A 144,179-nucleotide genomic window follows, 5' to 3' on the forward strand; every position below is an offset into this window, starting at 1 on the left:
GCTCATGGTGTTCACATTTGCCACTTGAAGTAAAAATCTGAAACGCGATGTTTTTTCTGTTATATAGTTATTGAGAAGCCACATCTGCCACTGTAATTTACGACAAGTTAGATAAGTAATTAAAGATAATTGAGGGTTACTGTAGACCATTTTGATAGTTTTCTCTTTTGTACAACTTAATTTAAACCTAGATTATAGATGTAATATGGCATAGGTCATCCTTTGATCCATTGTAGAACTTGGAAACCCATTCAGGGAATATTCGTTCACATTTTTGTAGAACGCAGTTGATTTTTATCATCCTGTATTAAAATATTTCCTTTTATCAATAGTGCAATTTATAAGCAATGTTTTGTGAGTAGAATAAAATTTCCAATGGTAAACTTAACTGCTTTTTCGACGTTATTTTACCAGGTAACTAAAAATAGGAAAGCCTTGAACCCCTTCCACTAAATTTAGTTAGTATTAAGATTCTTTTACAAGGAGTGCAGCGGAGCTGACGCTGCAACCATTAAGTATTTTGTTATATCATCGCTCGTCTCACTGCACTCTTCTGAACTCTACATGTCATGTGTGGTCTGGCGTCTCCTTACCAGCAACAGGTCCCAGGTTCAAATTAGTCAATTCCCTAAAAAACACGCTCAGAGAAGTGATACGCTCAGAGCGTCGTTGCTCGAAAGTGGTAGGGAGACACGATATAGAACAAACAGACACCACGCAGAATGTTAGGTCGTGCATTATCCTGCTGAAATGTAAGGTTTCGCAGGGATTGAATGAAGGGAGGAGCCACGGGTAATTCACAGTAACACAGGCACTGCAATATCGTATTTATCCGCCGACGTTGGGGAACAGATCTTCAAGTAAGACGTCTCACCTGTACCGGAATATACATATAATGGATGTACGAGTGCAGGCTGTAGACGCGTGGCTGATGACATACGGGAGATTCGCTCTGGCAGTGACTCACGGATGGAGGACGAAATTGTAAGGCGACCGATAGCGGCAAGCGGGAAATCGGGGTTCGAATCGCGTTCCGGCACAAATTTTCATTGTCGTCAATCCATTTTGAAGGTAATTATTGTCCATATTCGCAATTTCGATCAAAATTAATGTACTTCATAACGGCTGTAGTCGCCACAGCGCCTATTCCTTTGGACATGCTTTCATGTCCAAGGAAATATACTCTCTAGGAATCAGCACGGATTTCGGAAAAGACGATCGTGTGAAACCCAGCTCGAGCTGTTTGTCCACGAGACTCAGAGGGCCATAGAAACGGGTTCCCAGGTAGACGCCGTGTTGCCTTACTTCCGCAAGGCCTTTGATACAGTTCCCCACAGTCGTTTAATAAACAAAGTAGGAGCATATGGACTATCAGACCAATTGTGTGATTGGATTGAAGAGTTCCTACATAACAGAACGCAGCATGTCATTCTCAATGGAGACAAGTCTTCCGTATTAAGGGCGATTTCCGGTGTGCAGCAGGGGAGTGTCGTAGGACCGTTGCTATTCGCAATACACATAAATGACCTGGTGGATAACATGGGAAGTTGCACAGTATCCATATTTCACAGTTTAATGTTCACTCACACTAGGCCATGGGTGCATCTCGGTGAAGACGGACCCCTTATCTGCAGTGACAACTATCAGCTTAGTACCTCATGACGTCTTCGTGGCCTGACTCACTTCGTCCACCATCCAGAAAGTAGTAGCAGTTCGTCGAAAACAAGTGTATGTTCTCAGACATAAGAGACATGTCAACTCCTGTGTTTTCTGCCCAAGATTGCCCATGACATATTCATCAGGAAGATGTATTCTTCTCACCGTCAAGTTGATTTTGTCCTTCAGTGACAGAGTGGATCATCATTAACCGTCAGTGTTCTTTGCTAGAATTTGCGTGCTGCCCCTTCTCACAATAAGGAGTATTCAGTACGAATCGCTCTCACTGCATTCAATTAGTGGAGAATAAGAACAGAACACATCGTCCACTCTAATATCATTCATAGTAAACATTTTACGTCAGTTACCTTATCTGTCTTCAATCCCATAACTGTCTAGTACTGTACAATATATATGCTTCATCATTACCATGACCGAATCCGTACAGTAACCTTAACTACATACAAAACCTTCAACTGATACAGTCACATTCTGTGATACGTTAATTCAAAAAATTAACTTCAAGCTGCTAACTACGCCATGGTGTACCCAAGCACTACCTTTATAACACAAAAATCATGTGTGGGATAATAAGAGATCTCAACTACACAGTTATCAAAATGTCATTGTAAAGAAAAATAACGTAAAACAACAATTCAAACATTTTTACGATTTCTTTCTACATCTACATCTACGCGGATACTCTGCAAATAACACTTACGTGCTTGGAAGAGGGTTCATCGAACCACCTTCACAATAATTCTCTGTTACCCCACACTGGAATAGCGCGCGGAAAAAAACGAGCACTTATATCTTACCGTGCGAGCTCCAATTTCCATTATTTTATTATACTGATCATTTCTTCCTATGAAAGTCTGCGTCAACAAAATACTTTCGCATTCGGAGGAGAAAGTTGGTGATTGAAATTTCGTGAGAAGACCCCGCCGCATAGAGAAACGTCTTTGTTTTAATGATGTCCACCCATATCCTGATCATGTCCGTAAAACTTTCTCCACTATTTCTCAATAATACGAAACGTGCTTCGCTTCTTTGGCCTTTCTCGATGTACTCGGTTAATCCTATCTGGTAAAGATCCCACACCGCACAACAGTACTTCAAAAGAGGGCGGACAAGCCTGCTGTAGGCAGTCTCTTTAGTAGATCTGTTGCATTTTATAAGTGTTTTGCCAATAAAACGCAGTCTTTTTTTCGCCTTTCCAACAACATTTTCTATGAGTCCTTTTCAATTTAAGTTGTTTATAGCAGCTATCCACGTCTGCTGGCGGTAGATGAACTGCCGATGTGCGGCCGAGCGCCGGCCTTTATAGCGCTTCGGCGGATTAGTACCTCGGAACTATTTTCCATCACGTGGTTTGACGTGTGAAAATAGTACCGCCGGCCGCTGGTGGCTGACCGGTTCTGCCTACAGTCTGGAACCGCGCGACCGCTACGGTCGCAGGTTCGAATCCTGCCTCTGGCATGGATGTGTGTGATGTCCTTAGGTTAGTCAGGTTTAAGTAGTTCTAAGTTCTAGGGGACTGATGACCTCAGAAGTTAAGTCCCATAGTGCTCAGAGCCATTTGAACCATTTTTGATTTTCTGTCAAGTCGATACATAGAATTTTACTTTCGAACTCACTGAACACCTCACGCTTAGCCTTTCTTACGCTGACTTTGACATCGTTTAGCTTCTGTTTGGCTGAGAGGTTTTGGCTGCGTTTAAACTTGGAGTGAAGCCCTCTTTGCTTTCGCAGTAGTTTCCTAACTTTGTTATTGTACCATGGTGGGTTTTTCCCGTCCCTCACAGTTTTACTCGACACGTACCTGTCTAAAACGCATTTTACGATTGCCTTGAACTTTTTCCATAAACACTCAACATTGTCAGTGGTTGAACAGAAATTTTCGTTTTGATCTGTCGAGATGACAGGCATCTTATCCGCATGGCTGTAACGGATCGTGCAGCTATGTCTCGATCCCTAAGTCAACAGATGGGGACCTTTGAAACTCGTCTGCCTCATACACTACTGGCCATTGAAATTGCTACACCAAGAAGAAATGCAGATGATAAACGGGTATTCATTTGACAAGTACATTATACTAGAACTGACATGTGATTACACATTCACGCAATTTGGGTGCATAGATCCTGACAAATCAGTACCCAGGACAACCACCTCTGGCCGTAATAACGGCCTTGATACGCCTGGGCATTGAGTCAAACAGAGCTTGGATGGCGTGTACAGGTACAGCTGTCCGTGCAGCTTCAACATGATACCACAATTCATCAAGAGTAGTGACTTAAGTATTGTGACTAGCCAGTTGCTCTGCCACCACTAACCAGTCGTTTTCAATTGGTAAGAGATCTGGAGAATGTGCTGTATCCAGAAAAGCCCGTACTGGACCTGCAACATGCAGTCGTGTATTATCCTGCTGAAATGTAGGGTTTCGCATGGATCGAATGAAGGGTAGAGCCACGGATCGTAACACATGTGAAATGTAACGTCCATTGTTCAAAGTGCCGTCAATGCGAACAAGAGATGACCGAGACGTGTTACCAATGGCACCCCAAACCATCACGGCGGGTGATACGCCAGTATGGCGATGACGAATACACGCTCCCAATGTGCGTTCACTGTGATGACGCCAAACACGGATGCGACCATCATGATGCTGTAAACAGAACCTGGATTCATCCGGAAAAAAATGACGTTTTGCCATTCGTGCAACCAGGTTCGTCGTCGAGTACACCATCCCAGGCGCTCCTGTCTGTGATGTAGCGTCAAGGGTGACCGCAGCCATGGTCTTCGAGCTAATAGTCCATGCTGCTGCAAACGTAGTCGAACTGTTCGTGCAGATGGTTGTTGTCTTGCAAACGTCCCCATCTCTTGACTCACGGATCGAGACGTGGCTGCACGATCCGTTACAGCCATGCGGTTAAGATGCCGGTCATCTCGACTGCTAGTGATACGAGGCCGTTGGGATCCAGCACGGCGTTCCGTATTACCCTCCTGAACCCACCGATTCTATATTCTGCTAACAGTCATTGGATCTCGACCAACGCGAGTAGCAATGTTGCGATACGATAAGGAATCGCGATAGGCTACAACCCGACCTTTATCAAAGTCGGAAACGTGATGGTGCGCATTTCTCCTCCTTACACGAGGCATCACAGCAATGTTTCACCAGGCAACGCCTGTCAGCTGCTGTTTGTATATGAGAAATATGTTTGGAACTTTCATCATGTCAGCGCGTTGAAGGTGTCGCCATCGGTGCCAACCTTGTGTGAATGCTCTGAAAAGCTAATCATTAGCATATCAAAGCATCTTCTTCCTGTCGGTTAAATTTCGCGTCTGTAGCACGTCATCATCGTGGTATAGCGATTTTAATGGCCAGTTGTGTACATTTTTACACGATCTCAAATGGCTGTCTGAGGTCAATTGGCACAAAACCATTACAAATCTGCTAGAAAACCCACTGATACTCCATGACATGTGCAGGCCAAGAAACGTGACAAACAGACAGTGGACTCACCCCTATGCGTTCTTGATGCAACATCCTGGAGCTGGTGACTTCGTCCTCGATCCATCTATCTGTGGCAGCAACACTTCCGGCGCCACTGTTAGATGCCGGGGTGGGTGGCTGCTGCTGTGAGTGGCATAACTCAGCTGCTAGTTGTCAGACAGCCCTGTACTTGACCACCCTAGGCTTGGTCCTGTTTGGTATGGTGCTTACCAGATGGTTGTCTGATGTTCCGTCATGTAAACAGCAACATTAAATATTCTTTTAATTCCACAGTAAACTAAACAGTCGTGGTGGTACAAGAAGGTGGCCAAAGGCACCAAAGCACACGTGCTGAGGCAAGCAAGTTGCCTCCTCTCACAGCTGACGTGTGGTATCACCAGGTCAGTAGAGAGTGGCCCAGTGGAATACTGTGCTCGGTACTCAACATACAGCACTGACTCTGCGCCCATAGCAGGGCGGAATCTGACAGCAAACACTTGTAGCTGGGGCGACTGTCACAGATATGCAGCTCAGTGCAAGGTGCTCTGGTGCGCGCAGAGTCAAATTGTGGCCCCCAGCACGGTCAATGGGAGCTCACTGCGGCGACTTGTGCCTGCACAGGCGATGACGGACAGGAAGAGCATTTTCCTGCTCCGATGGTGATGGAAGGGAACACCTACATGGCCGAGGAAGAACTATGGAACCTCAAAGACGTCTGCCAATAGCAGATGGAAGCTATCCAGCAGGTGTCCTACCAGTTGGAAGGCACCTACTCGGTAACATTTTGACGTAGCATGGGTAGCAGGACCACAGCTAGTCGATAGAATCTGGCAACGGCAGCTTGCTAGGACTGGATAAGACTCTCTTAAACATTTTCATTAGACTCAACTTATGTGAAAGGTGATAATAGAGTTTTTACTGATAGAGGCGAAGTTTGGCCAAAAAGAAGAAGAGCCAAAGGAAAGAAATTCAGAATTTACTAATCGAAATAGTAAGTGGAAAATATTTTTATTTAAATCAGCAAAACTGCATACTTTAACTGTTGAGTGTTAACTATTACGGATTTTTCTCATCATACTAGGAAGGGACACACTAAAAATCGAAAAAAACGAGCCACTTTGATTAAATGAATTTTCCCAGTCTTGTACTGTGTATTTCGATTGGCGAGATGAAGAACCATTGTGGACAATCAGATGCATGAACACCCCCTTACAGAACTCTGCAGAGCGCTAGGGGAGAATCCCCCCTCTCACTTTCTTGGTGTGGTTACTTCGATGCTAGCCTCCACAAGAAACACTCCAATTCTAATTCTGATGTAAGACATTTAAACATTTACAGGCACAACGCAACAGGTTTCTGCTTTTGCACGTAAGTGATGAGTATCAGGGAGTCCTAGCTGGTAGTAGCTCTGCTGTTCCCCTGCAACCTGCATGCATACTGCCTCCAATGTGTTACTGTCTATAGTGAGCAGATTCATATATCCTCTCTGCCACCACGTTTGACGCCCTTCCATCAAAGTCTGCCTGTCAATGTTCTCTTTGCCCATAGCAATAATAAATAAATCCTAAAAAATAACCTATAAGGATTTATATGAATGTGTTGGGCATATTATTGTTTCCCGTTCTAGCGATTTTCCTGATATTATTTTGTAAACGATATCTGAAAATCAAAAGTTGTGGTCTAAAAAGAATGTTTCATGCGTCAAAACTGTTGTAATGTTATCTGTTGTCATTCCTACAGCTAGCATATTGAATCAGCTTTTCTTTAATTAGTTGCAAATGACACTCTAGCGTCGTTATTTAACAATTAACAAAATAGTACAGCTTCACAATGATACATGACAGATTTTCTCTAAAACTGACACGCAACATATTTCAGGATATTATATGCTCTGTCATGGAATTGCAGACAAAAAAAAAGTATCACCAGTGCCTGCCCAGTCAACTACTTCTCCTTTTCCCTTTTTTAACAACATGAAATATTGCAGACTAAAAAGGCTTCGAGCTGGTTGGGACGAGAAAGGAATTTTCTTAAAGGAACGAACAGCAACCTGAATTTGTAAGAGATCTGAGCTGCATTTCAGTGCATCCACTTTGTCCAATCCCAGCACTTTAAGCAGCATACAGGAGCAGCTATGTGGTAAATAACGCAACTGTTCGAAGAATCTACTTTGAAAGATAAAAATCTCAGCCAGGTATGGTCTTCCAGAGGCGAACATGAGAAACACTGTTGCATCAGCAGCCACACCAAAATCAATCGTTTGGTTTAAATGTCAGAAACCAACATTATTGTTGGTTCATAGTGTTATTTTCTGTAAGGCACACATTTTCTCGTATGTGGCTAGATGCAAGACTTTCAATAAGTCCGCTTCAGAATAATCTCATGGAGTAGGAGAGTTCTCCTGCTTTATTCCACAGGCCACAGCACAATTGGTTTGTAATAAAAAAGCTGCAAGAATAGGAGTTGGTATAACTGTATTACAAATTTACTGCACGGAACTCGTATTCCCTGCAAATATTGATCAGTGACATTCCTGCCCTGACAGAGACAGCCAGGTTCCAGAGCGTTAACACAGAGAACGCTTTCTTCTAGGTGTTCGTTGAATAAAGTCTTACAGGCCAACAACAGGAAACATGCCAAATACACCATTTAAAAAAAGTTTTGTATCACCCTAGTAACCAGAACTCCCTACGATAGACTTTGACTGTGGATATTGTATTACAGACACAGTCCCTTTGACTGTTCAGAGATGTCACTAAACCCACCCAAAGATGAAACATCCATGCATGAGCAGCGCCTATTAGACAGAGGGTGTCCGACAGCTGATCAGTTCCAGTCATTCCACCAGGAAGCAGGTATACGGCTCGTGTTTGTAGTTCAACCATGCCTAGACGGCCAATACCGCGGTTCGATCGCGTACGCATTCTTACTTTGTGCCAGGAAGGGCTCTCAACAAGGGAAGTGTTCAGGCGCCTTGGAGTGAACCAAAGCGATGTTGGTCGGACGTGGAGGACATACAGAGAGACAGGAGCTGTCGATGACAAGCCTCGCTCAGGCCGCGCGAGGGTACTACTGCAGTGGATGACCGCTACCTACGGATTATGACTCGGCGGAACACTGACAGCAACGCCATCGTGTTCAATAATGCTTTTGTACAGCCACAGGACGTCGTATTACGACTCAAACGGTGCGCAATAGGCAGCATGATACGCAACTTCATTCCCGATTTCCATGGCGAGGTCCATCTTGGCAATCACGACACCATGCAGCGCGGTACAGATGGGCTCAGCAACATGCCCAACGGACCGCTCAGGATTGGCATCACTTTCTCTTCACCGATGAGTGTCGCATATGCCTTCAACCAGACAATCGTCGGAGACGTGTTTGGAGGCAACCGAGTCAGGCTGAACACCTTAGACACACTGTCCAGCGAGTGCAGCAAGGTAGAGGCTCCGTGCTGTTTTGGGGTGGCATTAAGTGCGGCCGACGTACGCCGCTGGTGGTCAACGAAGGCGCCGTAATGACTGTACAATACATGAATGCCATCCTCCGACCGGGAGTGCAACCATATCGGCAGTATAATGGTGAGGCATTCGTCTTCATGGACGACAATTCGCGCCCTCATCGTGCACATCTTGTGAATGACATCGCTCAAGTAGCGTGACCAGCATGTTCTCCAGCCATGAACCCTATCGAACATGCCTGGGATAGATTGAAAAGGCTGTTTATGGACGACGTGACCCACCAACCACTCTGAGGCATCTACGCCGAATCGCCGTTGAGGAGTGGCACAACGCGCACCAACAGTGCCTTGGTGAACTTGTGGATAATATGCCACGACGAATACAGGCATGCATCAATGCAAGAGGACGTGCTACTTGGTATTAGAGGTAGCGCTGTGTACAGCAATTTGGACCACCACCTCTGAAGGTCTCGCTGTATGGTGGTACAACATGCAATGTGTGGTGTTTCATGAGCAATAAAAAGGGCGGAAATGATGTTAATGTTGACCTCTATTCCAATTTTCTGTACAGGTTCCGAAACTCTCGGAACCGAGGTGCTGCAAATCGTTTTTTGATGTGAGTAAAACGATGTTTCCCATCGAGTACTGAGTAGAGAGAGCAAAGTGAACTGATAACCAAAGTCACTACTGCTGCTGGCTTCCACACAATGCCGTCACAAATGAGCTGATAATTGGCCAGCGTTGCAAGAACTGATGTGGTAAAGCTACGATGTCAGCTAATTTTCTGCAGGAGCCTATTACACAGCCACATACTTGCTTTCACTGTGCACTTTGGCGATTTATTGGTGTTTGTCCCCTTTTTCCGTAGTCTTTCTGTAATCAAATAACCATTTTTGCATTCATTGTCATGGCCACGAGTTATTCTCATAATTATGCTTTTATCATGCCCACCAACCCATGCCAAGGTTGCATATATGTTGATTGTTCACTATTTTTTCTTAATGGGTAATTCACGTGTTACTGAGTTGCGATAATCAATTTGATTGTTATCGAGACCACTTGTTTCTGGTATAGCTAAGTTATGCCTTCTGTCATTCATATATCTAAGTGCAGGGTGTCGTACACATATTTTCATTCTTGGACTATCTGTAATAGTTATCCTTTCAATAAGATATTACCGTTTATATGGCGCTATCGTTTTCTTCATAATAATTTGCTTGATCCTATGAGGTGCTTCACTTGTCTGTGGATCACAAGAGATTGGACCATAGCATCTCAGGGGCATGATAAAATTCACAACTGCTACCCCATAACAACATGGTGCCTTAACTTTTGAAAAATTCATTGTTTACAATCCTACCAAAGAGTTTCTGATATCTAATTCTGTTCCCTGTTGGACATACAATGCATGAGGATATCACGAAGGAGTCACTCATGTCAGACATGTAACAAGTATGGAAAACATATTTACATCTCTAGAGAGAGGATACTCACTTCATCATGAAGTTCCTTGTCAGTAAATATTGTTCCTGAATTCTTTTCCTTAAGTAGCCAATCAAGAGCGTTCTTTCACCGGCCTTTAAACTATCAAGTCTTTTACTGCCTAAGGTGAATACACGCTCAGTTATGTATCTGACAACAGTTTTACATTTTGTAAGTATCCGAGCTTCTGTAGTCATCCACCTGGTCCAGCTGAATACTGTCATTGGACGGTATAAAATTTCCTGTCAACAAAGACATATGAGGTTTAGTATTAGGAAAGATCTGTGAGACTAGGCATTCATATTACTCATCAGTTATCAATAACCTGAAGTGATTTATATGAGTAGCCTTGATAGCCTCAACACTGAAATGAATTTGTTTGAACTATTCACAGTTGAAAGGAGTATAAAATGAGATACATTTTACATAAACTGTTAACAGATGTTATAAATATGAGTGTATATAAAACATAACTGAAAATCTTATACTACTTTCCACAGTATGCTGTAAAAACATGTACGTCTGCAAACAAATAAATATTGTGAAAATAATAATACAGGAAATTATATTAAAAAAGATGCCCCACAAATTTTCCCAGAGTATTCTACTGCACTAACTTTTATTTTGGTTAATATGGGTAAAAATAAGCACATTGATTTAAATTAATTAATATACAGTCCTTACCTCTGTATTTGAATTGTCTCAAATTTAGTGCTTGATTTTAAAAAACAGTTTTATTTTCACCAGTAAAATAGGTAACTCAAATGATGTGTTATAGACTTCTTCAGTACACATGTAATTATTTATCTGGTTGTATTAACGATATTTTCAATACAAACATACTATTACCTACAAAAAACTTTTTCATAATCTTAATTTCACATAATGCATGATTATCAAAAACCTCATTGGTGATTTACTTAATACTCATGGTTTCTGAGGCTGTGTAATTATTTCTGTGTGTATAATTAACCCTACAAGTTGTAACTGTTTCATTGTCAACAATTCAATCACAAATAGAAAAACTAATATTTGCACCAAACACGTATCTTTGAGTGATTATGTAAAATTGCTGAAAATAGTAGGACTGCTGCATCTGTACTGCCGTGATGTTTTTATATCTAAGCAAGAGACACTCAAGTGGAACCCATAATTGTGTAAGCATCTGCAGCCAGTGTCATGAAGATTAGAATTCTACTGAGTGTTGTACCATGTCATTGTACAAAATACTTTAATTATAAATTGTAAAACCAACGTTTTGACCATGGTACAACGACCTCCCTCAGGGTAAGACTGGCTAACGCATTGATACCGAGAACTCGCCATAAACAGAGGCCCCTTTCCTCCACCAAAGCATTCATGACCTGATGAAGGCCATTGTTATACAGTTGAAGCGCTGTTTTTTTACAATTTATAGTTAAAGTATTTTATACAGTGACGTGTTACGACACTCAGAAGAATTTAATCATCAAGTGGAAGACTTTACTCAGATAATTGAGTTATACTGTATTTGATTGAGTTTTACAATTAAAGTATCATATTCGCATAAACACAATAACCGCGTAATTATTGTATAGAAGTCATTTGAAGAAGCTTAAAAACAAATTTATTTTAAGTTCCTGTATTAGTGTACTAGATACAAAACAGATTTTATAAATTACTCTGATAAAATAGGTTTCTTTCTCGTGTTCTCTTTGTCATAAACTGCATCTTACAAACACATTTAGCCGGCCAAGGTGGCTGAGCGGTTCTAAGCGCTACAGACTGGAACCGCGCGACCGCTACGGTCGCAGGTTCGAATCCTGCCTCGGGCATGGATGTGTGTGATGTCCTTAGGCTAGTTAGGCTTAAGTAGTTCTAAGTTCTAGGGGACTGATGACCTCAGAAGTCAAGTCCCATAGTGCTCAGAGCCACTTCAACTACTTATTACAAACAGATATATCTCGCGTGAGTTCATCAGTCAATCGTTGTCTATATTGTTTCTGTTTTTGCTTCTACTGCTTTAAAAGTTTTGCAATATCCTTGCTTCAAAAATTAGAAGTTATATATTCTCGCTTATGGTTTTGTACACTTCATTTTTATTTACACATTTTAATTAATTCTGCACCAAGAGGAAATACCATTAAGAAACTAATAACTGTTGACAACTTGACTATATGACTTTTGTGTTATTTTGTTTAAGGTTTTCAATACGATTAAATGAAGTATATATAAATGAAGTATAAAAGTGTATCACACAGTTTTCGCTGCTGCGAGATCATAAGCAGTCTGCACTGAAATACAATGACGCGGATTTTTCATCATCACCGCCAACGCCAAGGAAATTTCATCAGTTAGTAAAACAAAAGGCGAAAGCTAATGTAAATCGTGAACTAGCTGTTTGAAAATGAACCTGTCGGTTCGAAACCGGTAATGGCGCTATTTAAATAAATAAATAGCACTGTAAAATGGCTGGTAGCTTCTATGTAATGGTCACCGTATATAGTACATTTATAGTTTAACACTTCGTTTTATTGATTCATTGTTTACTAATTCTCTGTGATGTAGCTCAGTTAGCTACTCTAAAGTGTTCGACAACCCTTATTATATGTAGCTGACTCTTTTTATTTTTCTAGATGTGTCCAGTTTTAAGCACTCTAATGATCCTCATATATAAATTTTTATAAACTGCTCATATAGTTTCTGTAAATTCTCTGCTAATGACTGTACAGCACCACATGTGGAAAATAAGAGACAGAAACATACTACTTTCTGTCTTTCTCAACTATTCGGTTCTTTTGCAGTTTGGTTTCATCACTGACCAGTTTTAATTATGGGGTTATTTTCAGCATTTCGCAGTTACTATTACTAAATATTACAGTTTCTAATCTCTTGCGTATATATCTTTGTCCTCTGGTTTCTGCTTTAGAAAAGTTGAACGGATCTAGATTACTTTCGTCTCTCGTGTGGAATGTAACAGAAAGAGATGTAATAATGATCTCTTCATCGGAAAAAGATAGCAGATCAGTAACCTATTTGGATCTCAAGGAGGTAATTGCAGAGGGAGAGATGACTACCAGCAAAAGACTGAAAACCAATGGAACAGTAACAGTCCAGCAGTTTGAGCATTGACTTCCACAGGACTGATTGTGTTAGGGAAGCTAGGAATTGACCTAGATATAGCAGGAATCGATCAACTGAAATAGAAAGATAATGGCTTTTAGTCAGATGAATTTAAGCCATTACCAAACAGCAACAAAAACAGTCTAGTGGGAGATCCATTCATTATGAACATGAAGAAGAGGGAAAGAGTGTATTACTGTGAACAGTTCGATGAAACGATTATTCTCATCATACTCAACTGCACACCAATGTCAAGGCCTTTCCATGAGATGTTTGCGAGAGGAAGTAATTTTTTAAACATACATCCATGTTCTAACATGTCTGTTGCAGTTTTTAAATATGATAAGTAAATGTTCATGTTTCTCAGATTTCCTTTATTAATAATGCTACCAGTTTTGGAGAATTAATTTTCCGCATTCCGTCAGTTGTCAATTGTAATCAGCCCGTTGAAAAAATCCAAGCATAAATTAAATGATGTAATCAAAATTAAAATCACTACAGCACTGAAGCGCTGTAACAAATATGTAATATGTATGCAAAAAGCATTCGTAGAATTGCTGTTTGGTTGGGTGAGGGGGAGGGGGGGGGGGGGGGGCAGGCGTGCTTGGCCCTCAGCTCCTATATGAACTAGGAACATGGGGTAAAAACTTTTTGGTTTAGCCCAGACCTGTGGCCATTTGTATAGTCATTCGAACATCAGTCTTGCTGTAGCCACATTACAGTATATTAAGCAAGGTTTGAGTGACAAAGCGGATCTTGTACAATCTGTTCTAACTTAGCACCAAAGTAGACTAATGTCAAAATGAAATTTTTTACCGAATAATCTTTATCCATTGTCGAACTACGATGGTCTAAAGTCGAGGTAAAGGCAAAGACATGTAATGCTGAATAAGTGTTAAGAAATGCCTTGATCTATTCGTGAGATTATTTAATGTCCTGACGTTAAAGTCAGAAATGAACATAAATTTACGATTTCATATAGTCATGCGCAAAAAATATTAATACAGTGAAATTGTCCAATGTACTTACGTAAAGCATCATCTAACGGTGTTACCACATAGTTTATGCCCTAAATTAACAGACATTTAGAATGACAACGTATATGTCATACTCCAGCATTGTCATGCGGTAATGTGCCAGAAGCGAAGCGAAAGTCGTGTGATTCAACTCGGTAACATCGTATTATAAAAGCCCAGTTGTTAACATATAGTCAATAAGTAGTACAATTGTTTCATGTATGCAGTGTGTTATAGTAATACTGTAATTACACAATGTCAACGGGTACATCTGAATACGAGGCTTGATGCTTTGGAGTAGATAATGTTAAAATAAAGTGAGACATACTTTAATCGCAGTCTGAGCAAAATTCGTTATTACATTCATTTTATGATCTTACGACTGCAATTCCGTGGTTCCGTCAGTGATAAGTCATAGTATATTTTATTAACTTACGGGTAAAGCTTTTCCGAAATCAGTCAGCAGATCAACCACCTGAGCCTGCCGGCGTAGATCTGGAAAGATCAAGTTTAAGTCGAGGTCGAGAATGGTGGCTATAGCCGAACGAAAAGTAGTGTGAACGAGTGAGTGCGGCAGTTCCAGTTCTGTTCCTTTCCGTTCTGCTACTTGCTCGCAGAAGAAGCGCCCAGCGTCGTTGAATTTGTCCATGAATTTCTTCAGCTTCTGTGAGGAAGGAAAATCATTGTCAGGAGACTAATGTAGTACTGTTTTCAACGATTAATAGGCAGTTTGAAATTTTAGATCTTCCCATGTAAGTCTATTGTTACCGTGCTTCACATTTTCTCCTATTAAAATTTATTTAATGTTGTATCTGTGTACCTAAAACACCGGTTTCGGAGATACTAACATGCATGTCTGAAAGAACAGACACTAATGTCGATCCACAGCCGAACAAAATCTTTCGAAATTAATGCGCTGAGGGCGAATTTCTTAACGTCAGCCACACGGGATTAGCCGAGCGGTCTTAGGCGCTGCAGTCATGGGCTGTGCGGTTGGTCCCGGCGGAGGTTCGAGTCCTCCCTCGGGCATGTGTGTGTGTGTGTGTGTGTGTGTGTGTGTGTGTGTGTGTGTGTGTCGTGTGTTTGTTTGTCCTTAGGGTAATTTAGGTTAAGTAGTGTGTAAGCTTAGGGACTGATGACGTTGATTGGTTGGTTGGTTGAGGATTAAAGGGACCAAACTGCATAGGTCATCGGTCCCTTCTTTCATAAACACACAAAGCACAGTGAAACCATCCATTTGTCATTCGAAGCACAAGATAAAAATTCCAAGGGAAGAAAATCCCCACAGTCAATAATAAAGAAACATGGGAAACGGAGCACAGCAACAAAAACAACATAGAGAAGAATAGCAGAAAGAATTAAAACTGGACAGCAGAGGAACGTGGCTGGCTGATCACGAAAATAATAGGATGAGCCAGCCACTCTGCAACACGTTAAAACCTCCACCCAAAAGATTAGGATGGAGTCGAATTACAACACAAAACTAATTACACTCCTGGAAATGGAAAAAAGAACACATTGACACCGGTGTGTCAGACCCACCATACTTGCTCCGGACACTGCGAGAGGGCTGTACAAGAAATGATCACACGCACGGCACAGCGGACACACCAGGAACCGCGGTGTTGGCCGTCGAATGGCGCTAGCTGCGCAGCATTTGTGCACCGCCGCCGTCAGTGTCAGCCAGTTTGCCGTGGCATACGGAGCTCCATCGCAGTCTTTAACACTGGTAGCATGCCGCGACAGCGTGGACGTGAACCGTATGTGCAGTTGACGGACTTTGAGCGAGGGCGTATAGTGGGCATGCGGGAGGCCGGGTGGACGTACCGCCGAATTGCTCAACACGTGGGGCGTGAGGTCTCCACAGTACATCGATGTTGTCGCCAGTGGTCGGTGGAAGGTGCACGTGCCCGTCGACCTGGGACCGGACCGCAGCGACGCACGGACGCACGCCAAGACCGTAGGATCCTACGCAGTGCCGTAGGCGACCGCACCGCCACTTCCCAGCAAATTAGGGACACTGTTGCTCTTGGGGTATCGGCGAGGACCATTCGCAACCGTCTCCATGAAGTTGGGCTACGGTCCCGCACACCGTTAGGCCGTCTTCCGCTCACGCCCCAACATCGTGCAGCCCGCCTACAGTGGTGTCGCGACAGGCGTGAATGGAGGGACGAATGGAGACGTGTCGTCTTCAGCGATGAGAGTCGCTTCTGCCTTGGTGCCAATGATGGTCGTATGCGTGTTTGGCGCCGTGCAGGTGAGCGCCACAATCAGGACTGCATACGACCAAGGCACACAGGGCCAACACCCGGCTTCATGGTGTGGGGAGCGATCTCCTACACTGGCCGTACACATCTGGTGATCGTCGAGGGGACGCTGAATAGTGCACGGTACATCCAAACCGTCATCGAACCCATCGTTCTACCATTCCTAGACCGGCAAGGGAACTTGCTGTTCCAACAGGACAATGCACGTCCGCATGTATCCCGTGCCACCCAACGTGCTCTAGAAGGTGTAAGTCAACTACCCTGGCCAGCAAGATCTCCGGATCTGCCCCCCATTGAACATGTTTGGGACTGGATGAAGCGTCGTCTCACGCGGTCTGCATGTCCAGCACGAACGCTGGTCCAACTGAGGCGCCAGGTGGAAATGGCATGGCAAGCTGTTCCACAGGACTACATCCAGCATCTCTACGATCGTCTCCATGGGAGAATAGCAGCCTGCATTGCTGCGAAAGGTGGATATACACTGTACTAGTGCCGACATTGTGCATGCTCTGTTGCCTGTGTCTATGTGCCTGTGGTTCTGTCAGTGTGATCATGTGATGTATCTGACCCCAGGAATGTGTCAATAAAGTTTCCCCTTCCTGGGACAATGAATTCACGGTGTTCTTATTTCAATTTCCAGGAGTGTAAAAATACAGCTCAAAAGAGGGTGATGTAATAAAATTACATGGAGCTATAAAAGCCGCTTTCGCGAATAAAACGTAAAACCCGATCTGCCATAGAGACATTGTCACCTAAAAGAGATGATAAATCACCCTGGAGATTAAAAGCACACCTGATAGCGGTTAAAAGAGGACATTCCAACAACAGATGCGCCACCGTCATGGTTGCACCACAGCGACATTGAGGGGGGGGGGGGGGGGGGTCCTCTCGATGCAGCAGATGACCATGCATCAGCCAAGAGTGACCAATGCGGAGCCTACACAGAACAACAGAATCCCTGCAAGAGGCCCGCATGGAGGAACCCCACACAGTCGTGGTCTCCTTTACTTGCCGCAGCTTATTAGGTGCAGACAGAGTGCGCCATTTGTCTCCCCACATCCCGAAGACTCGACGGTTCAAAATCTTTCGGAGATCAATTGCCGGTAGGCCGATCTCCATCGTCTGTTTGCGGGTTGCCTCTTTGGCTAACTCGTTGGCAAGTTCGTTTCCCGCGATTCCAACGTGGCCCGGGGTCCATATGAACACCACCGAACGACCACGCTGTTCAAGAGTGTGAATGGACCCCTGGATGGCACCAACAATGGGATGGCGTGGGCAGCACTGGTCAACAGCCTGCAGACTACTGAGCGAGTCACTGCAAATGACGAATGACTCTCCAGTGCTGGTACGAATACGCTCAAGAGCACGAAAAATGGCTGTCGTTCTGTGGTGTAAACACTGCAGCCTTCCTGCAAGGAGCGCTGGTTGACATAGTCCGCATGAGCATAAGCGTACCCCACACGGCCATCAACCATCGAGCCATCGGTATAGATAACTTCCGAGTCATGGTATGTGCCGAGGAGAGCACGGAGATGGCGGCGCAAGACTGCAGGAGGAACCGAATCCTTTGGCCATCGGGAAAGTTCCAGCCGAAGCTGCGGCCGACGAATACACCAAGGTGGTGTATGTGGACGGACCTGGTAAGCAGACGGAAGAGGAAAAAACTCGAGTTCACGAAGGAGCGACCAAACACGGATCCCAATTGTATGGCCTGATCGTGGCCGCCGGTGTGGGATATGGACTGCCGCATTAGCGAAAAGGAGACGGTAGTTAGGGTGACGGGGCGAACAACAGACGTGGCAGCATAGTTCGCTAACAGTTGTTGACGCCGAATACGAAGTGGAGTAACCCCAGCCTCAGCAAGGAGGCTATGAACAGGGCTGGTGCGGAATGCTCCTGTCGCCTGTCGAAACCCACAGTGGTGAACGGGGTCCAGCAGTTGCAATTCTGAGGCGACGCTGAGCCATACGCCACACTCCCATAATTGAGTCGGGAACGAGGGCTTTGTATAGCTGCAGCAGCGTATTACGATCTGCACCCCAAGTTGTGTTGCTGAGGCAGCGGAGGGCATTCAGATGCTGCCAGCACTGACGCTTGAGCTGACGAATATGTGGAAGCCAAGTAAGCCGGGCATCGAACAGCAATCCCAGAAAATGGTGTCAACAACCCTGAGCATGGCATCCTGAAGATAGAGCTCAGGGTGGGGATTGGCAGTTCGACGCCGACAAAAGTGCATGACACAAGTCTTCCCAGCAGAAAATTGAAACCCATGGGCTAGGGCCCACGCCTGCGCCTTGCGTATGGCTCCCTGCAACCTACGTTCTGCAACACCAATGGTGGAGGAGCTGAAAAAGATGCAGAAATAGTCAGCATATAACGTGGGTGAGACAGACGACCCTACTGCTGCTGCAAGGCCATTAATGGCCACAAGAAAAAGGGGCACGCTAAATACAGAGCCCTGTGGAACGCCGTTCTCGTGGATATGAAGTGAACTATGGGATGTGCCAATTAAAACGCGGAATGTCCGAACAGATAAAAAATTGTGAATAAAAATGGGGAGAGAACCCCAGAGACCCCACTTGTGCAACGTGGCGAGAATATGGTGCCACCACGTCGTGTCATATGCTCTGCAGAGGTCGAAAAAGACGGAGACAAGGTGTTGGCGCCTGGAAAAAGCAGTGCGGATTGCAGACTCAAGGAAGACCAAAGTATTGGCGGTGGAACGGCCCTGACGGAAGCCGCTCTGGCACGGAGCCAGAAGACCCCGAGACTCGAGCAGCCAACACAGCCGTCGACTCACCAGACGTTCCAGGAGCTTGCACAGAGTATTTGTCAAGCTAATGGGCCGATAGCTATCCACATTATGCGGGCCCTTACCAGGCTTCAGCACCGGAATGATGGTACTCTCTCGCCACTGCGACAGAAAGACACCATCGCCCCATAGGCGGTTGGAGATGGCAAGAACACACTGCTTACAGTCCAGGGACAGGTGTTTGAGCATCTGATTGTGGATGCCATCTGGCCCAGAGGCTGTATCGGGGCACTGTGCCAGGGCGCTTTGGAGTTCCCACAAACTAAACGGGGTATTATACACCTCAGGGTGGCGAGAAGCTAAAGAAAGCCGTTTGCATTCCTCCCAGCGTTTTAGCGCGCGAAACGCGGGAGGGTAATTCCCTGATGCAGAGGCTCGAACATAGTGCTGTGCGAAATGCTCGGCAATTGCATCGGCTTCGGTGGATAGCGCCCCGTTGATGGTAAGCCCTGGGACACCTGTAGAGTGCTGCAATCCAAAGATGCGCCGAATCTTCATATACACATGGGAGGGTGAGGTACGGGAACCAATGGTGGAAACGTACTTCTCCCAGCACTCCTATTTCCGCCTCTTGATGAGCCGCGGTGCCTGAGCACGGAGACGTTTGAAGAAAATGAGGTTCTCCAAAGACGGGTGCCGCCTATGTCGCTGAAGAGCCCGCCGACGTACTTTAATGGCTTCAGCGACCTCTGGAGACCACCAAGGCACCGACTTTCGCCGGGGACACCCTAACGAAAGAGGAATGGTACGTTCCGCAGCAGAAACAATAGCTGCAGTCAGTGTCTCAACCACCACATCGATGGTACCATGGGGGAGAGAGTCAGCAGTGGCAGCAGAGGAGAACGTTTCCCAGTCGGCCTTGCTAAATGCCCATCTAGGCAAGCGGCCACGGGAGCGACACTGGGGCAGTGAAAGGAAGATGGGAAAATGGTCACTACCACACAAGCCGTCATGGACTCTCCAGTGGACCGATGGTACAAGCCCTGGGCTGCACAACGACAGATCTATGGCCGAGAAAGTGCCATGCGCCACACTGAAATGTGTGTCGGCGTCAGTGTTTCAGAGGCAGAGATCGAGTTGGGAGATGAGATCCTCGACATCTCTGCCTCAGCCGGTAATCTTCGTTCCACCCCACAGATGATTGTGGGCGTTAAAATCCCCCAGGAGAAGAAAAGGCTTGGGAAGTGGGGTGACAAGTGCAGCCAATTCGGTCAGGGAGACTGTAGCACCTGGAGGGAGATAGACACTGCAGACGGTTATGTCCTGGGCAGTCCTTACTCTGACAGCCACAGCTTCCAATGATGTTTGAAGGCGCACAGGAGCACTATATACAGAGGTAAGGACATACACGCAGGCTCCACCTGACATACAATTGTAAGTGCCACGGTTGCAGTAATAACCCCTGTATCCACGAAGGACAGGGGTCCGCATTGCCAGGAACCAGGTTTCCTGGAGGGCAATGCACAAATCAGGTGTCGTGCTTAGAAGCTGACGCAACTCAGGTAGATGGCTAAAATAACCGCCACAATTCCACTGGAGGATTGTACAAAGCGTGTCCTGTAGGGGCATGCAGGCACGGAAAAGGCAAATTACTTCGCAGGGTCACATGCTGCCATCGACTGAGTGACGGACGTCGCTACGGCCATAGTTTCCGAGGAGACGGCAAAAATCGAGGTCATCAGGGGACGCAAAGAGCTCGACCTCATCCTCAGAGGCTGATCTGACAGGAAGCGGTGGCGCGGGAACCACTGGGTCTTTATCCTTCTTAGAGAACTTCCTCTTCACTCTCTTGTCTTTCGGAGGAGGGTTTGCATGCCGGGAGGGCTTTCCTGATGCATCATCAGGAACAGACGAAGAGCGGGAAGCCCTTCGACCAGCAGCTGGTGCCTTCTTCAGCCACTGGCTAGTGTCTTGTGAGACACTGGGGAAGTCCTTGGAAGGGACTCCCCCAAGGGATCCCTTCCGAACAAGTTAGGCCGGAGGAGCCTGCCGTGTCCCCGGCTGAGCAGCCGGAGAGGGCTGCCGCCGGTCCGGCTGAGCAGCCGCAGAGGGCTGCTGCCCCTCCGGCTGAGAGGTAGGTACTGACGTCCCCGGTTGTTCAGGGCGCACTGCTCCCAAACTAGGTGTTTTGGAGCAGTGGAAGAGAGAGTGGCCCCTACCTGTGGTGGGATAGGCGTAACATGACTGTTCGGTGGACTAACTGTGAAAGGAGTCTTTGCAGGAACTGGTGGCGGCAGTGTTACAGCAGCATAACTCCTCAACATAGGTGTGGGGTTGAGCCGTTCTAATTTCTTCCTGGCCTCTTGGTAAGTTAAACGGTCCAGGGTCTTAATTTCTTGTATCTTCGCTCTCGTTGGTAGACTGCACAGTCTGGCGAGCAGGGAGAGTGATGCTCCCCACAGTTAACGCAGGTAGGAGGCGGAGCACACGGAGCATTGGGATGCGAAGGTCGTCCACAATCTCGACACGTGGTGCGGGCAGTGCATCTGGATGACATGTGTCCGAATTTCCAGCACTGGAAGCATCGCATAGGGGGCGGGACATAGGGCTTGACATCACACTGGTAGATCATGACCTTGACCTTCTTGGGCAGGCAGTCGCCCTCAAAGGCCAGAATGAAAGCACCGGTAGCGATCCTATTATCCTTGGGTCTCCTAAAGACACGACGAACGAAGTGTACACCTTGTCGTGCCAGGTTCTCCTGTAGCTCGTCATCAGACTGTAGCAGAAGATATTTATGAAAGATAATCCCCTGGACCAAATTTAGCGACTTATGGGGAGTGACGTTGACGGGGATGTCACCAAGCTTCTCACAGGTGAGTAATGCCCTTGACTGTGCAGCTGAAGCTGCTTGTATCAAAATGGCCCTGCTCCGCATTTTGGAAAGAGACGCCACTTCCCCAAACTTATCTTCAAGATGGGTCACAAAGAACAGAGGCTTAGTCCCCAAAAACGAATCACCATTAGTTCTGCTGCACACAAGGTATTGCGGTCAATACAGCTCCTGTCTGTCCGCAGCCCGATGACCCTCCCAGGGTGTGGCGAGGGAAGGGAACGATTTGGGGTTATATGCCACAGCGTTAAAGTCTACTTTACCGCGCTTAAAGACGTTGGTGGTCGTGCGACCACCAGATTGAGACTTTACCCACTTCATTGCGGGGTATCCGCCCGATGCCACCCACTCCGACCAGGGGCTCTCCCCACAGGCGCCACCCAGCCACAGCAAAGGCCACCTGGCAGGATGGCCGTTGCCAGGAGTCCTGATGCCCCAGAGAGACGAGCATCTACTCCTTAGCTTACGCGGGGAGGTTTCAGCTTAGGCATCGGCAGTACGATCCCTGTGTTGTCAGGGGGCTACAACCTAGAGGGTACATGACGACCCCACCACAACGGGCTGGCTACCGTGCTGGATTTCGGGTGCCATGGGAAGTCCATAGTGATCTTGGGTGCAGATAGTGACGCACTAGTGATGTAACTTACACAATCCATCAGGGGTGTATGCCCAAAATGAGAGATGGAGGGTGCAGTGACGACGCCAAGATGATAAAGAGTGCCAAGGTCTTAGGGCACAGAGGACTGATGGTGCACCACGTAAGGTGTCCTTCCCCAAAAGGCTCGTACTTCTGTTGAATTTGGAAAAATGGAGGTCAAACCCCAATGGGGACCATCACATTAAAGGCCGAAACAGTTGAGTCTCCTTTTAGTCGCCTCTTACGACAGGCAGGAATACCACCGGCCTATTCTTACCACCTACCCGCAGGGGGGGCTTGATGTAGTGAATATTGATTTCACTTACATAACAAATTACTATGTGACCCAGAGGTCCTGTGAATCATTACATGAAACACTATACTTGTAAAGAAAGAAGGTGAACATTTTGCTTACCTGGACTTGATCCTGCGAGTTCTGGCTGGCTATGGTTTAATTTGTGGACGGGGATGTCCTTGGAAGGTCTTTCAAGGCATTCTATACAAACATGACCATGTGAGCATGTTATCCACTTTACAGCTGTTCCAATGAACTGTTCGGCAAGTCCGTGTGGTGCAAACCTTATGATAATTCCAGTTATGTAATGCAGACTTAATTGTCGAGACAGGCTATTGACTATGTGACAATGATATGAAAATTCAAAAACACCAAATGCAATCATTATATAAGAGACGGCTGCGTCTAATGTAAATTTTTGTAACTGTTACTTTGTCCATTCATTTTTTATGCTGTCTGTTCAAAAGAAACTTGCAACCTGAATAAAACTGAACCGATCTCCAAGGATGTTGTAGAATTTATTAAAATCACTTAGGATTTATAAATATATACATAAATGCATGTTGCTAAATATTTTCTTGTTGTTCTAAAAATAGAAATCTTGTACCCTTTGTATTTTAAAAGTTTATTTGAGTACAACTGTCTTGCATTTTGCAAAATGTTACTGATTTTGTCATACAATTGCTTCATGATGCTAGTGTATGTGGAATGTTCGACTACCTTAATGATGTCCTTGTCGAATCTTGACATCCAGGAACAGTATAGACAAGGAACTCATCTCCTGGATCCCATTCCCCTAAGTGAAACTGTCTGCCAACCTGTCACCTGACCACCTGAAATGTGGTCTACCTTTTCACTGATCATTTGTCAAACAGATTGTGCAAGTTAATCTAATATGCTTAAATGCTGAAACATATAGAGAAATGAAAAACTATCCATTCTAATGAAAGAAAACATTTTCCTATGTATATGAACAATTTCCACCTACAGTGATGACATCAATATATTTGTGACTTTTTTTTATGTGGCTAAATGTACTATGAATTACGCAAGTTCAGAAACAAAAGCAATGAATAGATGTTATGCAGCAACTTGTTGGATGGCGTTGTCAAATTCAGAGTGAAAACTTATGCTAACACCAATCAAGGAGGCTGTGTAAACCCAAAATATCTTGTTATCACAGCGTCCCAATTTCAGAGTGATGTTCTATGACTTATTTTTACTCAGAGAGTGATTTTACGTCAAATACTCATATGTCTCATTATGCCTTCTACTCTCTCCCATTTTAACAGTCTTAGTGAACAGATGGAATTTTTCTTCAATTATGATTATTTATTTATTTATTTGGCGTTATCCCAGCTTCGTTGCATGGGTAAAGGGAGCAGGTTATTGGATTCCTAATGGTGTGTGACTTAGTATGTCGCACAGGTTCCATATCCTTTGGAGATGATTTCTGAATGAGAATGAGATTTCCATTCTGCAGCGGAGTGTGCGCTGATATGAAACTTCCTGGCAGATTAAAACTGTGTGCCCGACTGTGTGCCCGACCGAGACTCGAACTCGGGACCTTTGCCTTTCGCAGGCAAGTGCTCTACCATCTGAGCTACCGAAGCACGACTCACGCCCAGTCCTCACAGCTTTACTTCTTTGTTTGGAAGGTAGGAGACAAGATACTGGCAGAAGTAAAGCTGTGAGGACCGAGCGTGAGTCGTGCTTCGATAGCTCAGATGGTAGAGCACTTGGCCGTGAAAGGCAAAGGTCATGAGTTAGTCTCAGTCGGGCACACAGTTTTAATCTGCCAGGAAGTTTCGATTTCTGAATGGTTTCAGTCACGTGCAGCTTTTTTCCAGTGGGTACACTGAAAAGTGTGTGTACCGTATTTACTCGATTCTAAGCTGATTTTTTTCTGGTTTTTGTAATCCAAAAAACTCCTGTGGCTTAGAATCGAGTGCAACATAAGCGGAAGTTCTGAAAAATGTTGGTAGGTGCGCCACAACTAACTTCTACCATAGATTATATGTAGCACTACACAGGCATGCTTTGCAGGCACAAAGATAAATACTGGAGACAAAACCTCTGCGTCAGTAAATAAATTTTAAAAAGAGGTGGAGGATGAGCTTTTTTCTCTGCCCCGAGTTTCGATAACTGCATTTTCATACATTATCCATCGAAGTACATACAAATTACGTATTGTTCATCTTCAAATGTAGCAACATTTCAATGTACTACGAAAATCAGACTGGCAAGACTGTTTAGGATGTTTGTCAATATGGCCAACTCTATGTTCTGAATTTTTTCCTACCTGTAAGAAGAGACGGTTGCTAATAGGAACTTTATGAACTGTGAATCACATCCAGTATTCTCTTCACCATAAGAATAATACAAATATAAACATTTTCCCATGTATTCTTTCGTGTTTGCTGCTATCTCATTTAAATCCTGTCTGCCTAATAAACTACGAAACTAGAGTGCGGCAACAGCAAACGTGGAAGAATATACAAATCGTGTCTTGTTTATATTTGTATTATTCTTATGCCTAATAGTGACACAGTCAGAAATAAAGCACGGCAATTGACTAGATTTTTAAATCTAAGATGACTAATTTCTGTGCGGAATGTAATGTAGGCCTACTAAAGAGCCATCTGCAAAGACTTTCAGTCGGAGAGAAATTTTCACTAAGCTCTCATTCAGAACATCATCTATCATACGCAGTCTATTATTTGGTTCTTGTTGATCATTACCAAAGAAAGCGGCAGTATAAGTAACAACAAATAGCAGTCTCTTGTGATTGTTTTGCTAATGCCATGCCACGAGTGGCTACAGGCCGTAAACACTCATTATCAGAATGCGACAAACAATGCACGACACGGTACAGTAATAAAGTTTCAGCTTAGAGTGACGTAGGCACCTATAACAAAGAGAACGGCACTTATCAGATGAAAGAAAAATAAGCAATCACTTCAAACCAGACAAAGCACATGAAAAAGTAAAGGTACACTTATAAATACAAATGGAGCGCCTGAAGCATAGCAATGGCTACCTGGTAAAGTTTAACTGCTAAGCTTAAGACTCACCAAACTACTGTAGCTGTATCGTCATTCATTCGACCTAAATTGTGTCTCTTATTACAATGAACCAACTTTGTTTTGATTTGGAGGTGCGTCCTAAAACTTCTCTCCCCCCTTGAATTTCGAGTCTCAAATTTCAGGTGTGGCTTAGATTCGGGAATTATTATTTTTTTTTTTTTTTTTTTTCTCCTTGATTTTGAGTCTCATTTTTCAGGGGCAGCTTAGATTCAAATAAATACCATAGTCATACTTGAGCATGAGATCTGCGATTGCGTTTAGGGCACAACTTTTGGCTTCTTGAGGGCTGATGGAAAAGAAGTAATGAAACACTGTATGCTGCATTGCTTTAAAACCTTTCTTAGCTGCACCATATGGGATGCATCCAGTAACTTTAAGTTCCTAAATTTTTCTTTCCTCGCTATAAACACTGTACTTTCTGCTCCACACCGGGTGATCAGCAGAACAGTTTATATACTTCAGAGTAAGCGAACAAGAGTCACACCATTCATGAGCTAGGCTTCCTCAGTTCCCAAATGTTGCTCTAAAATTACATGCCAGAGTGGTACGACCAGCAGTTTGGCATTTGAATCATTGTATTAGGTTGGGGACAAACACTCAAACCTAAAGACGAATATAGGCCTCCAGGTAATTCTGGAGTGCTGAAGGTTCTCCAATTTTCCTTTTACTTTCCTCATACAGTTCTGCACCTCTGTGACACCCCTGTTTTTCCATTTTTCACATAATTCTTTATGGTCCACCTCCACAATATCAATGTAGGTAACTAAAATATTAATTTCAGCTACAACGGGATAGACATCTAGTTTCTTGCACCATGAAAGTTTAGAGACTGGTGTGATGAGGTTGTTTCAATGAGTAGTGTTTCATTATGAAGTTGTTACAAAACTTTTGAAGAAGTTGGTTAATCTTGTTTCACTATTATTGTTGAATAGATGATTCCCAAGTTTGTCTCTATGAATATAAATTTCCAGTTCCTCATACAGAGACATTCCGTGTCCTTTGATCAGTGTTTGCAGTATTTCAACTCTGCTTTCTTCAATGTCAAACAGCTGTCTTGTATCTTTTATATGTAAAATTATTGCAGATTTGTGTGGTGTGTTGCATTGGAAGGTGTTCTTCAAATCTGGTGTGGAAGTTACTGCCTGTTTGACTGATGTACTGACATGTGAATTTTCTACATTTGATTTTATGTATGCCAAAGGATGGAAAATTTATATTGACTGCTTTTTATGTTATGAGATAGTCACTGGCAAATTTCATTTGTTGGAATGCAATTCTAATTTTATGTCACTTTAAGATTTTGGTTTTTTTTTTTTTTTTTTTTTTGGGAGATATCATCGATGAAGGAGATACATGTTAGTGTATTTTCCTGTTTCTTGAAGGTTATTTTGTTCATTTTCATTTTTATTTCTGTAACTAAATTGTCTATTATTGAGGGTTTATACCCATTAGCTGCAGCTATTAGTTTCAGGATTTTTTATTTCATTCTGGAGATTCTCATCACTCAGTGGTATTTTTAGAGCTCTATGAATCATTGTGTGATATACTGCTAATCCATGCATGTTGGGTGGCAGGAGGGGCATGTATATTTACGTCTGTGGTGGTTGGTTTCCTGTAAATTCCAAGGACATAGTCGTTATATTGTTTGTAGACGGTTAAATCAAGGAAGTTAACTTATTATTTATTTCTTGCTCACAGGTAAACCTACTATTCTTGAGCATTTTGTTGAATGTTCGGAGAGCATCTTTATCAACATCATCATTTTCCCCATCAATGATAAGAAAAGTATCATCTACACATCTTCTGTAGAACTGAACTTTTTGAATGCATGTTAGCTTTTTTGTGAAAACCATGTGCTCTAGGTGGTTGAGGAATTTTTCTGCTATGCTAGCACATGTAGCTAGTCCATTCGTTTGTTCATAGATTTGTCCGTTGAAAGATAATTATGTTTTAATATCAATCCTACAAGGTTAAAGAATTCTGTGATTTCTGCGCAGGAGATCATCCTGTATTTTATTAGATTCTGTTTAATAACACCTAAAGCATCACGAATGAAGATGTTAGCATAAAAATTTGTTACATCTGAAAAGATGAGTTGACATTTGTTAGCCCTCTGTATATCTTCCACATCACCACCAAATGAGAGGCTATTCATTATTGCGTAGTTATATTCAAACACAAAATTATAAATCTTCACTAATAGAAAATTTAGTTTAAAAAAAATAAAAGAGAAAATGAGCAAAATAACCATCAAGAACCAATACAATACACTAACAGCATGCACAGTCTTCCTCACTAATATGTCCTAAAAATTTGCCACCATCTTAAAGTGGCACAAACTAATAAATGCATTCCAAACATAAAATTTGCCAAAGATTACTTCACAACCTAAAAAACAGTCAAGATAAATTTTCATCCTGGGCCATATACTAAATCACATGTAGTAAATGCTCAGGTCAGTGCATAGATCACACAGGCTGTAACTTCCACACCAGATTAAAAAGATCAAATCAGATTAGATTAGATTAGATTAATACTTGTTCCATAGATCATGAATACGACTCTTCGTAATGATGTGGAACTTGTCAGGTTAATGAAAGATGTCTGTACAAGATATTACATTACACAAGATATTGCATGACACTAATGCTTAAGTTAGTTTTTTTCCCTCCCTTAATTTATATCTAAAAATTCAGCCAATGAGTAGGAGTTGTCATCTAGAAATTCTTTTAATTTATTTTTAAATGTTGGTTGACTATCTGTCAGGCTTTTGATGCTGTTTGGTAGGTGACCAAAGACTTTTGTGGCAGCATAATTTAGCCCCTTCTGTGCCAAAGTCAGATTTAACCCTGCATAGTGAAGATCATCCTTTCTCCTGGTGTTATAGCTATGCACACTGCTATCCCTAGATCCTTAAATAGATGTCTGCAGGATGACCATGGGTGGGCTCCAGCAATTATTCTGATTACACATTTTTGAGCAATGAATACTTTTCTACTCAATGATGAATTACCCCAGAATATGATGCCATACGAAAGCAGTGAATGAAAGTAGGCATAGTAAGCTAATTTACTGAGATTCTTATCACCAAAATTTGCAATAACCCTAACAGCATACGTAGCCGAACTCAGACGTTTCAGCAGACCATCAATGTGTTGCTTCCAGTTTAACCTCTCATCAATGGACACACCTAAAAATTTTGAAAATTCTACCTTAGCTACAGGCTTCTGTTCAAAGTCTATATTTATTACTGGAGTTGTGCCATTTACTGTACGGAACTGTATATACTGTGTTTTATCAAAGTTTAAATAGAGTCCGTTTGCTGAGAACCACTTAATAATTTTGTGAAAAACATCATTTACAATTACATCACTTAGTTCTTGGTTTTTGGATGTTATTACTATACTTGTATCATGAGCAAAAAGAACTAACTTTGCATCTTCATCAATATGGAATGATAAGTCATTAATGTATATCAAGAACCGTAAAGGACCTAAGACCGAACCCTGTGGGACCCCGTACTTGATAGCCCCCCAGTTTGAGGAATCAGCTGTTGTATTAACATTACATGAACCACTTATTTCAACTTTCTGCATTCTTCCAGTTAAGTATGAATTAAACCATTTGTGCACTGCCCCCCTCAAACCATAATGATTTAGCTTATCTAAAAGAATTCCATGATTTACACAGCCAAAGGCCTTTGAAAGATCGCAAAAAATACCGATGGGTGATGTCCGGTTATTCAGAGCATTTAATATTTGATCAGTGAAAGCGTATGTAGCATTTTCTGTTGAAAAGCCTTTCTGAAAACCAAACCGACATTTTGTTAGTACTTCATTTTTACAAATATGGGAGGCTACTCTTGAATACATTACTTTCTCAAAAATTTTTGATAGAGCTCTCAGAAGAGAGATTGGGCGATAGTTGTTGACATCCGAGGTATCCCCCTTTTTATGCAATGGTTTTACAATGGCACATTTCAGTCTATCGGGGAAAACACCCTGCTCCAAAGAGCTATTACATATGTGGCTGAGAATCCTACTTATCTGTGGGGAACAAGCTTTAAGTATCTTGCTGGAAATGCCATCAATTCCGTAAGAGCTTTTACTTTTCAGTGAGTTTATTACTTTACTGATTTCAGAGGGAGAGGTTCGTGGAAATACAGTTGTTTCAAACTGCACAGGTATGGCCTCTTCTATTAGAAGCCTTGCCTCTTCTAGTGAAGATCTAGATCCTATTTTCTCCACATTTAAAAAATGATTATTGAAAATATTTCCAATTTCAGGCTGATTGTTAGTACACTTGTCATTCTATTTTATGGCAGTAAAGTCTTCCTGTGCTCTTGGTTGCCCTGTTTCCCTTTCAATAATATTCCAAATTGCTTTAATTTTATTATCAGAGTTACTGATCTCAGACATGATACACATGCTTCTGGACTTTTTAATAACTTTTCTTAGTACCGCACAATAGTTTTTATAATATTGAACAATTTTGGGGTCAGTACTCCCTCTTGCTGTTAGATACAGTTCTCTTTTACGGTTGCAAGATATTCTTATTCCTTTAGTTAGCCAAGGTTTTTTATAGGTTTTCTTGGAATTATGTTTAACTATTTTCTTGGGAAAACAATTTTCAAATACCCTTAAAAATGTATCGTGAAATAAGTTATATTTCAAGTTTGCATCGGGTTGCATATACACTTCATCCCAGCCTAGCTCCTTTAGGCTTTCCCTAAAGTTTGCAGTATTTATATTGTTAATTAAATGCACTGCTTTGAAATTCTGATTTGATATACTGCATGGAGCTATGTCATGTACTGTAACCTCCCAATACAAACACTGCACAAATCTGCAATATCCTCCCAATGATATAACAGGACATCCATTTGAGAATGTAGAAAGTCAGCTTAAAATACTGCATACACTGAACAAATAACACACAATGTCTCTTTATGAAGAACTAGGGATCTGTATCCATAGAAAGAAACTCAGGGAACATCTATTGAACAACGACAGTGATACAGGCACAATCAACTTTTTCAAAAGCCTTGACAACCACTCACATTCATTTCTCAGTAAGTCCAACCTACAAGTCTCATCCAGCCTATTCATATTTTTTACTATACAGGGGAAACATATTTATGTACATACCCATTCGATCTATTGTATCGAATACAGCTGCAATTCCTATTTGTTAACAAAAATAAAATAAAAGCAATTCTTGTACCGCCGTTTTGATTTGATCCACAGCTCTTAATTCTGATTTTGAGTTACACACACACACACACACACACACACACACACACACACACACACACACACAGTATAACCATTTTGCCCCAAAATGAGCCTTAAGATTTTTATTATAAAATAAAAATTTTTAATAACAAAGTTTAGTGATTTTATTTTTATATACTGAGACATCTCTGTACATAACAGCACTATATTTACAATGTACATTAATTAGATACAGTTTTGGCACTTCAACAAAGATGGCACACAACAGTACACTAGCATCCTTGGCATGGGTAAAATTTGTACAAAGAGTTTCAGGAAATACTTAAATATTCATTCCTCTTTGAAAAAAGTAGTTTTTTTGGGTTTGTAGGTGAGCAAAAAAGTGAAAACATTACTTATGTATACATCTGTTAGTGTATAATTAGTATGGAGAAATAATTGTGAACACTCATGGTTTCTATACATAGATAAACATGGTACTATTACAGATCCAGTAAAGCCGCTGCATTTTTCCTCGGTTACCATGACCAGGAATATTAATCAGGAACATCATTAACACTCAGAGAAAACAGTTACTGAAAATTCACAGAAAGTGCCAAAGGTAATAACACTACATCAAGACAGCACCAATAAAATAAAACAAAAACTTATTTCTATAGTGCATATGAATTTTAGCTTGAATATTTTGTTTCTTACTTTTGTCTAGATTTATGATGACTGAAATATCTGCAGTGGTTAAAGAATGAGCAGAAATCAGTCAACAACAACACTGGCATTAATATAATGGAGATTAAATTTGAAATGCTACACATTTTTGAGGATCAAAAAAGTGAAATGTACAGAAAGGACATCATAAATGGCAAAACATAATAACTTTCATTGCGTAGTGCGAAGTCATTATATAATGGTGAAAGTTTTTCTGATTTCTGCAGTTTTCTCCATGTCGCTGTAAACTTTCTCATTGTGCATCAGAGTTGACATCTCCATTTTTTTGCATAATATTTTAATGAGTGACATTCATTTTATTAGGACCTATTAATAATTGTGTTAGATGAGTTAATACAAAAGACATATGCTTGCAGAATCAGAGAGTGAAGGCAGACTCAGTCACTGAAATACTGTGGAAAAAAATTGAAGCATCAACTCTACTCGCGACTTTGATGTATATCGTCTACAGTAACTGTTATTCACAGCTGGGAGCTTGGAAAAGCACTGTTGCTACAGATTACACAGTAAATTTATAAAATACTAAATCCGATACGTCACAAAAAAGATCTGGAGCACAGAGTCTCTCATGTCCTATGTGAAAGGCTCTGAGATTTTTGTGAAGACGGTGACTGAAATTACCAATAAACTCTAAAAATGTTAAAATACTACATCTTATTTTGTTACCAGTTAGTTTATTTCTTTTGTTTGTCTTCCCAATTCTTACTGTCTTTTAATGTGCACAACACAATAGTTCCTCTTGTATATGCTATTTGTACTGCAGTCGTGCTGCATAAGAATCAGAATTTCAAAGCTAGACATGTCAGTGAATAATCATGTAAGTAACCTTTTTTCTGCAAAGCATCCATGAATTAATGAAGAAAAATACTTATACTCAGAATCCCACACAATATGCTGAACAGTGGTATACAGAATAATAAAGTTATGTAAAAAAATGGACAAAAACATGGATAATTTCTCTGTGGTAAAGTTTTTTGGGTCTAAACAATAAATTAAATAACAACTACAGCAAGGCATATTCATTTATATACAAATAGGAAAAAGGTGCTGAATCCTACAATAAGGTCCAATAATTTACAGCATGACATTTGATGATCACGAGACTAACTGCTCCAAAATATTGTCCTACTCAGGATTGAACCTAGGACCTGAAAGAGATAGACACAAGTGCCCTACCCACTAGATCACCAGAGCTTTTACCATTCAGAGCCATATTATTATAACATGAACAATTAAGTGTTTCAGAGGGCCACCCATCATTTGTATTCAGGTCACTGATTGCCTATTGGCAATTCTCATTTGTTGTTTGCACCCTCAGCTTTCTTAGAGTAATTTACTATTCCGTTAAACTACAGAGAATTATTCTTTATCGAAAATCTATTAAATAAAACTCAACAATAACATGACTTTGAGTTTACGTTTTGTGTGTGTGTGTGTGTGTGTGTGTGTGTGTGTGTGTGTGTGTGTGTGTGTGTGTGTGTGTGTGTACAGAGGATTGGTATGTGGCACACACATGTGCAACAGAAAATGCTTAACACTAGCTTTCACACACTTGCTCTTATCTAGTATGAGTACACACATTAAAAGTTGGTGTGTGTATTCCTACTAGAAAAAGAGCAAGAGCTTGAAAGCTAGTGTTCAATGTTTTCTATTACATTATTTCTCATGTATGGCGCACAATCCTCATAGGTAAATGGTTGCCTTTCCCCAATTTTATGTATTTTTCCATCCAGAAGTTTCCATTATTGTTATTAATGGTACAAGACGACAAACCAAATTCAAAAAGTGACTGGCTGCATATTACACCTACATAAACTCCAGTTTACCACATTCGTCACCTGGCGCAATTCAGTTGAGTTTCATGCAGGACCCAAAGCCAACTGTTGGAATGCTGGAAAGTAAACAAAGCGATAAGTGGGAATAGCAACGATGTAACTCAAATAGGGCAGTAAGTTGCCGGTGACTTAATGCCCCACAGCCCTTGACTCATTACAAAGAACGAAGTTCTCAGTTCCAAAATGTGGGAAGCAATAAACGCTTTGGCCAGAGCACTGCCTGTGATCTCACTGCAATTATCACAGATTTGTCATCAAGTCAAGAAGCATACTCTGAGACACACACCAGTGGCCTTTGTATCTTTGACAGCATAAAAGACTGAGTCAAAGTGAAGAAAGTAGTGATGACATAGTAGTGCATTAGAGATAAAAAGTGATGAACAAAATTTCATCGAGTTCAGATTCTTATTTGGAGCAATTATATGCTAGTAAAGATCTCAATGACATGTTGGAAGAACTTGCTGCAGATGAAGAAGAGGGACTGAACTCTATGAACAAATTCTCTAACAGGCAATAGTCATTTCCCTTCACTAGAAAAGGTGGGCTTCTGATTGGATATGCTATGTGACATTAGCTTAGGTGAAGTGCTTTTGCGATTCTTAAATGACAAAGTGATAAGCCTTTTAGTCAGAGAGACTAATAAATAAGCAGGGCACAAACTGAAATGACTAAACATGTTCAACTGAACAGACTGAGGAAATTAGAAATTTCATACAACTGATTATTTGGATGGATCTAGTACAGCTACCGTTCATAAGATGTTGGTCAATGGACCCTATTTACAACTTTCCATTTCCTTGCAGCAGCATGTCCGGTAATCGTTTTGAATTACTGTTAGCAAACTTGCATTTCACAAATAATGAAACTAAAAATGAGAGTATCAGATAAGTTTTACCATTCCTAAACATGTTGACGGAGAAAGTCTTTTCACCAGTTGAAGATACTGTAGTTGACGAGACCATGGTTCCTTGGAGCAAATGACTGAAGTTCAGGCAGTACATACCAACAAAATTGCGTAAGTATGCTGAAAAACTTTTCAAACAGTGCCCCATGAAAGGTATACACAGTGTGTGAAAATATATTCTTGATTAGACACCACTGGAAGAAAGCAAGATGGCACAGCTGAAAATGCTTGCAGTGAACCCATAGGTGAATTGCTAAATGAAGGAAGAATTTTGTTGGTAACTTTTACAAGAGGTATGAATTAGTAGCCAATGTCTAAAATTCAAATCACTGGAACTGTGCAGTACAACAAAAGGTTTATGCTACGTTTTGTAATGTCATACCCATTGAAGAGAGATGAAATGACAGCAAAATATGATAATGGTATTGTGGTGCTAAAAGGGAGAGATGTTGACAATTTTAGTATGTTATCAACAAAACATGCACCTATTACAATGTCACACAAGAGGTCGTCCTCCGAAACAGCCTTTGGTGATACTAGCATACACTAATAGAAAACCTAGCACTGGCAGAGGTGACCAGATTGTCATATGCCACAGTGATAAGGAAGGTTAGCAAGTGGTATCAGAAATTAGCACTGCATATGCTTTTAGGAACAAATACAGTAAATGCTTGCTCCGTGTACCAGAGAGCCACAAATACAAAACCAGGCATAAGAAAATTTCAGGAAAATCATTACCAAATGGTTGTTCACAGAAAATGCTATGCCCGACAGTAACAGAAATAAAACAAGGAATGTGATGCACCAGTTAGAGATTCATAACAATCAGCAGGACAAGCCTATATGAAGGAAGTGCACCCTTTGTTACCAGAAGAGGCAAACTACCAAACAGGGGGGGGGGGGGGGGGTTTACCTATTATTACAATAATCCAACATCACCTCAAATCTGTTTAGCATGTTTTAATGAACGCCATACAACATAGTATAATGTAATATGTTATCCTAAATATAAATGAACAAAATGTATAGTATTCTGAGTAGGTATATTGTTTGTATGTTTATGTTGTATATCCTATAGTTACATTTCAGTGCTTACTACATTACAATAAGAAGAGTGACACCCATATGCGGGTGAAAGGGCCTCCACAGAAGCTTGCCAGTCATCCACATACAGACGATGCAGCGACGAACGTTTGTACATTTAATGTAATGCACTGATGTACCTACCTTGCCTACTACCATTCTGTCAAAAATTATAAAATATCTCAGTGGGGGCAACTGGCAATCATATCTTCAAGACAGGCCTGAACTTAAAATACGAGCAGTTTGCAAAATAACAAAGTGACAAATTGCTTCTTGAGGAGTTAATTCTTCTTCTTCTTCTTCGAAATGTGTAACTTGCCTGTATTGTGCATCCAATGGGAATTATTAGTGTTTTAAAACAGATTCTAACTAACAACTATCATCATACACAAAAGCAAAAGAAAGAACACAAAAGTAATGGAATCTGACATCTTAATTCTAGAGGAGTAAAAGGGTGCAACAAACTTCAGTAGGAGATAACATTCCTCATAAAATACGGAGTTTCACATCTCTAACAAAAACCACTATTCTCTCTTGTGTTTAAGTGTGTATGGAACACGACTGATAATGATTTACTATATACAATTACAGTTTCACAAATGTTAATGTGGATAACTTTCAAGGATCAATAAGGAACCAACATGTAAGACTGTAATCTGTGGTCATCGTATTTTGTGGGCATCAGTGCTAATGTGAAAACATGTAAATAATACATATGTTTCTATACAGTCAATCCATTCTAGTATATGCCCATGTACAGTTGCCAGTATGTAAACAAAATGCCTACTTTCCTCTAATTTATGAACCGACTTGACCAGGCAGGTATGGAGTGATCTCAAATTTAAGATCAAAACAATGATGTGACTTGCCTTTTTTTATACATATGCAAAAATTTTCCAGAGATTTAAGTTCAGAGAAAAACTGAGCAAAAACGTTGAAACTACTGGATCCTTAAAACTTAGAAATAAGCACCCCATGTCAGTTCTATGTGCTATAAAAAATAGTAAATTACAAAGCAGTGAAGATTAAACAGAGAAGAGCTATGGGTTGGGGGGTGGTTAGGAGCAAAAGTTTCAAAAAATAGATGACCCAACCCACTGCATCAACATTTGAAAGTAAAACTACATATTAAAAAAAACCTCTTTCATTCTAGATTCGAACCAATGGAGGAACTAGAGTGTGGAATTCTACAAAAATTAAAATATCTGAAGTTTTGTCCCATGTAGCTTTCACAAAATAATTTAAGTTTATACACTTTAATGAATTTCTCTCATAACAAAATATAAATTCAAATAGCTCGAGTAAAGGGAATTGTATAAGGTAATATGATGTATAGTTTTAGCAGCTACTTAATTATTGACATTTAAAAATTCAATGAATTAATACTGATGGATAGGGTACCTGTTAACTTGTTACATACATAGTAGCTAACATCATTAAATATACATATAACAAACATTAACCTTCCTCCTCATAAGTGAAGAGCAAAAGTAATACTGCAAGATATTTATCACAGTTTGTTTCATACTGGAACAAAGACACTGCAACACACTTTCAGCAAAGAGCTTAGCCCTTTTACTTTAAGTATGAGCTTTTCCAGTTTTGTGCACAATGTACGACACATTGTTCTAATTATTAATACAGAACATATAATCTGGAAATGAATAGGAGGTTTCAGTCAGTTTTCTGGAACTGTTAAGTAATTTTGTTCTTCATTAAGTGAAAACTTTAACCGCTTTGGATCAGGGTATTCAGGGTTTTCCACAGCTCCTTTCCCAAATTTTAATTCTAGAAAATCCCTTATGTTATTTGGGGCAGACACCTTACGCCCAATAAATTCAATTGTCGAAAGTGGCTTCAAGAAATGTTCAGGGAATTCTCTGTCTTGCTTGTGAGTGGGAAACCAAGTATCTTTCGTCATTGTTCCATTTTTTGAGTAGAAAGGGAAGATATCTACATGCAAATGATTGACAGGGCTATACTGTACTCTGAAGAAGTCCCCTTCACGTGCTTTCTCCCACACAAAGCCATCTTCATCAATAACTGGCTGCAAGCGTGCACCTGAAAGCCATGGACTAAGGTGCAAGTCATCACGCAACACTCCAATGTCAACATCATAATCCCATGGCAATATATCACCAGAACGCATAGCACCAAGCAAAGTTCCACCTTCTAACCAGTAACGTACACCGTCTTGTTCAAGACGTTTGAAAACGTGGAGTGCAGTACGACGTAAGCCAGCCAGGCAGCAGGGAGGTGTCCAACGACCTTGCCACAAGTATTCTGGCATATCATTGACAACTGTGCCAAAGCAGCGAGGCGTTTCACGAGTACATCCATACCACTCCGTCACACCAGTTTCACGAATCACCTGCACATAGAAGAAAGGGAGAAAATAAATTACAACTGTTAAAGAAATGAAAACTAAGAGGATGACAGGAACCACGAACAGTAGAAGAGAGCTTTATTTTTATAGGCAGGCATTCCTAAATATATCTGTTTTATTCAACAGGTGACCCAATTTGGCAACCATATTAAACTGCAAACTGTCCATCTCTTTCCTTTCTGTAATAACATGCTCAGTATATATTAAGTTTAAGTCTGTTAAAATTAATGACATCTCAAATGCTAAAAGCAAGCTAATTAATCTATTTTTGCTCAGTATTTGTGGTCTACAATGAAAATATGGGATACAGCAAAGTCATGCTATAGGTAGTCAGTTTCTTCACATGCCTAAAACTAGTGGAACAAAGATGCGAAACATTGTGATAAACCGAAGACAGCTCAACTATAGAAAATAACTGAACTAAGCTTTCACACTGTTAAAAGGACAATGGAAACCAGGTTCTTAAACACGAACACAACAGAAATCAGAAATGAAACCAGTGAGAATGCATCTCGGGCTTGGACAATGAGCACTAAGGTGTGTGTGTGTGTGTGTGTGTGTGTGTGTGTGTGTGTGTGTGTGTGTGTGTGTGTGTGTGTGTGTGTGGAGACGGGATTTTTTTTACTGGGTGCATACATGGACAAGGGAAAAAAAAATCCGGATTTCCTGGTTACAAATACCATCTCTCCCGGGTGAAAATACAGCTTTCTCCATGTTAAGTGACAGTATACTTTCCCTCAGAAATGTAAAACTTATCAACCATTGAATCGTTATGGTTTTATACATCGGTGTTGAATTTACCGACAATTTACGAAACAAAACTTAGGGGGGAAAAAAAAACACATTTTCGAAAGATCTGTGGTGTGAAGCAACACGTAGGCTGCATATTTTCGTATGACAAAAGTTTAAATTCTATTTTCATGAAACACAGCATGTTACTTTCCGAAGCATTGAAATCGAGATTAAGATGTCAGTCATAGCTCATGACACGTGATCTTGCCAACCAACGACGGCACATATTCAGAGCACAGGACACATGGTGTAGTCAGCCAATAGCAACATCTTTGATCAGTAGCGTGACCACACAAATTGGAAAAGTTAATGGTTTAAATCAATATAAGTGGTGTTACAAGAAAAACAAAGCTTTCACACACAATACTGGTCTCTAAGATTAATAAGCTGCAAGAGAATAAGTTTTCACATATAATGTTGATCTGTTTTGCGCGTGTTATACTTTAAGACATATCACACAAATGTGCCAGTAAAATTTTTAATAATGAAATAAATGTCTAATCATCTGGGCTCTAAATTCTTCACAGTGAGTTGATTTTTAAATGAGAGTCAAACTTTCTCTGATTTAAGAAATTCATCGTACATTCTCGCACATAGTTAATTTTGTATAACAGGAAATTTACTTTGAAAGTAATGCTTTTGAAATCATCATTTGCAATGTTTTCCCACAACTGTTAGATATATGTTCATTTCAGCACACTTGCCACAGAGCACCAGATAACAGATGCCATTGCGCTTGTGCAGCTACGACGACACGGGAAGACCATTCGTACATGTAAAACATTAAAACATCTTAGATCATAAAAGAAACATCAGAGGATACCCCACAAGCATCAGAATTCTGTGAAACATACTGAAATGCATAATACAGCTTAAAGTGCACATTCGTATGTCCAGATACGGATGTAAATTTTCTGCGAGTACCAGTACTTTGTTATCTGTTTGGTTCTTTATTATGGCATAGTGCCGTATGTGCTAGAAGACGAAAACGTGCACTTGAAATGCTGTGAACAGTTGAAAACTGCCAATGGTGTGGAATTATAAACACTTTGTTTCAAAATCATGGACTGCCTCAGCAGAAAAGATAAATAAAAGCCTTTTTTTTCTTTTTTTTTTAGAAAACCAGAAAAAATAACAACTGTTCTGCAAGGCGATTAAGGCTTGTCTGTGAGAAAGGTGGAAATAAAAAAAACTGAAACTAATAAATTATTTTAGCCTTCCATAATTATGTGAATGTATTTTAATTCACTTGATAGCTCCCGGCCACAGAAATCTGTTTTGTTTTCATTTGACATGAGAGCAATAAACAATAAGGAAACAGCAAAATCACTAAACGTAAATACGAGGCAAGTGGAGACTACTCACCTCCCCACTACAACGCAGACTGCTCTATGTATCAGTCCCGGATCTACGATATTTCACACACTATCACTGGTTTAGTTATCCAACGTTTACTCTCCGGTTATGCGTTATTACATGTTCATACGAGGGGCATTTGAAAAGTCCTTGCATAAATAAAAACTACTTAAGTGGAAGGGGTAAGCCTTTTTTATTTTCGACATAGTCTCCATTTCGACTTATACACTTCATCCTATGCTGTTCTAATTTGTTGATCCTTTCTGAATAATAGAAATTGTCCAAGTCCGCAAAATAGCTATTAGTTGCTGCAATCACATCCTCGTTGAAATGAAATCTTTGTCCTGCCTGCCATTTCTTCAAATCGGGGAACAAGTAGTAGTCAGAGGGAGCCAAGTCTGGAGAATAGGGGGGATGTAAAATGAGTTGGACTCCTATTTCCAATCATTTTGCGACCACAACTGCTGAGGTGTGTGCTGGTGCATTGTCATGATGGAAAAGGACTTTTTTGTGGTCCAATCACCGGCTTTTTTCTTGCAGCTCGGTTTTCAAACGGTCCAGTACCAATGAATAATATGCACCTGTAATAGTTTTATCCTTTTCCAGGTAGTCTATGAGGGTTATCCCTCACGAATCCCAAAATACAGTCGCCATAACCTTTCCGGCCAAAGGTTTGCCTTTCTTGGTGCAGATTCTCCCTTGGTAACCCATTGTTTAGATTGCTGTTTGGTCTCAGGAGTATAGTAATGTATCCATGTTTCATCCACAGTGACGAAACAATGCTTAAAGCCCTGCGGATTCTTCCTGAAGAGCTGCAAACCATCCTTGCAACACTTCACACCATTCCGTTTTTGGTCAAGCGTGAGCAATCGCAGAACCCATCTTGCAGATAGCTTTCTCATGCCCTAATGCTTATGCAAAATATTATGTACCCATTCATTTGAGATGCCTGCAGTGCTAGCAATCTCAAGCACCTTAACTCTTCTGTCATCTATCACCGTATCATGGATTTTATCAATGATTTTTGGAGTCGTAACCTCCGCAGGGCATCCAGAACGTTCAGCATCACTTGTGCCTATATGGGCACTCCGAAAGTTTTGAAACCACTTATAAAATGTTCTAATCAAAGGTGCAGAGTCACCATAATGTTTATTAAGCTCCTCTTTAGTCTCCTGAGGCATTCTCCCTTTCATAAAGTATTGTTTAATCACTACACGAAATTCTTTTTCGCCCATTTTTTGACAATCACTTGACTTCATTGATTCACACGAATGCCAAATACAAAGAAATAGACCAATATGGCTGAAACTTGGTGAGCGTTCTTTCCAAAGATGCTACTAACTAAACATGACCTCAATACACGCCGGTGGTGCCATCTCTTGGACTTTACACGGACTTTTCGAACGCCCCTCGTACAACGCATTTTCTGCGCTATTCTCAGAATAGAACTTCAGCATCTGCTAGCTGGGGACTGTACAACTGGCCCTTACTAGTGTAGTGGTCTGGCTAAAAACTTTGTCAAAATTTCATTTTCTTGGATACACCGAGAAGACAACACATAACCTCTCTTACCTGTTATGCCTGTTAGCCGTTTATTTCCCCTCTCGTAGTTTGAATCTATGGCTTTCACTAGTATTTATAACAACGCTCATCATTCACAGACTCAGTCAACCACATAAACAGCGATTGGCACCCATTCAGCTTTATTCCGCTCCGCACGTATAGCCCTGTCGCCCTTTGTCTGCAGGAAAGTTTATTTCCAGATGCGATGGGGTAAAGAAATCATGTACACTGTGCACGCTTTCAAAATCAACTTATGATTTATTCATAAATCAACTTAGAATGTGCTCAAAAATGTTCAAAAACTAACAGGGATGCATTTCAAAATCATATGAATAAACAATAGAACAACGTGCGCGGGATGCTAGGCACTTTGTGAAACAAGGGTTGTTTTTCCTCAAGAATATGAATTTGCTGCCCCCCCCCCCCTTAAATTGCCATCCGGTTTGCCTCTGCCCCATAGATCCAAGCCTGTTGCGCATGCGTGAAGCTGGTAGCTTGGGCGCGACAGTAAAATTTTTCCGGGTAGCATCTTGCCGCTTGCTGCTATTGCCTATACAGTTAACAGCCACATTTCTGTAGCCAGAAGTGGAAGGAGATACTACACATATGCCACTCAATTGCACATGTACATGAGCCCGCTCACAACTGCTCAAACGAATTTAATGTAAACAGTTGTGATGTCACTCTCATCACAGGCAATTTGTTGTTCTGAAGCACTGCATAGCCTTTGACACATTTTGCTGTTGGCAGACACTTATATGAGCACTGTGTTTTGTTGTTGTATATAAAGCATTTCATTTGCAACTTTAGTTTTATTTTCGTCTTTTTTCACTTATTCATGTTTTATTGCTGCTGTATTAGTCTGCAGAACCAGGATACAGTAATATCCTTTGTTAGAATATTGGTTCTTATCAGTAAACATTACAAAAATCTAACTTAAAACTACACCAATGAAAAATTTCCGGAATTCTAATAAATCCCGGGTTTTTTCCAGTTTTGCTCCTCCATGAAAAAATTCTCGGGTTTTTCCCAGCTCTCCCGGTTGTCCTTGATTGTATACACCATGTTTTACTATTTAGATACTACAGAAAACTTCTGCTATTGTCTTTCAATATAACCTATGTTATCCTCAAAGGTAAACAGTAAAAATTGTTCCACATGTGGAAAATGCAAAAGAAAAAAATATATCTCACAGAATAAAGCAGTTATTCATAACTATCTTTGAGGGAACGTGAGAATATACAATGGCAGTTTAGCATGAGAAACATTGGAAAAACAAAATTACGTCGGATAGACATTACATTTTGCCAATTAAGAAAGCAAAGGGCACATGGCACAATTGCAGATGGCACACTAACAATGGCAAGAAAATTGAACAAGCACCCAAAGAGCCCCTTAAATATCCGCATGGTTTAGGAGAAGAATCAAAAATTCAGAGAGTTAAAATTACATATAAATTGATAAGTATGACTGATGAGGTGTATAAAGCCATGTAATGAATGAATGAATGAATGAATGAATGATACCTGGAGATGACAATGTTTCAATAGAAACAGTTAGAACTGGATGGATATTGATGCACTAGGAACTTTCAAATTTATTTACAGAGTGTCTGCAGAGGAAGAAAGATTGTGGCAGTTATTCTACTTCTACCACAGTTATTCAATGTGGCAGTTATTCTACTTCACAAGATAGACAAGATCAAAAAAATCAGTTCTATGTATATTCACTGAAATGAACACCAACCACACATTAAAAATATATTTGATTTTCATGAAAAAAGGAAAAAGCTGGCTTTAGAAGCCGGTTCTTCACATGCACACTACAAATTTTGTGAAATATAGTACAACAAGGATCTTGAATTCTCTCTGTCTGGGACTCATAGATTTGTGAAAGCGTCTGGCTCAATTTCAACAAAATCTATGCTAACAGACCTAGAGAGAAAAAGGGATTATACGACCTATGTAAGCATACTGTCACACCAAAATAATTATCAGCAAAAGATCTAAAAGTAGTTCTTAGATTCTAATTAATGAAACATATGTGAACCACCAAAAATTTGCTGACAACACTGTCATGTTCACCTCTGGTGCAAATATACTCCACCAAAAACAGATGAATTTAATATAACAAATTTGAAAGGAGACTAGAAAATTAACCATAACAATTATGGAATAGTACAAATGGACATACTGAAGAGAAGATTGCAAATGTGAATAATGAAATTGGAGACTCAGTTGGGGACATATGAGCAGAAGAATAAAACGGTCTGGAAAATTTCCGGTAAACAAAACAGTTTTCATGGTGAAGGCAACAATGTACTACATAGGAACAACATTCCATGGTTTCTGCAGAGGACGACTTCTGAGATGTGAAAAAGAGTCAATGATCTGCATTTTATTTATGTGTAATATAGTAAAATGACTACAATGAGAGAAGTGGTAATATTAATTTTATTATAATCTGATATGTAATCAGTGTGTATGAGCAGTCTTGGCAGGTGGTAGTGAAACATTAACGCAAGAACTGTTTAAAAACTAAGTGTTTTCAGTGAGCAATGAACAGATGGATGTTGGGAATTACTGAAAGTGGAAGCAATAGGTCAGGATGGCAATCTGAACTGGAAGATGCACCTATCAAAGTAATGATATATTAAAAACAAAGATTCCAAGACTTACCAAGCGGGAAAGCGCCGGCAGACAGGCACATGAACAAAACACACAAACACGCACACAAATTACTAGCTTTCGCAACCGATGGTTGCTTCTTCAGGAAGGAGAGGGAAAGACGAAAGGATGTGGGTTTTAAGGGAGAGGGTAAGGTGTCATTCCAATCCCGGGAGCGGAAAGACTTCCCTTAGGGGAAAAAAAGGACAGGTGTACAATCGCGCGCACACACACGCACACACACACACACACACACACACACACACACACACACACACACACACACACACACACACACACACACACACACACATATCCATCCGCACATACACAGACACAAGCAGACACATCAAAGTCTACTTTCAAAGTAATATATCAAAGTAATGAAAATGAGATGGAAGTTTGTGGAACATGGAGCTTGGCAAACAAATAGTAGATGGATCGATGAAGTTCTCTGCTGGATTCCAAAAGTGGAGAAAAGAACAAAATAACACCCCAATGGCATCACTGAAATCACACAACACTTGGAAAAGTCTAGATATGGCTTTTACTTGAATCCATTTGTACACTGTCTGGTTGCACAAAATGCCTGAAGCCCAGTGGTGGGATTTTTCTACACACATCAATTACATTTCTGGATACAAAAATGTAATGAAAATACAAATTAGTTTACTTCTTACCAATTGCAGACATTTCACTAGTTGCATCCATTTCACTTCTTGTACTGTCTTGTCTCCTACTTTTCTGTATTTATTTATACACTGATATGCCAATCACAATGTTGGATGCCACATGGTGGCATTTTGGGCACATAGCATGTTAACAAAAGTATGTAAGCAGAGCAGACATGGATGGGGAGTCACCATAGCAATGATATGGGCTGCAAACAAGGAAATCCACTAAGATAAGTAAATCTGACAAAGTGTAGATTATTATTATTACACAGAGTCTGTGAACCAGTATCTAAAAATACCGAAGTTGGTCAAATGTTCATGTGCTACTGTCATAAGTATCTACAGAAAGAGGCAGAAGAACAGTGCTACTACCACGGTTGGATGTCCACGACTTTCCACAGAACATGGGGATCGGACATTTTCTGCTCTGTCAGGTAGGATAGATGGTGATCTGTGGCATCTCTGCCAAAAGAGTACAATGCTGGTGCATGCACAAGTGTTTTAGAGCACACTGTTCAACATGTAGCTCTGTAGCAGATCACCCCTATGTGTTCACACGCTGACCCAACAAAATTGCCAATTACAATTGCTGTAGGCACTGAAGCATCAAGATTCAACTGTCGATCAATGAAAACATGTCAGCCCTTTGGGTGAATCACATTTTTGCTATAGTAGTTAAATGGTTGTTTCCACAAACTCCACCATCGATGTGAAGGCCAGCTTGACAAGTGCAGTCCACTACAAATGTTGGCTGGTGGGAGAAAGTATTATGCTATGGGAGACATTCTCCAGTGCTTGCGTGGGAACTGTGGTAGCAATCGAAGACACCATGACAGCTGCGAACCACCTGCAACTTTTCAAACTTGATGTCTTCCCTGATGGAATATTTTCTGCAGTAAAACTGATTTGTCTCCGAGCCATAACAATGCTGCATTGGTTAGAGGAGCATTATAGTAAGCTCACAATGTCTCAGCGACCAAATTTTCCTGATGTAAATCCTATGGAATTCATCAGGGTTGCTATTGGGTGTCATCACAAGATACACAAATCAGCAGCCTGTTATTTATGCAAATTAAATGACCTGTATGTAGACATCTAATGTCACATACTTCAATCCCTGATATGCATAATAGGTAGCGAATTTTGTTCCAAAGGCGGACAAACAAGCTATTAAGCAGTTGGTCGTAATGTTTCTGGTCATCAGTGCAATCTGATATGTTCTAGTAGCTCCTATTTTTCCTGTGGTCTGAATTTGTGTCTTACAGAGATTTAGGAACCAGGTTTTAAATTGTAAGACATTTCCATGGGCAGGTGTGGACTCTGACCACAATCTATTGGTTCTGAACTGTAGATTAAAACTGAAGAAACTGCAAAAAGGTGGGAATTTAAGGAGATGGGACCTGGATAAACTGACTAAACCAGAGGTTCTACAGAGTATCAGGAAGAGCATAAGGGAACAAATGGCAGGAATGGTGGAAAGAAATACAGTAGAAGAACAATGGGTAGCTTTGAGGGATGAAGTAGTGAAGGCAGCAGAGGATCAAGTATATAAAAAGATGATGGCTAGTAGAAATCCTTGGGTAACAGAAAAAATATTGAATTTAATTGATGAAAAGAGAAAATATAAAAATTCAGTAAATGAAGCATGCAAAGAGGAATACAAAAGTCTCAAAAATGAGAACAACAGGAAGTGCAAAATAGCTAAGCAGGGATGACTAGAGGATAAATGTAAGGATGTAGAGGCTTATCTCACTAGGAGTAAGATAGATACGGCCTACAGGAAAATTAAAGAGACCTTTGGAGAAAAGAGAACCACTTGCATGAATATCAAGAGCTTTGATGGAAACCCAGTTCTAAGCAAAGAAGGGAAAGCAGAAAGGTGGAAGGAGTATATAGAGGGCCTATACAAGGGCGATGTACTTGAGGACAATATTATGGAAATGGAAGTGGATGTAGATGAAGATGAAATGGGAGATATAATACTGTGCAAAGAGTTTGACAGAGCATTGAAAGACCTGAGTCAAAACAAGGCCCCGGGAGTAGACAACATTCCATTAGAACTACTGACGGCCTTGGGAGACCCAGTCCTGACAAAACTCTACCACCTGGTGAGCAAGATGTATAAGACAGGCGAAATACCCTCAGACTTCAAGAAGAATATAATAATTCCAATCCCAAAGAAAGCAGGTGTTGACAGATGTGAAAATTACTGAACTATCAGTTTAATAAGTCATGGTTGCAAAATACTAATGCAAATTCTTTACAGACGGATGGAAAAACTAATAGAAGCCGACCTTGGGGAAGACCAGTTTGGATACCGTAGAAATATTGGAACACATGAGGAAATACTGACCCTACAACTTATCTTAGAAAGTAGATTAAGGAAAGGCAAACCTACGTTTCTAGCATTTGTAGACTTAGAGAAAGCTTTTGACAATGTTGACTGGAATACTCTCTTTCAAATTCTGAAGGTGGCAGGGGTAAAATAAAGGGAGCGAAAGACTATTTACAATTTGTATAGAAACCAAATGGCGATTATAAGAGTTGAGGGGCATGAAAGGGAAGCAGTAGTTGGGAAGGGGGTGAGACAGGGGTGTAGCCTATCCCCGATGTTATTCAATCTCTATATTGAGCAAGCAGTGAAGGAAACAAAAGAAAAATTCGGAGAAGGTATTAAAATCCATGGAGAAGAAATAAAAACTGAGGTTCGCCGATGACATTGTAATACTGTCAGAAACAGCAAAGGACTTGGAAGACCAGTTGAACGGAATTGATAGTGTCTTGAAAGGAGGGTATAAGATGAACATCAACAAAAGCAAAATGAGGATAATGGAATGTAGTCGAATTAAGTCGGGTGAAGCTGGGGGTATTAGATTAGGAAATTAGACACTTAAAGTAGTAAAGGAGTTTTGCTATTTGGGGAGCAAAATAACTTATGATGATCGAAGTAGAGAGGATATAAAATGTAGACTGGCAACGGGTTGGTTGGTTGGTTGGTTGGTTTGTGGGATTAAAGGGACCAGACTACTAGGGTCATCGGTCCCTTGTTCCATAAAAACTAAAACCACCCGAAGAGAATAAAAAACGAACAACAGGAAAGACAGCAGACGAAACAGGACATGAAATACTCTGACAGAGACCAGACAAAACAAATTACAACACACAGTGTGACGGTGGTTGGCCGACCGTAGAGAAAAGAGGAAAAGCCAACCACCAAGAACACTTTCGAAACTCAGTTTAAAATCAGAGGCTAAAAGCCAGAATCAACACTAAAAAACTCAGATTAAAGGATAAAAAACCCCTGCCCGAATAAAACACAAAACCAAGTCCACCATGGCAGAGTCATCTGATAAAAGAGCAGAGAGCGTGTCAGGCATTGCAAAAGTCTGCCTGAGTACGGTTAAAAGGGTGCACTCCGACAGAATATGGACCACCGTCAAGGAAGTCCCACAATGACAAAGAGGGGGATCCTCACGACACAGTAAATAACTGTGCGTGAGTCGGGTGTGGCCAATGCAGAGCCGACAAAGGACGACTGAGTCCCTGCGGTTGGCTTGCATGGATGACCGCCACACAGTAGTCGTGTCCTTGACGGCACGGAGTTTGTTAGGGGTGGTCAGACCGCGCCATTCAGCATCCCAAAACGAGAGAACTTTGCGGCATAAGACTGCCCACAAATCAGCCGCCAGGAGGCCAATCTCCAGAGATGGCGCACTGGTCGCCTCTTTCACCAGGCAGTCAACAGTTTCATTGCCGGGTATACCAACATGGCCTGGGGTCCAAACAAAGACCACAGACCTGCCGCTACGGGCGAGAGTATGCAGGGACTCCTGGATAGCCATCACCAGACGAGAACGAGGGAAACACTGGTCGAGAGCTCGTAAACCGCTCAGGGAATCGCTACAGATAATGAAGGACTCACCTGAGCAGGAGCGGATATACTCTAGGGCACGAAAGATGGCGACCAGCTCAGCAGTGTAAACACTGCAGCCAGCCGGCAACAAACATTGTTCTGAATGGTCCCCTAGAGTTAGTGCATAACCGACTAGACCAGCAACCATCGAACCATCGGTGTAGACAATGCCAGAGCCCTGATACGTGGCCAGGATGGAATAAAAGCGGCATCGGAAGGCCTCCGGAGGGTCTGAGTCCTTCGGGCCATGTGCCAAGTCGAGCCGAAGGCAAGGGCGAGGCACACATAACAGGGGTGTACACAGGGGGCCCGGAAAGGAGGTGGAACAGGGAAACATCCAAGCCAGGAAAGAAGCTGTTTGACACATACGGCGATCGGACAACCCAACCAGGGCCGACGTTCTGGCAGATGAACGACTGACTGCGGGAAGAGGACACTATAATTTGAATGCCTGGGCAAGCTAAAAACATGGGCAGCATAAGCAGCCAGTAATTGTCGGCATCGTAACCGCAGTGGAGGGACACCTGCCTCCACAAGTATGCTATCCACTGGGCTGGTTCGGAAGGCACCAGTGGCAAGGCGTATCCCGCTGTGGAGGATTGGATCCAGCACCTGCAACGCAGATGGGGATGCTGAGCCATAAGCCAGACTCCCGTAGTCCAGACGGGACTGGATTAATGCCTGGTAAAGCCGCAGGAGAGTAGATCGGTCGGCACCCCACCTGGTGTGGCTCAGGCATCGCATAGCATTTAGATGCCGCCAACACGCCTGTTTAAGCTGCCGAATATGAGGCAGCCAAGTCAACCGGGCATCAAAAACCATCCCCAAAAACCTATGTGACTCCACCACTTTAAGGAGCTCGCCGTCAAGATAAAGCCGCGGCTCCGGGTGAACAGTGCGTCGCCGGCAGAAACGCAGGTCTTGGCTGCGGGAAACTGAAAACCATGCTCTACAGCCCAAGACTGCGTCTTGCGGATTGCGCCCTGTAGCTGATGTTCAGCAGCTGCAATGCCAATAGAGCTGTAGTAAAGGCAGAAGTCGTCAGCATACAGGGAAGCGGAGACAGTATTTCCCACGGCCGCAGCGAGCTTATTAAAAACAGACACACACTGAGAAGAGAACCCTGTGGCACACAGTTCTCCTGGACTTGGGAGTAACTATATGAGGCCGCGACGTGCACGCGGAAGGTACGATATGACAGAAAATTGCGGATATAGATCGGCAGAGGGGCCCGAAGACCCCATCCATGAAGCGTAGAAAGGATGTGATGATGCCATGTCGTATCATACGCCTTCCGCATGTCGAAAAAGACAGCAACCAGATGCTGACGGCGGGCAAAGGCAGTACGGATGGCCGACTCCAGGCTCACCAGATTGTCGGCGATGGAGCGGCCTTTACAGAACCCACCCTGAGACGGAGCCAGAAGGCCTCGAGACTCCAGTACCCGATTCAAGCGCCAGCTCACCATCCGTTCAAGCAACTTGCAAAGAACGTTGGTGAGGCTAATGGGACGGTAGCTGTCCACCTCCAAAGGGTTTTTCCCTGGTTTCAGAATGGGGACAACAAGACTTTCCCGCCATTGCGACGGAAACTCACCCTCGACCCAAATGCGGTTGTAAAGATCGAGGAGGCGTCGCTGGCAGTCCACTGACAGGTGTTTCAGAATCTGAGAGTGGATGTTATCTGGCCCAGGAGCGGTATCAGGACAAGCGGCAAGGGCACTTCGAAATTGCCACTCACTGAATGGAACATTGTACAATTCAGGATGGTGAGTACGAAAAGAAAGACTCCGACGTTCTATCCGCTCCTTAATGGAGCGGAAGCCCAAGGGGTAGTTGGCAGAAGTGTAATTCATAGCAAAGTGCTCTGCCAAGCGGTTTGCAATGACGTCGGAGTCAGTACAAACTGCTCCATTCAGTGAGTGCGCAGGGACACTGACAGGGGTCCGATAGCCATAGAGGTGGCGAATCTTGGCCCAGACCTGTGATGGAGTGACATGGAGGCCAATGGTGGACACATACCGCTCCCAGCACTCCTGCTTGCGTTGACGGATAATGCAGCGGGCTCGCGCACGCAGCCGTTTGAAGGCGATAAGGTGGTCGATTGAGGGATGTCGCTTGTGACGCTGGAGCGCCCGCCGGCGAGCTTTAATCGCTTCAGCGATCTCAGGCGACCACCAAGGCACAGTCCGCCGCCGAAGGGACCCAGAAGAACGGGGAATGGCAGATTCGGCGGCAGTAACGATGCGGGTGGTGACCGATTGAACCACTGCATCAATGTCACCATTAGAGAGAGGCTCAATAGCGGCAGTGGAGGAGAACAAGTCCCAGTCAGTCTGATTCATAGCCCATCTGCTAGGGCGCCCAGAAGACTGACGCTGTGGCAGTGACAGAAAGATCGGAAAGTGGTCACTACCACACAGGTAGTCATGCACTCTCTATTGGACAGACGGTAAGAGGCGAGGGCTACAGATGGAAAGGTCAATGGCGGAGTATGTGCCATGCGCCACACTGAAGTGTGTGAAGGCACCATCATTTAAGATTGAGAGATCGAGCTGCGCCAATAAATGCTCGACGATGGCGCCTCGACCTGTTGCCACTGACCCACCCCACAGATGGTTATGGGCGTTAAAGTCACCCAGTAACAGGAAAGGTGGAGGCAATTGAGCTATCAGAGCAGCCAGGACATGCTGCGCGACATCACCATCCGGTGGAAGGTAAAGACTGCAGACGGTAACAGCCTGTGGCGTCCACACCCGAACAGCAACAGCCTCTAAAGGTGTGTGGAGAGCTACAGACTCGCTGTGAAGAGAGTTCAGGACATAGATGCAGACGCCACCAGACACCCTTTCATAAGCTGCCTGGTTCTTATAATAACCCCGATAGCCACGAAGGGCATTGCCGGAAACCAAGTTTCCTGCAGAGCAATGCAGAGGAAAGGGTGAGGGCTGATAAGTTGGCGGAGCTCAGCTAGATGGTGGAAGAAACCGCTGCAGTTCCACTGGAGGATGGTATTGTCCATGGCTGAGAAAGGCTTGACGAGACTGGGAAGGGAGATTATGCCGCTGGGTCACCTGCTGCCTCCGATTTAGCACCTGTGATAGTGCTTTCCATGGCGTCTGATGGACCGGCAAGATGGAGGTCCTCAGCGGACACCAGAATCTCCACCGCATCCTCAGACGCAGAGCTGGAAGGTTGCGGTGGGATGGCTGCCACCGCGAGTTCCTTGGGCTGAGAGCTCTTCTTGGGTTTCTCACGCCATTCCTTGAGTCGCACTGGCTGGGAGGGCTTCACCAATTCAGTCTCCGGGACGGAGGAGAATCGTGAAGCCCTACGACCAGCTGATTGCGGGCACTTACGCCATTGTCGGTCGTCAGGCTTCTCGCTGGCGGAAACCTGGGAAGGGAAGGACCCAAGGGACCCCTTGCGAGCGTGAGAAGCCAAAGAAGTTGGACACTTCTCCAGCTTAGAAGTGGGGACGGACGTCCCCGATGGGTGGGATGGTGTTGCTCCTGAGGTAGGTGCCGCAGGAGCAACCCGGTGGGTAGAGCCCCCCACTGGCGAGGGAGCAGGAGGAGTTTTACTACTCGTCGATCCGGCCACAAGTGGTGAAACAGACGGGCCTAGCACAGGTGTTGTAGCAGCAGCGTAGGAAGATGTCATTCTCACAGGATGGAGTCGGTCGCATTTCCTCTTGGCCTCAGTATAGGTTAGTCAGTCCAGGGTCTTGTATTCCATGATTTTACACTCTTTCTGGAAAATTCGGCAGTCTGGCGAGCAAGGTGAATGGTGCTCCCCGCAGTTGACACAGATGGGAGGCGGGGCACATGGAGTATTGGGATGTGATGGGCGTCCGCAATCTCGACATGTGAGGCTGGAAGTGCAGCGAGAAGACATATGGCTGAACTTCCAGCACTTAAAGCACCGCATCGGGGGAGGGATATAGGGCTTAACGTCACATCGGTAGACCATCACCTTGACTTTTTCCGGTAATGTATCCCCTTCGAAGGCCAAGATGAAGGCACCGGTAGCAATCTGATTTTCCTTCGGACCCCGATGAACGCGCCGGTCGAAATGTACACCTCGGCGCTCTAAATTGGCGCGCAGCTCTTCATCAGACTGCAAAAGAAGATCCCTATGGTAAATAACTCCCTGGACCATATTTAAACTCTTACCGGGTGTGATCGTAACGGCAACATCCGCCAACTTGTCACAAGCGAGTAACCGTCGTGACTGGGCAGAGGATGCCGTTTGTATCAGGACTGACCCAGAGCGCATTCTTGACAAGCCCTCCACCTCCCCAAACTTGTCCTCTAAATGCTCGACGAAGAACTGAGGTTTTGTGGAGAGGAAAGACTCCCCATCAACCCTCGTACAAACTAAGAAGCGGGGCGAATAACTGCTACTGCCATCCTGAGACTTACGTTCCTCCCACAGTGTGGCCAGGGAGGGGAATGTTTTCGGATCGTACTTCTGAGCATTAAACTGAGCCCGAGAACGCTTAGAGACTGCTGGCGGCTGGCCACCAGCGAGAGACGATGTACCATGCTTCATTGCGGGTCATCCGCCCTGATGCCACCTACTCCGACCAAGGGTCCTCCCCGTGGGCGCCACCCAGCCAAGCAAGAGCCACCTGGCAGGATGGCCGTTGCCGGGAGTCCCGATACCTCAGGAGGATAGGCATCTACTCCTTGGCATACGTGGGGAGTTTACGGCGCAGGCATCAGTAGAGCGATCCGTGTGTTGTCAGGGGGCTACAACCAACAGGGTACATGGCAGCCCCACCACAATGGACTGGCTACCGTGCTGGGTGTTAGGTAACATGTGGTCCATGTTCACCGTCGGTGCAGAAAGAGGCACTGCACAGTGCAACGTGTTATCTGCACGCAGAAAAAGAGTCATGCCCAAGAGATTGAGAGCGGACAGGACTGCAGTTCAACGGTGTATAAGCTGGCGAAAGGTCTGATCGCAAGATGGACTCAATGCACCAAGTAAGCGCCCTTCCCCAATCGGCTCGCTCTTCGGAAAATTTTGAGAGATGGAGGTCAAACCCAACAGGGGACCATCATATCATATAAGGCCGAAAAGTTTGAGACTCCTATTAGTCGCCTCTTACGACAGGCAATATACCGCGGGCCTATTCTAACCCCCGAACCCGCAGGGGGCAGACTGGCAACGGGAAGGAAAGCGTTTCTGAAGAAGAGAAATTTGTTAACATCGAGTATAGATTTAAGAGTCAGGAAGTCGTTTTTGAAAGTATTTGTATGGAGTGTAGCCATGTATGGAAGTGAAACATGGACAATAAATAGTTTGGACAAGAAGAGAATAGAAGCTTTCTAAATGTGTTGCTACAGAAGAATGCTGAAGATTAGATGGGTAGATCACATAACTAATGAGGAGGTGTTGAATAGGATTGGGGAGAAGAGAAGTTGTGGCACAACTAGACAACAAGAAGGGATCGGTTGGTAGGACATGTTCTGAGGCATCAAGGGATCACCAATTTAGTATTGGAGGGCATTGTGGAGGGTAAAAATCGTAGAGGCAGACCAAGAGGTGAATACAGCAAGCAGATTCAGAAGGATGTAGGTTGCAGTAGGCACTGGGAGATGAAGAAGCTTGCACAGGATAGAGTAGCATGGAGAGCTGCATCAAACCAGTCTCAGGACTGAAGACCACAACAACATAAATACTAACTCCTTTTTTCTTATTTGTTTTAATGCAGTTCCTTATATTAGGGTATTGGCTCTTTTCTTATGACTGTCTTGCTTTAACTTTTTTGAAAAACAACAGTTTATTTCTTTTTATTTAAAATTGGTCATTAAATTTTGAAACTAAACAGTCACATAGCATCATCTATATTCCCATAACCTTTTTGTCTTTTTGTGTCCTGCACATTATCAGTGGTTCTCAAATACTCATTCTCATGCAGAAATTTTTTCCATATTGTTACAGGGCCCCCTAATCACTTTACATCTGCAAACAATAAACACACAACCTACAAAGCCTTTAGTGCCTCCAGATTCTGCTGCTTCCATAATACCTTTCCCAACACCCAATGGATTCCAACCTACAACCCTACAACCCCCTCCTAGTCGCCATCACCAACTACATGCTCACCCACAATTAACAATTACTTCTCCTTTGAAGGCATTACCTACAAACAAATCTAGGGTATGACTATGGGAACCCGCATGGCACCATCCTATGCCAACCTATTGCTTCTACCTTCTTAAAAATGCAGATCCTCAACCCTTCACCTGATTCAGAATCACCAATGACTTTTTCATGATCTGGATAGAGGGTAAGGACACCCTATCCACATTCCTCCAGAACCTTAACACCTTCTCCCCCATGGTTTTGCTCAACCCAACAAACCACATTCCTTGATGTTGACCTCTACCACATACATGGCTAAATCAATACCTCCGCCCATATCAATCCTACCAACCACCAGCAATACATCCACTTTGTCCCTCTTGAAATATACCGAGGGTCTCACTGAGGCCTTCACAGACTGTAATTACTTTCCCAATCTTGTACAAAAACAGATCTCCTTTTTCTTATCCCTCCAGTCCACCAACACCGAAGTTCCACTGTCCAGCCACAGTGCAGTATTCCCCTTCTGACTCAATACCACCTAGGACTGGAACAACTGAATCACATTCTCCACCAAGGTTTGAACTACCTCACATCATACCCTGAAATGAATAATGTCCTACCACTAACCTTCCCATCCCTCCAACAGTGGTATTCCACCACCCACAACATCCTTGTCCCTCCCTACACAACACCTACTCCCAAACCCCTTGTCTCATGGCTCATATTCCCGTAAGACACCTAGATGCAAGACCTATCCCACATGTCATCCCACCACTACCACCACTCCAGTCAAGTCACAAACATCACCTATCCCGTCTACATCTACATCTACATTTTGCAATCCACTACAAGGTACTTCCCACTGTACCAGTCATTAGGGTTTCTTCCAGTTCCATTTACGCGTGGAGTGTGGGAAGAAGGATTGACTGAATGCCTCTGAGCATGCAGTAATTACTCCAATCTTATCCCTACGATCCCTGTGTGAGTGATACGTAGGGGTTTTTAATATATCCCTAGATTAATCATTTAAAGCCGGTTATTGAAACTTTGTTAATAGACTTTCACAGGAGCTGCAATCACTGTTTTGCATTTTACATGGACATGACAACCAACACGCTGTCTGTCCGCATGAATGGCCATCAACAAACTGTGGCCAAGAAACAGCTGGACCATTCTGTTGCTGAGCACACCGCCCAACATGACGATCTCCATTTCAATGACAGCCTCTCCCATCTGGATTTGTCCCATCAACACCAGCTTTCTTGAAGTGCACAGATGAGAACTCTCCTTGCAATATATCCCTTCCCTGTTCCCATTCCAGCACTACTTAGCTACCTATCCCACCAATGCATCCACAGTATTTTTATTTGTCTCCTTTTCCACCCCCCCCCCCTTCCCCTCTAATTTCCTGATTCCCGATTGCACCTAGCTGCTCTACCCTCTCTCCACTTCATCCCTGTATGCTCCTACAAGCAGCACTTTACTGTCTCTACCCCTAACCTGCTATCCGTACCCTCTCTGCCCATCCGCCTCCTTACCTCCACCACCCAGTTGCCTCTCCCACCATATGCGCCTGCTCAAAGTCTGGCCTCAGCAGCCAGTGACTGTGGTCACGTGTGTGTGTGTGTGTGTGTGTGTGTGTGTGTGTGAGTTGCATTTGTGTAATACTGTTACAGTCCATCCTGGATATTCCACTGTTTGACATTCTTTAACACAGTTTACTTATTTTGAGAACATAGTAACTGACAATATTGAGTGGTAGACAATACATGAAGTAGTTTATATCTGGATGTATTAAGTCTTTTAGGAGAAATATGTTGCCAGATCCAATCATCACTTAAATTAGTGCAGCAAAGTTCATATACAGTTAGGAAAGTAATTACGTTACTAAGTTAACAAATGGGAAACAAAGTAAAAAATGAGAGATTAATATGAGCAGAGCTTAAACATCCTATCAACTCTGTGTTCCATTTTCTTACAAAAAGTACGTAGACTTTTTATTTTGCTTAGGGAAGCAGATGGTCATTAACTAACTTATCTGCTGAAGCAACACATAACCTCTTTTCCTTGTCACATTTATCAATAACCACACATAATAGTTGTTGTTGTTGTTGTTGTCTTCAGTCCTGAGACTGGTTTGATGCAGCTCTCCATGCTACTCTATCCTGTGCAAGCTTCATCTCCCAGTACCTACTGCAGCCTACATCCTTCTGAATCTGCTTAGTGTATTCATCTCTTGGTCTCCCTCTACGATTTTTACCCTCCACGCTGCCCTCCAAGACTTAATTGGTGATCCCTCGATGTCTCATAACATGTCCTACCAACCAATCACTTCTCCTAGTCAAGTTGTGCCACAAGCTCCTCTTCTCCCCAATTCTATTCAATACCTCCTCATTAGTTATGTGATCAACCCATCTAATCTTCAGCATTCTTCTGTAGCACCACATTTTGAAAGCTTCTATCCTCTCTACTTCAACCATCATCAGTTACTTTGCTCCCCAAATAGCAAAACTCATTTACTACTTTAAGTGTCTTGTTTCCTAATCTAATTTCCTCAGCATCACCTGACTTAATTCGACTACATTCCATTATCCTCGTTTTGCTTTTGTTGATGTTCATCTTATACCCTCCTTTCAAGACACTGTCCATTCCGTTCAACTGCTCTTCCAAGTCCTTTGCTGTCTCTGACAGAATTACAATGTCATCGGTGAACCTCAAAGTTTTTATTTCTTCTCCATGGATTTTAATACCTACTCTGAACCTTTCTTTTGTTTCCTTTATTGCTTGCTCAATATAGAGATTGAATAACATCGGGGATAGGCTACAATCCTGTCTCATTCCCTTCCCAACTACTGCTTCCCTTTCATGCCCCTCGACTCTCATAACTGCCATCTGCTTTCTGTACAAATTGTAAGTAGCCTTTCGGTCTCCTGAAAGAGAGTATTCCAATCAACATTGTCAAAAGCTTTCTAAGTCTCCAAATGCTAGAAACATAGGTTTGCCTTTCCTTAATCTTTCTTCTAAGTCGTAGGGTCAGTATTGCCGCACGTGTTCCAACATTTCTACAGAATCCAAACTGATCTTCCCCGAGGTTGGCTTCTACCAGTTTTTCCATTCGTCTCTAAAGAATTCGTGTTAGTATTTTGCAGCTGTGACTTATTAAACTGATAGTTCGGTAATTTTCACATCTGTCAACAACTGCTTTCTTTGGGATTGGGATTATTATATTCTTCTTGAAGTCTGAGGGTATCTCGCCTCTCTCATACATCTTGCTCACCAGATGATAGAGTTTTGTCAGGACTGGCTCTCCCAAGGCTGTCAGTAGTTCTAATGGAATGTTGTCTACTCCGGGGGCCTTGTTTCGACTCAGGTCTTTCAGTGGTCTGTCAAACTCTTCACGCAGACTCGTATCTCCCATTTCATCTTCATCTACATCCTCTTCCATTTCCATAATATTGTCCTCAAGTACATCGTCCTTGTATAGGCCCTCTATATACTCCTTCCACCTTTCTGCTTTCCCTTCTTTGCTTAGAACTGGGTTTCCATCAAAGCTCTTGATATTCATACAAGTGGTTCTCCTTTCCCCAAAGGTATCTTTAATTTTCCTGTAGGCAGTATCTGTCTTACCCATAGTGAGATAAGCCTCTACATCCTTACATTACAGCACTATGTCTAATGAAAGTAAAGCAATAAAAAATAAGTAACTGGAGGCTATATACTACTTTTTACCAACTACGGTACCTGTTTTATGCCAAACTGTCGAAACATCTGCTGGCGCCTTGCAGCTTCCAATTGTTCAACCTTCTGTAATAAATGCTGACTCCTAAAGAGTGGTTTGCCATCAGTGACAGTCTCTCCATGTATCAGTTTCACCTGCAAGCACAGAAATTTATCAAAAAATACATGTTTATGCTATGATAGAAGTGTTTCAAATACAATCAGTCTAAAGGCTGATTAAATTCTTTCTTCAAGAGATTGCTAACCATTGCTAAGACACAGTGGGGACGGGGTATGGGGTGGTTGGGGCGGGGGACTGTGGGAGGGGATCTAGCAAGCTAATTATTCAAGTCCTTAGGGAGGAGAGAACTTTTAGGTCCCCACTACATTGTCTACATCTTGTGAGTGCCTCAATTAATGCATGTTTTTTTAGAATTACAGTACACTGATCATGTTCTATGGATCCCATAGTGTGTGCTCCCTGGGTTGTAGAAAGAAGTTAAAAGATGTATATTTGTGCACTACACTGAAATGACAACACATTACTGTATTAAAGTTCTAATTATAATTATACATTAAATTTAAGTACTTCTGTGAATATACTCATTAGAGTAGAAGTTGTCTAATAGAAAGTTCTTTATATCAGTCTTAAGCTCTACTATATTATCTACTTGCCATTTAATATGCTCTGGTAGGTCGTTGAATACATGTGCACCTATGCCTTCCAAACTTTTCTGTTCTAATGTTCACCCCTTGTTGTCGATGCAGATGATTTTTTCAGTCCCAGTGTTATATTCATGCTTTCCACCATTTTTCGTGAAAAAAGAAATATTCGAAATGGAAAGGACATTAATGAATATATTTATTGTGAAGCAATTGTCAAAATACCTAGTTTTTTAAAAGGTCTCTGCAGGATGTTCTTGAATTAACAACAGATGTAATTATTGTAGCACACTTCTTTAGTCTGTAAATATTATCCCTGTAATCTGAATCTCCCAAGAAAATTATTCCTTAGCTCATCAGAGAATGGAAATATGCAGAATAAACTAGTTTGTTAAATATGCAGAAAAAACTAGTTTGATATATCACCTATAGTAGTAATCATGTCTCCCCCCCCCCCCCCCAAACATTTCTGAACCAAGGTGATTCATTAACTCTAGGCACTTTTATAATGGTGAACGCTGTTGTTCCACATTCTGCACCACTGGTATAAAATTATGTGCTAAAATTTCAGTGCAAGTGCTGCAGCAGCTCCTGTAATTGAGTCATACATGCATAACAATATGTTTATATTAATAATGTGAATATAATAGAGGGAAACATTCCATGTGGGAAAAATATATCTAAAAACAAAGATGATCTGTGTGTGTGTGTGTGTTTGTGTGTGTGTGTGTGTGTGTGTGTGTGTGTGTGTGTGTGTGAGAGAGAGAGAGAGAGAGAGAGAGAGAGAGAGAGAGAGAGAGAGAGAGAGAGAGAGAATGCCTGTCCTTTTCCCCCCTAAGGTAAGTCTTTCAGCTCCCGGGATTGGAATGACTCCTTACCCTCTTCCTTAAAACCCACATCCTTTCGTCTTTCCCTCTCCTTCCCTCTTTCCTGACGAAGCAACCGTTGGTTGCGAAAGCTTGAATTTTGTATGTATGTTTGTGTGTCTATCGACATGCCAGTGCTTTCATCTTTGTTTTTAGATATGTTTATATTCATAGGTATACAGCATGGTATTTATGAACTTTACACTCTTTTGGTGGGATTTCCCCCTCCATTTGGAGACTTCTGGACAAGCGAACAGAACCACACGACCTGGAGAAATTGGCAGGTCAATGAACCAGAGAGCACGTCACACTAGCAAGGTTTCCACAAGGCTCAAAGACAGCCTCCATAAAAAAACAAATTATTTATCAGTCTCTTAATGTCCATCTTGCTACGTAGATCTCATCACATTGTTGAAAGTTCAGTTGTGAGCATTAATTTCTTTTTTTAAAAAAGGAAGTATTGTCTGTACTCATGAATAAAAAGGACATTGTAAACAAAAGCTTTACCACAAGATTTGCAGAAAGAAGATGAGGAGCTTCACATCTGCTTTAAAATGAAAAATCCACTGATGTATTCACCTCTATCAGGAGTAAAAAATTAAATAAAAATAATTCAAGACAGAAAAATCAAACAAGCTTAAATCTTTTAAGGTGGCAGCACACACCAGGTTGTTCCTCAAACAAATGAATTTCCAGTTCTGTTTCTCTGTGGCTCACTTCTGTGGTTTTCTTCATTTCACTACTTCAGCTCAATAACACAGTCTTAACCTATCATTAGTTACAGGACAGTGAACAACTCAGATGCAGAGCTTAAGTCATCATATAATATGTCATCAAACATTAGAAGAGCAAAGTGAAACCTGATGAAATAATCTGCTGATCACAGCAGTGCGAATGTGATGGCTTACCCTGCAAATCATGCAGTTCCAAGATTTTGTCTTGCCACTGAACTGTGGCATAAAATCTAGAAACTGGACAAATTAAGCTTCTGAACACTGTGATTGTGTCCTTGGTGATATACATTTTACAGGCATTGTGGTGTGATCTCTGTCTGTTACTAACATTTTGTGTCCTAATGCTGGCAACATTAAGAGGCTGGATGGGGATTGAAACTTTCTTTTAAGTGTGAACTCTGTGACACACCAAACTTTCTTACCCACTATCTCTTTGCATAAAAGTGCTTTACTCAGTGTGTGCCCATTTTTTTAAAAGTTTATTGGCTTAAGGTGTGTCTCCGGGATGGCCACACACTTGCCCTATCATCCTGTTACTATAATTTCATTAAATTGTATGCAAGTCTGTGGTTTGAAAAATGAATAAATGTTCTTAACACAAGCTGGGTACTGTTCAATAATTAAAATGTTTTAATGAGCCCTTGATTAATACTGTGAGTACAGATTGAGTCACAAGCTTTATCAAAAATGCTCCAAGTCCTGTTCACCATATCACTGTTGAAAGTTCAGAAAAGTTAGTTGTGAATAACTTCTCAAAGTCCACAAACCTATGCTAAAATTTAAAAATCCTTTAAACACACAACTGCAGTGCAGTGTTTAAGTCCCTGAATAAGAATCTCAAAAAATTTTCTAAGTTCTCGAACTGCTGTAGATATTCTGTAAGTCCTTAGAGTTGTCAACCACAAAATTTTAAACACTTTAAACACAACAAACATGCTGCTCTTCAGCATACACTTTGAATCACTGACTTCTCAAAGTCAACCAAGCCAATATGGCCACTGCTTTTATATAGCGTCCCTATGTCACTGAAAAACCCATAAAATTACACATGCTGTACATATTACCATAAAAACTCTATATTTAAGCACTTTGTATGACTTTTGCTTGCACGCTGATTCCCTTAAGCTGTTAAAAGTACCAGTTTCACTGTCTTTTTAGTAGAAAATCTAGTATGATGTCTTCCATTGGTTGCACAAAAACTTTGTAAGGAATAAAAATTATATTACATTTGTCACTAATGCAAGTATTACAATGAATCAGGGCAAGAATTTCACCAGCTTTTACGCAGTTACATTAGACTTCAGCTGGGCTCCTCAGTTTTTGGGTTATTTACATCTAATTCAGCAAAAAGCTCAAAACTAGGAATATTTATTATTCCCCATTTTAAAAACATGAGAGTCAAACTTCTACAGATACCTATTGTAGTCTGTTATCCACTACCACCACTACACCTATTGTTATGCAATTTATTTTGCACTAGAATGTGTCATCTGCTATTTGAAAGATAACTTCACATGCTACCTCCTCGCTAGGTATGTTCATCTGCATTGAGACACTTTCCCTGCTGCAACGACTGTCAAAACTGTGTGAATCTAGTATGCCATCTGTCAAATCAGTGCAAATCAGTGCAAATTATTCCAAATGATATAAAGGGAAGAAAGTTTGCTAAAGCAAGCTAACTTTCTGATGGTTCAGAACAGTTTCATTTAAGAGTAAATGTTGCTGGACTCTACCGTCTATAACAGGTTGGTTGGTTTGTTTGTTTGTTGGATTGAAGAGATCAGACTACTAGGACCATCGGTCCCTTTTTCCATGAACTTGAAATCCCCACAAGGAATAAAAACAAACAATGGAGAAGACAAGAGACGACACAGGACAAGAAAGACACAGACAGAGACCAGACAAAAGGAATTAAAATCACACTGCGTGTGACAGTGGTTGGCCGACCATAGAAACAAAAAAAGAAAAGCCAACCACCAAGAAATGCACTAAAAACCCCAGTCTAAAATCGTAAGCCGAAGGCCAGACTCAACACAAAAAAGGACAAACACTTAGATCAAGTGATAGAAACCCCCTGCACGAATAAAACTCAAAACTAAATATGCCATTGCAACGTCATCCGATAAAAGTGCAAACGTCAGCCTGAGCAGAGTTAAAAGTGGGCAGTCCAACAAGATGTGGACCGCCGTCAAAGCTGACCCGCAATGACATAAAGGTGGGTCCTCGCGGCGCAATAAATAGCTGTGTGTTATCCAGGTGTGGCCAATGCGTAGCCAGCAGAGGACAACAGAGACCTTGCGAGGGGCCCGCAAGGAGGAGCGCCACGCACTGGTAGCCTTCTTGATGGCTCGAAATTTGTTGGGTGAAGGAAGAGTGCGCCATTCTTCACCCTAGGTGCAAAGTGACTTCTGCCGCAAAACTGACCTGAGGTGACTCCTAAAGGCCTATCTCCAAGGCTGGTGCACCGACAGCCTGTTTGGCCAGCATGTCAACACGTTCATTTGCCGGGATGCCGATATGACCTGGAGTCCACACAAAGAGCACAGAACGGCCACAATGGGCAAGAGTATGGAGAGACTCCTGGATAGCCATCATCAGATGAAAAAGACGGAAACACTGGTCGATAGTTCGTAAACCACTCAGGAAGTCACTACAGGTAACGAAGGACTCATCTGAGCAGGAGCAGATATACTCTTGGGCACAAGAGATGGCGACCAGCTCAGCAGTGAAAACACTGCAGCCAGCCGACAATGAGTGTTGTTCATAGTGATGCCCTAGAGTAAGAGCATTACTTACATGACCAGCAACAATTGAACCGTCAGTATAGACAACGTCAGTGCCTTGAAAGCGACCAGGATTGAAAGAAAGCGGCAGTGGAGGGCCTTGGGAGGGACTGAGTCCTCCACGCCCTGTGCCAAATCGAGCCGAAGGCACCATGGGGGTATATGGAGAGGGGCCCGGAAAAGATGTGGAAGGCAGAAAACCTCAAGTCCAGAGAGAATACCTCTGACACAAACCGTGATCGTACACCCTGACTGGGGACACTGTTCTGGAAGATGGATGACCAACTGAGGGAACAGGAGACGATAATTGGGATGCCTGGGCAAGCTACAAACGTGTGTAGCATAAGCAGCCAGTAATCGTTGGCACCGGAACCGCAATGGAGGGACACCTGCCCCCATAGGTATGCTGCTGACAGGGCTTGTCCGGAAAGCTCCAGTGGTAAGTCGGATCCTGCTGTGAAGGATGGGGGTCCAGCAACTGCATTGTGGAAGGGGATGCCAAATCGTAAGCCAGGCTCTCATAAACTAGACAGGACTTAATTAACGCCTGGTACAGCCGTAGAAGGGTAGACTGATCGGCACCCCAGCTGATGTGACTCATGCAACGAAGAGTGTTAAGATGATGCCAGCATGTTTGTTTAAGCTGCCGAATATGAGGCGGCCAAGTTAACCTGGTATCAAAAACCAATCCCAAAAACCAATGCGTCTCCACCACAGCAAGAGGTTTGCTGTCAAGATAAAGCCGTGGCTCAGGGTAAACAGTGCGTTGCTGGCAGAAATGCATAATGCAGGTCTTGGCAGCCGAAAACTGGAATCCATGTGCTACAGCCCAAGACTGTGCCTTTCGGATAGCACCCTGCAGCTGCCGTTCAGCAGCTGCAATGCCAGTGGAGCTATAGTATAGGCAGAAGTCATAGCACACAAGGAAGATTAGACAGACGTTCCCACCGCTGCAGCAAGCCGATTAATTGCAATCAAAAAGAGGCAGACACTTAAGACAGATCCTTGCAGTACCCCATTCTCCTGAACTCGGGAGGAACTATGGGAGACCGCAACTTGCACATGGAAGGAACAAAGTGAAAGAAAATTTTGTATGAAAATCGCGAGCAGACCCCGAAGACCCCAACCATGAAGCGTAGAGAGGATGTGATGTCGCCATGTCATATCATATGCCTTCCGCATGTCAAAAAAGCCGGTGACCAGATGCTGATGATGGGCAAAGGCCGTACGGATGGCAGACTCCATGCACACCAGATTATCGGCGGCAGAGCAGCCGTTACGGAGCCCACCCTGAGACAGAGCCAGAAGGCCCCAAGACTCAAGTAGCGAACTCAACCTCTGGCTCACCATGCATTTGAGCAACTTGCAAAGAACATTAGTGAGGCTAATGGGGCAGTAGCTTTCCACCTCCAGTGGATTCTTGCCAGGTTTCAACAAGGGGATTACGACACTTTTCAGCCATTGCGACAGGAACTCACCCTCAACCCTGATACGGTTGGAAAGGTCTAGGAGGTGTTGCTGGCAGTCCACCAAGAGGTGTTTGAGCATCTGACAGTGGAAGAGATCTGGCCCGGGAGCCGTATCAGGGCAAGCGGCTAGGGCACTTTGGAATTCCCACTCACAGAATGGAGTACTGTACGATTCAGGGTGGCACGTGTGAAATGAAATGCTCCGACATTCCAACCGCTCTTTCAGGGAGCTGAAGACCTGTGGATAATGTGCAGAAGCGGATCTCTGAGCAAAATGCTCTGCTAAGTGGTTTTCAATTGTGTCGGAGTCAGTACAGACTGCTCCATTCAGTGAAAGTGGAGGTACGCTGATGGGGGGTCTGATAGCCAAAGAGTCTCCTAATCTTGGCCCAAACCTGCAATGCAGAGGTACGGGGGCCAATGGTGGAGACATACCTTTCCCAGCACTCCTGCTTGCGTTGGCGAATCAGGCAGCGGAGTCACGCACAAAGCGTGGGGGGTATTGCTCCCGAGGTAGGTGGTGCAACAGGATGGGTAGTGCCCCCTATAGGCAAGGGGGCATGTGGAGTTGTATGGCTAGGTGAGCCGACTGTAATTCGCTGAACTGATGGGGCTATCACGGTTGTTGTAGCACCGCCACATGAGGAAGTCATTCGCATAGGATGGAGTCATTCAAATTTCCTCTTAGCCTCAGTATAGGTCACTCGGTCCTTACACAGATCCTGCAGTCTAGCGAGCAAGGTGAATGATGCTCTCCGCAATTGACAGAGACGGGAGGCGGGGCACATGGAGTATTGGGATGTGATGGACGTCCACAATCTCGACGTGTGAGGCTGGAAGTACAGTGGGAAGACATATGGCCGAACTTTCAGCACTCAAAGCACCGCGTCAGGAGAGGGGTATAGGGCTTGACATCACAGCGGTAGACCATCACCTTGACCTTCTCTGGTAATGTATCACCCTAGAAGGCCAAGATGAAGGCATCGGTAGAAATCTGATTATCCTTTGGACTCCAATGGATGCGCCGGACGAAATGAACACCTCATCATCAGACTGCAAAAGAAGGTCCCTATGGAAAATAATACCCTGGACCCTATCTAAACTCTTATGGGCTGTGATGGTAACTGAAACATCCCCAACTTGTCTCAAGCAAGTAACCTTCGTGACTGGGCAGAGGATGCCATTTTTATCAATACTGACCCAGGGCGCATTTTGGAAAGCCCTCCACCTTCCCAAACTTGTCCTCTAAATGCTCTATGAGGAATTGAGACTTTATTGACATGAAAGACTCCCCATTAGCTCTCTTACAAACTAGGAACCGGAGTGAATAAGTGTCATTGCCATCCTGAGCCTTATGCTCCTCCCATGGTGTGGCCAGGGAGGGGAACGATTTGGGATCATATTTATGAGCATTGAATTAAGCCCGAGAACGCTTATAGACTGCTGGCGACTGGCCACCAGCAAGAGATGAGGTACCACGCTTCATTGCGTGTCATCTGCCCTGATGCCACCCACTCCGACCAAGGGCCCTCCCCTCAGGCGCCACCCAGCCTCAGCAAGGACCACCTGGCAGGATGGGCATTGCTGAGAGACCCGATGCCCCAGGGAGATAAGCATCTACTCCTTGGCACACATGGGGAGTTAACGGTGCAGGCATCAGCAGAGCTATCCCTGTGTTGTCAGGGGGCTACAATCAACAGGGTACATGGCGGCCCCACCACAATGGACTGGCTACCTTGCTGGATATTAGGTGCAAGGAAATCCATGGCCTTCGTCTGCGCAAAAAGCAACACCGCACAATGCATGGTGGAAATCACACCCCGGAATGTACCCTCAGCCAAGAGATGGAGAACGAGTGGGATGGCAATGTGACTACATGAAAGCTGGCTAAAGGTCTCAATGCACAATGAACACAATGCACCATGTAAGGCACCCTTCTCCAATTGGCTCGCTCTTTGGAAGAATTTGGAAATATGGAGGTCAAACCCGAGAGGGACCATCACCTATATGCTGAAACGTTTGAGTCTCCTTTTAGTCGCCTCTTACGATAGGCAGGAATAATGGGGGCCTATTCTAACCCCCAAACTCGCAGGGGGATCTAACAGGTGTTTTCACATTCAAATTCTGATCAATATGTACACAAAGGAATTTTGAACAATCAGTTTTTACATATTTTATATCCCCATGCTGTACTGTTATTTGTAATGGCATGTATTGCCTTAAGCTGACATGAATGAAATTTATTTTTTCTAAGTTAAATGATAGACCATTTACTGAGAACCAGTCAATAATACTTCTGAGTGTTTTGTTTGTTGTTGTTGTTGTTGGGATGTTTAAGGGGGACTAAACAGCTAAGGTCATCAGTCCCCCATTCCAAAAAACCGGCGAAACAAAATTTACGGAACAGGTAAAACCCCAAGGGGGGAGGAGACGCCCCTCCCCCCAGTCACTGAAAGAACACCAATGTGTCAGCGAACACTAGAGACAAGAAGAGTACAGACGAACACTGGACAGAAAGAAACGGAAGAAAATAAGAGGGTCGGAGACTGGTTGACTGACCATGGGTACAAAAATTGGGAAAGAGTCAACCATCCGAATACACACATTAAAATCTGCAACCAATGAGACACTCGAGGACAAGATACACAGAAAGGGAAAGGGACAGGTCCCCCCTAAATGGAACCATAAAAAGGACTACCACGGATAAAATTTAAAACGTCGTCAGCCATGGAGGCATCGTCGCATAAAACCAAAGGCAACGTGCCTGGGAGATTAAAAGTCTGCCGGAGGATGCGCAGGCGGGGACACTCCAACAAAATGAGGGCGACCGTCAACCGGGACCCACACTGACACAGGGGGGGGATCCTCCTGACGCAAAAGATGTCCGTGCGTCAGGTAGGTATAGCCGATGCGGAGCCGACACAGGATGACAGAGTCCCTGCGAGAAGCCCGCAGGGAGGACTGCCACACATCGGTCGTCTCCTTGACAGCCCGCAGTTTATTCGGAGAAGTCAGGCTACGCCACTCGTCACGCCACATCTGAAGCACCTTACGGCGCAACGCCAGCTGCAAATCACGAGCCGGGAGGCCGATCGCCAAAGTGGGGGCGTCGACCGCCCCTTTGGCCAGCCTGTCGACACGTTCATTCCCCGGGATGCCAACGTGACCTGGCGTCCAAACAAAGACCACCGAACGACCGGAGCGGGTAATGGCAAAAACAGACTCCTGAATAAAGGATACCAGAGGAGAAGAGGTATAGCAGCGGTCGATAGCCTGGAGGCTGCTCAGGGAGTCACTGCAGATGACGATGGACGTACCTGAGCAGGAACGCATATGCTCAAGAGCGCGCAATATGGCTACCAGCTCTGCAGTAAAAATACTGCAGCCAGCCGGCAAGGAGCGCTGTTCAACATGGGCAGCGCGAGCAAAAGCGTAGGCAGGACAACCATCCACCAGGGAACCATCAGTGTAGACAGGCTCACAGCCTGAAAATGAGGCGACGAGCGCAAGAAAACGGTGACGGAGGGCCACATGCGGAACCGAGTCCTTGGGTTCCCGTGCCAAGTCCAGGCGGACGGACGGACGGGTCATACACCAGGGAGGCGTGGGTGCACAGGCCCGGAAGGGCGGCAGAAGAGGGAACGACCCCAGTTCCGACAGCAGGGACTGGACACGGACAGCAATGGAAAGCCCAGACCTAGGTCGCCGGTCGGGCAGAGGGAGGACCCTGGCAGGGAACAGCAGGCGATGATTGGGATGGCCCGGTGAGCAATGCACGTGGACAGCATAGTCGGCGAGCAGTCGGTGGCGGCGAATCCGCAGCGGGGGAACCCCGGCCTCCACCAGCAGACTATCCACGGGGCTCGTACGGAAAGCACCAGTTGCAAGCCGAACCCCACAGTGGTGTATGGGGTCCAACAACGTCAACACTGAGGGCGATGCAGACCCATAGGCCAGGCTCCCATAATCAAGCCTGGACTGCACAAGGGCTCTGTACAATCGCAACAGCGTGCTGCGATCTGCACCCCAAGACGCATGGCTCAGGCAGCGGAGGGCGTTGAGGTGCTGCCAGCACTTTTGCTTCAGCTGAGTAATATGAGGAACCCATGTGAGCCGGGCATCAAAGACGAGTCCTAAGAAGCGGCTAGTGTCCACCACTTCAAGTAGGTGACCGTCGAGGTAAAGTTCCGGATTAGGGTGGACCGTCCGACGCCTGCAGAAGTGCATAACTCGAGTCTTGGCCGCAGAGAACTGAAATCCATGAGTCAGAGCCCATGATGCCGCCTTGCGAACGGCTGCTTGCAGCCTGCGTTCGGCGACTCCCGTAGTCGTTGAGCTAAATGAGATGCAGAAGTCGTCGGCATACAAAGAAGGAGACACCGACGACCCCACAGCTGCAGCCAGACCATTAATGGCCACTAGAAATAAGGAAACGCTCAATACCGAGCCCTGCGGGACCCCATTTTCCTGTATATAAGAGGAACTAGAGGCGGCACTGACTTGCACCCGGAAAGAGCGGCGCAATAAAAAGTTTTGAAGAAAAGCTGGAAGCTGACCACGAAGACCCCACTCGCGCAACGTAGCAAGGATGCGATGCCTCCATGTTGTGTCATATGCCTTCCGCAGATCAAAAAATACAGCAACGAGATGCTGACGGTGGGAAAAGGCCGTACGGATAGCAGATTCCAGCCGCACCAAATTGTCCGCAGCAGACCGGCCCTGACGGAAGCCACCCTGGGATGGAGCGAGGAGACCGCGCAACTCAAGGACCCAACACAAACGCCGCCCCACCATACATTCGAGCAATTTGCACAAAACGTTGGTTAGTGTAATGGGACGATAGCCGTCCACCGCCAGAGGGTCCGCACCGGGCTTCAAGATGGGAACGATAGCACCCTCTCGCCATTGCGACGGGAACACGCCCTCGCTCCAAATGCGGTTAAAGATGGTGAGGATGTGTCTCTGGCAGTCCCTGGAGAGATGCTTCAGCATCTGCGCGTGGATGCAGTCCGGTCCTGGCGCTGTATCAGGGCAATTGGCGAGGGCAGCGAGGAATTCCCTCTCGCTGAAAGGAGCATTGTATTTTTCAGAACGACGTGTGTGGAACGATAACAGCGTCCGCTCGGCGCGTTCCTTTAGAGAGCGAAAGGCAGGAGGGTAAGTTGCAGTCGCAGAGCTCGTAGCAAAGTGCGTGGCAAGGTGGTCAGCAATGGTGGCGGCGTCCGTGCAGACAGCGCCGTCCAGGGAGATTCCAGGGACACCCATAGGGGTCTGGTATCCATAAATCCGCCGGATGCGGGACCACACGAGCGACGGGGAGACACGGGAGCCCAAGGATGAAATGTACCTCTCCCAGCATTCCTGCTTACGCCGTGCAATAAGACGACGGGCCAAGGCACGGAGCTTCTTAAAGGCGATGAGGGTCTCCAGAGACGGGTGCCGCTTATGACGCTGGAGAGCCCGCCTACGCTCGCGAATAGCCTCAGCAATCTCCGGCGACCACCAGGGGACAGACTTCCTCCGAGGGAGTCCAGAAGAGCGAGGGATGGCAGTCTCGGCCGCAGAAATAATTGACGAGGTCAAGACACGGACCACCTCGTCAATGTCACCCTGCGGGAGAGAAGCAATGGTGGCAGCGGAAGTAAAAGCCGGCCAGTCAGCCCTGTTGAGAGCCCAGCGGGGCAGGCGCCCAGAAGAATGACACTGGGGCAGTGACAAATAGATTGGAAAATGGTCACTACCACACAGATCAGGATGAACTCTCCAGTGAAGGGATGGGACAAGTCCGGGGCTGCAAAGAGAGAGATCGATGGCCGAGAACGAGCCATGGGCCACACTGAAATGCGTGGGAGCACCGGTGTTCAAGAGGCTAAGGTCGAGCTGAGCCAACACATGCTCCACAGCGCGACCACGGTCATCGGAGACAGTCCCACCCCATAGAGGGTTGTGGACATTGAAATCGCCCAGAAGCAGCAATGGCGGCGGGAGTTGAGCCAGCAGCGCAGCCAAGACATGTCGGGGGAGTTGCCCATACGGAGGAACGTAAACAGAGCAAACAGTAATAGCCGGCGAGAGCTCAATCCTGACAGCGACTGCCTCTAAAGGCGTCAGAAGGGGTACTGGTGAGCTACAGACAGAATGGTGAACAAAGAGGCAAACTCCACCTGAAGCTCGTTGACAGTCAGCGCGGTTCTTATAGTATCCCCGATAACCGCGAAGGGCAGGTGTCCGCATTGCTGGAAACCAAGTTTCCTGAAGAGCAATGCACAGAACAGGGGAAACACTCAAAAGCATCCGGAGCTCAGGCAGGTGGCGGAAATAACCGCCGCAATTCCACTGGAGAATGGAAGCAGGAAGGGACTGGGAGGGCGTTAAGTCCACTAAGAGGCAGACGGCGCCGCAGAGTCAACGGCCGCCACCGAGCGAGTGTCAGCTGTGTCCATAGGAGAGGTCCCCGAGGGTTCCGTGAGGGCGAGATCCGCGGCAGAGGCGAGGATCTCCACCGCATCCCCAGAGCCAGAGCTATTGACAGCAGGCGGTACTGAAACTGCCGGAGCGTCCTTCTTCTTGGACACGTTCCGGTCCTTCTTCTCGCGTCTGTCCTTTGGCTTAGAGGGCTGGGAGAGTTTCTCTGAAGGAGCGTCGGAGGCTGACGACGACGCAGAAGCCCTACGACCAGCAGGTGGATGAACCTTCAGCCACTGGCTGACATCCCGCGGGGTAGCAGAAGAAACGGAAGAAGGGAGGGACCTGAGGGACCCCTTCCGCGAGAGAGGAGCCGGCGGAGACGACGCCGGCGGAGACGACGCCGGCGGAGACGACGCCGGCGGAGACGACGCCGGCGGAGACGACGCCGGCGGAGACGACGCCGGCGGAGACGACGCCGGCAGAGAAGGGGGAGGGGGAGGGGGAGGGATCGAGCCCCCTGGTTTTGGAGCAGATGTCACTCCTGAAGCATGTGCGGGGGGAGTGACAGAAGGGGGTTTGCCCCCAACTGCTAAGGGGGCAACAGAGGAAGGCTTGCCCCCAGACACAAGGGGGGCAGACAAGAGATGGACGGCCCCGAGGGCCAACTGAAGGCGGCACAGAGGAGGCGACAACTGCCGCCCGCGAGGGCGACGATAACGTAGCTGCAGCATAAGAAGTTTGAAGAGGGACAGGATGCAACCATTCAAATTTCAGTTTTGCCTCGCGATAAGTAAGCCGGTCCAGGGTCTTAAATTCCATAATCTTCCGCTCCTTATGAAGAACGGGGCAGTCCGGCGAGCATGGAGAGTGGTGTTCCCCACAGTTGACACAGACAGGCGGAGGCGCACATGGAGAATCGGGATGAGAGGGGCGTCCGCAATCTCGACATGTGGCACTGGATGGGCAACGGGAGGACATATGCCCAAACTTCCAGCACTGGAAGCACCGCATCGCGGGAGGGACGTATGGCTTGACGTCACAACGGTAAACCATTACCTTGACCTTCTCAGGCAATACAGCACCCTCGAAGGCCAAGATAAAGGCACCGGTGGAACGACTGAGGATCATATTGTGCAGCATCGAATTCAATTTTGCCTCGCTTAGAGACGCTGGTGGCAGTGCGACCACCAGCTTGGTGAGATTTATTGCGCTTCATTGCGCCACATCCGCCCAGATGCCACCTACTCCGAACGAGGGCTCTCCCCAAGGGCGCCACCCAGCCAAAGCAACGGGTACCTGGCCGATATCCCATTGCCCGGAGTCCCCGTGCCCCAGACAAGATGGGCACATACTCCTTGGCATGCATGGGGAGGAAACAGCTCTGGCATCTGTAGTGCGATCCCTGCGTGGTCAGGGGGCTACCACCAAGAGGGTACATGACGACCCCACCACAACGGACTGACTACCGTGCTGTATTTTAGGTGTTGAAAGGGTCCACAGTTGCCGTGGGCGCTAAGAAGGGGATTGCGCACAAGACGAGGAGGCAACCCAGAAGACATGGGGTGTAAATCCCTCCACACGACAATAGATAGCATGCAATATGGAGGTGCACGATGGACCAATAGAAAAACACCACGTAAGGCGTCCTTCCCCAAATGGCACGCACTAACAACGGAAATTTTGAAAATGGCAGGTCAAACCCAAGTGGGGACCATCACATAAGGCCGAAACTTTGAAGACTCCTTTTAGTCGCCTCTTACGACAGGCAGGAATACCGCGGGCCTATTCGTACCCCCGAACCCGCAGGGGGGGTGTTTTGTTTATTGTTCATTATGTTGTTACAGTTCTTTTGGGTTTCATTATGCTGCTTGCATACTTGCCCCTACTCTGAAGAAAATTCATGATGAGAGGTGCACGAGGTAACTAACGATACTGATTCCTGTCAACAATGTAGGAAAAGACAGATTGCTAATTACCATAAAGAAGACACATCAAGTTGCAGACATGCACAATTATATGACACTCACATAGCTTTCGGCCAAGCCTATTTCAGTAAAAAGAGACACACACGCGTGCACTATTCACACGCACGGCCGCACGCATGCCTGCCTGCCTGCCTGCCTGCCTGCCTGCCTGCCTGCCTGCCAGCCAGCCAGCCTGCCAGCCAGCCAGCCAGCCAGCCAGCCTCACGCACACATGACCACCAACTCCAGCATCTCAGGCTGAAATGCAACATCATGTGGGATGCAAGCCGAAATCTGGAGGGGAAGGGGGAGGAATAGCAGTGTACAGGTAGGGAGAGAGACGAACACTGTCTGGTGGAGTGCACTGGGACTAGACTGCCAAAAGGTGCAGCGTCAGGAGGTTGTGAAGCAGTGAGGTGGGGAAAAAAGGAACAAAAAGGGCTCTCATCGCTTCATTTACACCTCTGTCCAAGTTAAACCCACCAACCACCAACAGTGCCTGCATTTTCACAGCTGTAATCCCTTTCACACCAAAAAATCCCTTCCATGTAACCTGGCTATGATGTATTTGCAGTGACAAAATCTCCCTTGCTCAGTATGCCTAGGGTCTCAGCAAAGCCTACACAGACAGGCACTATCACCCAGACCTAGTCTGCAAACAGATCTCCTATGCCATTGCCCCTCAGAACCTTAGTCTTCCTACCATCCCCAAGAACCAGCCATAAAGGAGGCTTTTTTTTCCCCTCGTTGATACCAGCAGCAATGGAAACAAAACTCAAAAAATTGGAGAAACTAAAAGCAGAAGGAAAGCTTAAAAAACCACTACAGAAAGAGGTTGGTTGTCCCCAAAAAGAGCTTCAAATGACTCACATCATCTCACTGGCACTAATAAACTCGAGAACGCGATCGGCTGAGCGCGTGTCATCTGCTAAATTGGACGATATATCAGGCGACAGCTGTAGACGGGCCCGTAACAGAGTTAAATAGGGGCACTCAAGTAAAAGGTGTCTTACCATCCACAGCTGAGAGCAGTGGGGACAGAGTGAGGGAGAATCGCCGCTTAAAAGATGTCAATGGCTAAAAAGACAATGCTCTATCTGGAGTCTAGTTAAAATTACGTCCTCCCGATGACGCGTTCGGGAGGAAGAAGTCCAACCACAGGGAAGAGCTTTCATGTCCTGCAATTTATTATGGGGAAGTGTCGATCCATGTGCGTGCCATAAAAGAACAACACGACGACATAAAACACTCCGTAGATCAGCGAAGGGAATCGTGCGAATAGCTGGCTGAAGAAGAGAGACTGCAGCCTTGGCCGCTATATCGACTGCCTCATTTTCACCCAACGTGTCCTGGGATCCAGAGGAACGCCACCGAGATGCCCCAAGTGGAGCGAGCGTAGGCAGTCCTGAATCCGGTGGATCAGAGGGTGAACAGGGTAGAGAGCTTGGGGACTGAGGAGAGAGCTGAGAGAATCTGAACAGATAACATACTGTATCTGCTGATGGCGACGGATGGACTGGACAGCCTGGAGAACAGTGTAAAGCTCCGCAGTATAAACCGAACACTGGTTGGGAAGCCGAAATCTATTTGGGGTGTCGCCAACAATATAGGCACTCTCAACACCTAATGATGTTTTTCAACCATCAGTGTAAATAAACGTGGCATCCTTCATTTGTGCGCATTGAGCAGAAAATGCCTGACAATAAACAAGTGAAGGGGTACCATCCTTGGGAAACTGACAAAGGTCACGGAGCAGGCAGGTCCAGGGATGGAGCCAAGGCAGTGCTGTACCCCGAGTTATCAAGAAAATTTTAGGAAAGCGAAAGGAAAGAATTGGAGCAGATGACGGAAGCGGACTCCCGATGGTAGTAGGGAGGAAGGGCGGCCCGCATACCCTAAATCCGAGGCGGCGTCGAAAAAAAAGTCAAGGGCCGGATTAGCAGGCATGGAAGACAAATGGCTAGCATAACGACTTAGAAGGACAGCTCGCTGATTGGACAGCAGAGGTTCAGCAGTCTCAGCATAAAGGCTTTCCACATGGGTGGTGTAAAAAGCTCCAGACACTAAACGTAATCCATGGTGGTGGAGAGTGTCGAGACACCGAAGAATAGACGGCCGAGCAGAGGAGTAAACTATGCTTCCATAGTCCAACTTCGAGTGCACTAAGGTGCGATAGAGGCGGAGAAGGACCACTCTGTCTGCTCCCCAGGAGGTACCATTCAGGACACGGAGGGTGTTGAGGGATCGCAGACAGCGAGCCGAAAGATAGGAAACGTGGGAGGACCAGCACAGTTTTCTGTCAAACATAAGACCCAAGAATTTAGCGATGTCCGAAAACGGAAGGTTGACAGGTCCTAGATGTAAGGAAGGTGGAAGAAACTCCGTATGACACCAAAAATTAACACAAACGGTCTTACTGGGAGAAAAGCGGAAGCCTGTTTTGATGCTCCAAGAGTGGAGGCGATCGAGACAGCCTTGAAGACATCGTTCAAGAAGGCTGGTCCGTTGAGAGCTGTAGTAGATCGCAAAATCGTCCACAAAGAGGGAGCCCGAGACATCAGGAAGGAGACAATCCATAATTGGATTTATGGCAATGGCAAACAGTACAACACTTAGCACAGAGCCCTGGGGTACCCCGTTTTCTTGGGACAAAGTACAGGAGAGGGTAGTGATCACCCGCACGTTAAATGTGCGCTCTGCCATAAATTCGCGAAGAAAAAGGGGCAACCGACTGCGAAAGCCCCAAGAGAACAGTGTGCGGAGGATGCCTGTCCTCCAACAGGTATCGTATGCTCTCTCCAGATCAAAAAATATTGCTACTGTTTGGCGTTTCCGGAGAAAATTGTTCATGATATACGTGGAGAGAGCAACAAGATGGTCAACTGCAGAGCGATGCTTTCGGAAACCGCATTGGGCAGGTGTTAAAAGACTGCAGGACTCCAGCCCCTAAGCTAAACGGCAATTCACGATACACTACAAAACTTACATACACTACTCGTGAGAGAAATGGGGCGATAGCTGGAGGGGAGATGTTTGTCCTTTCCAGATTTCGGAACAGGAATGACAATAGCTTCCCGCCATTGTCTGGGGAAAGTACTGTCGGTCGAAATTCGATTATAAAGGCCAAAGAGGTAACGGAGACTATGGTATGATAAATGCAGCAACATTTGGATGTGGATACCATTCGGTCCTGGGGCGGAGGAACGAGAAGAAGAGAGTGCATGTTGGAGTTCCCGCATGGAGAAAACAGTATTGTAGCTTTCGCAATTTTGAGAGGAGAAAGCCAGAAGTTGCACTTCTGCTGCACGTTTCTTCGGGAGAAATGCCGGCGGGTAATTTGAAGAGCTCAAAATCTCAGCAAAGTGTTGACCCAATGAGTTAGAAATTGCAACGGGGTCCACTAATGTATCATGCGCGACAGTGAGCCCAGAGACCGGGGAGAAACTAGGCGCGCCTGATAACCGTCAAATCCGACTCCAAACTTCCAAGGAGGGAGTGAAGGTGTTAAATGAGCTAGTAAAGAAGTCCCAGCTTGCCTTCTTGCTATCGCAGATGACACGACGGCACCACGCACGGAACTGCTTATAGTGGATGCAGTTGGCCAAAGTAGGATGGTGTCTGAAAACGCGAAGGGCACGTCGCCGCTCACGTATTGCGTCACGGCATGCCTCGTTCCACCAAGGAACTGGGGAGGCGCCAGGGCAATTTGGAAGTGCGAGGTATTCAATGTTCAACAGCTGAAAGAATAACGTCTGTAATGTGAGTGACCTCATCGTCGACGCTAGGAAAGTGACGATCATCGAATGTCGCTAGCGACGAAAAAAAGTGTCCAATCGGCTTCGGCAAACTTCCAGTGTCGCGGGCGCATATATGGTAGTTGTGGCTGAAACCGAATGACAAATGGAAAGTGGTCACTCGAGTGTGCATCAGCAAGGGCGAACCATTCGAAGCGCCGAGCTAGCGGAACAGTGCCGACAGAAAGGTCCAAATGAGAGAAATTTGTAATGGAAATAGACAAAAATGTAGGGTTCCCAGTGTTCAGGCAAACAAGATCCGCTTGGTGGAAGACGCCTAGCAATAGTGAGCCACGCGGACAAGGATGTGGAGATCCCCAAAGCGGGTGGTGGACATTGAAGTTCCCAACCAGCAAACAGGGGGGTGGAAGCTGACCAAGAAGATGAAGGAGATCAGCTCGTGCCATTGGTGTGGACGATGGAATGTATACAGTACAAAGAGAGAAGGAGTATCCAGAAAGGGAAAGACGGACAACGACTGCTTGGAAGGAAGTGTTTAAGGGGATTGGGTGATAATGGAGAGTATCATGGAGAAAAATCATGAGCCCTCCATGTGCTGGAGTGCCTTCAACAGAGGGGAGATCAAATCGGACTGACTGAAAACGGGGGAAAACAAAGCGGTAGTGGGGGTACAGCTTTGTTTCCTGAATACAGAAGATGACCAGCAAGTAGGATCGTAAGAGGAGCGTCAATTCATCCTGATTGGCTCAAATGGCGCAGATATTCCAATGGATAATGGACATAGGGTGGACAGAAAGTGAAAGAATGTGACCAAGATTGCCGTCAACTCAACGACTGCTCCGAGCTTGCGACTGACAGCGTGGATCGGCACTCAGTCGAAGGCAGAAGATCCTGATCCATAGGTTGTTCAGGAGCAGCTCCTGCCACCAACGATCGGCCAGTTGATCGGCCGCCAGCAGTGCGCCTCGGAGACACAGAAGACGGCCGACGGCGGTTACCGCCAGGTGGTGCTGTAGATGAGACATGCTGTGGCGGAGAAGGAGAGGAACTGGGTTTCTTCTTAGCCTTCTTGGAAACATTATGTTTAGATGAAGGAGGAACCAATGGTTGGGAAATTGGGGTACGTAAAAAATCTTCACGAGTATGCTCTTTTTTGGAAGTCCGGGTGTCTGACTTTTGGGATCAAGATTGAACAGAACCCGATGAAAGGTGAGCCATACAGGGAGCAGGCGAAAGTGGGGAGGTTGAACGGGCGATCTTTGCGCTGGCCGATCTGACGACCGTGGCACTAAAGGTGAGATCACAAGTCCGCGTGGCCGCGTCCTTTGTGGGCCGAGGAGAGGCAAGGACAGTGCTGTATTTTCGTGTGTGAGGCACAGTGGGGCTTTCGACTGGCGAATAATTTTCGAGCAGCAAAGGTCGACACCTTTTCCTTGACTCTGATTTCCTGAATGAGCTTTTCATCTTTAAAAATGGGGTAATCTCCTAGGAAGCAGTGTGGTCACCCATACAGTTAATGCAACGAGGGGATGGAGGTGGACAAGCACCCTCATGGGCATCCTTGCCACACACAACACATTTGGCCGGATTGGAACAGGACTGGCTGGTGTGACTGAACCGCTGACACCGATGGCAACGCAAAGGGTTTGGGATGTAAGGGCGAACGGAAATTACCTCATAGCCCGCTTTTATGTTCGATGGGAGTTGAACTCTGTCAAATGTCAGGAAGACAGTACGGGTTGGAATGATGTTTGTGTCAACCCTTTTGACAAGTCTATGAACAGCCGCTTCCACCTGGACAGGGAAGAAGGTGTGTAGCAGTGAAGTACGCAACAATTTTTGTGCCTGGAGGGCACTGACTGTTTCTAACAACAAGGTGCCATTACGTAATATGGAACAAGACTTTACAGGACCTGCAATTGCATCGACACCTTCCTGAATAATGAAACGGTTGACCTTGGAGAAGTCGTGACCTTCGTCAGACCGAGAAACAACAAGGAACTGTGGTAACGCTGGAAGGACTGTCTGTGGCTGAGACTCATTGAACTTACACTTGTGAGCAGACACAGTAGAAGATGAGGAAACCATTGCGAAAGTATCCCCCATGATTACCAGTGTCTCCAATGGCACGCTCCTTCCTTGTGGGGGCCCTCTCTGAGGGCACTTGTACCTTAGGGGATTGTTCACACCTCAGGTCACACCTCTCGAGAATCGGACGGAGGGACCAATTGGCACTTTCGGAAGGTATCAGCTCGGGTAATCACCCCTCCCTGGGCCTGGCCATTACCAGGGGGTACGTACGTGCCCTATCTGTCTACCTGGGGCAGGGAATTATGCGTTACCCCGTCACCGGCTATGCATGGAAATGCGTGGGTCGGCCTTCAGACACGCACACGGAGGAAAAAAGAGAAAGGGAAAAACAAAGGGAAAGGAAAGAAGAGAGGTCTCAAACGCCACAGCGGAGAAAAGGGGAAAGAGAAGAAGTAAGGAAAGAGAAGGACAAAGGACGGATGAAGACTTGCAAGTAGAGAAAGCGAAGAATGCGTTACATTTTCGAGCATCCGTCTCCGGACATAGGCACAAAACATACTGCCAGAGGGGGAGAAATGGAAGGAAAGAGGCGGAGGTGAAGGGAGGGGGGGATACAGAAAGGGAAGGATGCAGAAAGGGAAGGATGCAGAAAGGGAAGGATGCAGAAAGGGAAGGATGCAGAAAGGGAAGGATGCAGAAAGGGAAGGATGCAGAAAGGGAAGGATGCAGAAAGGGAAGGATGCAGAAAGGGAAGGATGCAGAAAGGGAAGGATGCAGAAAGGGAAGGATGCAGAAAGGGAAGGATGCAGAAAGGGAAGGATGCAGAAAGGGAAGGATGCAGAAAGGGAAGGATGCAGAAAGGGAACGATGCAGAAAGGGAAGGATGCAGAAAGGGAAGGATGCAGAAAGGGAAGGATGCAGAAAGGGAAGGATGCAGAAAGGGAAGGATGCAGAAAGGGAAGGATGCAGAAAGGGAAGGATGCAGAAAGGGAACGATGCAGAAAGGGAAGGATGCAGAAAGCAAAGGTATGCAGCCAGGAAAGGAAGGAGGGCCACATTAGCTCGGGGTCCTGTGCTTGCTATGCACGTATCCACAAAAGAGCTGTGGACCCCCTAGGAGGCCATAAAGGAGTGTCCCCTCTGTCACCCTGTACCATGCCGGACTGGAACAACTGAACCACATCCTCTGCCAGGGCTTTCACTGCTTATCACTGTGCCCTGAAATGAGGGATATCCTACGAGAGAGACTTCCCACCCCTCCCAGAGTGGTGTTCCTTCACCCACTCTACTGCCACAACATCCTAGTCCATCCCTACGCCACTCTCAATCCCAACCCTTTGCCACAAGGATCACATCATTTTGGAAGATACAGGTGCAAAATCTGACAAATCTTGCCAAATTCACCCACAATGTACTTCCTATTCGAGTCCTGTCACAAGTTTTATTTTGTGTGTGTGTGTATTTTATTGCGCGTTTACACTGAGCTCAGATCACGTTTTTGTTCACAACATTGTACGCAACTTGATCCCTTAACATGTTCGTTGTTCGTGTGCCTGTTTACACTAGCGACCAACATTTCTATGTATGTGTTTGCGTAGTCTGCTACAGTGAACTGATAGCAAACATTTTACTTTGTGTATTCACATCAAGAGACACACTATGTCAAGTGAAGAGGAAGAATTAATGGCATTCGGTGCTGAATTAATAATACTCAACAAAATGAACAGACGAAGAAAACGAAGTAGTCATCGCTGATGGACCAAAATATACTATAGAAGACATGGTAGGAATGACATGCTTTGTGAGCTGAATTTGGGAGACAGTCTTGGCTTTTGTAACTTCACTGGGATTTCACCGCCAGTTTTTGAAATGTTGTTGAATATTTTAGGACTAGTTGTTTCAAAGAAAGACACAAATTTCAGTAAACCAATCCCTTTGAAGCAAAGACTTGCTGTTACTCTTTGTTTTCTGGCATCAGGAGACTCCTATCAAAGCCTTGCATATTTATTCCACATTTCAAAGCTAGCTATATCTCAGATAGTTTCGGAAGTTTGTGAAGCTTTGGTTGAAGGACTGAAGGATTATGTAAAGGTAATTGAGTTATATCAACAGCACTGAAACACATACCCCAGCAAGAAAAGCGACAAGACAAAAATTGCAGTTTTGAGTTCACGTCACTGAGAAATAAGGATACAATTATAGTACTACTTTTGTATATAATATAACAGACTATACTGCCATTAAATACTTACTTGAAGTGTAAAAGAAACTTATACTACTTCATTATAAGTTTCGTAAAATTCTTTACAAGTATTTTCACAAATATTGTATTTTTGAGTTGTGTCACTGATCCTGTCAGGTTGCAATGTATTTAATTGATTAGATATTTATTTTTATATTATTATTTACACATTAGCATCATTCCATGAAGATGATTTCTTCAGAATCCAAATCAGATATGCTGCCAATGAATGTGGTAGGGCAATCTGTGGTTGAAGTTGATGCTGATGATCCTGATGTCGATGAGCAACATGACGCCCCCATGAGATGGAATGCCGACCTCAGGGGGAAGATCAAAACAATCCGGAAAGAGTTGTGAAAGCTCAAAGCGGTCGTGAGAAAACAACTGTTTTTCCTTAAGGCAGAGTATAAGCGGACACTACCATACTAAAAGCAGCCGTAAATCCTCTTTGTGGGGCCGAAGGAGGAGAGTCACGATAAGGAAGAAAGGAAGGGGGTGTCACCTCGGCAACTGCCGAGTGACAGCCTGAGAAGACTGGCTGCTACAGGGCACAGAAGGAGGAGGATCCTGCTCCGTGAGGTGCACAGAAGCATCGGCTTGCTTGTGCTGTTGGTCTGTGGAGTCCACTGCAGAAAAATGACTGGCGGTGCACACCGGCGACACGAAGGCCGACAAGGCTAAGGTATCACCTGGCAACACCATCGAAGATGATCTTCGAGTCAGTGAAGGAGAAGACCATTTGCCTTTGATGGACTTCTTCAAGCCTTTCCGGTTAGCAGGGGAAGACTCCGGTGTTGTTTGGCTGGTTTGGCTGGAGGGATGTAGGAAGTCTTCACAGGAGTACTTCTCTTGTCCTTTCTGGCCTACCGGTTGTGTAGCTGGTGGCTTCGCTCCTTGGGGCAAAAAGTTTTATGATTTGCTGCACAGTTGGATTGGCGAGCAGGGGGTGGGGGATGGCGATGCTAACTTGAGTCTGGGTGATTTCTTTCACAACCTCAGAGCTGCATTTGAGGTCACACGTCTACATGGCCATGTCCTTCATGGAGCAAGAGGTAACAATACCAGAACTGTAAGTGCCAGATGTGAGAACGCTGGTTTTGCGATTAACCTATAACTTACAAGCGACTGGGTAAAGCATCTTTTCCCTTTACCCAGATCTCTTGCACAGCCCGCTCATCAAGATACACTGGACAATTTCGAGAGGCGGAGGCATGACCCCTACTGCAGTTGATACAGCAGGGAGGAGCAGCCTGGCAATCGCCCTCATGCACATCCCTACCACAGGTTACACATTTGGCTGTATGTCGACAAGACGTTCTAGTGTGGCTGTAACAATGACACTGGTAGCAGTGCAGAGGGTTCGGGAAGTATGGTTTAACTGTGATAATTTCATTACCTGCTTTGATCTTGGATGGAAGCACCACTCAATCAAAGGTGAGAAAAAGAGTCCGGGTGGCCACTAAGGAGGAATCTACCTTTTTCATCACCCGATGGACACCAGTGACACCCTGATCAGAGAGGTAAGATTGGATTTAAGTCTCGTTAGACCATCGAGCAGCCTTGTGTAAATAACACCACATGAAGACTTCAGAGTTCTATGAGCCTCAACACAAACAGGACATCCATGGAGAAGCAAAGCTGCAAGCAGTTGTGCTTGAGAATCAGAAGTATTCTCCAAAAGCAAAGTGTCATTCTGTAAATGAGAGCAGGATTTCACAGGGCCAGCTATGGCATCAACACCTTTCTGAATAAAGAATGGATTTACCATTGCGAAGGATTGACCGTCTTCAGTATGTGAGGCCACGAGGAACCGTGGTGCAGCTGGAAGGGTCTTTGAATCATTAGCCTCATTCCATTTACGTTTTGTAGGCATCGACTGTGAAGATGATTGGCTCATTGCACGAAAATCTCGATAATTGCTAGTGTCTCCGATGGTGCGCTCCTTCCAATTGGGGGCACACCCGCCTTAAGTGATTGTTCACTCCTCAGCTCACATCTCCTGAACTCCTGACAGAGGGACCGATCGGCAATTTGGGAAGTAGCAGCTCAGGCAATTACCCCTCTCTGCACCTGGCCTGTACCAGGGGGTACGTGCAAACCCTACCTGTCGACCCAGAACTGGGAAGTACGCATTACCCAGTCACCTCTTACACTTCAGGCACATGTGCCAGTCATCAGGAGCACACAAGGAGGAAGAATAAAAAGAGGAACCTCAAATGCCGAAGCGGAGGAACAAGAGGAGAAGGGAAAGAAAGAAAGGAAAAGGGAACAAAAAACAGTGGTGAGACAGTTCTTATGTCAGCGATGGACATTTCACAACATTTCCCACAATACCTCTTCAGGGGACACCATCTTGACGAAGCACTGTCCTTGTGGGTGGAGAGGCTTGTGTATCCGCGTGAAGCTGAGGGCTATGCTGCAGCTGAAGGTAGAGGGCCCACTGCCAGAAAGGCCTCAGCTGACTGATCACACTAAGAGTGTCCCATCTTCCCTATCCACTCCTGGTCCTTAGCCAATTCCCTTTTCCCAACCCAAGGTGTGATGCGATCCATGCTGAGGGGTGTGTGGCGCATGGAAAGATGTGTTGCGAACGGACCCTCAGGGATACCGGGTGACCTTCCTGAGTAATTAACCTTACACTGTGCAGGGTATTTGTGGTGTGGACCGTGCAGATCCCCAAATCTCGTGGGACCAATATGGACACAACTTAAAAAAAAAAGGGGGCAAATTGAGGCCTCAGACACCCAAACATCGGGGTCAGGACCAATGGAAGGCATTCCCACTACTGATTCAGGGTCTAGACCTGAGCCAGAAGTGGGAACAGTAACCAAGAAGTTGGACCAGATCAAGATTAAAGGCTTGTCTGGGGCCCAGAGGAGGAAACTAGTCAGGGAACAGGAAAAAGGAAGGGAAAGAATGGCTTCCTAAAGACAAGTGGAGGGAATAAAGGGGCTTGAACCTAAGACCCCCAAGAAAAAACTGTCTCAGGTTGAAGAGGGTAGGCAGACCCCCCACAACGTTGAAGATAGGCAGCTAGAGGATAAGGGAGAAATTTCAGACTCTCTGCTCCCTGGGTATGCAAGCCCAGAAAAAACTGAGACATGAAATATGGAAACAGACCTATAGTACTGCAGTCTCAGTTTTTAAGATGGCAGTTATCCAGGAAGTCTGTCCACTGGTAGCCATTACCTCACAGCAGGAGAAACTTTTAGATGGCCCTCTTTGAAAAGATTGGGGAGGATGCTGGTCCATGACCCAACTTCAGGAGGGTCTATCTAGATCGTGGTGCCCCATTTTTGTCTGTGAGGGGGTGCACACGGTGGAATGGCTTAAGGACAAGTTGCCCATGATATCCCCATGGGAAGATGCAAAGCTACTAGTCAAGATGGCAGTGGAGCTTCTTAAGTCCGCAAAGGTATCAATATGAGTACCAAAGATCCTTAAGGATATCTCCCCTATAAGACTGTTCGAGAAAATAGGGGCCCAGAACTAAAAAGTCTCGACAGAAGACTGGAGAGAGTTCAACCACAAGGTTTACCGGAAGGACAAACCCTGGTGGTGGAGGTTGGAGAGAAGTCCCTGAAGGTGTTGCGAGACCAAGGCCTGAAATTGATTTTAGGGTTCTCACAGGTCACCGTCAGGATTATCAAAGACCTCAAAGCCAATAATGGCAGCAAGACAGAGACTGGGGGTGCTGCAGATTAATCTGCAGCACAGTAAAGGGGCCTCTGTTGCCCTGAGCCGCTGCCTGTGGAGGCAGGAAGTGGACGTGGCCCCGATTCAAGAACCCTACTTATATAAAGGGGGCATATCGAGCCTTGGTGGCACTGGAGGTAAGTTCATTTGTGCTAGAAATCTAAGAAACGTCAGAACATGCGTTTATGTAAGAAATGGAATTTGTTTCATGCCAATAATGGATTTCTGCTCCAGGGCCCTAGTGATCATTAGAATGCAGCAATGTGAGGAAGGTATCACGAAGGAAATTGTTTTGGCCTTAGCATACCTTCTTTACGAAGACAGCTCTCCTCTCCCTTGGAGTTGAGGAGACTGGTAGAAGCTTGCCATCGACAAGGTGACCAACTGTTGGTGGGATGTGACGTTAATGCCCACAACCTAGGGTGGGGCAGCAAGGACACCAACGGTAGAGGTGAGTACCTTCTCGAATTTCTTTTACCTAACAACTTGGAGGTCCTGAATAGAGGCAATGAACCTACATTCAGGAATAGCAGAAGGGAAGAAGTAATTGACATAACCTTTGGTTCCATGATGATGGGCAGCAATGTCAAACAATGGCATGTAGCCATCCTCATCGGACCACATGTACATTAAATTCAAGGTTGAAATGGGAATCGGAGAGACCATGTCCTATAGGAATCTCAGGAAAACAGACTGCGAGACATATAGAAGGGATGTTGAGTTAGGCTTATCGGAAATTAATCCTCCTCAATAAAGAATCCAGTAGATTTTGAGGAAGTAGCAGAGTGACCTCATATCTGGACAACTGCACAATCATCACAAAGTGCACAAATAGAAGTGTGCCTTGGTGGAATAACAACTTGGAAATGCAAAGAAAACAGGTACGAAGACTGTTTAACCTTGCGAGACGTAAAGGACAATGGGCAAAACATCGTGAGGCCCTTAACTACAATGTTGCAGTCAGACAAGCAAAGGAGGCAACCTGGAAGGCATTCTGTGAGGAAGTGGAAAACATGGCTGCTCAAGCCAGACTCCACAGAATCCTCACTAGAGTACCAACCAATCCAGGAGGTACGTTGAGGAAGGAGGATGGGGAATATACAAATGCAGCACATGAGACGCTGCAACTGCTCCTCAAAACTCACTTTCCTCAATATGCTCTGCCAGACAACACAGACCAGAATGTGATTCCGGAGAGACAATGGTTCTCAGGCACTTTAAGAGAGGACTGGGAATCGGCCAAGGAGTGTGTGGACTTCAATAATATCCAATGGGCAGTGGGAGCATTCCAACCGTTCAAGTCACCTGGCCCAGGCAGAATCTTTCCAGCTCTCCTGAAACAGGCAGGAGAGAATATCATAAGAGTCCTATGCAGATTACTCAAGGTTAGCCTAGCAGTAGAAATCATTCCCAATGCTTGGACGGCAGAGAAGGTTGTCTTCATTCCAAAGCCAGGGAGAACTGATCATACCAAGGCCAAGGATATGAGACCAATCAGTCTGTCCTCCTCCATTCTAAAAACATTGGCAAAACTGATTAATGTATATGCTGGGGAGAGGAGGCTAATTAGGGCCTCTCTACATTCAAACCAACACACGTCAATCTGGTCAATCATGAGACAGCTTCCATCAACTAGTTGGGAGGGAGGAGAAGGCATTTCAATTCCAAGAAATAGCCCTCCACATCTTCCTGGGTATCGACAGCAACTTCAGTAACACGACCTTTGATTCCATGGTAAGGGCAGCAGAGATGCATGATCTAGGGACTCCTATATATAGGTGGACTAGCACCATGCTTAGTGGAAGGATGGCAGAGGCTACCATGATGAATGAAAAGATGGTAATTAACACCATTAGAGGTTGCCCACAAGGAGGAGTTCTGTCCCCCTTTATTGTGGAATCTAGCTGTGAACAAACTCATTGAGGAACTAAATTCCAGACGATGCTTCTGCCAAGGATATGCAGATGACCTTGTCATAGTAATACTCGGCAAATTTACTGACACAGTTAGAAATATGGCAAAAGGAGGATTGGACATTGTGCAAGAATGGTGCATTAAACAGGATCTAAGGGTTAATCCTACGAAGACTGTTGTGGTGCCATTCACAAAGAGGGATATCCAACACGTAAGTTGGAACCTAAAGCTCTTCGATGAAACTCTACCTGTGAAGGGGATAGTGAAATATCTAGGGGTAACCTTAGATGAGAAACTAACATGGGCCTCTCACATTAAGAGCATCTGCTCCAAGGCAAAAAGTACTTTAGTGAGTACCAGAATGAATTGTGATAAAAACTGGGGCCTAAGCCCCAGAGGTATGCACTGGATATACACCACAGTAGTTAGACCTAGGATTTCCTATTGGGCCGTAGTATGGTGGAAGAAGGTAGAACAGCAGGTTGCAGCTAAGGAGCTTGCTAAGGTGCAGAGACTAGCCTGTTTAGCCATAACAGGCGGAATTAACAGCACACCAATCGCTGGGATGGAAGCCATGCTAGCCATGCCTCCACTACACCTTTGGGTCAAGATGGAGGCAACTGAGGCATACAGACTTGAAACTGGTAAAAACTGGATCTCATCAGGATATCCAAACACTAAGATAGTGAGTGAGGTAAATATAGGAATGGCTGGGGAAATGCCGGCTGACTTTAGAATGATTCCCAACTGCTTTAATAGCCTTACGATATAATAATTGGAAGCAAGAAGCAGCGGGGAAAAAACAGTACGCCATTGTGCGGGGGACATTGTTTGGTTCACCAATGGTTTGAAATCAGAAGAAGACAGGGCAGGGGAGCACGGAGTTCAGCCAAGGCTGGAGGACAACATCTCTCTAGGAAAGGCCTTGGTATTCCAAGCTGAAATTACAGCAATCAGGGCATGTGTGGAGGAGAATATGCATGGGTGCTACACGGACCATAGCATCTACATCTATTCAGACAGCCAGGAAACTGTGAAATCACTGGCAATGCCTGCAACAAGATCTAAGATTGTTACAGAATGTCACAGGGCTCTGGTGGAGATAGGGGGAAGCAATAGGGTAAACCTACTGTGAGTCTCTACACACAATGGGTATAATGGAAGAAGACCCTAAATGTAGGATCTGTGATGAGGGTGAAGAAACTGCATCAAACTTAATCTTCAAAGAGCAAAACATGCAGGATCTTCAGGACAATTAGACCTGAAGAAATTGTGTCTAACAAAAAAACTGGTGAAGGGTCTCCTTGAACTAGTAAAGGGCATTGGTTTTGGCTTTACTAGATATACAGGGAGCAATGCCGCGCAATAAACTCTGTTTCGGAGCGGGCAGTGGTGCGTTAGACCTAAGCTGTTTTAGCTTCCCTGTCAAAATCAAATCAATCCCATAATACACAAGACATGTTCCCCAATGGAGGGGAAAAAGAACAGCAAGAGGATAGACATGCAACATGAAAAGGAGGAGATGCTATAAAGACTACCAGTAGGGCCTCGTGATAGCCAAGCACGAACCCGCCAAAGAGTGGAGAGCCCCCTGGGGTGGAGGTGGATACTTTTGATGACAGTGGCTTTTTCAATACATGGTTATAGCAATTTGTTTCTGCTGGTTGTAACCAATGGAGTGTAGTATACAGTACACAATGAGAATGACTGAAAATAATGACTTGTTTTGGTGGAAAATATAAATTTATTACTTTCATTTCCAAATTGGTTGGCATAAGACTGACTAATACTGATCTGGCTTTTACAGATTATAAAGCTGGTTATCATTTTCTTATGTATTTCTTGTAGTGTATGTTTCTCAGAATATATGCAAGATTTTAGTTACAAGTGCAGTAGGGATGATTCTTAAGTAGTTATTACATTTCTTATTGTCACCTTTCTTAAATATGGGGATAGTGTGACCCGTTCCCAACTCTTCTGGGATTTCTTTCTTTGTTGAAATAGTCTATAACCAGGGCCAGCCACGGAGTGTCAAACTTCATGCGTGCAGCATGTGTGGGGCATGGGCAGGCCAAGGCCCAGCCTGTCATTTGGCTTTGGCTTTGCTTGGTCCTTCTCTGATGCACACCGGAACAGCGTGACATTTCATTTAGTATTACATTGCAGCATTTTTCAGACAGCACAACTCTGAGTTCAGCAGAATTGTGCTGTCAGCACTGTTTAACGTCTGCCAATTGTTCGTGGGTATGAAAAAATTATTCGTGGTTATGAAGATGTTCACAGGTATAGTGCCTGTTCGCAGAAAAAGACATGTTCGCATTTTTAATAGAACAGAACAAAGAATGTGGAGACTTTATATATATTACTGCAAAACTTTTTGGTTAAGTCATGGGCATACCTGGAACAATTTTTTGTTTAAAACTCACTGTCAAATTTATGAAGGAAAAGGCAGTGCCGGAACACAAATTAGAACATCCAGAATGGAGTGCACACTGGCAATTTTAAGTCAAATTGACTGCACACTGCCAACACAGAGACACTGCAAGGTAATTTCTCTCTCATTTGACAGGGATGCATTTAAAGAGGAAACCGCGTTGTAGAAGGGTACATTCTTTCAAGACAGTCCAGTTCCCTCAGCTCATTGGCACTAAATATAATGCAAGGTTTGAAGAATTCATTGTGGCCTTGAATGAATTACACAGATAGTTTTATAAAGATTATGAGGACACTGTCAATCTTTTATCTGTTTCCAAGCTGTTTTCGAGACCATTTGCCATTTCAGTTGAAAGCACCTCTGTAACTGACTGAGCTGCAAGGTAATTCCCATTTTCAAGACAAATATTTTTATGATAAAACTGTCCAGGATGCCTACATTGCTTTCCTCAAGAATTGCTTCCAATGAGGTTGCAAAAGTGCTACAACATTCTGATTGACAAATTTATGTGAAAAACCTTTTTCACAATTGCGAAACAAAATAAGTCATGATTACATGGCAACTTGAGTGCAAACTCTGAAACTTGTCTGTGTCTGCCCATATACCAACAGTCTGTAACAGGTAAAGATTATATTGTGTCTTCAGCGCATAATTAAATAATACTGAAAATTTGTTTTGTTTGTGGCCTTTGTTCTTGAGAAATGAAGTATAAAATTAAGTAGGGTACTATTTAAATGCAGCATGCAGCACTTTCACAGTCCCCCAGTCCCCCCCCCCCCCCCAATGCTCACACAGCTTAGCGTGGCATGATGGTGGTGGGAAATGTGAAGTGACACTTACGTGCTTTAACACTCTGACCCTAGTGTGGCCTCCAAGCTAAAATCTTGGCCGCCCCTATCCTACACAGACACTTGTGATGTTACCCTTGTGTCTGGTACTGCCTAAGGATAATTAATTGACCACAACTCAATGATTATTGTTAGCTAAAGGAATGACATCACTGGATTAATGCTGCTCAACAATTCCTCAGAAAGAGTAACGGCACATGTTAATCCACACATGTATGCTTTTGATCAATGGGTCATTGGGCACCAGTTCAATCCTACTTGCAGAATTAGACAGCAATATTGTGACCACACAATGATTCCAGAGCTAGAAGATGTGTGCTGACAGTAACTTATTTGGGCTGAGTACACAGTAGAATTTATAAACACAAGAACTGTTTTTAAAACTACAAGTACATCTACATCTACATTTATACTCCGCAAGCCACCCAACGGTATGTGGCGGAGGGCACTTTACGTGCCACTGTCATTACCTCCCTTTCCTGTTCAAGTCGCGTATGGTTCACGGGCAGAATGACTGCCGGAAAGCCTCCATGCACGCTCGAATCTCTCTAATTTTACATTCGTAATCTCCTCAGGAGGTATAAGTAGAGGGAAACAATGAATTCGATACCTCATCCAGAAACGCACCCTCTCGAAACCTGGACAGCAAGCTACAACGCAATGCAGAGCGCCTTTCTTGCAGAGTCTGCCACTTGAGTTTGCTAAACACCTCCGTAACACTATCATGCTTACCAAATAGCCCTGTGATGAAATGCGCCGCTCGTCTTTGGATCTTCTCTATCTCCTCCGTCAATCCGACCTGGTACGGATACCACACTGATGAGCAATACTCAAGTATAGGTCTAACAAGTGTTTTGTAAGCCACCTCCTTTGTTGATGGACTACATTTTCTAAGGACTCTCCCAATGAATCTCAACCTGGCACCCACCTTACTAACAATTAATTTTATATGATCATTCCACTTAAAATTGTTCCACACGCATACTCCAAGATATTTACAGAAGTAACTGCTACCAGTGTTCCTTCCGCTATCATACAGTCATACAATAAAGGATCCTTCTTTCTATGTATTCGCAATACATTACATTTGTCTATGTTAAGGGTCAGTTGCCACTCCCTGCAGCAAGTGCCTATCCGCTGCAGATCTTCCTGCATTTCGCTGCAATTTTCTAATGCTGCAACTTCTCTGTATACTACAGCATCATCTGCATAAAGCCGCATGGAACTTCCGACACTATCTACTAGGTCATTTATATATATTGTGAAAAGCAATGGTCCCATAACACTCCCCTGTGGCACGCCTGAGATTACTTTAACATCTGTAGACTTCTCTCCATTGATAACAACATGCTGTGTTCTGTTTGCTAAGAACACTTCAATCCAGTCACACAGCTGGTCTGATATTCCGTAGGCTCTTACTTTGTTTATCAGGCGACAGTGCGGAACTGTATCGAACGCCTTCCGGAAGTCAAGGAAAATAACATCCACCTGGGAGCCTGTATCTAATATTTTCTGGGTCTCATGAACAAATAAAGCGAGTTGGGTCTCACATGATCGCTGTTTCCGGAATCCATGTTGATTCCTACAGAGTAGATTCTGGGTTTCCAAAAACGACATGAGACGCGAGCAAAAAACATGTTCTAAAATTCGACAACAGATTGATGTCAGAGATATAGGTCTATAGTTTTGCACTTCTGCTCGACGACCCTTCTTGAAGACTGGGACTACCTGTGCTCTTTTCCAATCATTTGGAACCTTCCTTTCCTGTAGAGACTTGTGGTACACAGCTGTTAGAAAGGGGGCAAGCTCTTTCGCATACTCTGTATAGAATCGAATGGGTATCCCATCAGGTCCAGTGGACTTTCCTCTGTTGAGTGATTCCAGTTGCTTATCTATTCCTTGGACACTTATTTCGATGTCAGCCATTTTTTTGTTTGTGCAAGGATTTAGAGAAGGAACTGCAGTGCGGTCTTCTTCTGTGAAACAGCTTTGGAAAAAGGTGTTTAGTATTTCAGCTTTACTCGTGTCATCCTCTGATTCAATGCCATCATCATCCCGGAGTGTCTGGATATCTTGTTTCGAGCTACTTAGTGATTTAACGCAAGACCAGAACTTCCTAGAATTTTCTGTCAAGTCGGTACAAAGAATTTTACTTTCGAATTCACTGAACGCTGCACGTATAGCCTTCCTTACGCTAATTTTGACATTGTTTAGCTTCTGTTTGTCTAAGAGGTTTTGGCTGCATTTAAACTTGCAGCGAAGCTCTCTTTGCTTTCGCAGTAGTTTCCTAACTTTGTTGTTGAACCACGATGGGTTTTTCCCGTCCCTCACAGTTTTATTCGGCACATACCTGTCTAAAACGCATTTTACGATTGCCTTGAACTTTTTCCATAAACACTCAACATTGTCAGTGTCGGAACAGAAATTTTTGTTTTGATCTGTTAGGTAGTCTGAAATCTGCCTTCTATTACTCTAGCTAATCAGATAAATCTTCCTCCCTTTTTTTATATTCCTATTTACTTCCATATTCAGGGATGCTGCAATGGCCTTATGATCACCGATTCCCTGTTCTGCACTTACAGAGTCGAAAAGTTCGGGTCTGTTTGTTACCAGTAGGTCCAAGATGTTATCTCCACGAGTCCATTCTCTGTTTAATTGCTCGAGGTAATTTTCGGATAGTGCACTCAGTATAATGTCACTTGATGCTCTGTCCCTACCACCTGTCCTAAACATCTGAGTGTCCCAGTCTATATCTGGTAAATTGAAATCTCCACATAAGACTATAACGTGCTGAGAAAATTTGTGTGTAATGTATTCCAGATTTTCTCTCAGTTGTTCTGCCACTAATGCTGCTGAGTCGGGAGGTCGGTAAAAGGAGCCAATTATTAACCTGGATTGGTTGTTGAGTGTAACCTCCACCCATAATAATTCACAGGAACTATCCACTTCTATTTCACTACAGGATAAACTACTATTAACAGCGACGAACACACCACCACCAGTTGCATGCAATCTATCTTTTCTAAACACCATCTGTGCCTCTGTAAAAATTTCGGCAGAATTTATCTCTGGCTTAAGCCAGCTTTCCGTATCTATAACCATTTCAGCTTCTGTGCTTTCTATCAGTGCTTGATTCGACAGTTTACAATTACAATACCAATTGCTGCTTGGTCCCCGCATGTCCTGACTTTGCCCCGTACCCTTTGAGGCTGTTGCCCTTTCTGTACTTGCCCAAGGCCATCCAACCTAAAAAACCGCCCAGTCCAAGCCACACAAACCCTGCTACCCGTGTAGCCGCCTGCTGTGTGTAGTGGACTCCTGACCTATCCCGCGGAACCCGAAACCCCACCACCCTATGGCGCAAGTCGAGGAATCTGCAGCCCACACAGTCGCAGAACCACCTCAGCCTCTGATTCAGACCCTCCACTCAGCTCTGTACCTAAGGTCTGCAGTCAGTCCTGTCGATGATGCTGCAGATGGTGAGCTCTGCTTTCATCCAGCTAGCAAGACTGGCAGTCTTCACCAAATCAGATAGCCGCTGGAAGACAGAGAGGATTTCCTCTGATCCATAGTGACACACATCATTAGTGCCGACATGAGCGACCACTTGCAGATGGGTGCACCCTGTACCTTTCATAGCATCCGGAAGGACCTTTTCCACATCAGGAATGACTCCCCCCGGTATGCACACGGAGCGCACATTGGTTTTCTTCCCCTCTCTCGCTGCCATATCCGTAAGGGGCCCCATTACACGCCTGACGGAGCTCCCAACTACCAGTAAGCCCATGCTCTGCGACCGCCCAGATCTTGCAGACCGAGGGGGCAACCTCTGGAACATGACAAGCAGTCATGTCCAGCTGAAAATCAGTATCAGCCGGAGACAGAGCCTGAAACCGGTTAGTCAGACAAACTGGAGAGGCCTTCCGTTCAGCCCTCCGGAATGTCTTTCACCCCCTGCCACACCTCGAGACGACCTCCCACTCTACCACGGGTGGGGGGGTCAGCCTCAATGTGAGCAGTGTTCCGGGCAGCCACAGCCGTAGTCCGATTGGGGGATGCGTGGGACGAGCTAACTGTTCCCGACAAACCCCCAACCGGACCCCCACAGTGATGCCCATTGGCAACAGCTTAAAGCTGCGTGACCGAAGCCAACACTGCCTGAAGCGGGGAGCGAAGGGATGCCAACTCAGCCCGGATCCGAACACAGCAGTCACAGTCCCTATCCATGCTAAAAACTGTTGTGCAAAGTATGTCTCAACTAATCTACAGAGCACAAACAATTCAACACAAAATTTAAAATACAAGGTTGCCTAGTAAATGCAGTAATGCTGCTACTTGCACACTGCTGACACACTGCTCGGCAGCAGGAGACTAAGCGATTTTACACTATTCAGGTACTAAAGCGTGATGCTACAACTCTCAAATACTATAATACGCCCGAATTAATGCATTTCATTGCATAAGCTATAGTGATTAAAGGGCACAGAAATTCAATGAGTGAGGGACAACCAGAGCAACAATTGAGTCAGGATTTTGCTACACACGGATTTACTTTCAAACTGCCACATGCGTAGTTGTGGCAACAGAAACCTCAGTACCACATGGACCCAGCACCAGAAGCAGAAGCTCACCATCTATCATGGAGGTGGCCACACAACACATCTCCCCTCTAACACTGCCTACATAAGGGTGATCTCTTGTTCCATTTTAGGAACCATGGGCCTTTTTTCAGTGGCTGGTTTTAGAAAACTTACTGCTCTGACTCGTCCAAAGATGCCAACCCAATTGGTGTAATAGGCACACTCCTCCCGCATGAGCAACAAAAGGATTTGTTTCTGTTCTAGTTCCCAGTTAGGTTGATTTTTCACGAGTTCTGAGACTGACGAATATCCATTTCTTCATCAAGTGTGAACTTAATAGTCGCAGTCTGACTTCTATTCTAAGAAGCAGTCACTGTAGAAAATACTGAAATGGTCGATACCAGGTGTTAGCTTTAACCACAACATCAAGAAGGTGAACAGTCACTTTGTCCTTTTGCAACACTGTAAAATCTCAATTAACCTTCACTTCTGGGACCACGCGTTAGTGAAATGCTGAAAAGGGCAGAACAAAGAATAATAAGAATGAAACAAGTCATTTAGAGGGCTCAAAGTGGTGTAATTTGTTTGTTTGTTGTTGCTGAGATCATAACGGCCCGTGACATAACTTAAAATGGTCAATGACTGCATGAATCTGAAGTCAACAATACTCAAGAGCCTAATCGACTGGAGCATGCGAATAGTTAAAAACAATCACTTCCCCTTTGAGGAAGCTGCTCAAACAGTTGAAAATTAAATTTCCTTCACCATATTACTACGACAAATAAAAAGTAAAATGCGAGCTATAGCTCATGCTGTATCTGCTATAAGATCTAATAATTCAGGTGGCAAACATAAATTAAAACAAAATGATAAATCTGCATATGGTCAGAAAACAGCGTACCGACAATGGTTTGTCGCAGAGTGGTGTAGGGTTTCCACTTCAAATGATAGTGACTGAAATGACAGTGCCTAATATGCAGCCTAGCTAAAAGAATCTCCTCGCACCAAGAGGGGCAAGAGGAAGTCATCCAAGCCATTGAGGGGTTTTTCATTTCCCAGAATTTGTTCCCATATAGAAAAGACAACTGTTCATGCCAGAGTGACACAATGTTCCTATGTGTGGCAACGCAGAGATCATCTGGAGGCACATAATAGCTAAAAGGCCAATGTAGTCTGACTGCAGCTTGGCAGCAGCATTGGCAGCTTCATTCGATGACACACTGACAGGACCAGGGACCCATATGAGCACAACACTTGCTCCATCCTCATATATTGGCTTTTCTGTACTACAGGGTGGTATGTGTATAGCACACAGAGGTACTGGAGTGTATTAGGTGACTCTAAACATAATACACAACTGAGGAGCCTGTGTCATCAGATGTACAGGGTGGCCTGATAGAGGACGGAAAGCCAATGACAAAGGAGCATCCGACATCAAGACCAGTCTTAGACTCTGTTATGTTTTATGGTACAAAAGCAACTAGGGTCATACATACCCAGGTCAGAACTGTAAAACATGAAGAAAAAGAGAGGAGTTAAAAATAACTACACATTAATCCCAATTGACAGAAGAGAATACAGCTAAAAACAGGGACGTGGAGAAAGGTCTATGAAATACGCCATGTAGAAATGGAGGTCCTGAACTAAAGATTAAATGTTCTTCGCCATATTGCTATGATGGATAAAAAGTAAAACGCAGTTGACAGCCGCGTGTCATTTGCTGAAACGGCCAATAACTCAGACGGCAAGAACAAATGTAAACCTAAGTGGTCACAAAAAGGGTGTTCAGTCAGGAAATGACAAACCATCAAAAGTGGATGGCAATGAGTACAAAATGGTGCGGGAGCACCACTTAACAAATGACGATGGCTAAAAAGAGACAGTGCCAGAAATGCTTCCTAGCTACTCCTGGCAAAGGGGCTGAGAGGAGCTGCTGGGAGAGGCTTAATAAAATGGGTCTTGTTCCCATGAAGGGAGGGCCAATGGAGATGCCAAAATGACACCACCTGCTGACAGCCGGCAACACAGAGATCACTGGAGGGAATGTAAGAACTAGTGGGCAGAGGTATGAGGACTGCAGTCTCGGCAGCAGCATCAGCAGCCTCGCTTCCTGTCAGATCGACATGTCCAGGAACTCACATAAACGTCACAGTGAGCCCATCAGGAGTGAGCAAGTGACAGCTTTCCATGATCCATTGCACTAAGGGATGGACAGTGTACAGCATATACAGGCTTTGAAGGGCACTGAGAGAGTCAGAGTAGATGATGCAATTAAAAAGCCTGTGTCACCGGATGTACTGCGTAGCCTGATACAGGGTGAAGAACTCTACTGTGAATACTGAGCAGTGTTCCGGAAGCCGACACTGAAAAACTTTGGTGCCAATGACAAACGCACACCCAACACCATGATCAGCCCACGAACCATCAGTGTACACAAAGGTACTGTTGCGAAGTTCTAGACAAAGGTCATGAAACTGAAGGCAATAGGGTGAGTATGAAGTAGTGTCCTTAGGAAACGAATGAAGGCCAAGGTGAACACCAGCCGCCACAGGAAGCCAACCAAGATGGTGAATGGTTCACATCCATCGCAAAAATGGCAGGTAGTGTGAAATTAAGCTGCTGGTGTGAGATCCGAAAGCGAATTCTGGGAGGTAACAGAACACAGGGACATGCCCCATACTGATGATCACAGGAGTCATTGAAGGAGGTGGCACAGGATGGGTGGCCACGTATGGTAGACAAACGACGGCATGCATATCTACTGAGGAGAAAGTCACGGCGGTAAGACAGTGGTATTTGATGTCAGTGGCCAAAGGGTTGCCACGATGGTGGATAGTATTGAGGTGGCTTAAGAGGGATGGACGTACAGATGCACAAATGAAACACCCATATTTGAGATTCAATTGTACACAGGACCGGTACAAACAGAGGAGCATGGTACAAATTGCTCCCCAGGAAGTACTACTGAGTGCACGCAGGACAATGAGGGATTGTATACAGCATACTGCAACGCACGTCAGAATCAGTAAAGATAATCGGGACATCGCTGAAGACACCACTCAGTGAGAAAGGTCCATGAAGAGCTGCAATAGATGGCAAAATTGTCAGTGAAAAGGGAGCCGAGGATGCCCAGTGGGAGACAGGCCATTATAGGATTAATGGCGATAGCAACGACGACGACACTCAGGATGGAACCCTGAGGCACACTGTTTTCCTGGATAAAGGTGTCCAACCAGACAGAATCCACACATGCCATGAAAACTTGGTCTTTTAAAAATTTCTAAAGGAAACTGAGCATGCAGCCACAGAAGCCCATGTGTAGAGAGTACAGAGGATACAAGTCCTCCAGCAGGTGTCGTAGGCTTTCTTCGAATCAAAAAACTCGGCCACAATCTGGGATTTCTGCAGAAAACCGTGCACTGGTTAGTGAATTGTGAGACTCGAGCCACCAGCTGGACATGAATCATGTGTTCTATCCCTTGCAAACACACCTGGTAAGAGAAATGGGGTGGTAGCTAGAAGGAAGGTGTTTGTCCTTACTGGGTTTAGGTATAGGTACGACAGTGGCTTCACACCAGCATCTGGTTAATGTGCCCCTTGCCAAGACACAGTTGTACGTGTGAAGCAGAAAGTGCTTGCCCGCAAGAGAAAGGTGCTGCAACTTCTGAGTGTTAACACTGTCTGGCCCTGAGGCAGAGGATTGGGATGAAGCGAGAGCATGATCTAGTTCCCTCATAATAATGGCGGCATTGTAGCACTGACTATTCTGGGAAGAGAAGGGATCGCTCGAGCCACCTCCGCTTGTTTATGATGGAGAAAGGCAGGGTGATAGTGGGAGGAGCTCACACTCTCCACAAAATGGCAGTCCAAAGTTTTGGAAGTAGGAATAGGGTCCATGATGACATCATCTGCTACTGTCAGGCCAGAAATTGGGGAATGGACCTTGGTCCCAGAGAGCCGTTGGAAGTTGGCCCACATGACGGAAGAGGGAGTGGAATTGTTAAAACAACTAGTAAATGAAATCCAGTTAGCTTTTTTTTTAATCCCAAAGAACGCAATGATACTGTGCACGCAACCGTTCATAATGAATGCAGTCTGCCATTGTAGGATGATGATTAAAATTGTGGAGAGCATGTCTCCGCGTGTGGATGGTGTCGCAGCATGCCTCAGTCCACCAAAGGACTGGGTCACAGCACGGTACAGAGGAAGTTTGAGGAATGGAACATTCTGTGGCAGTAACGATAACATTGTTAAGATATTCTAACTGGTCACTGCAACTGGGAGAATGCTGTTCATCAAAGGTCGCCAGGGACTAGTAAAGCTTCCAGTTGGCATTATAAAGCTGCCATTTGGGTGTGCACATAGGTGGGGGACAAGTCAGCAATTGGATGGCACATAGGAAATGGTCACCTGAATACACGTCAGAGAGAATGGACCACTTGTGATGATGGGCAAGCTGGGCAGTGCACACGGAGAGGCCCAAATGGGAACAGGTGTGTGTGGAGTCTGAAAGGAACGTGGGTGCTCCCACGTTAAGGAAGATGAGGTTAAGGTGACTGAGAAGGTCATCCAAGAGTGCACCTCTCTGACAGGTCCTGGGTGAGCCCCAAGGGGAATGGAACACATTAAAGTCACCAAGCAGCAGAAATGTATGTGGGAATTGCCCAAAAGCTGGAGGAAGTCTGTCCTGGTTACACCGAATGACAGAGGGATGTAAATGGTACAAAGGGAAAAGGTCAAGTGAGGAAGAAAAATGTGGACTGCAGCAGATTGGAGCCAGGAAGTAGGGTTGACTATCAGCATCATCCCAGATGAGCAGCACAACTCTCCCATGAGATGGAATGCCGTCCTGGGAGGGGGGCAGGTCAAAGTAGACCAGGAAGAAATGCGAGAACTAAGAGTCGTGAGGTTGCAGTTTTATTTCCTGGAGGCGGAGTACAAGTGGATGCTGCTATTCCAAGAGAAGCCACAAGTCCTCTTTGTCAGATTGAAGGCCGCAAACATTCTACTGGAGGAGAGTCACTTGACCCATATAGGGAAACTTTTTGCATCCTGTTCTGTAGGTAAGACTTAAACCACTCACTCATATGCTATTCCATTTATACCACAGAACTGTAATTTCTGCAACATTATGTCATGATTCACACAATCAAATAATTTGGACAAGTCACAGAAAATTCAGAAATACAGAAGCGTCTGATCCCGCCCGTCTGCCTTGACCCATGACGTCATAAATACGGCGGAAACGTCCATAAATCACGATTCCAATAGGGCACATATAAAGTCGTTACGTACACATAAGAGGACAAAAATACATCGAAAAACAAACATACACACTTTCAAAAAAAGCCTAATGACACTAACAGGACGAGTGCAGGAAATGGGGTGTTTTTGGGTGGGGGCAAACTAAATATAAACAAATATATTAAAAACAAAGATTCCAAGACTTACCAAGCGGGAAAGCGCCGGCAGACAGGCACATGAACAAAACACACAAACACACACACAGAATTATGAGCTTTCGCAACTGGCAGTTGCTTCGTCAGGAAAGAGGGAAGGAGAGGGAAAAATGAAAGGATGTGGGTTTTAAGGGAGAGGGTAAGGAGTCATTCCAATCCCGGGAGCGGAAAGACTTCCCTTAGGGGAAAAAAAGGACAGGTGTACACTCGCGCGCACACACACACACACACACACACACACACACACACACACACACACACACACACACACACACATATCCATGCCAATTTTATTTAAATATAAACAAATTTAGACACCCACTCCCCATACAAAACCACACAAAACTACGAAAAAAACGACATCACAAAACTCCCCAAATACCACTAAACACAATATCATCTGCAATCGGACACTTCCCTTGACCTATACAGCTCAACAGCAGCTTCCGATACCATAAATTATGATCAAACACTTCCCTTGGCCTATATAGCTCAAAAACATCTCCCGATACCTATACCAACACACACAGCCACACATTGGGATCGAACACTTCCCTTGACCTGTGCAGTGTTAATTTTATCCGTCATATCCATTCCTGAACAAAAACAACAACCTTTACACAAAATCGTTAACTCACTGAAACGAATTCCATGACAAACACAGCCGAAACTAACAATTCTTGATAATGAGCATAAGCAAACTGAGCCCATTACACCACACAAACGAAAACCCTGAATATACCACCACAGAGCACAACAAACCACAACACGACGACATCTACAAACACGCCACCCACAAACCAAACTCCGTGCCGTCATGGCGTCACAGCCGACGCATGGGATTGGACGCTTCTGTCGACCCGAAAATTCCTATTGGTGACATTTTACTATTTAAAGACTATTAAATGTACAGTGAAATTGTATATTGCTGTCTCAGTGGAACAACATTTTTGAAATCCGAACTGTGATTTACTAAGTATCCCATTAATGTTGAGATGGCTAACCATTCTTGAGTACATTACTTTCCCAAAGATTTTTGAAAATGCTGTAAGCAAGGATACTGGCCAATAATTATTAACATCTGTGGTGTCCCCCTTTTTGTAGAGCAGCCTGACAATGGATTTGAGTTTCTTGTCTACTGGGACAAATACACCACCTCCATTTCCCATTTGCCTATCCTTTCAATACATACTTAAATCTTCCTCAAAAATCTCACTGCTATTAATTTCAGGCTTCAATCAGCTTTCTGTACTTAATATTATGGGAGCTTCACTGATTTTCATGAGCGTTTCAAAGTAACACTTTGTTGAAAATGCTTGAGCAGTTTTGCATTAGGATTTTAATACTCTCGCCTGTGTGTTTCGACTGACCTGAATTGTCCTCACAGTGTCACATTCAGTGACTAATTCTCCAAACCAAACTGTTACCTTTTAATGTAAATCAGACCTTAGGGCATGCTAGAGATTACTATGTCATTGCAATTAATATTTCATACTCATTGGCTTTTCCATCTCACAACCAAACTATTGTAATGATCAGTCTGTCCTCACAATCTACAGTCCAAAAAATAATATGGTCGAAATAAATAATGTTATGGTTTTGTTCTAGATCTGAGGACATGTTACATCAGATGCCAAACTACATCATAAGTCAATGTCTGGCATAAACAGGTTCAACTGAGCCAATAAGTCTTTTACGCTCCATATTTAACATACACCAGATTTTGATGAATGTAACAATATTACAGAAGGAAAGTTACTACTGCTGTATGGTGAGTAGCAACTTTCCTTCTCTAATATTGTTACATTCCCTCCTGGATTTTCCATTGTTGGATTTTGATGAATGGTACACATCCGCCATTTAAATGCTGTCACGGGTCAAAGCAGGGGAGTGGTATTGGCAGATTCAATATTTCTCACAAAATTAAGTGGGCCATTAGGATGGAGAAATTATTCCCTATAACAGAGTCCTGCAGTATTGCTAAAGACTGTATTGTAAGAAGCTGCTTGTCACCACAGAAACTGAGCATAGGTACTTAGATGCTAATATAACGGAGGATTGAAAACGAGATGCATCTCCTTACAGAATGCCAAGTCGAGAGTAGCCCTGCGGAGACAGCAGGCTGCACCTTCCATATTCAGTGGATCCTCAACACCTTTGGTTTGTTCTTCAAACTGAGGATCTACCCTTAATGTGGGGAGTGAACTATCTTTTCTGTGATGAAGTCACCTTCTGCCTACCATGGACTAGGAACTACAGCATACACTCTACCACAAAGTGGCTGAACAAAGGACACAAATTCATCAGTTGCTCCAACAATGCTATAGCACACAGGTTTGTTTGATCTTTGCAGTTAGTAATAACTCACAAAATAAGTCTCAAGTTCTCTCATTCCTGACATTTCAGTAATAGGGAGCCAAAATCACAAGAAATGATTTACAGGCTGTACTGGTAATCTACATTTTTTTTTTTTTTTACCAGTGTGAGGTATACAACTGAGGATAATTGTCATTCTAATTGCATAAGGAATGTCATAAAATGATTGCCTGAATGCATTCTGCAGTTAGTCTCTTTCTTGAGGTCCCCATGACAAATGTGTGTATATTCTTCACTTAATACTGGCTCTTAAAACTCTGTATCTAGGCCTTCATAAAATAACTGGCATTTATCTTCGAGAGTAAGCCAGTTCAGATTTTTCAGCATTTCTACGATGCTCTCATGAGCCAAACAAACCTGTTATCTCGTCCAACCCTTCTATGTATATGATCAATAAACCCTGTTTGTTCTGCTAATGTTATGTATTGGACACCCCCTGAAATCATGGTTGCAGTGACAGGCTGATTGTTAGCAAAGTCCAAAGTGTGTGTCAGATTGGATGGTGACAATGTGGTTGAGTTGTAAAGCAAATGAATGATAAAGCAGAAAATCTGGTTGTGGTCACAAAATGACCAGTAGGAACTCACAAGTGATTTACAAGCAAGCTTCATTTTATAATGACTCCATGTTCCCAGTATGTCACTAAATCCTGCCACCTGCTCGACCTTCGAGTGGTACTATGAAACCATTATATTTAGTATGCCTGCAAACTTAAACTCAAATATCTGTACAAGTTAAATGATCCCACCTGCATCTCACTGATGTTTTAGTCATAGGATGCTACTTTTCAGCATTTTGTGAAGGGGATATTTTACGTGCCTAAATATTTAAAGCAAGTTGCCAGTGTCTACACTACATTTAAATCTTGTCATGATCAGGCAGAAAATTTGTGCAGCTATTCCAGATAGTACTTCACTGCACATAACTGCATTACCTACAAAACTGTGTTACTATTGGCAGGTGATTGCAAAGGCAGAGAGTAGGTAATTGGCCACTGAGATGATAATTGCAAACCAAAATATAAATAATAACAAGCAAGCCGGTATGGAAAAACATAACTAGCTCTGTTTCTCACCACACTGCAAACGTCAACTCATTCGCTCATTTAATTACATATACAAAGCTCAGGTCTTGGGCTACTATGAAGCAAGCACAATAAATATTAAACTTTTTTCCAATTATGCTTGGGCATTTGTCACAATCTTTTGTTTAAAGACACATTTGCGGCTATTTGACAGCAATAAGGACTTGCCTTTACGTTCCTGGCAGAAGACTGGATGTACAGTGCCTCGGGAAATGGAAGCAAGAACGGTGCTGGCAGATTTTCGAGCAACTGCCTGTCGATCAACAATACGTGCTTACCGGTAACTGCTTCACATACGTTGTCTGTTGACGGTGCATAGTGAATATACCACTGCCGCACATTTACTCTTACTTTCAAACATTCTGCGGGTTTCCTTGACGAGAATGACGCCGCAGATACTTTGTAGATACCACTTTTAAGTTCTTGAATAAGTCTGGACAATGTCCTCTTACTTTTGAAGCGCGTTGAATCCGGGGCAAAAAGAACATACTTTGTGTCAATTTGTAGCAAAGGGTTTCTTCCACCAAATTTGTCAGTTAATCTTAGTTCCAAATCTAGCAACTTTACTTTCGAAGAGAGATTGAAGTGCCGGAAATCGAAGGGTGGATAAGGAAGAACGTCGCTAATGACAACCACTTTGAGATTTGGAAAAAGATGTAGAAATGATTCAACAGTTCCAACAACATCGTTGTCAAAATTTTCGAATCTTCGTATTACTAAAGTGACAATACTATCGTCTGAAAATATATTGGTAGACTTTGGAGGAAGATCAGTTTTTTGATTAAAATCATAAAGTCCTCTGTCAAGCGTTGATAATAATTTCCATATACAAAATAGCACTATTACGTTCAAGATCACTACAAAAAAAGTCACAATTCTAGCTAATTTCATTCGCATAATCCCGTCGCTTGAGGGGGCATATAAAACTTTGTTGACTACATCTTACTTCAGCGTACTGTCATACCACCAAAGACTATCACATACAATACCATTCTGGATAACAAATGACAAATGCAAATTACGAGGTACCTCATCCTTTTCGAGTAACGAATTCAGAAGAAAATTTGAATTTCTAAAGAACGAGGCGCATCTGTTACGTACACTTTGTAAGACAAAAGTAGGAAGAAAGGGTTTGCTTGTATCCATTATCACAGTTGACATGGACACCAGGAAAACATGCAGAGGTTAGCCAAATTCTGCCAGGAGTTTCGTTTTAGAAAAGTACTTTATAGAAAAATCAGGTGACAGAGCTGCTACTTGTTATTAAATTGCATACGAGATTGTAAGACACATTGTGTGTAGGGTTCAGTAAAAGCAAAATCATGTCATAGTTTGGTGTAACTGATGGGAAGTACAAGCAAACTTTGTCTATTGGAGTAACTTTTTGGTTTATTTTGTATCAGTAATCGAAGTTAGGTTCACGATGACATGTTAAAAAGTAAATGGCGTTAGTCTTCTAAGAATATTTAACGACATCCATAAATGCCAAATCGTGAAATTGGACGTCTACTAGCGGCAATGGCGTCAAAGATAATGAACACCGAGAAGTAACTACGCAAAAGAGTTAAGTTTTAAACCAAGCTTCGCAGTAGATCCATAAATACGTCGAAAATTACACACATTTTATTGTGGAAAGAACAATTTGTGAATCCCTCAACAACAATTGTGGCAGAATCTTGTAGGAAGACCTTAGAAAACCCGAAGAAATTGTAGTCTTATGTAAAGACTAAGTGGCACGCAAGTTAAAGTTAAGCGTCTAGAATCTCGTTTATAACGTAGAAACCAGGATTGAGGCTAGCAAAGTAAAATCAGAAATGCATTTCAGATGTTATCTTTCAAAGTTCAGGACTGAGCCACATATTAATCGTCACACCTCTGCAAACGCGATTGGTATAAATGTTTGCCAGTGGTGTTCCGAAATAACTGAAATTGCTAAAATTGAGGGAAAAGGCTCAGAACTCAATGGAATACCAGTCAGATTCAGTAAAAAATTTGGACCTGAGTTAGAACTTCTTTTAACTGTAATGTATCATAGATTTCTTGAACAAAAATGTGTGGCTAGTGATTGCAAGAAGGCCAACGGCCTTGCTGCAGTGGTAACACCGGTTCCTGTCAGATCACTGAAGTGCTGTCGGGCTGGGGCTAGCACTTGGATGGGTGACCATCCGGTCTGTAGAGCAGTCTTGGCAGGTGGGCTGCACTCCGGCCTTGTGAGACAAATTAATGAGCTACTTGATTGAGTTTCCTGTCTCGGAAACTGAGATACAGCCATGAAAGCAGTGTGCTGACCACATGACCCCCACCATATCTGCATCCAGTGATGCCTGTGGGCTGAGGATGACACGGCAGCTGGTTGGTACCGTTGGGCATTCCAAAGCCTGTCCAGACGGAGTTTGGTTTAGTTTTAGTGGTTGGAAGAAAGCACAGGTCACACCCATCTACAGAAGAGTAGCTAAGTGATACAGAAAATTACACTCCAGTGTATTTGACGTTTATACCGCAAAATACTATAACATACTCTAAGCTCAAACATTATGAAGTACCTTGAACAGAAATACTTCTGCAATATTCTGAAAACTTAGGTAAAGCAAAACTCAATGTTGCTTTACTCGGATGATATTCTGTAAGGCCATGGATAATGGCAGTCAAGTAGATGCTGTTTTTCTTGACCTCTGAAAATAATGTGACTTGTTATCACACAAGTGCTTATTAAATGAAAGTAAAATCATAAGCAATATCAAATTAAATTTGATAGTCAATTTAGGATTTCTTGTTAGGAATGATGCAACATGTTATCTTGTATCGAAGAGTAACTGGTATGCTGAGGCTCTTGCTGTACTTTTTTTCTCCACAAATGATCAGTTATCTCCAATGAAGTTTATACCTGAAACAATCTGTACAACTTTCCATCCAGTGCTTGTTAAGACTTCAAAGGGGTGCAGAGATTGGCATCTCACTTTAAATAGTTAGAAAGCTAAAATTGTGCACCATACATAATGCAAATATCAATACAGTACATATCAACTCATACAAATACACGTGTGTTACTAGTTGTGGGGCTATGAAATGGAACAATTTCATTGTGTCAGTTGTAGATAAGGTAAATGGCAGACTTCAGTTCAATTGTAGGATACTGAAAAAATACAATCAGTCTATAAATAAGGTGACTTACAAAACACTTGTGCACCACATGTGGAGTTTTGCTCATGGGGCTGGGACTCCTTCAAAATAAGACAGAGAATATTAAACATAGTCATATAAAAATGGGTGACATGAATGCTCACAGGTATGTTTGTCTCACAGAAGAACATCATGGAAATGCTGAAAAACCTAAACTGGCAGCCACTTAAAGATAAATGTCATGTATCCTGTGGCAGCTGTCATATATTCTTTGGAGTGCCTTATTAGGTGGTGATTTTGAAATGCATTAAAGCCTTCTACACATTGCTGTCATAGGGACCACTATAAAAAGATTAACTACATCATGCACGGAGACATTTAACCAGCCATTATTCTATACTTCATATGTTAAAGTGAGGAGAAAAAACCTTTATATGTGGTACTATGGGAAGTTCTATCATCTATGCATTTCACAGTGATCTGATGTGTATGGTTGTAGATGTAGAACTGGACGTCAGAGTGCTGTAACATTTCCACACAAACACAAACATATCAGGAATCCTTTTATGGAGGTAAAGGAACTGATAAGAAAGTACCCATTTAGTATGTGGTTGAAGTTAATTTTACACATTAGTGGGTAAGTGGTTAAACCTTTTTATAACAGTATGCTGCACTGCTTTCGGGCTACATTAAAGCTAGGCAAAATATGGTGTATTTCATTCACAGCCTACCTTTATATTTTCAAACAGTATTGACAGTGGACAGCAAATGTCATAATGTAGTAAGTTTACTGTGAAAGTATCAGTCTGCTCACAAAGGTTTCTAGAGTGAATACCACAAGTGACCTATACTAAACATGTCTGTGTGACAAATTCTGTCTTCCTAATTGGAAGACTCCTCCAGGTTACATTACTACGGGTCATAATTGAGAGAAAATAGGAACTCACTCCCTCCCTCCCTACCTCCCTCCCCCCCACTCTCCAGCTACACTTGCCAACTGAATACATTGTGCTGGGACTGCATTTCAACAGATGGACTGAAGTGAGAGGTTGTATTAGGTTGGGTGGGTAGAGGGAGAAAGAGGCAGGAAACGGGAGGAGGGGCTTGGAAAGAGGCTGCAGGTGTGTGGGATAAGAATTTAGGAGGGAAGGGCAGCAGATGCATGTGCACAGGAGCCTGCAAGTTCGTGTGGCACACGATACTAATGACGTAGAGACACATATTGTGAGGTAGTGACAGGGCTTGTAGCAACAGAACCTCCAGGCAAATTGAGAATACATCAGGGTCTGCAACAGATGAACCTTTGCCACACAATGAGAGATGCAAACACAACATCCAAACAAAACTGCAAATGTGACATCAATAAACCCGAACCAAACACACACATCAAAAAAAGTTTTGCATCATCCCGGTCCCCAGAACTCCTGAAGATAGACATTGACTGTGGATATTGTATCACAGACACAGTCCCTTTGACTGTTCGTAGATATCACTAAACCTGCCAAAAGATATAAACAACCATGCATGAGCAGCACCTATTAGATGGAGGGGGTCCAACAGCTGATCAGTTTCAGTAATTCCACCAGAAAGGAGGTACACAGCTTGTGTTGTCTATAGTTCAACCATGCCTAGGTGATCAATACCAAGGTTTGATCGCATCCTCATTGTTATTTTGTGCTAGGAAGGGCTCTCAACAAGGGAATTGTCCAGGGTTTTCAGAGTGAACCAAAGTGATGTTGTTCGGACATGGAGGAAATACAGAGAGACAGGAACTGTCAATGACAAGCCTCACTCAGGCCGCCCAAGGACTACTACTGCAACGGATGACCGCTACCTATGGAATATGGCTCGGAGGAAGCCTGACAGAAACACCATCATGTTGAGTAATGCTTTTCATGCAGCCACAGGATGTCATGTTACGACTCAAACTGTGCACAATAGGCTGCATGGTGTGTAACTTCACTCCTAGCATCCATGGCGAGGTCCATCTTTGCAACCACGACACCATGCAGTGTGGTACAGATGGGCCCAACAACATGCCGAATGGACCGCTCAGAAATGGCATCACGTTCTCTTCATGGATGAGTGTGGCATATGGCTTCAACCAGACAATCATTGGAGACATGTTTGGAGGCAACCCGGTCAGGCTCAACACCTTAGACACAACGTACAGCGAGTGTACAATGTGGCGGTTCCCTGCTGTTTTGGGGTGGCTTTATGTGGGGCCAACGTACACCGCTGGTGGTCATGGAAGGTGCCGTAACGGCTGCACAATATGTGAATACCATCCTCTGACCGATAGTGCAACCATATCAACAGCATATTGGCGAGGCATTCGTCTTCATGGACAACATTCGCCCCCACATCGTGCACATCTTGTGAATGGCTTCTTTTAGGATAACGACACTGCTCGACTAGAGTGGCTAGCATGCTATCCAGACATGAACCCTACCAAACATGCCTGAGATAGATTGAAAAGGGCTGTTTATGGACGACGTGACCCACCAACCACTTTGAGGGATCTACGCTGAATCGCCATTGAGGAGTGGGACAGTCTGGACCAACAGTGCCTTTGTGAACTTGTGGATAGTATGCCACAATGAATACGGGCATGCATCAATGCAAGAGAACATGCTACTGGGTATTAGAGGTACCGGTGTGTACAGAAATCTGGACCACCACCTCTGCAGGTCTCACTGCATGGTGGCACAACATGCAATGTGTGGTTTTCATGAGCAATAAAAACAGGGCAGAAATGATGTTTATGTTGATCTCTATTCCAATTTTCTGTACAGGTTCTGATACTCTCAGGACTAAGGTCCTGCAAAACTTTTTTCGAAGTGTGTAAATGAAGATTCAGAAAGCAGCATCAGGCTAAATAGACTGGAGGTTTCAATAATTCTTGAGATTTGCAACATGCATTGTGCACCCAAAAGGAGACACAGCTTTCTCTCTCTCTCTCTCTCTCTCTCTCTCTCTCTCTCTCTCTCTCTTTTTTCAATACCACATTTTGTTTGAGTGTAACAATCTCCCTACAAATATTACAGGCCTTTACAAGTTACTTTGGCAAGTCTTTTCACACTGGAATGAAGTCTTTGATTGTGAACAAGCATACAAAGGTTTTGCAAAGGCCCATGATTAGTCTATTTCAACTCCATCTGACCTTCACCTAATTGCTAAGTCCACACAAGTCATGTTTAGCAGCATTAGATTCCTACACACCAGCACTATGCACTGCACAATGGAAATGAGTGAGCTGTGAAAGATCATAAAGGAACTGTGTGCCAATGCCATGTAAGTCCAGGAACCATACACAGAGAAAAGGAAATTTCTGCACTTCCCAGCACACATGACCACAATAGTTGGGCACTATATGCCAAGGCAGCAAACACCATTCTCAGTCATAGATACCTAATCACTAAAGTCACACAAGTATTCAGTGAGGTTCTTGTAATAGTAGAGACGTACTCCTTAATTCAAGTAGATTATTACTTGCATATATGTGCAGTTCTCCCATGTGACTGATCAATATCTTGACAAATTAAGAGCTGAAGCAATGTACAGTCATGCTTATCACATAATAGCATAGCAGAGTGACAGATGGACAAGGTGTAATGCTGCTAAAACTTTATCTAAGAAATGCACATCACTGTGATTAACAAAGAAGGGCAGGCTAGCAAATTTGCAAATAGTAGCAGTGCAGAGACCAATATAGACATTTTACTGGCAAATCAGGGAGCAGCTAATGTCCAGGGGGGTTAAACAACATATGACCTCTATAGACCATAGTCAGTATCAGAGCAGTAACTGTGAGCTCTAGAAATACTGAAGGCAATAAAGAACCAGATGGCTGGGATTTTAATTGGCATGTAGTTATTGCTGAAATAGCTTCTTTTAACCTAGATCATTTACCTGAAAACATAGATCTGGGCTCATGTCTTTACTGAGCTCTTGCAGGGAGAACAAGAAAATCACATTTTGAAGAGGCAATATAGAGCTAATCCTAACACACTTTGGAGTAGGGAACTGACAGTGTTATGCAGAAAATTCCATAAAACAAGTAATAATTACCAGCCCTCACTAGGGAGGGATGGAAGAGATAGAAGGCTAAATGTGTACCGGCCTCTGAAACAGACATACAGAAAGGTCTGAGACACTAAAAAGGATCACTGGGAGCACTTTGTGATGGAAGAACAGAAACAAGACTTGTGGGACTGGCCTCATAAACTTTTAACTGATAAAATTAAGTCTCCCACCATCCTGTCCACCCTTCACAATACTGACGAATCAATAAGAAATGGCTGGAGGAACTTCTCCGCATATTTACTAAACACCCTTTTGCCATATTATTCTGCAAATACAGGCAACAGCCATCAGTTAGTACGTTGTGATCAGATCAGTTCTGAATGTAGTAATGATGTTGTCCTACTCCTGTTTGTTCAGGAAGAAATGGTGATAGCAATAGCCACACTTGAACATGGCAAGGCATCAGATCCAGAAGGTCTCTGTTCAAAAGTGATACAGAAAGTAGCTCAACTCATAATGCCATCATTAACAACTCTGTTGAATGAGGTGTTGAGACAGTGCAGAGTGCCAGAGACTTGGAAATCTGCACATGCCGTTATCGTAAAGAAAGGCCTCAATAAAGATCCTGCTCAGCCAAGGAGATATAGAGTTATATGTTCCTGATCTATATAAATGACCTGGGTGACAATCTGAGCAGTTCTCTTAGACTGTTCGCAGATGATGCCGTAATTTACCGTCTAGTAAGGTCATGCGAAGACCAGTATCAGTTGCAAAGCGATTTAGAAAAGATTGCTATATGGTGTGTCAGGTGGCAGTTGACGCCAAATAACGAAAAGTGTGAGATGATCCACATGAGTTCCAAAAGAAATCCGTTGGAATTCAATTACTCGATAAATAGTACAATTCTCAAGGCTGTCAATTCAACTAAGTACCTGGGTGTTAAAATTACGAACAACTTCAGTTGGAAGGACCACATAGATAATATTGTCGGGAAGGCGAGCCAAAGGTTGCGTTTCATCGGCAGGACACTTAGAAGATGCAACAAGTCCACTAAAGAGACAGCTTACACTACACTCGTTCGTCCTCTGTTAGAATATTGCTGCGCAGTGTGGGATCCTTACCAGGTGGGATTGACGGAGGACATCAAAAGGGTGCAAAAAAGGGCAGCTCGTTTTGTATTATCACGTTATAGGGGAGAGAGTGTGGCAGATATGATACACGAGTTGGGATGAAAGTCATTACAGCATAGACGTTTTTCATCGCCGCGAGACCTTTTTACGAAATTTCAGTCACCAACTTTCTCTTCCGAATGCAAAAATATTTTGTTGAGCCCAACCTACATAGGTAGGAATGATCATCAGAATAAAATAAGAGAAATCAGAGCTCGAACAGAAAGGTTTAGGTGTTCGTTTTTCCCGCTCGCTGTTCGGGAGTGGAATAGTAGAGAGATAGTATGATTGTGGTTCGATGAACCCTCTGCCAAGCACTTAAATGTGAATTGCAGAGTAGTCATGTAGATGTAGATGTAGATAAAGATATTACCAAATGTTCAGGAGTCGCCCTAACCACCATCTGCTTCACGTCTGCTGTGCAGCGAGCTACCTTAATTTAAGTATTAACTGTATTTTTCTTACTTGTCACTTCTTCTTCCGTGTGTTTTTGCTTTTAGGAAGCTTTAATTGTCGAGTGCTATTAATAGTGTTCCATAGATTTCGTGTTTGTTTTGAATACAGTCAGAGATAGTCCCTTTAGTCAACCATAGTGCCAGTAGTGCTAGTGTTTGTTTGAATACAGGTCAGAGACAGGTAGTGCTATTTTCATCGTTTTCTACAAGAAGTGGCTAGCAATCACAGTTTAGTCAATAATCAGCCGCCTTTAGTGAATTAGCAGTCTAGTTAAAAGTTGATTAAGTCTCTTCAGTAAATTGATTCCTTAGGATGGATAGGATGTGTGACTGCTGTGTACAGACGCAGGAGGAGCTGGCCACTCTTCACGAACAGCTGAGCGTGTTGATGGCCGCGATCAGCCGTCTTCAGGCTGCTGCCTCAGAGTGTAGCAGCAGTGGGGAGTTTGGTGCATCGCAAGGTACACCCCAGGTGTTACATGCTTCACCCATTGTCCCTGCTGTCAAGACATCTTTGCAGGTACTGGGCGTGGTTGAGCCACCCTCTCGCCAAGGGGAGTGGCGGGTTCAGCGGCGCACGAGGCGGAGGGTCAATGTGGAGGCTGGCCGTGTGGCATCGCCCGCTCTGCCTGTGGGTGGACATGTGGCCGCTCCTTCAGCAAGGTCCGAGCAGGCACACGGGGGGAGGGGTTTATTAGTTATTGGGAGCTCCAACGTTAGGCAGGTGATGGAGCCCCTTAGGGAAATAGCGGAAAGGTCAGGGAAGAAGGCCAGTGTTCACTCTGTCTGCTTGCAGGGGGGTCTCATCCGAGATGTGGAGGAGGCCCTACCGGCGGCGATAGAAGGCACTGGGTGCACCCGACTGCAAATTGTTGCTCATGTCGGCACCAATGACTCCTGCCGTCTGGGTTCAGAGGATATCCTCAGTTCGTACAGGCGGTTGGCGGAATTGGTGGAGGCGGAAAGCCTCGCTCGCAGGGTGGAATCAAAGCTAACTATTTGTAGTATCGTTCCCAGAACCGATCGCGGTCCTCTGGTTTGGAGCCGAGTGGAAGGCTTAAACCAGAGGCTCAGACGATTCTGCGGAGAGCTGGGATGCAAATTTCTCGACCTCCGCTATCGGGTGGAGAAATGTAGGGTCCACCTGAACAGGTCAGGTGTGCACTACATGCCGGAAGCGGCTACAAGGGTAGCGGAGTACATGTGGAGTGCACATGGGGGTTTTTTAGGTTAGAGAATTCCCTCCCTAGGCCCGACAACACGCCTCCTGAGACATGGCAAGGTAGGAGTAGGCAAAATGCAACAGGGAATAACAATATTAAGGTGCTAATAGTAAACTTCAGGAGTGTCTATAGAAAGGTCCCAGAACTGCTCTCATTAATAAACGGTCACCCATATAGTACAAGGGACAGAAAGTTGGCTGAAACCAGACGTAAACAGTAATGAAATCCTAAACTAAGATTGGAATGTATACCACACAGACAGGCTGGACAGTGAAGGGGGAGGCGTGTTTATAGCGATAAGAAGTGCAATAGTATCGAAGGAAATTCACGGAGATCCGAATTGTGAAATGATTTGGGTGAAGGTCACAGTTAAAGCAGGCTTACACATGGTAATTGGATGTCTCTATAGGCCCCCGGGCTCAGCAGCTGTTGTGGCTGAGCACCTGAAGAATAATTTGGAAAATATTTCGAGTAGATTTCCCCACCATGTTATAGTTCTCGGTGGAGATTTTAATTTGCCGGATATAGAGTGGGAGACTCAAACATTCATAACGGGTGGCAGGGACAAAGAATTCAGTGAAATATTTTTAAGTGCTTTATCTGAAAACTACCTTGAGCAGTTAAACAGAGAACCGACTCGTGGCGATAACATATTAGACCTTCTGGTGACAAACAAACCCGAACTATTTGAATCAGTTAATGCAGAACAGGGAATCAGCGATCATGAAGCGGTTACTGCATCGATGATTTCAGCCATAAATAGAAATATTAAAAAAAGGTAGGAAGATTTTTCTGTTTAGCAAAAGTGACAAAAAGCAGATTACAGAGTACATGATGGCTCAACACAAAAGTTTTGTCTCAAGTACAGATAGTGTTGAGGATCAGTGGACAAAGTTCAAAACCATCGTACAATATGCGTTAGATGAGTGTGTGCCAAGCAAGATTGTAAGAGATGGAAAAGAGCCACCGTGGTACAACAACCGAGTTAGAAAACTGCTGCAGAAGCAAAGGGAACTTCACAGCAAACATAAACATAGCCAAAGCCTTGCAGACAAACAAAAATTACACGAAGCGAAATGTAGTGTGAGGAGGGCTATGCGAGAGGCGTTCAATGAATTCGAAAGTAAAGTTCTATGTACTGACTTGGCAGAAAATCCTAAGAAATTTTGGGCCTATGTCAAAGCAGTAGGTGGATCAAAACAAAATGTCCAGACACTCTGTGACCAAAATGGTACTGAAACAGAGGATGACAGACTAAAGGCCGAAATACTAAATGTCTTCTTCCAAAGCTGTTCCATAAAGGAAGACTGCACTGTAGTTCCTTCTCAATATTGTTGCACAGATGACAAAATGGTAGATATCGAAATAGACGACAGAGGGATGGAGAAACAATTAAAATCGCTCAAAAGAGGAAAGGCCGCTGGACCTGATGGGATACCAGTTCGATTTTATACAGAGTACGCGAAGGAACTTGCCCCCCTTTTTTGCAGCGGTGTACCGTAGGTCTCTAGAAGAGCGAAGCATTCCAAAGGATTGGAAAAGGGCACAGGTCATCCCTGTTTTCAAGAAGGGACGTCGGACAGATGTGCAGAACTATAGACCTATATCTCTAATGTCGATTAGTTGTAGAATTTTGGAACACGTATTATGTTCGAGTATAATGACTTTTCTGGAGACTAGAAATCTACTCTGTAGGAATCAGCATGGGTTTCGAAAAAGACGGTCGTGTGAAACCCAGCGCGCGCTATTCGTCCACGAGACTCAGAGGGTCATAGACACGGGTTCACAGGTAGATGCCATGTTTCTTGACTTCCGCAAGGCGTTTAACACAGTTCCCCACAGTCATTTAATGAACAAAGCAAGAGCACACGGACTATCAGACCAGTTGTGTGATTGGATTGAGGAGTTCCTAGATAACAGAACGCAGCATGTCATTCTCAATGGAGAGAAGTCTTCTGAAGTAAGAGTGATTTCAGGTGTGGTGCAGGGGAGTGTCAAAGGACTGTTGCTATTCACAATATACATAAATGACCTGGTGGATGACATCGGAAGTTCACTGAGGCTTTTTGCAGATGATGCTGTGGTGTATTGAGAGGTTGCAACAATGAAAAATTGTACTGAAATGCAGGGGGATCTGCAGCGAATTGACGCATGGTGTAGGGAATGGCAATTGAATCTCAATGTAGACAAGTGTAATGTGCTGCGAATACGTAGAAAGATAGATCCCTTATCATTTAGCTACAAAATAGCAGGTCAGCAACTGGAAGCAGTTAATTCCATAAATTATCTGGGAGTATGCATTAGGAGTGATTTAAAGTGGAATGATCATATAAAGTTGATCGTCAGTAAAGCAGATGCCAGACTGTGATTCATTGGAAGAATCCTAAGGAAATGCGTTCCAAAAACAAAGGAAGTAAGTTACAGTACGCTTGTTCACCCACTGCTCGAGTACTGCTCAGCAGTGTGGGATCCGTACCAGATAGGGTTGATAGAAGAGATAGAGAAGATCCAACGGAGAGCAGCGCGCTTCATTACAGGATCATTTAGTAATCGCAAAAGCGTTACGGAGATGATAGATAAACTCCAGTGGAAGACTCTGCAGGAGAGACGCTCAGTAGCTCGGTACAGGCTTTTGTTAAAGTTTCGAGAACATACCTTCACCAAAGAGTCAAGCAGTATATTGCTCCCTCCTACGTATATCTCGCGAAGCGACCATGAGGATAAAATCAGAGAGATTAGAGCCCACACAGAAGCATACCGACAATCCTTCTTTCCACGAACAATACGAGACTGGAATAGACGGGAGAACCGATAGAGGTACTCAGGGTACCCTCCGCCACACACCGTCAGGTGGCTTGCAGAGTATGGATGTAGATGTAGACATCTTCAAGAGCGCATGTAGTTCCAGAGTCTCCGCATATATCAGATGGTCTTCCGCAAAGGTAAATGACACCATTAATTAGGCTCTTCAAATTATAGACAGGAAAAAAAATAAATATTGTCCTGCAATTATGATTGACATCACGGGCACATACACTAATATCTGATGGCTTGTGATTTCCAACTTCCCAAGAAGTGTTTGGACACCAAAATACCTTTTCATGGACTAGTGTAATGGTCAAACAGTCGAATGGCTTGCTGGTTGGCATAAGGTAATAAAAGAGATCCACAAAGCTCTATATGTCTACCAATATTTTCAGACCTAACAATTGAACTGTTACTGGGTGGAACAGTTGAAGTGAATGTAGCTGTGGCATACACAGATAACAACTTGGTGATGGTGTCTGGAGGTTCCAGATGCAAGCTTGAAGAATGTGGAGACAACATGCTTTCAAAGATGCAGTGATGGTGCAGGAGAAACAATTTAACAATAGCTACAAATAAAACCACATATATGTTGGTTAAGGGCGGTTAGAAAACACCCCAGTTACAAGAAGCACCACATGCAGGTATTTAGGAGTTTTTCTTGATGACAGAAGAAAGTCCTCAGCTCATGTAAGTATGATCTGCCTAAAGGCTGCCAAAATCATGCACAAAACTGCCAACTTATTCCTGGAGGCTGTTAAAATGTACCACAATGTAACACTGATTGTCATTGTGGGCTTTGCAATAAGTACTTGGGCACACTGGCTCTGCCTGTTATGACACAGTGTCACCCTAAAACATATGCAGTGAGGGTTCTCCTAAGGATGATGGGACCATACAGTACTACATTGGCAATGGCTCTTCTAATCATTCTGGGAATATGTCCTGCAGACATCACAATATGATATCTTGCCACAGCATATTGGTTGAAATGACAGCTCCTTAAAGTCTTTGAAAGAGCCTTTATGAAGATCTAGAAGTAGAGTGGATCAGGTACCAGTACTCAACAACGTAGTACTCCATATTTTATAAATTTCTCATTTGGATTTTGATTTTACTCCTAAAATGCAGGAAGGAAGGAAGATCAGTGTTTAAGATTCCATCAACATCGAGGTCATTAGAGCGGGAGCACAAGCTCAGATTGCTTCAAAGATGGGGAAGGAAATTGGCCATGTCCTGTCAAAGGAACCATACCAATATTTGCATTTGCATTTAGGGAAATCACAGAAAATATAAAACCCGGACGTCCGTATGTAGAACCACTGTCCTCTGCACTGTGAGTCCAGTGTGAAACCACTGTGCCACTTCACTCCGTTTTTCCTCCTATGATGTAGTTTGTCTGTCTGACTATTAACTTCGTATTATGAATATTAGCTTCCATACATGCAAACATTTTAGTTCGCATAGTACATTTGTATGATCCAAACAGTGAGAACATACTGCAGCATCTCAGACAATGCCAACATAATTTTTATTGGATGAGTCTTGTAGGGGTTCATTTTACAAAAGCCAAACTAAGAGGCAGCTAATAAGTTCTTTTCTGAAAAATTTATCAGTACTTTGCTGTAAACAGTATTTTCAAAATCTTCTGAAACATCTATACAAATAGTGAAGTGTGTCTGTAGTTAGCGGTGAATCCTCTGAGGTGGAAAACATAGCTGTGCCTGTGTGACAACATAGATTCCTAAATTTATATGTTTTATTGCCTATCCACTGGAATTTTTAGTTTTGAGCAACAATTCACTGAAATTGGAAGGGAACTGAAGTAACCAAGATGAAAATTCTGATGGGCACTCCCTATTAGCAGTCTATTATCAGTGAACAAGTGCTAATTTCAGTTGGGGCAAATGGCAGCAGGAAAGGCCATAGTTTTAATGTTGATTTTATATAAATCAGCAGTTCTTGAGCAAACTTATATGACTGAAATATGCTGTGATTTTATGAATACTGATGTATGTTTAAATTTTATAAGATATTTTTTAAAGAAAAAACTAATAAAGGTAGCTCAAGGGTAGTCCTTTTAAATGAGAACAAGATTTTAACATTATTCTACACCATCACATTAAAAATAATACTGTTATGCTTTTAAGTTAATAATTGTTGTGGTCTCCATAGGTATCATTCTTTGTCTAAAAATGTACTTATGCTCTATAAGTTTTTTCTAAGCAATGTGAGGATTGGGGTTATGGTTCTGTTACACAGTATTTTTCTTTGTGATCTGAATCAACTATTTGGCATGCTATGTTGTCTGCATTTGAGCTACATGGTCAGATAAACCATTCATACAATTTGATAGGCCTAGCTGGGCGATGGATATACCTTCTTCAGTACATGCACAAACACGTCCAACCTCATGTGGGAATCTCAGAAGATTGAATATGGAGGAAATGGACAGGGGCTGCGGATAGGTGGTGCTCGATGGGAGTGTGGATCAGCCTTGAGATGAGCTGAGATAGTCCATGCAGTTGTGATAACACTGTGTCCCGGATGGCACAGTGGTTACTGCACCTGCCTAGTAAGCAGAAGATACTGGGTTCTAATCCCGGTCTGGTAAACATTTTAACTCATGGCTGCTGATTCCATGTAATGCCCCAGAGCAGCTGTCAGCAAAGATCCCTCCCCTCCCCTCCCCTCTTCTTTCTTCCCCTCTCCACCTTAAATTTACATTTATTATTGCTTTTAATATTTATTATTATTTTTCGTATTTTATTACAAATTTTGTTGATTCCAATAGCATTAGAGTTGCCAGAATATGGAACAAGTCAATGTTTTTCACAATATTTACAATCAATAATTTTTTAAATAAAATATACTTTAGTGGATACCATAAGGTAGACGCATAACACTCGTATTGTAGATACTGTTGTTTTTGCTAATTGCACGTAGCAAGAAGACTGATGCATTGTGAAATTATCTGTCCTCTGATTCCCAGTTAGCTGGAACACTTGGTTTCACATGCTAATTTGCTGTTGTCCTTAGTGTAGCCAGCAAAGGACTCCGTTTTGACTAACAGGGATTTCTGGTAGCTAAAACAGAGCATTTATAGGAAGCAACAGGGGAATTCTGCAGATCAGAAGACAAACTGATATGCTAAAAATTTAAATATATATTTTTCCAGAAACACACTGAAATGCGAGGAAGCATGTTACAATATAAAAGCAATTACTCCACCAATAATTGAATCAAACCTGACATGAAAAAAATGTGCCTGCTGGTCAAAGCAAGTAAAACAAATAACTGAAACATAAATGAACATCTGAATAACTTACCCAGTTCCCATTTAGCGAGAGAGTGCACTGAGAGTTCAAGTAAAATAATTAATAGCCAATAGAATTGAGATAACTAAAGTCTAGGCGGGGGCAGCACAAATTACCTGTAGTGAAAGCATGATTAACTTTATATGGCCTACTGATCAGGGCAATAATCATTGCATCACAATGAACTCACAGCCAAAATACTTGTGGCTGTATTACTGATCAGAGCTGCACAAATATGAGCTGTGCAGTCATGGCTGCTACCAAGAAAAGACATTGAAATGGTGGCAACATCCATGCTAGTGACAACAGCAACTTACTTCAGATCAACCAGTAACCTATGCTAATTGATTCATGATTTTATGGACAGTCCAAATCTGTGAATGAAAATGTAAATTATATTTTACTTGATCACTTTTTCCTTGTTTGAAAGATGGCCAAAATTGCAATCATTTTTCCTGCACACCATGCGGTAGGTTAGAGAAAAGTCTCACCTTCACCATGCCGGCACGAGGAATTCTGAATGGACAGACAGATCTTATTACGGGTACAAAATCCTTGATTACAGTGTGGAAATGCTGTAACAAATATGTCTGAAAGGCCATGTACAGAACCATGGTTTTGTGGGTCTTGATGCTTAGTTCCTATTTGAGCTATGAACACGAGTAAAAAGTTTTTGGTGCAGCCCAGACCAGGGGCCATTTGTATAGCCTTTCAAACACCCATCTTATTGTAGCTTTCTTACAGTATTTTAAGCAGGGTTTGAATGACAGACCAGAGCTGGCAGCCAGGCAAATTGTGTAAATTGATTAATTCCTTTTGCAAGAGATTTTGATTGGTCTGAAATTAATTCTCAGCTAATGGCACCATTTGTACATGCACCGTTCAGATTCTATGTGCAAACACAGTACCTTTGTTCAGATTTTATGTGCAAAAACCGTTACTCTTAAATAACTCTGCAGTGGAGGGTGAATGATGGTTCAAAATTGGTCTTACAGTGTACCAGACCTAGGACCAAGACAAGTTTTAACTATTTGAAAATCATGCTTTGTTTGGATTTCACATGTAAGAAAACACTTTTTTTTTTTGAGCACTTTGAAGTCCACTACTTCTGTACTTTAAATTGTGTGAATTGGTTCTAACTTTGCATGAAGGTAGATAAATGGATAAAGTCAAAACAATCTTTTTTCATCCAATAATCTTTATTTGTTTTTGAGATATGATGGTTTAAAGTCAAGCTAAATGTAATACATAAAATTCATTATTACATAAATTGAATGCATGAAAGTAGTTTAAAGCAAATCACATAAATAAGAAATGCATTCTTAAGATAAAATTGAAAACTCACTTTCAAAAATCTGCTTCATTCTGATTTTACATACAAAAACATTTTTCATGAGGGTTTTTTTTTTTTTTTTTTTTTTTTTTTAAATGAAAGTCCCTCCTATGTTTCAAACTTGTGCAAATCAGTTCAAATTTTGTAATAAGGTTGGCAAATACATGCAGTTAATGGATGTCTTGCTGTTATGTGAAAGCTTTATCTCTTGCCATGATATAAGCAACATGGTTTGAAAGACAATAAAGAAACCTATACCAGATCAGTCGTCATCTGGTTTTAGGGGTGTAAACAAGAGAAACTAGCTTTTTGACTGGTGTGGCAGCTTCAAAGAGATTTAAATCAAAACATCTTGACATATTCATGCCTTTTTCTGAGTTAACCCCAGTTCTCCGTCACACTGAGCTATCTTAGGCCCACTCTTGTTACATGTGTGGTGAGGGGTGTAAGGATATACTGACACAAATTTATGTGTTTATAGAGAGTAGGACACATTTACTATAGGAAGAATTTGAGAATGGGGGTGCATCTATAGCAGGAAGTATCGTGGAGAGAGGATGTATGCATCCTAAACTTTGATGACACTTTGTGTAATAGTACATAACATGACAAATGCCATGTTGGATGACATGATCGCATGTGTTTTGTTATACAACATGAAATCATTTTATCATGCTATTTTACTTGACACGATACATTAAATTAAATGACATAAGTACTAATACTAACCAGTTAAAAAGTTTTCATTTAAATATCTGAAGTTGGTAGATAATTTGAAAAGCTAGTTCCCTTCCTTTGCATCCCTTAACTCTGCCCAGGACATATTCACATTTTTTGGTGCTACAATAAGAGCATTTTTGATTCTGGGGTCATCAATATGGGTAACAATAATAGAATAAAATTATGAAGAAAAATAGCAGACATTCTCTGAAAACTCATATCAACTCTGAAGTATTTAAAACAATATTCTCAATTTCCCCCCATGAACTATGGACCTTGCCATTGGTGGGGAGGCTTGCGTGCCTCAGCGATACAGATGGCCGTACCGTAGGTGCAACCACAACGGAGGGGTATCTGTTGAGAGGCCAGACAAACATGTGGTTCCTGAAGAGGGGCAGCAGCCTTTTCAGTAGTTGCAGGGGCAACAGTCTGGATTATTGACTGATCTGGCCTTGCAACAATAACCAAAACGGCCTTGCTGTGCTGGTACTGCGAACGGCTGAAAGCAAGGGGAAACTACAGCCGTAATTTTTCCCGAGGACATGCAGCTTTATTGTATGATTAAATGATGATGGCGTCCTCTTGGGTAAAATATTCCGGAGGTAAAATAGTCCCCCATTCGGATCTCCGGGCGAGGACTACTCAACAGGATGTCATTATCAGGAGAAAGAAAACTGACGTACTACGGTTCGGAGCGTGGAATGTCAGATCCCTTAATCGGGCAGGTAGGTTAGAAAATTTAAAAAGGGAGATGGATAGGTTAAAGTTAGATATAGTGGGAATTAGTGAAGTTCGGTGGCACCAGGAACAAGACTTCTGGTCAGGTGAATACAGGGTTATAAACACAAAATCAAATAGGGGTAATGCAGGAGTAGGTTTAATAATGAATAGGAAAATAGGAATGCGGGTAAGCTACTACAAACAGCATAGTGAACGCATTATTGTGGCCAAGATAGATACGAAGCCCACACCTACTACAGTAGTACAAGTTTATATGCCAACTAGCTCTGCAGATGACGAAGAAATTGAAGAAATGTACGATGAAATAAAAGAAATTATTCAGATAGTGTAGGGAGACGAAAATTTAATAGTAATGGGTGACTGGAATTCGAGTGTAGGAAAAGGGAGAGAAGGAAACATAGTAGGTGAATATGGATTGGGTCTAAGAAATGAAAGAGGAAGCCGCCTAGTAGAATTTTGCACAGAGCACAACTTAATCATAGCTAACACTTGGTTTAAGAATCATGAAAGAAGGTTGTATACATGGAAGAACCCTGGAGATACTAAAAGGTATCAGATAGGTTATATAATGGTAAGACAGAGATTTAGGAACCAGGTTTTAAGTTGTAAGACATTTCCAGGGGCAGATGTGGACTCTGACCACAATCTATTGGTTATGACCTGTAGATTAAAACTGAAGAAACTGCAAAAATGTGGAAAATTAAGGAGATGGGACCTGGATAAACTGAAAGAACCAGAGGTTGTACAGAGTTTCAGGGAGAGCATAAGGGAACAATTGACAGGAATGGGGGAAAGAAATACAGTAGAAGAAGAATGGGTAGCTCTGAGGGATGAAGTAGTGAAGGCAGCAGAGGATAAAGTAGGTAAAAAGACGAGGGCTGCTAGAAATCCTTGGGTAACAGAAGAAATATTGAATTTAATTGATGAAAGGAGAAAATATAAAAATGCAGTAAATGAAGCAGGCGAAAAGGAATACAAACGTCTCAAAAATGAGATCGACAGGAAGTGCAAAATGGCTAAACAGGGATGGATAGAGGACAAATGTAAGGATGTAGAAGCTTATCTCACTAGGGGTAAGATAGATACTGCCTACAGGAAAATTAAAGAGACCTTTGGAGAGAAGAGAACCACGTGTATGAATATCAAGAACTCAGATGGCAACCCAGTTCTAAGCAAAGAAGGGAAGGCAGAAAGGTGGAAGGAGTATATAGAAGGTTTATACAAGGGCGATGTACTTGAGGACAATATTATGGAAATGGAAGAGGATGTAGATGAAGACGAAATGGGAGATACGATACTGCGTGAAGAGTTTGACAGAGCACTGAAAGACCTGAGTCGAAACAAGGCCCCCGGAGTAGACAACATTGCATTAGAACTACTGACGGCCTTGGGAGAGCCAGTCATGACAAAACTCTACCAGCTGGTGAGCAAGATGTATGAGACAGGCAAAATACCCTCAGACTTCAAGAAGAATATAATAATTCCAATCCCAAAGAAAGCAGGTGCTTACAGAATTGAAAATTACCGAACTATCAGTTTAATAAGTCACAGCTGCAAAATACTAACGCGAATTCTTTACAGACGAATGGAAAACTGGTAGATGCGGACCTTAGGGAGGATCAGTTTGGATTTCGTAGAAATGTTGGAACACATGAGGCAATACTGACCTTACGACTTATCTTAGAAGAAAGATTAAGGAAAGGCAAACCTACGTTTCTAGCATTTGTAGACTTAGAGAAAGCTTTTGACAATGTTGATTGGAATACTCTTTTTTCAGATTCTAAAGGTGGCAGGGGTAAAATACAGGGAGCGAAAGACTATTTACAATTTGTACAGAAACCAGATGGCAGTCATAAGAGTCGAGGGGCATGAAAGGGAAGCAGTGGTTGGGAAAGGAGTGAGACAGGGTTGTAGCCTCTCCCCGATGTTATTCAATCTGTATATTGAGCAAGCTGTAAAGGAAACAAAAGAAAAATTTGGAGTAGGTATTAAAATTCATGGAGAAGAAGTAAAAACTTTGAGGTTCGCCGATGACATTGTAATTCTGTAAGAGACAGCAAAGGACTTGGAAGAGCAGTTGAACGGAATGGACAGTGTCTTGAAAGGAGGATATAAGATGAACATCAACAAAAGCAAAACGAGGATAATGGAATGTAGTCAAATTAAATCGGGTGATGCTGAGGGAATTAGATTAGGAAATGAGACACTTAAAGTAGTAAAGGAGTTTTGCTATTTAGGAAGTAAAATAACTGATGATGGTTGAAGTAGAGAGGATATAAAATGTAGACTGGCAATGGCAAGGAAAGTGTTTCTGGAGAAGAGAAATTTGTTAATATCGAATATAGATTTATGTATCAGGAAGTCGTTTCTGAAAGTATTTGTTTGGAGTGTAGCCATGTATGGAAGTGAACCATGGACGATAACTAGTTTGGACAAGAAGAGAATAGAAGCTTTCGAAATGTGGTGCTACAGAAGAATACTGAAGATAAGGTGGATAGATCACATAACTAATGAAGAGGTATTGAATAGGGTTGGGGAGAAGAGAAGGTTGTGGCACAACTTGACTAGAAGAAGGGATCGGTTGGTAGGACATGTTTTGAGGCATCAAGGGATCACAAATTTAGCATTGGAGGGCAGCGTGGAGGGTAAAAATCGTAGAGGGAGACCGAGAGATGAGTACTCTAAGCAGATTCAGAAGGATGTAGGTTGCAGTAGGTACTGGGAGATGAAGCAGCTTGCACAGGATAGAGTAGCATGGAGAGCTGCATCAAACCAGTCTCAAGACTGAAGACAACAACAACATTCTCAATTTCTCAATATGACAATAAAATCATTCTTATCAACTAATCTAGTTATATCTTAGAAATTGGGTTGCTATTGTGTGGATTTATCAACAGACCTTGGATACAATTTTTATTTCTAATATAATACCATTATATGAAACAAATTTGTTTTTCAGTGAGTATTTTGTTTTTGCAAGTCTACTATCAGTACTTGGGATGACTGTGTCATCCCGAAGGGCCTTAAAAGAATAATTCCATGGCACTTTTTCTTAGAGCCATTTTCTTCACTTGTCTTGCAGACTTTTCTCCTTTCACTCTACTAATATTAGATTCAGTAAGCCACATTGGCTGTCACCAGAAACCATACATTACACTAATACTGGTCCTACCTGGCATGCTTTCCTTTCCCCAACCCTTGCCCTGACACTTTTACTTAGGGTCAATGGACTGTGGACAGTGAATGTCACTAGATGTGTTGTCCTCTCAAACTGGGAGGGGGGAGTGTGGTGTAAACTGCTTCCCTGGTGGCCTTCATATCGTGTGGCCCACTCTCCACTGAGTTTGCTGAAAAGGTTCTAGGCATATCAGTTTAATGTTCACCTGGAACTCTGAGGAATTCCCATTTAGCCAGCTGTCAGTGCTTGGGCATTGTAGTAGCATAGAGCTACGGGTAGTCACTACCACGAGTTTATACAACCCTTTTAACTCTTGGTACGAAATGCTGGTGGCTAACAACTATGTTGGCTCAATTGTAAGACAACATTTTTCAGGCCCCAGGATTTCAGGTGCACACATCTTAAGGTTCAAGCATTAAACTTGAAACTGCTATCTTAAGACTAAACATAAATCAATAAAATGAAACTGTTACTATGCTTTCTTAGTGACACCATTTTTTGGATCTAGAGGGCCTGACTCCAGTGACTTTCGTGTACAATGACAGCAGTAAAGTCAATATTTTTTTTATTTTTATCTTTGAGCTCCACTTTATGTTCAAAACAATACAAATCAAATTAATTAACTAATTGTTCCTTGAAATTCTCACTTTTCCTTTCCTCCTTATAATGTTAGGGAAGTCTCATCCCTTAACTTCTATCTGAGAAGTGTCTATGCAAGAAAATAGGTCTCAGGTTGAATAAGTGGCCTTTCTTGGTATTCCTTTTGTTTTCCAGCACCAAACATTGATGCACTGAACACATAAAAGCAATGTGAATTCTCGGCTGTTCTGTAACTATGTTTCGTCTTGTGTATCCCTCTCATAAAGAATGTCACTCACCATTGTATTCACCTTTTGTATTTTGCCTGTATTAACTGATCTCATTGAACGTGAAATGTAATACACCTTGCTGTTCATAATTTGCTCTCAATGCCTTACAGTTTTCATTGCACTGCAAGTGAATGTCTCCATTTTCATAACACAATTCTACATCAATTTGCAGGAATTGCATATTCTCTCCTCTGTCCTTCTCATGTCCATGTTTTGAGGCATGTGTAGTAAAGTAGATTCATCCCTGAAGAGGCAAATACAGCATCATTGTGTGTTTGTGTTGATCAATTGTATGGCCAAGGAAACAATTTTTGGAAATTGTCTATCCTTTGAGGTGAGTTTCAGCACTGTGATTTGATCAATCCAAACCGTCTTCAGTAAGCATTTGTGAGATGGGAGGGTGGTGGGCGGATTTCGGTTCATAGGTTACAACCATTACCTAGGCAGTGACTTCCAGAGTGCATCCTGTCACAAGAGGAACGTTTCCTCTTTGGAGCAGGGTATTTTCCCTGATAGACTGAAATATGCCATTGTAAAACCATTGCATAAAAAGGGGGATATGTCGGATGTCAACAACTACCGCCCAATCTCTCTTCTGACAGCTCTATCAAAAATTTTTGAGAAAGTAATGTATTCAAGAGTAGCCTCCCATATTTGTAAAAATAAAGTACTAACAAAATGTCAGTTTGGTTTTCAGAAAGGCTTTTCAACAGAAAATGCTATATATGCTTTCACTGATCAAATATTAAATGCTCTGAATAACCGGACATCACCCATTGGTATTTTTTGTGATCTCTCAAAGGCCTTTGATTGTGTAAATCATGGAATTCTTTTAGATAAGCTAAATCATTATGGTTTGACTGGGGCAGTGCACAAATGGTTTAATTCATACTTAACTGGAAGAATGCAGAAAGTTGAAATAAGTGGTTAGTGTAATGTTAAAACAGCTGATTCCTCAAACTGGGGTGCTATCAAGCATGGGGTCCCACAGGGTTCGGTCTTAGGTCCTTTACTGTTCTTGATATACATTAATGACTTACCATTCCACATTGATGAAGATGCAAAGTTAGTTCTTTTTGCTGATGATACAAGTATAGTAATAACATCCAAAAACCAAGAACTAAGTGATGTAATTGTAAATGATGTTTTTCACAAAATTATTAAGTGGTTCTCAGCAAACGGACTCTCTTTAAATTTTGATAAAACACAGTATATACAGTTCCGTACAGTAAATGGCACAACTCCAGTAATAAATATAGAATTTGAACAGAAGTCTGTAGCTAAGGTAGAATTTTCAAAATTTTTAGGTGTGTGTCCATTGATGAGAGGTTAAACTGGAAGCAACACATTGATGGTCTGCTGAAACGTCTGAGTTCAGCTACGTATGCTATTAGGGTTATTGCAAATTTTGGTGATAAGAATCTCAGTAAATTAGCTTACTATGCCTACTTTCATTCACTGCTTTCGTATGGCATCATATTCTGGGGTAATTCATCGTTGAGTAGAAAAGTATTCATTGCACAAAAACGTGTAATCAGAATAATTGCTGGAACCCACCCACGGTCATCCTGCAGACATCTATTTAAGGATCTAGGGATCCTCACAGTAACCTCACAGTATATATATTCCCTTATGAAATTTGTTGATAATAATCCAACCCAATTCAAAAGTAATAGCAGTGTGCATACCTATAACACCAGGAGAAAGGATGATCTTCACTATGCAGGGTTAAATCTGACTTTGGCACAGAAAGGGGTAAATTATGCTGCCACAAAAGTCTTTGGGCACCTACCAAACAGCATCAAAAGCCTGACAGATAGCCAACTAACATTTAAAAATAAATTAAAAGAATTTCTAGATGACAACTCCTTCTACTCATTGGCTGAATTTTTAGATATAAAGTAAGTAAAAAAAAAAAAAAAAAAAAAAAAAAAAAAAAAAAAAAACTTAATCATTAGTGTCATGCAATATTTTGTGTAATGTAATTTCTTGTACAGACATCTTTTATTAACCTGACACGTTCCACATCATTACGAAGTGTCGTATTCATGATCTATGGAACAAGTATTAATCTAATCTAATCTAATCTAATCTACATACATTAATCCTTGTTCCATAGATCATGAATACAACATTTTGTAATGATGTGAAACATGTCATTTTAGCATAAGTTTTCTTTGCACAAAAATACTTAATTAATTAATTATTTTACAGTTACTACTTCATATCTAAGACTTCATCTATTGAATAGAAGAAGTTGTCATTCAGAAATTCTTTTAATTTGCTTTTAAATGTTGGTTTGCTATCTGTCAGACTTTTAATACTATTTGGTAAATGACCAAAGACTTTAGTGGCAGCATAATTCGCCCCTTTCTGTGCCAAAGTGAGATTTAATCCAGAATAGTGAAGATTATCCTTACTGCTAGTGTTGTAGTTATGCACTTTGTTGTTATTTTTGAATTGGAATGGGTTATTAATCAGAAATTTCATATGTGAATATATGTATTGTGAAGGTATTGTGAATATCCTGAGTTCTTTAAATAAATGTTCGCAAGGTGATCTTGGGTAGGCTCCAGCTATTATTTTGATTACACACTTTTGTGTGATGAATACTTTCTCTCTTAATGATGAATTGCCCCAAAATAAGAAGCCTTTGAAAGTGATGAATGAAAATAGGCATAGTAGGTAATTTCCTGATATGTTTATCACCAGAATTTGCAATAACCCTAACACCATAAGTATCTGAACCTAACCGAAGAATGTGTCTTGTGTATTGTACAAATAACTTTAATCATTACTGTTTCTTTGTAAATGTGCAGTGTACCATTTGATGTTGAATAAAGCTATTATTATTATTATTATTATTATTATTATTAGTAGTAGTAGTAGTAGTAGTATTAACCATTCAGCAGATCATCAATGTGTTTCTTTCAGTTCAATCAATGACCATACCCAGAAAATTTGAATATTCTGCCTTAGCAGCAGACTTCTGTTCATAGTCTTTATCTATCAATGGTGTTATGCCATTTACTGTACAGAATTGTATAAACAGCATTTTCTCAAAATTTAGTGGGAGTCCATTTGCAGAGATCCACTTTATAATTTTCTGAAAGACATTATTTGCAATTTCCTCAGTTGATTCATGCTTATTGGATGTGATTACTATACTTGTATCATCAGCAAAACGAACTAGCTTTGCATCTTCATAAATATTGAGAGGCAAGTCGTTAATATATATTAAGGACAATAAGGGACACAAGATTGAAACCTGTGGGACACCATTCTTGATACTTCCCCAGTTAGAGGACTCTACTGGTTTTTGCAGACTATCTGTACTGTTAATTTAAACCTTCTGCATTCTTCCAGTTAAGTATGAATTAAACCATTTGTGCACTGTCCAACTCATACCACAATACTTAAGCTTATCTAGAAGAATGTCATGATTCACACAATGAAAAGCCTTTGAGAGATCACAAAGTATCCCAATGGGTGATGTTCGGATATTTAATGCATTTAATATTTGATCAGTGAAAGCATATACAGCATTTTTTGTTGAAAAGCCTTTCTGAAAACAAAATTGACAGTTTGTTAGTATTTCATTACTAATATGTGATGCTACTCTTGCATATACAACCTTTTCAAGAATTCTGGATAAAGCTGTCAGAAGTGAGATTGGGCGGTAGTTGTTAGCATTACATCTATCCCCTTGTCTGCCCCCGGTAGCTGAGTGGTCAGCACGACAGACTGTCAATCCAAAGGCCCCAGGTTCGATTCCCGGTTGGGTCGGAGATTTTCTCCACTCAGGGACTGGGTGTTGTGTTGTCCTAATCATCATCATTTCATCCCCATCGACGTGCAAGTCGCCAAAGTGGGGTCAAATCAAAAGACTTGTACCGGTCTACCCGACAGGAGGCCCTCGTCACATGACATTTCATTTCATCTATCCCCTTTTTTTATGCAATGGTTTAACAATAGTGTATTTCAGTCTATCTGGAAAAATGCCCTGTTTCAGTGAGCAACTACATATGTGGCTGAGAGTCCTACTTATTTGTTGGGAACAAGCTTTTAGTACTCTGTTGGAAATGCCATCAATTCCAAGTGAGCTTTTACTGTGAGTGAATTCATTATTTTCCTGATTTCAGTAGGAGAGGTGTGTTGAATTTCGATTTTATCAAATTGCATAGGTACTGCCTCTTCCATATACTGCCTTTCATTTTGTAATGAATAGTTGGGTCCTATTTCCTCTACAACACTTAACAAACGTTTATTATTGATGGTGGCACCACATATAGACATACTAATCAACTGATCTGCGGAAAATTACGAGTTTTTAAATACTGTGTGTGTAAAATGTAGTAAGAAGGTGAGAAATGGTGTTAAATTATGCCCATGGTCACAAAAATGGATCCATCGACAATGTTTAAATACTTTAGAAGAAAGAAAGGTGACTTGTGACTGTGGAAATGTGCACTGTAGTTATTGTGATATATTGTGTTTACAAAAGGAATCGCGAGAAGACTGTGTGACTGCTTCATTAAAATATAATCTTATGTTAGCCAAACTGTATGTACAGAAGCTTGAAAAAGTGATAGAAGTCAATCCAGAGTGTAGTGAAATTGTTGTAAATGAGCAAAATGATAACTTCATATGGCCTAAAAAGTTCCATCATGTTAACCATAATGAGAACAACTTCAGTCTCTCAGTAGCAAATAATTTTGAACTCTTAACGTGTGATGAGTCTAGAAGGTACAAAAACCGTGAAAGAAACGAAGTACTTTCACCAATTGCAGAGATTAAAAACCAGTCAAGTAAAAATTCTTGTAATAACAAGCAAGGAAATACTGGTACTATAACTTGCAGGGAACATACATATCATGAGAACATGACAACTGCAAGTAAGAAGAAGAAAGAAAGTATTACATTCTGTCACAGAGTCATGGAAAGAGCTTAGATGGTATCATGTGTAACATGCAAACTATGTTTAAGGTTAGTGGAATAATGAAACCAGGCCCTCCCTTTAGTGAAATTCTAAAAAACTGTGAATATATTTTGGAGCCTGGATGAAACTGTTTAATAATCGGGGGTGCTAATGATGTTTATAGGAATGAGGGTAAACTCACCACAAGAGTGCTAAGAAGCACACTATAGAAAATTACAAATGTGAACTTCTATATTACAAGTATATATCTGATGGAAAAAACTTGTGTCAACAAAGAAATCGCTGTTACTAATAGAAAATTTTAAAAAATAGGCCGAAGCTTCCCGAATGCCACATATGTGAATGTACCATCTTCAGAAAGTAGTAATTTTACCAGGCAATGCAATGTTAGCAGTTGAAGACAAGAATTGCCATACCATACCACTACTACTTCCCTTTGCAGCAACTGAAATTCTCCAACATAAAAATGAAACTGTTTCACAGGCAACAGATCCAGCAGTAGAATCTTCACTTGCCACAAAAGTAGTTGAATCAAATGAAGCCTCCATAACAGCTCCAACAGTATCAGAAGGAGTTACAGACTATACAGCGGCATCATTAGCAAGAAATATGCTTATGGCCAGTGAGTCATCAGATACAACAGGAATTCCAGCATCTAAAGTTGCAGCACATCCAGAAGAAAGAAATACAAGTTACAAGAAACCCGTGTTCCTAAAGGATTTTTGATACCCAGCCTCAGCACAAAGAAACCGTTGACACCAGACAGTACAAGTAAGAGTTACTCTCAACCGAGTTGCAACAGCTTAAAATTACTTAGCCTTAATATACAGTGTCTCAAAAATGAAATTCTAGATCTCGAGATTGAGGCCAGTGAATATTGTGTTGATTGTATTTGTATTCAAGAACATTGGTGCAAAAATTATGAATTAGAAAACATTAATATTTCCCCATATACCTTGCTTGGTCTTTTTTCTAGGAAGGAAGCCAAGAATGGGGGTGTCTGCCTTTATGTAAAATCAGAGGTTAAAGTGAAAAACAGGCCTGAAGCTGAACTCCTGAGCATAGAAAAACATTATGAGGCAACAGCAGTGCAAATGAATGTAAAAAATGGGAAAATAATAGTCATGTCAGTGCATAGATCACCATGTGGTGACTCAGAATTTTTTAAAAATTAGATTGAAGAACTACTGAGCATCTTACATGATGAATCTGTTACAATGTTACAATGATGCAGCCCAATTCTCAAATTATTTTATCCAAAAAGAGATTACCAATGGAAGCCTACAAACTTATATCATGACATTTTGTATTTATTTTTTGGTGACATAAAAAAATAAAATATAAAGACTTCCTGAAGAGGGCAGCAGCCTTTTAAGTAATTGCAGGGGCAACAGTCTGGACGATTGACTGATCTGACCTCGTAACATTAACCAAATTGGCCTTGCTGTGCTGGTACTGCAAACAGCTGAAAGCAAGGGGAAACTACAGCCACAATTTTTCCCAATGGCATGCAGCTCTGCTGCGTGGTTAAATTATGATGGCATCCTCTTGGGTAAAATACTCTGAAGGTGAAATAGTCCCCCATTCAGATCTTCAGGCGGGGACTACTCAGGAGGATATCATCAGGAGAAAGAAAACTGGTGTCCTACAGATCGGGGTGTGGAATGTCAGATCCCTTAATTGGATAGGTAGGTTAGAAAATTAAAAAAGAGAAATGTATAGGTTAAAACTAGATATAGAGGAAATTAGTGAAGTTCGATGGCAGGAGAACAAGATACAAAATCAAATAGGGTTAATGCAGGAGTAGGTTTAATAATGAATAAAAAAATAGGAGTGCAGATAAGCTACTGTGAACAACATAGTGAATGCATTATAGGAGCCAAGATAGACAAAAAGCCCACGCCTATCACAGTAGTACAACTTTATATGCCAACTAGTTCCACAGATGATGAAGAGATTGAAGAAATCTATGATGCGATAAAAGAAATTATTTGGGTAGTTATGGGAGACGAAAATTTAATAGTCATGGGGGATTGATATTCGATAGTAGGGAAAGGAAGAGAAGGAAAAGTAGTAGGTGAATGTGGACTGGGGGTAAGAAATGCAAGAGTAAGCTGCCTGATAGAATTTTGCACAGAGCATAAGTTAATCATGGCTAACACTTGGTTTAAGAATCATGAAAGAAGGTTGTATATGTGGAAGAGGCCTGGAGACACTGCAAGGTTTCATATAGGTTGTACAATGGTAAGACAGAGATTTAGGAACCAGGTTTTAAATTGTAAGACATTTCCAGGAGCAGATGTGGATTCTGACCACAATCTATTGGTTATGAACTGTAGATTAAAACTGAAGAAATTGCAAAAAGGTGGGAATTTAAGGAGATGGGACCTGGATAAACTGAAAGAACCAGAGCCTGTAGAGAGTTTCAGAGAGAGCATTACAGCATGATTGAAAAGAACAGGGGAAAGAAATATGATAGAAGAAGAATAGGAACCTTGAGAGATGAAATAGTGAAGGTAGCAGAGGGCTAGTAGAAATCCTTGGGTAATAGAAGAGATACTGAATTTAACTGATGAAAGGAGAAAATATAAAAATGCAGTAAATGGAGCAGGTGAAAAGGAATATAAACATCTCATAGATTTGATGTGGAATTCTTTAGACGTTTAAAGGCTCAATGGAGAAATACTTTTACAAAATGGAGAGAAGCGTGTGGCTAGAGAACAAATGTAAGGATTCAGGAGCATATGCCATGAGGGGTAGGATAGATGTTACCTACAGGAAAATTAAAGAGACCTTTGGTGAAAAGAGAACCACGTGTATGAATATCAAGAACCTAGATGGAAAACCAATCCTAAGCAAAAAAGGGAAAGCAGGAAGGCGGAAGGAGTGTACTGGGGTCTATAAAAGGGTGATGTACTTGAGGGCAGTGTTATGGAAATGGAAGAGGACGTAGATGAAGATGAAATTGAAGATATGATTATGCATTAAGGTTTTTGACGGAGCACTGAAAGACCTAGTATTTCAATCTTTGATGAGTCAAACTTCTCTGATGATCCACAGAGCAGGAATAGCACTGAAAGACCTAGTATTTCAATCTTTGATGAGTCAAACTTCTCTGATGATCCACAGAGCAGGAATGTTTTTGATTAAATGTGACTGCAAATATCTTGAGAGGGTAATGGCACATTCCAAAACTGGATATTCAGCCATGTTTTATGGTACAGCTTCTGGTGTTTTGCTGCTGCTTGCATCACACACAAAGCTGAGAATGTGAGGAGTACCTGAGTATCTAGTGCCACAGTGGACCTCCAGAACCTGTTACAATAACACAAAAAGTGGGTGGTTTGATGTACGAACTTTTCAAGATCAATTTTTTACTATTATTATCTCATGCTAAACAACTGATTGGTCCAAAGGTGATTGTTTGAGACAATATGTGCAGCCATTTTTAAACTGAGATTGTCCAAGATGCTTAAGACAATAATATTAGGTTTATCTGCCTGTCACCTAACTACACTGATTTGATGTGGAATTCTTTAGATGTTTAAAGGCCCAATGGAGAAATACTTTTACAAAATGGAAAGAAGCATGTGGGAAACACAGCAATCTGAAACTTCCTGGCAGCTTAAAACTGTGTGCCAGACTGAGACTCAATCTCAGGACCTTTGAATATCACAGGCAAGTGTTCTACGTCTGAGCTACCGAAGCACAACTCATAGCCTCTCCTCACACCTTTACTTCTGCCAGTACCTCATCTCTTGCCTTCAAAACTCCACTTAGAGTGAAAATCTTATTCTGGAAACATCCCCCAGGCTGTGGAAAACTTGTCTCTCCACAATATCCTTTCTTCAAAGAGAGCTAGTTCTGCAAGTATTGAAGGACAGCTTCTGTCAAGTTCAGAAAGTAGGAGACAAGGTACAGGTGGAAGTAAACCTGTGAGGATGGCGCATGAGTTGTGCTTGGGTAGCTCAGATGGCAGACCACTTGCCTGCAAAAAGCAACGGTCCTGAGTTTGAGTCTCAGTCTGGCACACAGTTTTAATCTGCCAGGAAGATTCATATCAGTGCACATTCCACTGCAGAGTGAATATCTCATTCTGAAAGAGCAATCTATCAAAAGATATGTATCCTTCCCTATTGAAATACACATGGAATTGATTCCACTTCTGCTGCCAAATTGATAATTGGATTCAGGGCTGCTGGCATCAACCCCTCAATAAGCATGAAGTGCCAAAGAAACTTCCTGAACGCCAAGTCAGTACTAGTCTGGAAGAATTTTCAATGAAGTTGAATAAATCTATGTTGGTGATGATATAGAATCAGAGGAAGAAATTGACATCTGACTATAGGACAAAATTAGCAGTCCAGGCTGATAAAAGCATTTGTGTAGAGGATTTCTATGAATGGACACAACCTTCCACAAGTCAAGATGAGTAAGTTGCAACAAGTCAAGATGAGTCGATTGCAAGTCAGAAGGAGTGGGTCACCACTTAAACAGCTGCTGTTGTCCCATCTTTCTGAAGAAATAAAAAGAAGAAACAAAACGTAAATTTCAGAGTCAAGTGATGACGAGTTGAATAATGACAAACTGCTCAAAAACCTAAGTGGAAGTGATGATAATGAAGAAGGAGATAGTTATGGACAGTACATGGCACTTGAAAAGTATGAAGCTGAACGACAAGCTCACAAGGTTTTAGATGCTGCAAGTTACACTGGTGTGCTTCAAGGGAAATATGTTCTACTGATGGAAATGGAAATGAATGTTTGGCATCATTGGCCAGGATGCCCCTTACGGGACAGGTCCGGCCGCCTTGGTGCAGGTCTTATTACATTCAATGCCACATTGGGCAACCTGTGCGCCGGATGGGGATGAAATGATGATGAAGACAACACAACACCGAGTCCCTGAGTGGAGAAAATCTCCGACCCAGCCAGAAATCGAACCCGGGCCCATAGGACGGCAATCAGTCATGCTGACCACTCAGCTATCGGGGTAGACTGTTCTACTGATGTTTCCTACAAAGAAACGTGTAAAATATTATGTTGGAAAACTTATTAGTGATGATGAAATAACATTTCTGATGATACGGAATTCCAGGCTGGATACAAATGAAGTTCATTTTACAGGTGAATGCTCCTGATGTGTTCGGTTAAGTGAAAGATGATGTTTATAAGTTCATGCTTGAAACCAAGGTAGATGGTAAGGAAGGCTTCATTTGGGATTATATTTAATTGCTCTGACATCTAGAATGAACACTAATTTCCAATGACTTCATTTTCTGTAGAGTGTTTACAAATGTATACCTTTAAAATGTTGGAAAAGACAGAATGGCACTTACTGTTAAGATGATACATTAATTTGCAGTCAGGCACAATCAAAAGACACTTACACATAATCTTTTTGTCACAGCCTTCATCAGAACAGGGGAGAGAATCACACCATTCAATTGCACCAGCAAGCACATCTCATGCCCACCGGCAACTTGGACTAGAATGCAACTTTCACGTGGAATGGAAGCAGAAATCTGGACGGGGTGGGGAAGGGGAAGGGGAAGGGATCATTGACTCTCCACCAGCATCACCCACCATCATCACTCCTTTATCTCCTGGATCCTTACTCATGATGTTGATGCCATCTCCCAATACACTAGCATCCCTCATGGTCATGGTCTTACTGCTATTGATCACTACCTTTGCCAGTATCGTTTAGGCTCCAGACCACTACCTCATTCCTCATACTAATTTTATCCTAACTCATAACTACCTCTTCTTTAAAGGGAAGGTATACAAACAGATACACTGTGTAGCCATGGACACCTGCATGGCCTGCTCCTGTGCCAACCTGTTTATAGGCCATCTAGAGGAGGCCTTCCTAGCCTCCCAGGACGTTAAACCCCTAGTCTGGTTCAGGTTAATTGATGACGTCTTCATGATCTGGACTCAGGGCCAAGACACCTGGTCTTCAATCCTTCTCCTCAACAGCTTCCCTTCCAACTGCTTCGCCTGGTCTGACTAACAAAGCATGCCATCTTCCTTGATGTTGACCTCCTCCTCTCTGACGGCTCCATTCACACCTCTGTCCACATAAAACCCATCAGCCACCAACAGTATCTGCATTTTGACAACTGTAATCCCTTTCACACCAAAAATTCCCTCCCATTCAGCCTCTCACGGACAGCGTATCTTCAATAACAAGAACTCCCTTGTCCAATATGGTGAGGATCCCACCAAAGCCTTCACGGACAGGCACTATCCCCCAGCTCTAGTCTGCAAACAGACTTCCCACGCCATTTACTCTCACATCCCCCATCCTCCCACCATCCCAAAGAACAGCCACAAAGGAGTGTCCCCTTCATTACCCAGTACCACCCCGGACTGGAACAAGTGAAACACATCCTTCGCCAGGGCTTTGATTACCTAGCATCGTGCCCTGAAATGAGGGACATCCTATCCAGGACCCATTCCACTCCTCCTACAGTGGTGTTCCATCACTCATCCAATGTCCACAATATCCTAGTCTATCCCTATGCCAACCCCAATCCCAACCCCCTTCCATAGAGACCATATCCCTCAAGAAGATCCAGATGCAAGACCTGCCCAATCCCACCACCCAGCACTTCCTATTCCAGTTCTGTCACAGGTTTATCCTGCGTCATCAGGTCATTTACAAGTTTTGCTGTAATCATTGCACAACTTTTTATATTGGTATGACTGACAATTAGCTGTCCATCAGGATGAACAACCACTGCCAAACTGTGGCCCAGAGCAAAGTAAGACTGCCCTGTAGCACAATATTCAGCTGAACATACCATTCTTGATTTCAATGTCTTTTTCACTACTACTCATCTGGATCCTCCCATCCACCACCAGCTTCTCTGAACTGTGAGGATGGAAGTTAGCCTTAAAACACATTTTCTGGTCCCATAATTATCCCTACCTCAACCTATGGTAACATACACCCTCCACCCAAGAGTTTCCACCCCTTCTATCTTATCACCTCCTCCTCACTCTCGCCTCTCACTTTCTTTGTTTGTGGTCCTCTGCCAATGCATTCATACATTTTTCCACACTCCTCTCCTTTTTCACCCCATTTTCTCCACCTCCCTGGCCCACAACCTCATGATACTGTGCCTGTTGGCAGTCTTGTCTCTGCAAACTCTGCCAGACAGCACTCTTCTCTACCCCCACCCATACACCACTATCGCTTCCCCATCCCCACACCCTGCAAATTGCTGCTTCCATCCATGTGAAATTTGCGTTCTGGTCCGAGGTGCCATAGTTGGTGCTCAGGTATGCATGAGGAGTGCTTGCTGTGTGAATGAATGGTGTGTGTTTCACTTTCTTGTTCTGATGAAGGCTGTGGCCTAAAGCTTATGTGTAAGTGTCTTTTACTTGTGCCTGCATGCAACTTAATGTGTCATCTTTATGATAAGTAGCAGTCTATCTTTTCCTAAATTGTTGATATTCCACCTTGGAGTTCTATTGTTTGATTTTGTTTCTTTAAAATGTGATACATAATTCAATTAGTTTGATTAAAGTCATGCAGATTGTTTCAAAAAGGCCTATTTCGAATAATTTTCTCATTTTATAAGTAGGTTAACACCTTTTGCCATTACTAGAAAAATTAACTCATAATCATATTAATAGTTTCAGGTTATTAACCCTGGCAATATGGAGGCATTTTCCGTGTAGTGCATTATGATGGGGGAGGGTAGAGGGTTACTTCGAGCCCAACCATAAAAAATCTAAAGAAAAAAAAAATTCTTCAATTGTAGTAGAATTTTATGGACAACGTATTTTTTTAAAGAGGCACAGATGAATATTCAGGGTCCAGAACCATTATAATACCTTTTAACACACTTGGCACTATCAGTGCATCTTCAATAACATGTACTGCCGACCTTATGACCACCACAAAATATGTATGAAAATGTTAATTTTGTCCACTGTTGTTGATTTTTGCTCTCAAAATAGTTTTTAAAGAGATATAGATGTGTAACTAAGGTCCTGGACTTGGAAATTTGAATAGGGCCTTCACTGAGAAAAGTAGTAACATCTACTACTGAGACTTAAATTTTTGGGGTAAGTTTAACCAAAAAGTTTAAAACATATGTGGAATCTGGTAGAAGACTCCATTAAAAACAATACACATTTTTTCAAAATTTTTAAATATAAAGAAACTGGTTGGATTGCAATATTATCAAAAGCAGACACAAAATACCCACCTATCCCCTTCATATTGTGTGGGTTACAGGAAACTTCTAAATAATAGTCAGGTATTGTTAATAAGTTACTTTCAAAACTATATTTATATACAAAATACCATGCCCTTTCATATGATAGGGGTGGCATTGAACACTAAATGGTATGACTTCCACAGAATAGGTAAATGTTTCCATATTCAAAGTGATCCCATGGAGAGCACATTAACACTGAAAAAAAAGTGTGGGGGATAAAAATATATAGTTTGCTTTGTCTTATTCAGAAACACCTCTTGCAATGTATCAAAACTGTCCTTGTCAATCCCTTGAGAGATTTTGGTTTAATTTACAAAAATAAATTAAAGATGTTCAGTGTCACACCCTTTAAAGTAATCATTATTTAATAATATATGCTCTTTATGAGTCAAACAACAGGCTTCCCCTGTTTTTTCTTATTTCATAAGATAACACAGTAAGAAAGGAATGTAAATTACAGATAACAGAGTAGCTGAAGAGGAAGAAACTGCTCCATGGAAAGCGAAATAAGAAGTGATGAAGCAATTACCTCAGACCTGGGAGTCATCACTCTGCCTAAACTGCAAAGGTAGCAGACTCTCCTGAGGATTTAAATTCTTTTATCAAATCTGTATTATATAGCTTTGTGTACCTTACACTTCACTGAAATACTTTCCAACAATTATTATGCATATGATACCATACTACAATACAGTGAATACTTGTATAGTGTGCAGCATTGCTAGATTCCCGTGTAAGAAATACCATATTCATCACTAATCTCCTTCATCAATATTTGTAAATCTAAAATACTGCTGATACTATCCACAGTAAAGCCTCAGTAGCTGTGAAATATTTTATTTAGCTTTACACACATATCTTGTTGCTTAACCAATTATCACTTTTAATTCCAACTTTTCTGCTGCTGCAGACGCAAAAAATAAATACAATATTGCCTACATTATATACATAAAATGGAAAAAAGTTAATGCACAGTTTGCCTCAGATGAGTAACTGCAGTAACGAAAACATTCAAGTCTCAATAATGAACTTACGAACTAAATCAGAATTCTTTCCATTCAGACATAGTTACAAATTGGCAATGCTTCTATATGCACCTATGGGAACAGAAAACAAATGGCAGTATATGGAATAAACTGTCCCCACCAAAATCTGCACATACATATATTTCGACAATTATCATACATGTGCACACAGTGCAAAGTATAAGAACAGACTGAATTAACACGAGGGCTGAGAAGAGCGACCTGAGTCCCAAAGATTAATGTTGTCTATGGTCAAAATGACCTATTGACACCACACAGGCCCCCATCCCCTCCCCGGCAGTACAGAGTACCGCATGTGAGTCTTGACGGAAGACCATGTGGGCATCAACGCTGTTGATGGTCATACGAGCTGGTAGACACATGACCGGGATCTCCAACCCAACAGGGGTGGGGTGCGGAGGTGGAGTGATGGGAGGCAGGTCCACCTCAAAGTCGTTGAGCCAGTGAGGACAGACAATGCGGTGGCAGGGCCAGCCCAATAGCAGGCGGGTTGAACAGTGGTTGGTTGGGGGGGGGGGGGGGGGGGTATGGCAAGCCTGGATGCTAATCGAGCTGTCTGGCGAGTTGAAGGTGCGAATTCTCGTTGGGTCACATTCACGAGGGAGGGTGAGGCTATGCACAACACTGATGTTTTACTGGTCATTGGGTGGTGGGGCCGTGGTGTCTGTCAATAGAATGAGAACTCACTCATCGAGAGTGATGATTGAAATGTCGTCCATGGAGTGGGGGTATGTTGCAGAGCAGGGTGACTATGGGAGTGGGTGTCTCCGTAGTAGATGAGGTAGCAGCGACACCCACACATGGGTTGGAGGGTGACATGTCTGAGAAACCCTCGAAAGGCAATGGGGAGGTGTTGGGTGAACAAAACAGCATTGTGGCCTGAGGAGAAACATTGTCGGACTCCTTGGCGGGAGGGAGAGTGGTAGGAGAGTCATTAGGAGAATCAGACTGAGCCAGCAGACGGACGTTGGGGTCCATGAATGTTGGTTTGTGTCAGTGTAATGAGACAGTTTGCAGACTGTCTTTGATGATGATGTCGAAAGTTGTATTGCCTCACTGGAGGACTTTAAAAGGGCTGAGATAAGGTGGTTGCAGAGGTTGTCAGACTGAATCATCTCTCAGCAAGTGTTGAGAGTGATTGGCAAGTAAGAGTCCAGTGGGGAGTGGCTGATAGTTGGGTGCAGGCATGCATGTTTGTAGTGGGTGTCCATGCGACTTATGAAATCCGGGGAGGGGAGGAAGTCTTCAGGTACCTGAGGCTGAATGAGTTCCCCTGGTAGGACGGGGTTCTCCCCAAAATCGAATTCTGAGATAGTTCCCTGTAAATCAGGCTTGAAAGCTGAATGGTGGCCGAGCAGTATCCATGGAAGTGCTTCGGACCAGAGGCAGTTGTGGCACTTGAGCACCATTTTTAGAGTGCGGTACCATTGTTCCACTAACCCATTGCTTTATGGGTAGTAGGCTGTGGTGTGAATTTTCTTTATGCTGCAGACGTTACATAAAATGGTGGACAGGGTAGACTCAAACTGCCAACCCTGTTTGGTGGTGATCGTGGTCGGACAACTCAACCTCGGCAGTGATGTTAGGTAAGGGGACTGCCTCCACTCAGTGGGACATGTGATAAATTGTGGATAGAATGTGTCTGTGGCCCTCCAACAGTGGGAGAGGACTGATAAGATAGATATGTACATGACAAAATCGTCCTGGAGGGATGTCAAACTTGCCCAGTGGTGAGCCGGTGTGGCAGAGTGTCGAAGGCCTGCTGGCACAGAGGGGGGGAGGGGGGGGGGGGACAGGCGTAAGGTACCAGTAGAAGAGTCACACCACAACTCATCCACAATCCCAGGGAATTTAGCTTTAGTAAAGACAAGGCCAGGTTGGATACGTCAATGATGCATGAAATACTACTGATCCACAAAAAAACAATCTGTGGTGATGTTGCCCATGCCTTTGATGTAGCAAACATTGGTTGTGAATTGGGAGACTAGATCAAAGTGACAGAAACGCTGAGGGGATACGTCTTCGGGAGGGGGGACGGGGGAGGGGGGGGGGGCTGCAGAAGGCGTCTGTGAGTTGTTTGTGATCTGTGAGGATGAAGAACGAGCAACCCTCCACACTGGGGCAGAAGTGTTTGAGCCTCATAGACCGCAAGGAGTTCTCTATCGAAAGCAGAGTATTTCATCTGAGCTGTTGATAGGTTTTTAGAGAAGAAATGAAGAGGGGAAACCATATCTGCCTTGTGTTGTTGTAGTACTGCTCCCACTGCGATGTCACTTGTGTCCGTAGTGATAAACAACTCGCCTGTGTCAGCGGGGCGGGCAAGTGTTGATGGTAGTAATTTATTGTGCCCAGGAAATGTCAGAGTTCTTTGTAAGTACTGGGGGTGGCAGTGAAGTGATGTTGTGCGTGCGAGATTTGGGAGGCTGAATTCCGTCGGTGGAGACGGTGTAACCCAAGAAGGTGACAGAAGGCTGGTGCAGCTGTAATTTTTCTTTGTTGACCTTGACACTGTTGGAGTTCAAGGTCTGGAGGACCATGGATAAATGATTTTCATGTTCCTCAGCTGACTTACTGAAAATGAGTGTGTCATCCAGATATGCA

At 43.2% G+C, this 144,179-nt stretch overlaps 1 protein-coding gene across 1 annotated transcript; it reads right to left on the reverse strand.

The window, feature by feature from the left end:
• Nucleotides 1-31,528: 31,528 nt before the first annotated feature.
• On the reverse strand, nt 31,529-105,416 carry LOC126271982 (ribitol 5-phosphate transferase FKRP). The gene is made up of 3 exons (XM_049974447.1): nt 104,570-105,416; nt 59,120-59,251; nt 31,529-38,301 (listed from the first exon to the last, which is right to left on the reverse strand). The coding sequence occupies exons 1-3, from the start codon at nt 105,296-105,298 to the stop codon at nt 37,609-37,611; spliced, it is 1,554 nt and encodes a 517-aa protein (XP_049830404.1). The 5' UTR covers nt 105,299-105,416; the 3' UTR covers nt 31,529-37,608.
• Between the last annotated feature and the right edge of the window lie 38,763 nt (nt 105,417-144,179).

The sequence above is a fragment of the Schistocerca gregaria genome, chromosome 5 (genome assembly GCF_023897955.1).
Source record: "Schistocerca gregaria isolate iqSchGreg1 chromosome 5, iqSchGreg1.2, whole genome shotgun sequence".
NCBI lineage: Eukaryota > Metazoa > Arthropoda > Insecta > Orthoptera > Acrididae > Schistocerca > Schistocerca gregaria.

Bases quoted from the DNA above. Each gene is read 5' to 3' on its own strand.
- LOC126271982 (XM_049974447.1), bottom strand. From the start codon at position 105,298: ATGCGAATGAAATTAGCTAGAATTGTGACTTTTTTTGTAGTGATCTTG. The intron at 59,252-104,569 runs GCAAGTCCTTAT...CTGTGCTTGCAG, and splicing joins CTTCTGCCAGGAACGTAAAG to GTGAAACTGATACATGGAGA. The intron at 38,302-59,119 runs GTACCGTAGTTG...TTCTATGTGCAG, and splicing joins GACAGTTTGGCATAAAACAG to GTGATTCGTGAAACTGGTGT.